General features: G+C 37.2%; 10 protein-coding genes across 20 annotated transcripts in view; 5 read left to right on the forward strand and 5 right to left on the reverse strand.

Annotated features, from left to right (window-relative positions):
- The first annotated feature begins 4,687 nt into the window (after positions 1–4,687).
- On the forward strand, positions 4,688–56,284 carry ccdc33 (coiled-coil domain containing 33). 7 transcript variants are annotated; one of them, XM_039695233.2, is made up of 16 exons: positions 4,688–4,787; positions 10,307–10,351; positions 19,048–19,231; positions 19,494–19,565; positions 28,808–28,942; positions 45,345–45,517; positions 45,621–45,684; positions 49,187–49,382; positions 51,715–51,803; positions 52,080–52,211; positions 52,933–53,026; positions 53,220–53,344; positions 53,461–53,550; positions 54,309–54,425; positions 54,545–54,622; positions 55,422–56,284. In XM_039695233.2, the coding sequence occupies exons 6-15, from the start codon at positions 45,345–45,347 to the stop codon at positions 54,605–54,607; spliced, it is 1,143 nt and encodes a 380-aa protein (XP_039551167.2). In that variant the 5' UTR covers positions 4,688–4,787; positions 10,307–10,351; positions 19,048–19,231; positions 19,494–19,565; positions 28,808–28,942; the 3' UTR covers positions 54,608–54,622; positions 55,422–56,284. The 7 variants fall into 7 exon arrangements, with proteins under 7 accessions (XP_039551167.2, XP_088983859.1, XP_088983858.1 ...); XM_089127733.1 differs by lacking the exons at positions 4,688–4,787; positions 19,048–19,231 and having other exon boundaries at positions 10,333–10,351; XM_089127732.1 differs by lacking the exons at positions 4,688–4,787; positions 10,307–10,351 and having other exon boundaries at positions 18,873–19,231.
- On the reverse strand, positions 55,480–61,017 carry LOC120495594 (cholesterol side-chain cleavage enzyme, mitochondrial). Its single transcript, XM_039695229.2, has 9 exons — positions 60,680–61,017; positions 59,033–59,188; positions 58,759–58,958; positions 57,764–57,967; positions 57,453–57,613; positions 56,948–57,114; positions 55,992–56,070; positions 55,718–55,909; positions 55,480–55,617 (listed from the first exon to the last, which is right to left on the reverse strand). The coding sequence occupies exons 1-9, from the start codon at positions 60,934–60,936 to the stop codon at positions 55,480–55,482; spliced, it is 1,554 nt and encodes a 517-aa protein (XP_039551163.2). The 5' UTR covers positions 60,937–61,017.
- A 678-nt stretch (positions 61,018–61,695) lies between these two features.
- Positions 61,696–65,632, reverse strand: stoml1 (stomatin (EPB72)-like 1). The gene is made up of 7 exons (XM_039647045.2): positions 65,315–65,632; positions 64,854–64,960; positions 64,625–64,774; positions 64,337–64,540; positions 64,043–64,259; positions 63,454–63,642; positions 61,696–62,125 (listed from the first exon to the last, which is right to left on the reverse strand). Exons 1-7 carry the CDS (start codon positions 65,487–65,489, stop codon positions 61,926–61,928), a joined length of 1,242 nt encoding a protein of 413 aa, XP_039502979.2. The 5' UTR covers positions 65,490–65,632; the 3' UTR covers positions 61,696–61,925.
- Positions 65,633–67,367: 1,735 nt separating this feature from the next.
- On the reverse strand, positions 67,368–70,788 carry nr2e3 (nuclear receptor subfamily 2, group E, member 3). The gene is made up of 8 exons (XM_039695178.2): positions 70,508–70,788; positions 70,042–70,192; positions 69,828–69,931; positions 69,469–69,741; positions 68,686–68,867; positions 68,250–68,490; positions 68,042–68,147; positions 67,368–67,937 (listed from the first exon to the last, which is right to left on the reverse strand). Exons 1-8 carry the CDS (start codon positions 70,593–70,595, stop codon positions 67,805–67,807), a joined length of 1,278 nt encoding a protein of 425 aa, XP_039551112.1. The 5' UTR covers positions 70,596–70,788; the 3' UTR covers positions 67,368–67,804.
- A 13,414-nt stretch (positions 70,789–84,202) lies between these two features.
- hexa (hexosaminidase A (alpha polypeptide)) lies at positions 84,203–92,048 on the reverse strand. Of its 2 annotated transcripts, XR_005617253.2 has the most exons (15): positions 91,652–92,048; positions 91,135–91,239; positions 90,878–90,943; positions 90,720–90,766; positions 90,529–90,639; positions 89,938–90,039; positions 89,692–89,824; positions 89,118–89,298; positions 88,936–89,022; positions 88,014–88,086; positions 87,750–87,924; positions 86,021–86,195; positions 85,185–85,275; positions 84,999–85,106; positions 84,203–84,404 (listed from the first exon to the last, which is right to left on the reverse strand). XR_005617253.2 is itself a non-coding variant. In XM_039646944.2 (14 exons), exons 1-14 carry the CDS (start codon positions 91,911–91,913, stop codon positions 84,341–84,343), a joined length of 1,605 nt encoding a protein of 534 aa, XP_039502878.2. In that variant the 5' UTR covers positions 91,914–92,045; the 3' UTR covers positions 84,203–84,340. The 2 variants fall into 2 exon arrangements, 1 of the variants encoding a protein (XP_039502878.2); XM_039646944.2 differs by lacking the exon at positions 87,750–87,924 and having other exon boundaries at positions 91,652–92,045.
- A 5,733-nt stretch (positions 92,049–97,781) lies between these two features.
- pkp3a (plakophilin 3a) lies at positions 97,782–118,753 on the forward strand. Of its 2 annotated transcripts, XM_039646916.2 has the most exons (13): positions 97,783–98,165; positions 101,358–101,458; positions 102,851–103,743; positions 106,742–106,865; positions 106,950–107,157; positions 110,462–110,636; positions 112,186–112,303; positions 112,392–112,556; positions 112,638–112,820; positions 114,093–114,246; positions 114,336–114,531; positions 114,621–114,708; positions 117,549–118,753. In XM_039646916.2, exons 1-13 carry the CDS (start codon positions 97,940–97,942, stop codon positions 117,582–117,584), a joined length of 2,667 nt encoding a protein of 888 aa, XP_039502850.2. In that variant the 5' UTR covers positions 97,783–97,939; the 3' UTR covers positions 117,585–118,753. The 2 variants fall into 2 exon arrangements, with proteins under 2 accessions (XP_088983666.1, XP_039502850.2); XM_089127540.1 differs by having other exon boundaries at positions 97,782–98,165; positions 112,392–112,820.
- Positions 118,754–119,733: 980 nt separating this feature from the next.
- Positions 119,734–123,175, forward strand: LOC148965088 (uncharacterized). The gene is made up of 4 exons (XM_089127640.1): positions 119,734–119,740; positions 120,501–120,578; positions 121,729–122,082; positions 122,310–123,175. The coding sequence occupies exons 1-4, from the start codon at positions 119,734–119,736 to the stop codon at positions 122,426–122,428; spliced, it is 558 nt and encodes a 185-aa protein (XP_088983766.1). The 3' UTR covers positions 122,429–123,175.
- A 1,061-nt stretch (positions 123,176–124,236) lies between these two features.
- Positions 124,237–133,831, forward strand: sigirr (single immunoglobulin and toll-interleukin 1 receptor (TIR) domain). Its single transcript, XM_089127960.1, has 9 exons — positions 124,237–124,472; positions 127,485–127,689; positions 129,517–129,644; positions 129,795–129,935; positions 130,018–130,161; positions 131,551–131,653; positions 131,766–131,916; positions 131,995–132,178; positions 133,440–133,831. The coding sequence occupies exons 1-9, from the start codon at positions 124,358–124,360 to the stop codon at positions 133,610–133,612; spliced, it is 1,344 nt and encodes a 447-aa protein (XP_088984086.1). The 5' UTR covers positions 124,237–124,357; the 3' UTR covers positions 133,613–133,831.
- A 535-nt stretch (positions 133,832–134,366) lies between these two features.
- Positions 134,367–137,754, forward strand: LOC148965089 (cytosolic 5'-nucleotidase 1B). 3 transcript variants are annotated; one of them, XM_089127962.1, is made up of 7 exons: positions 134,367–134,772; positions 135,144–135,183; positions 135,270–135,389; positions 135,471–135,603; positions 136,096–136,218; positions 136,318–136,481; positions 136,611–137,754. In XM_089127962.1, exons 1-7 carry the CDS (start codon positions 134,696–134,698, stop codon positions 136,881–136,883), a joined length of 930 nt encoding a protein of 309 aa, XP_088984088.1. In that variant the 5' UTR covers positions 134,367–134,695; the 3' UTR covers positions 136,884–137,754. The 3 variants fall into 3 exon arrangements, with proteins under 3 accessions (XP_088984088.1, XP_088984090.1, XP_088984089.1); XM_089127964.1 differs by lacking the exon at positions 134,367–134,772 and adding an exon at positions 134,786–134,988; XM_089127963.1 differs by lacking the exon at positions 134,367–134,772 and having other exon boundaries at positions 134,787–135,183.
- Positions 137,003–144,179, reverse strand: part of rassf8a (Ras association domain family member 8a) — a 17,358-nt gene continuing 10,181 nt past the window's right edge. The window contains exons 3-5 of the mRNA XM_089127961.1: positions 141,417–142,378; positions 139,238–139,382; positions 137,003–138,194 (exon numbers count right to left, since the gene is read on the reverse strand). Of these exons, the coding sequence (XP_088984087.1) occupies positions 138,073–138,194; positions 139,238–139,382; positions 141,417–142,378 (1,229 nt within the window). The 3' untranslated portion in view covers positions 137,003–138,072. The remainder of the gene's footprint in view (positions 138,195–139,237; positions 139,383–141,416; positions 142,379–144,179) is intronic.

Raw genomic sequence — 144,179 nt, forward strand, 5'->3', positions numbered from 1 at the left:
ACCACCACCACCATCACCACCTCTACTACTACTACTACTACTACCAACCCAACTACCACCACCACTACTATTACTACTACAACTACTACAACTAGCACCACCACCACCACTACTACTACTACTACTACTACTACAACTACCACCACTACTACTATTACCAACACCACCAACAACTACTACTACTACTTCTATAACCACCACCACTTCTTCTTCTACTACTACCACCACCACGACTACTACTACCAACAACAACTACTGCTACTACTTCTATTACTACCTCCACCACCACCACCACCACTACTGCTACTACCCACCACTACTACTACTACTTCTACTACCACCACCACTTCTTCTACTACTACCACCACTACTACTACCAACAACAACTACTACTGCTACTACTTCTATTACTACCACCACCACCACTACTGTCACTACCCACCACTACTACAACTTCTACTACCACCACCACCACTACTACTACTTCTTCTACCACCACGACTACTACTACCAACAACAACTACTGCTACTACTTCTATTACTACCTCCACCACCACCACCACCACTACTGCTACTACCCACCACTACTACTACTACTTCTACTACCACCACCACCACCACCAACAACAATCAACAACTACTACTACTACTTCTATTACCACCACCACTTCTTCTACTACCACCACTACAACTACCAACAACAACTACTACTGCTACTACTTCTATTACTACCACCACCACCACCACCACCACTACTGCCACTACCCACCACTACTACAACTTCTGCTACTACCACCACCACCACCACTACTACTACCAACAACAACTACTGCTACTACTTCTATTACTACCTCCACCACCACCACCACTACTGCTACTACCCACCACTACTACTACTACTTCTTCTACCACTACCACCAACAACAATCAACAACTACTACTACTACTTCTATTACCACCACCACTTCTTCTACTACTACCACCACTACTACTACCAACAACAACTACTACTGCTACTACTTCTATTACTACCACCACCACCACTACTGTCACTACCCACCACTACTACAACTTCTACTACCACCACCACCACTACTACTACTTCTTCTACCACCACGACTACTACTACCAACAACAACTACTGCTACTACTTCTATTACTACCTCCACCACCACCACCACCACTACTGCTACTACCCACCACTACTACTACTACTTCTACTACCACCACCACCAACAACAATCAACAACTACTACTACTACTTCTATTACCACCACCACTTCTTCTACTACCACCACTACAACTACCAACAACAACTACTACTGCTACTACTTCTATTACTACCACCACCACCACTACTGTCACTACCCACCACTACTACAACTTCTGCTACTACCACCACCACCACTACTACTGCTACTACCACCACCACCACTACTACTACCAACAACAACTACTGCTACTACTTCTATTACTACCTCCACCACCACCACCACTACTGCTACTACCCACCACTACTACTACTACTTCTTCTACCACTACCACCAACAACAATCAACAACTACTACTACTACTTCTATTACCACCACCACTTCTTCTACTACTACCACCACTACTACTACCAACAACAACTACTACTGCTACTACTTCTATTACTACCACCACCACCACTACTGTCACTACCCACCACTACTACAACTTCTACTACCACCACCACCACCACTACTACTACTTCTTCTACCACCACTACTACTACTACTACCATCACTACTACTACTAACCACTACTACTACCATTACTACTACTACTACTACCATTACTACTACTACTACTACTACTACTCAAAAACCAACTTGACAAGCGAGCGAGTTGCTTTGGTGTAGAGAGGGTGGAGGTGAGAGCGCATCACAGCCCAGTGCTCGCGACAGTATTTGTGCGCACGTGTCGTGATTGAGCATTTCTGCACCGCAAGCTCTGAAAGTACTCGGACGAGGATGGCATTCCACACACGGATGCTGTTCTGTGCCCTCGTATCCTGTGTTCCTCCTAGATTTTTGGGACTAGATTTTTGCGAGTTTTGGGACTAAATAACTGCAATAGTCACTTGAGCTCCAGGACTGGGAACAGTGAGCCGCTGCTCGGCTAACGCTAGCAAATAGGCTAAAAAACACTGTGTAAAGACGTGTGGGTTTTGGTGCAGTCTGCAAATTACACCACAGGATGAAAGGCCAAATTGACAGAAACAATTAGTCTGCAGAGAAGAGCCAGTCGTAACCCTGTTTTGTGCTCCTTTGACAGAACAATCATTTAGTTTGTTCTGGAATGGGTCAGGAAAGTCATTTTAAGTTGAAAGGCCATTGTATCAGAACAGAGGCAATTTAAGGAGGGGATGAGCCGCTTAAAAATGGGAAAAATAAAGTGTAACAAAAATTATATTTATTTACGTTTGTTGAAACTTGATTTTGACCTTTAAGTCTTTCAAGAACAAGTTTAAGGACGAGGACAACAGGCACTCCATTCATGGTTATTTTTGTTTTTGAGTTTCTCTCCATATAAAGTAAAACAAAAATGCTGTGGCCATTGTTGTGCTCGACTGACCATTAGTGAATTCTAATAGACAAGTTTTTTTTGTCTCTCTGCCATGTGCTAGGAAAGAAAAAAGGAAAGAATGACAGAAAAATCTATCCGTGTGAAATTGCTTTTCCTGCTCTGGGAGGCTGCATTTTAAAAGGGCCCGTGTGTTGATGATAATTACGGAGTGTGGGCCTGATTATTCCAGCCACATGCTTTCTGTTAACTGACAGAAAAATTACACACCAGGCTTAATGGCTCTCCTGAAGAGAAAGAGTGAGAGAGGACGGGATGATTGCTCTGGATGCGTGTGGAATTCTGATCGCATCGTCCGAGTGAGTTGCTGAGGAATCCGAAACATCTCTTAAGTGTCGCCTAGCCGCTCTCTTATGGTTTTTGTGCCAAACCTCCCCAGAAAAACGAAGGAAGCTTATTGGCTCAATATGAAGTCAGTTGGTGGTGGACGTAATATAAGGTGGAAGACCTTGTTGTGGAGTCTGGAAACAGGTTCCTGGATACCTTTTGAGGAGGTTGCCTTGAAATAAAAGGAGAAGATTGTACAGTATGGATTGTATTGTCAGAGGTAGACATGAAGCTAAAAGCAGGGAATGACATTGAAATTATTTTCATGCTTTAAAGGTCATGATCTATTAACATTTAAATATGCATAAAATTGCAGTTCATAGATCATCTATGAAAAATGTTTTTAATCTCTGAATTAAAATGATCTTTTCATATTGTTATCATAGTCACAAATGTCCCTGTTATTATGAAGAAAAAAGCTTTATTAAAAAGATGCAATATACCTTTATTGATTAGTATGCCATATTCATTTCATTAAAAAATCATTATTAAAAAATAAAATAAAAAGCAGTTAAACAGTTTTATTAAAAAAGTTATAAATAATTAAGCATTTATTTTCCTGAAATAAAAAATCATATGGTCCTACCAACAAAGTCACATTGTGCAACCTACAAAGTCATCTGGTGTAGCCAAAACAAAGTCAGATGGTGCAACCAGCTACTGTATGACACATGGTGCAACTAACTGTATGCCACATGGTGTGACTGTCATGTGTGGCCAACAAAGTAACATGGTACAACCAACAACTGTATGTCAGATGGTGTGACTAACTACATCATTTGGTGCCGCCAACAAACTAACATGGTACAACCAACAACAGTTTGTCACATGGTGTGACTAATTATGTCATTTGGCAACCAACAACTGTTTGTCACATGGTGTGACTAACTATGTCATATGGTGCCACCAACAACTGTATGACATGGTGCAACTATATCTTGTGGTGCGGCCAACAAAGTAACATGGTACAACCAACAACTGTATGTCACATGGTGTGACTAACTATGTCATTTGGCGCGACCAATAAAGTAACATGGTACAACCAACAACTGTATGTCAAATTGTGTAACTAATTATGTCATTTGGTGCCGCCAACAAAGTAACATGCTACAACCAACAACTGCGCGTCACATGGTGTGACTACTGTATGTCATTTGGTCCCGCCAACAAAGTAATATGATGCAACCAACAACTGTATGACATGGTGCAACTATGTCTTGTGGTGCGGCCAACAAAGTAATATGTTGCAATCAAATATTTCTTGTGGTACAACACACTTCAGAAACATGCAAGGGGGGAAAAACGAGAAACAATGGCAGGTTTAGATAGGGCCAGTGCTGTCTGTCGAGCCGGGAGCTTCAAATAGGAGCGCTACAAAACCAAGAGTTCACTCTCAGTTCAGAGAGCACATCGAGCCAAAGCCAGATTGACACACAGTTAAAAAAAACTGTGCTGAAAGCAGTAACTAATGGAGAAGCCACTCCTGTAGCAGCCTTATGTTCCCTTCCTTTTAATAGCTGGGAAACCTTAAAACAGCGGCATACAGTCAACACAGAATTAGTTCAGCCTGTCACAACCGTTTAAATCTCTTTTTGGCAATTTGAGTGCAACACACTGGCCTAAATCCGGTTGTAAGTTTCCTCGTAAAATTTTGTCCGACTTTTTGAGCATAATTTTGCAGGATATTTGTAGTATCAAGTATGGAGGGCAGTTTATTATTTTTTTGTGATACAAACTTTTCTTTCACCAGCAGATCAGTTTTGGTGGATGGTCGAACCAAAGTGCTTCGTCACTTTCGTCTTTCTGTGTCTCATTTGGAGTGTTTCCACCACTATCACCTTGAGCTTGTTCAGGTTAGTTTACAATGCTTTACTTAACCTGGTTCATTTGTAAAGGTTGAAGATACCTTTTCATCTCTGAAATCTTTCTTCACATGATCACTTTTAACCATCTTGCTCCTTCCCGTCCCCAAGCACTGAATTTGAAATCACTGGGAGAGAAAGAGGAATGGCTTGAACCAGATTCGAAACTAGGTCTCCGATGAGCTTGATATGTTAGTGCACAAAGTGGCCAGAGCTGGTAAAATCCACCAGTTCAATCTCACTTGCTTGCCACCATGGAATTTGTATTTAATTCTTTTGGATGGAAGGACATTTTGACCAGCTTTACACACATATTCCCTTCATTTGTTCTTGCTGCTGCACTATTACTTGAATGGACCACTTTACAGCACAGCATGCCATAATTGTGGAAAGATCGATTTCAGATACAAACCCGCTGTACATGAAGAGCAATTGTTTTTTTTTCGTCTCTTGGTTAGACGTAGGTGTGGTCACATTAACAAAATTTCATAGACAATTGTCAACAGTGTAGTGATGTGAAGCACAGCTCACACCCAAATCAGAAGTCAAGCAGCTTTTTATTGGTCGACGTCAATCTACGTGACCAACTTTAACCTGTTGAGAAGCTGTGGCGAAATCTTTACGCAAAATTCCAGATCATGTGAATCCCAATTGAAATGACTGGATTTCACCTGCGGAAATTCTCCCAAAAAATAATGTTAAGTGGGTTCTTGGCCAGAATAAGCGGTGATTATGCAGACTTGATTCTGAAAGTCAACTGAACCACACTGAACTTTCGTCTTTCGGATGAGACATTTAACCAAGGTCCTGACTCTCTATGGTCATTAAAAATCCCAGGATGTCCTTTGAAAAAGTGGGTGTAAATTTGCCCCATTGGCCTTTGTCCACCGTCATGGCCTCCAATCATCCCCATATATACTGATTGGCTTCATCACTCTGTCTCCACCAATAAACTTGTGTTTGGTGGGCTTACAATATGGCTGCCGTGCCGTTACATCTTCCAGGTGGATTCTGCACATCGGTGGTAGTTGAAGAGATTCCCCCTTCTTTATGTAAAGCGCTTTAAGAGAAAAGTGCTATACGTGATGAACATGTGAGTTCACCTCTGGTCATCCAGCCCTACCACACACTGCAGTGAGGGGAAACAGCAGCCTGGCAAAGCATTCAAAGGATTTGAACACAGCTCATCATCCCCGCCATGGGCCCTGGTTAGGGTGCAGGATACCTGCAGCTCTGTCGGTATTGAGCGACTGGAGGCGCCTCGGGCACAATTCATCAAACGCAGTCGCAGTGGGGCTCAGAGAGCAGCATGAATAAAGCATATTTCCTCCGTCTAACCTCCGACAGAAGAGCCCAGCTCTGTTTCAGCATCAGGCATTGTCATTTAATGACATTTGAATGTTAGTAATCCATTAAATAGAGCTATTATCGTGATGTTTAGATGGTGCACCAAAATACTTATAAATTCATAATGAGAATGTTTAAAAATGTGCTATATTTATTCAAAAATAAAGATGACGTGATGTGACTTTAATTCACAGATTCCCAATATGACATAATACAATATAATAATTATTATAATATAATTAATGTTATGGAATGTTTCAACTTGTTTCATTTATATATTCAGAGTTATAACCATATTTGTATTTCATACAAATTCTTGTTTTCATAAAACAAAAATAAATAAATAAAATAATTTTTATAATGCAATATATAATGCATAATAATAATGCATAATAATTATATAATAATAATAATAATAATAATAATGCACATTTTTACACCTTTTAAAATGTGCTATATTTATTCTAAAATAAAAATAACGTGTTGTGACTTTAATTCACAGATTCCCAATATGACATACAATATAATAATTAATATAATATAATTAATGTTATGTTATGGAATGTATATAACTTGTTTCATTTATATATTCAGAGTTATTACTATATTTGTATTTCATACAAATTCTTGTTTTCATAAAACAAAAATAAATAAATAGAAAAATAAATAAAACAAAATAATTTTTATAATGCATAATAATAATGCATAATAATTATTATATAATATATAATAATAATAATGCACATTTTTACACCTTTTAAAATGTGCTATATTTATTCTAAAATAAAAATGACGTGTTGTGACTTTAATTCACAGATTCCCAATATGACATACAATATAATAATTAATATAATATAATTAATGTTATGTAATGGAATGTATATAACTTGTTTCATTTATATATTCAGAGTTATAATTATATTTGTATTTCATACAAATTCTTGTTTTCATAAAACAAAAATAAATAAATAGGAAAAATAAATAAATAAAATAATTTTTATAATGCAATATACAATGCATAATAATAATGCATAATAATTATTATATCATATATAATGATAATAATGCACATTTTTACACCTTTTAAAATGTGCTATATTTATTCTAAAATAAAAATGACGTTGTGACTTTAATTCACAGATTCCCTATATGACATAATATAATATAATCATTAAAATATTATAATTATGTAACGTATACAATTATAACTAGTTATAACTAGGCCTACATATATTTGGATTTCATACAATTTCTTGTTTTCATAATACAATACAAAAAAAATAAATAAGTAATAATACAATACAAATAAAATAAAATAAAGTCTATGGCCATTGCAGCGTTGGTTTCATTAAAAGTGCAGGATCTATCCCGATTTGTAAAATGTATATCAACAATGCAAATGACAATCTCTAACTAACTGCATATTGTTACACCTTTCAGTGTTTTCATCTTCCATCTGCTTGTTATAAACGCATCCCTTCCAGCAAGTGTGTGTTCACAGTATTTACTCTAGAGATCTGTGCAAGATACACTTTAAATTAAAAAAAAAAACAATTATTAGAATGTTAAGTCTTCACAACTGACCAAAAAGCTCATCTAAATATAATCAGAAAGAAGGTGGAATGACATTAATTCAGTGCTGACTGTGGTTGGATACCGATGGTGGAAACGGATCTGTGCTTTTGTCTGCGAGGCATTTTCGACAGTGAAATAGAGATATAGCGCTGTGTTATAAGTTACAGTATGAGAGAGAAACCAGCAGACTGGTTAAAAATAAACGAGAGAAGCCAGACAGACAGAAAGAGAAGAGAAGAGGACAGACAGTGAGGTGTTATTCCTCTCTCTCTCTCTCTGAGTTTTGCCCTTTAGCTGTCAGCGTCTAGCCAAAACCCACAGAGAGAGCGGATGTGTTCACACGTGATTGGGCTGCACTTCTCTTATAGCTCCCTCCATCACAGACCCGACTGAAAGACATTAACTATTTATGCAGCAGGCACTGCAGTATATTTTAATTAACAGAAATGGTTTTTTTTATATAGTTTTAGTTCCCTGATTATAAAGACAGTTCGATTCTATTTTTAATAATAATAAGTATGTTTTTAATTCTGTAATCTGAATCGTTATTGATTGATTGGGTAAATTTCAGAATATGAATCAAGGTTGAGAACGCGACTCTGATAAATAAGCTGCGCTCCTCCTCCCTCACCAGCGATGCTTTATGACTCTCATAAACATTGATCCTCTCAGTGTTGTTTTAATGGAGGACACTCAGGAGAGCACTGAGCTGTAATCACACATGCTCAATGGCCTTGTGTGTCACCTACACACACATGAATGCACACACACGCGAGATAAGGAACCCATTATTGTTATAGGTGGGTGATATTTTAAGGGTTTATATACTGCTCTGCTTCTGTGAATAAGGCATTTGACAAGCAATTATTTCAAACTGAAGCGGTGTAGAGGCATAGTCTCACTTTTGGTGGTGGTATCATGGTACAGTGATGGTGTCAGGTGGAAAACCACGATGCTTGATGGATATATTAGTGAATCCCGTTAAATTAGTGAAAAATGAAACATTTTCAGTTTTGCATTGTGACGTTACTTTTTTATGACAACCAAGCACATTTCCCCCAAATTACCATAATGCATCTGGATTTTGTATTATTTGTAATTCTCTATTTAAATTTCATTATTTTTACTGTACTGCAGTAAAAGTACTCTAATACCATGTTTTTAAAAAAAAATCAAAATCAGATGTACAGTAGCATTTATAATACAACCCCATTTCCAAAAAAAAAAAAAAAGGTTGGGACATTTTGTAAAGTGCAATAAAATAAAGAATCTGTGATTTTGTCGATTTTTCTAAAACCTTTATTTAACCGACAAAAGCACAAGGAAAATATGTTCCAATGTTTTCACTCACCAAATGAATTGTATTCTGTAAAGATAAACCAAATTTTCATTTGGATGGCTGCAACACACTCCAAAAAAGTCGAGACAATAAAAGTTGAAAGATTATAGAATATCCAAGTTAAACTATTTTGTTTAGAAATAAGCAGGTGAACTGGCAATAGGTGGCGGTATATTGATTGGGTATAAAAGCTTGCTCACTCTGTGCCCAAGTGTCATAAGAGAATTGTCAAACGATTAAAAAAGAAAATTCATATTTCTGACTGAACACATTGGAAATCTTTTCTTTGTTCTTTAAATAAATGTTGGTTCAAATCACAAATTCTTCATTTTATTGCATTAAACAAAACGTCCCAACTTTTCTGAAAATGGGTTTGTAAGTACAACAAAACACCATGATAAATAATTTGCCATTTTTTTTTTGTTGTTGTTATTAATACCTTGCTAATACTACGAGAATCTAATTTTAATTAACAACATTTTTTTTATTTAATATTATAATATTTTGCATTACAGTAAATTGAATGACAAATATTGGTCATATATATTTTGGTAACATTTGGTAATGATTTGTCAATACCATTAATAATAATAATAATAATAATAATTCAAATGATAATTTTTATATTAAAAACTATTTATTATTGTATGTTTTGACATCTGGGCCATTTCTTGACTGGTTTTGTGAGATTTCACCATATGCTGTAATACTAAATGATGATTTACATAACAGTATTTACATGATACTTCAAAAATGTAAGAATAACATTCACTCTTAGAAAAAGTGGTTCTATTTAGAACCAGAAATGGTTCCATCCCCCGCTTCATATATGGAACTTCAAAATGGTTCTATATAGAACCACATTTTTACATTTTAAACATTTTTTTACAACTCTACATTTTTTTTTTTTTTTGGTAAAATGTTCTATTAGCCAAGTATGGAACCCCAGGGTTCTATATAGAACCCAGAGGAACCATTTTTTAAGAGTGTATAGAACCTTTTAGGGGTTACAAATACATAGCACTGATAGAACCTTTTAAGGTTCTATATAGAACCTTTTCTTCTAAGAGTGTAGTACTTGTGCAAAAATCATCATTAGGCCTATATATTTATTGTAAATACATCAGATTCCTATTATTACAACTTAAACAGTATATATATAAAACTACTCTGAGGATTAAAATCTATTTGAATGGAGGCGTGTGTTGATTTGGTCTCTTAACACAACTCCTCTGTGTTTTATTCCTAGTGTCCCAGGGCAGGATCCTCCGGGATGCGTCTCTATGCCACCGCGGTGAGTAAACTAAACTCACTGTCCTACCGGTTAGGATGGGTTATCTGTTTGTGTTCTCCCAATGACGATAATAAATTCCAGACTTATTTACATATGTAAAGTATTTTGTGCTAATTAGATCCCATTAAATTGAGATACCTGATCTCCATCTTCCTGTTTCGGGCTCTCCTCTGTTATTGCGATAGAAGATCTAACTTAATCATGCCCTCTCACAATTTCCTATTAACCCAATCCCTCCATTGATCTACTCCATGCCAGGAGGTATTGAATAGCAGATGAGCTTAAAATGCCGGTGCGTGTCGCCGCATACGTCTGGAGATGTGCCGCCGTGCTCTGTGTTCGGAATGAGCCACTATCTCAACCCTGACATTTAAAGGAATAGTTAAGCCAAAAATGAAAACTATTTTGTGTTTCTCTGTTTCCACGTGTTGATGCAGTCAATTGGCGAACCGTAAAGAGATCCAGTTGGTCGTTTGTTTACTGAAGCACATATAGCTGCTGATTATGACTTATGCAGGTACAGTGTTCTGAGCTATTTGCATAAGTGCTATAATTATGGTAATTGTACCTGCATTGTTGCGAGCTGGAGTCAGAGTTGCATCAAGTGCGTGTTACGGTGTCACATACTAATGCGCTTAAAACCCATGACGCTAGTTAACAGAGATAATGTTCACCGCACCACATGCTAAAAATAGCACTTTAAAAGCTCCATCTGAGATTGAGTAGCGGGCTCGTGGCAGCGCAAACGACTCTGGTGGGGTTGTTTAATGAGTGTGTGTGAGTTAGCAGACCAGACTTCATAATTGTTTTTGAGGTATACTGTAAAAATCACAATCCTCTCGACTGTAGTCGATCATTTTATCCCTTAAAAGTCATCTTTGAACACAAATATGACAAACTCTACATCCTTGCCTCATTTAGTATACGCGGTTCAATGAATATGCAAATGAGCCCCGCCTCCACTCACTCGTACCAGGTCGGAGATCCACTCAGTGACGATCACACGTTGACCTGGGATGCGTTTCCCGAAAGCATCGCAAGTTGTTGGCAATTTCCATTGAACTCTATTGGTAACGACGGAACTTGCGACCATAGTTGGCTAACGATGCTTTCGGGAAACGCACCCCAGATTGGTTACGAAGTAGTTTGTGACGTCAGAAAGATGTATTGCAGAGAGTGACGTGCAGAGTATTAGGGATGTACCCAAAGCCTGAATTCAGAAAGGTGCGGATGATGAGTAACACATTAATGGTACATGGTTGTAGTAGTCGGTTAAAGCTACTTTTTTAGTTTATTCTTAGCTAAAACACTTAGTTCTTTCAAAAATATATGTGCTCATTAATGTAGATTTACTTCGTTCAAGTAATAAAGTATTCTCGTGAGTGTATAATATGCCATTGAAAGTACATACGGGTAAGGGGATCTAATGTCGGTCGCCATGTTGCCCCTCCATCTTGAAAGTACATTAGCCAAAGAGGGACATACCCGTTAATTCAAGCTTCGCCTTTCGCGTTTACGTTTGAGTTAACACTCATGGACGAGGTCGAACTGGAAGCCATGTTAATCTTGGACTACGTAGGAGTTAAAACGAAATCGAAATTGAGAGGAACAGAAACTAATATTTACTGGATGGTCATATACCTTTTCACCACTAGATGGGGGTAAAAATCACACAGTGTAGCTTTAAATTAACGGTCAGCTGTCGCGCCGTTTTTGGGTGTCACTCGGCTTAGTTTTTCGGTGTGTTAACATGCGTTATTGTCACTGTCAGGGTTCTTTGGGTCGATTCAGCAGGTCGAATGACCTACCCCTGACCCCGCCCCTAAACCTACCCGTCACTTGGGTTTGGACAAATCGTACAAATTTGTATGAATTAGCCACCTTTTACTCACTCACACGAATTCTTCCGAATTAGTCGTGAGATAACGTTGTATAGACAGATATTTACTCACACGCAGGCGCAGGACGCAACACAGTCAGCTTTCGTCGCTTTACAGTCCATCAGGTATTACTAATCAAATGAAGACAGTAAGATAGATGATTGACACGACGATGGGAGAGGATTTGGTGCGCAACGGGTCCTGAACGTCATTGAGCAACTCCTCTGATATTGCTATTCAGCAGTATCTTATCTTGTGAAACATGTGGTCAGTAAACCGTAAAAAGCGAGCTCGCATTCAAAAGTGATTTCAATACAGTCCCTCCAGAAAAACGCGATTATGCGATCGCTGAATTCAATGCAAAATCAGCCAAAGTCCGCATATTTATGCGGGGGCCGCATTTTTTCAAATACGCCTCACTTTCGCCGCATAAATTGCCGATTTCCGTGCAAAATATGCGGGTTTGCATAATTTCATAATCCTCGCATTTTCGTTGCAAAAAAAAAGTCACATGTATCTTAGCAGAAAGTTGAAAAATGTTGCGTTTGCTTCACATAAGAGCAGCCATTTCCCCCTGTTTCCATGGGAACGTTATGAAGTGACGCAATTACGTGACGCCAGACAGACTCACGGAGGCGATTGACATCTCACAAATCGAACTCGTATAACTGTCTGTCGAACGTTCTACTGTCACATTGTTACTAAATAAACAACATAAGATAAAAGTAGTAGCATCAAACAGAAATTACCCGCACACATGGGGTGTTCGACAGTTCAACAGGGAGCACGCAGCTCTTAAAGGGGCCACACCTTATTTACACTCTTACAGTCTGAAATAAAACAAGATGAGAAATTAAATATTCCCAGCACTTTCTATGATGTAGTATGCTTGTTTATCAAAGGAAGTAATAAGAAATGACTCTTATATTAACAGGATGTTGGGGGAATTACTTTTTTCTCTTTTTCATCAAACCGCAATTTTTGCAAGTTCCCTCAATTTTTGTAAATTCCAGCAATTTCATCGCATAAAATTGCATAAATATCCCACATATTCCATCGCATTTTTAAAGAAAACTGGCCGCACAATCAATCAATTTTTGCCCGCAACAATCACAAAAAAAACTCTGTGTTTTTCTGGAAGGACTGAATACTATTATGGTAAATGTTAAATATAAATCGCAAATTTTTTCACAAATTTTTGGAAATTACCACCACAAAATCAGTCATTTTGATCGCAAAAATCACCAAAAAAAAATCGTGAAATCCTGGAGGGACTGTCAATAACCCACATGTTGATAGTTGCTTCCTGGTAAATTATAGTTTACCAACTATACATTTGTGAGAACACAAAAGCATTCAAAAAAATTTTCCTGCTAAATCCTTTTCCTTATCAAGCCGCATGATTTGCAATGTCTGTAGATAAGGTACTGTTCAAATCCTATTCTAAACACTACTGACAGTAGCCCTCCCTCAAGCTAATAATGGTACAATCCATAGCAAAGATAGAAGGTGTGGATGTGCTCGTGTTGACACAGGTGGGCTCTGATGTCTCCATCCCTACAGCAGGTCTAATAATAGCGGAGATGTTGTCAAGGCAAGAGAAGCGGAAGGATGAATCCATGTTTTATTTATCTTCTGCACCTTTCCCAAATGGTTTGATCAGAAGTGGTTGTAGCAGTAATCACCATAGGGCGTGTATTCATTTCTCAGTGTGTGTTGCAGACATGGTGAGACACTCAGGCAATCTAATGGAGGCCGTGTCTCTGTCAGTCACAGAAAAATGGTTTGGATATTTTTAACATACCGTCTTTGGCTCTCCGCCGCTCCGTGTTCCCAGGGCTGAAAGCATTTGCGTGAGCTCACTTTGGTTTCCTTTCACAGTTTCACCCCTCACTGCACACGGCTGGCCACAGGTTCACAAGCCAAACACCATGCTTTCACCAAAATACCTCACATTTAAATGACTTCCTAAAACCTGACCAAGATACCTCCAGTCCGTAAGCTAAACCTCACGCACACTATCCATGTCTAAGTTAGCGCTTCAATATTTACACAGCAAACAAGTCATATTCAAGTATTTTTGTTTGTTTGTTTTTTGCTAGAAATATTTTTTTAAGATATTATCAAAATCGACAGACAAATATCCAATAAGTTATTTTTCTTTATGCTAGATCCATGTCTCATTTAAATATTTTTAATGGAAAAAAGACAAAAATGCTTATTCGAAAAACACTGTTACCACTGGACCCACTGGACCTTGAATAATTAATTAGGTTCATTTTTCACTGGTTTCCAGCTGTATTTACACTGTTTTATCATTGATTTTTGTTGTTGGTATTAGTAACTTGCCATTTTGTGACATTTCGAGTAATTTTTTTGCTCAAAATGACACATTCAAACACAAAAACGACCCATCAAATGTTAATGTTAAGTATTGAGGTCTTTGCATTCACATGGTGCTTAAAGGGATACTCCACTTTTTTTGGAAATAGGCTCATTTTACAACTCCCCCAGAGTTAAACAGTTGAGTTTAACCGTTTTCAAATCCATTCAGCCGATTTTCTGATATTTAGATAAAAATATCTAAATTTTCATCTAAATGACACTTTTTGGTCTCATTGACTTCCATAGTAGGAAAAAAATATACTATGGAAATCAATGAGACCAGAAACTGTCTGGTTACTGGTATTCTTCTAAATATAAAAAAAATGGCTGAATACATTAAAAAATGGTAAAACTCAACTGTTTAACTCTGGGGGAGTGGTAAAATTAGCCTATTTCCAAAAAAAAGTGGAGTATCCCTTTAACATCTGACATGATGTCATATAAATTACTTAGATGATCTAAGTTAAGCACATACTGTAAAAGACTAATAAAATTCAAGATTATTATTTTAGTGAAATGTAATACAAAGGCAAAGTTAAACTGATGTTAATCAACCTTTTACTATAGCCGAGTTAAAATTGGTTATTTTTTGTAAACTTTACTTAATTCCACATTCCAAGTACTGTAAATTTAACTTAAAGATTTCTAATTAAAGCTACTGATAGATATGTTTAGGTTTTTACTTGGCAAATCTTTGTAAATTTACTAGCATTTTCTGAGTGAGAAAATTTAGCAAGCTTTTTTCGAGTAAATCCTACTCCAATTTTTTTTTTACAGTGTATGTGTTTCATTTTGCTTTTTGTATTTGAGTCAATAGTATAGAATCCAGAATCAAGATAATTGTCATCTCATCGGCCAAAACTGCATTACAAAATGGACTATTTAAAGCTTAATTCAGTTCTCCTTGAAGTAAAGTCACACATATACAGCCAGATGGACAGGCAAGTGTCAGGTAGAGTCACAGAGGCTCCAGTGAAGCAGGTTTTGGCATCTCTTAGATGACAGTGGAGTGTTTGCCCATGTGTGTAACTGTGTCATTTTCCTGCTTTTCCTGGCTGAGGAGAGGCTTCTGCTGTCACGTCCCTTGAGTCTTTGCCAACTCACTTTTCACACGCTCTCCCTCTGCCATCACACACACACAGAGCTCTCGGACTGGTCTAAGTGGAGATGTGTCATCTTCTTCAGTCATTCGTAGCTAAAGCCTATCCCCCGAGACCCAGGGCTGCTTTGACCGCATCGATCACACCTTTCCATCCATCCATCCTCTTTCCTGCCAATAGATTTTTACACTTGGGTAATCTATGATTATCTCTTTTTCCCCCCTGCTTTTTAAAATGATCTTCTTGGATAACCATATAAACATGGTTATTTGTATTTACATGTGCATGTGTGTTTGTATGTGTCCATGTGCATGTGGAGGTGAGCAGATACAGTAGCTCAGTCATTCTTCTTTGGTGCCATCTGTGCCCAGTCAGTGTGGTGGCATCTCTCCATGTGCAGCACTCTATAGATAGTCATATAGTCAACCTGATTCATATTACATAAGTTATCCACTCACGAATATCTAGTCTTTACGTTTCTACATGTGATATAAATGGGTATTAAACACACACACACACATATTTGCACAGTATTTGGATGCCAAAGCCTTTGAATCTGCATGAATCTGCATGATTAGAATGTCAGTTGACTGTGTAATTGCCATGTGTAATGGTCCTGTGGACCGAATCGATGCAGACGTGAGGAATCTCTGTCACTATTGACCTTTGTGTGCACTGAGGGACCAAAGTGCCAATGACATTTTAGGGCTGAGCATCTCAGGGGAGCAGTGCTCATCTGTGGCTGCCCTTCTGGTGTTTGCAAACCAATTTTAGCTGTTTTAGAAGGACCTAGAATGCAACACTCACAAGATTTCACTGCATTTTTTTGGCAGAGTGGTGTTACATGTTTCATGCCAGATTGAGTAGCTTGATTTGTTCTTTCAAAATAGTAAAGAATTAGTGTTTTGCGGTTTTGCCTAAGTATTTTTATTACCATATTTGTTGATCTAGGTGGTTGTTGTTGCTGGTTGCTAAGGTACTGTGTGTGTGTGTTTTTTTTACTATGTTTGTTGATCTAGGTGGTTGTTAGGGTGTTGCTATGCGGTTGCTTTTTATCACTGTGCTTGGCGATCTAGGTGATTGTCAGGGCATTGCTTTGATGTTGCTTAGGTTCGGTGTGGTTTTTATCACTATGTTTGCTGATCTAGGTGGTTGTTAGGGTGTTGATAACCGTTTGCTAAGGTTCTGTGTGTTTTTTTCATCACAATGCTTGGTGATCTAGGTGATTGTCAGGGTGTTGCTATGATGTTGCTTAGGTTCGGTGTGGTTTTATCACTATGTTTGGTGATCTAGGTGGTTGTTAGGGTGTTGCTATGCGGTTGCTAAGGTTCTGTGTGTTTTTTTATCACAATGCTTGGCGATCTAGGTGATTGTCAGGGTGTTGCTATGATGTTGCTTAGGTTCGGTGTGGTTTTATCACTATGTTTGGTGATCTAGGTGGTTGTTAAGGTGTTGCTATGTGGTTGCTAAGGTTCTGTGAGGAGTTTAGCACTTTTAGCTGATCTAGATGATTGTTAGGGTGTTGCTATGCAGTTTGGTGTGATTTTTTATCCCTATGCTTGGTGTTCTAGGTGATTGTTAGGGTGTTGCTAATGCTATGCAGTTGCTAAGGTTTAGCTTGAATTTTATCATTATGTTGAGGGAACTAGATGACTGTTAGGGTGTTGCCATGCAGTTTCTATGGCATTGTGTGGTTTTATCACTATGCTTGGTGATCTCTAGGTAGTTGTTAGGGTGTTGCTCTGCGGTTGCTAAGTTTCTGTGTGGTTTTTATCACCATGCTTGGTGATCTATGTGGTTGTTTGGGTGTTGCTGGTTGCTAAGGTTCTGTGTGTTTTTTTTATTACTATGTTTGGTGATCTAGGGTGTTGTTAGGGTGTTGCTATGCGGTCGCTATGGTTCTGTGTGTGTTTTTATCACTATGCTTGGCGATCTAGGTGATTGTCAGGGTGTTGCTATGATGTTGCTTAGGTTCGGTGTGGTTATATCACCATGTTTGGTGATCTAGGTGGTTGCTAAGGTTCTGTGAGGAGTTTAGCACTTTTAGCTGATCTAGATGAGTGTTAGGGTGTTGCTTTGCAGTTTGGTGTGATTTTTATCCCTATGCTCGGTGTTCTAGGTGATTGTTAGGGTGTTGCTAATGCTATGCGGTTGCTAAGGTTCAGCGTGAATTTTGTCACTATGCTGAGGAATCTAGATGATTGTTAGGGTGTTGCCATGCAGTTTGTATGGCTCTGTGTGGTTTTATCACTAATTCTTGGTGATCTCTAGGTAGTTGTTAGGGTGTTACTCTGTGGTTGCTAAGTTTCTCTGTGTTTTTCATCACTATGCTTGGTGGTCTTGGTGGTTGTTAGGGTGTTGCTACAGTATGTGGTTGCTAAGGTTTTGTGTGTTTTTTTATCACTATTCTTGCTGATCTAGGTGGTTGTTAAGGTGTTGGTATTCCGTTGCTGTGTGGTTTTAGCACTGTTGTTGTTGTTGTTGTTGTTGTTGTTTTTACCACTGTTGTTCATTTTGTTACATGTTTTGGCATCATTGTAAAATTATATTTTGTCTTTCATTACTTTTGTCTCATATACCCTTTGACCCGACTACCCCTCATTCACTCAGTCAGGGTATTGCTATTATTTTGCTTAGGTTCGAGTGGTTTTTATCACTATGCTTGGTGATCTAGGTGGTTGTTAGGGTGTTGCTATGTGGTTGCTAAGGTTCTGTGAGGATTTTAGCACTTTTAGCTGATCTAGATGATTGTTAGGGTGTTGCTATGCAGTTTGGTGTGATTTGTTAGCTATGCTTGGTGTTCTAGGTGATTGTTAGGGTGTTGCTAATGCTATGCGGTTGCTAAGGTTCAGTGTGAAATTTGTCACTATGCTGAGGAATCTAGATGATTGTTAGGGTGTTGCCATGCAGTTTGTATGGCTCTGTGTGGTTTTATCACTAATTCTTGGTGATCTCTAGGTAGTTGTTAGGGTGTTACTCTGTGGTTGCTAAGTTTCTCTGTGTTTTTCATTACTATGCTTGGTGGTCTTGGTGGTTGTTAGGGTGTTTCTACAGTATGCTAAGGTTTTGTGTGTTTTTTTATCACTATTCTTGCTGATCTGGTTGTTAAGGTGTCGGTATTCCGTTGCTGTGTGGTTTTAGCACTGTTGTTGTTGTTGTTTTTTTACCACTATTGTTCGTTTTGTTACATGTTTTGGCATCATTGTAAAATTATATTTTGTCTTTCATTACTTTTGTCTCATACCCTTTGACCCGACTACCCCTCATTCACTCTTGTGAGTTCATCTTCAGGGCATACTGCCAGGAAGCATGGTTTTCTGTGTGCCCTCAGGGTTTGGCCATCTGCTAACAGTGCCAACTCCACCCGTGGAGCAGCGGGCAGGTGCCATGCACACTCACACCTTCAGCCCCTGCACAACAACACTGCCCTCAGCAGGCAACAACAGCCACGCCAACTGTTGATGACCACAGCCTCCATTCTCTTAGAGACAGGGATGAGTCTAATTTAGTTGTAGGTATGGACAAGCTCGATTTGAAGTAAACAACCTGCAATATATTGTGTTTGCTTACTTGTGTTTTATTATAAATGATATCTTTATTGTATATTTTGTTTTATATTTTAATTTGGTTTAATTTGGTTAATTTTATTTTTTGTTTTAAAGTTGTTTAATATTTATTCAAAAAGCAGCTCCTATTGTTTGAATGCACAGTTGATGATTACTCCTTATAGCTGTCAATACGCTGTATTGATGCGGTCTAACACTCTTTGTTTCTTAGGGCTGCTCATTCCTGACCTCCTCAGGGACTCGGCCCACGGTCAGCCTGGTGATTCGTCTTATTGGCTCAGAGGTGAGTGATCATTATCAGCCTCCACCAATCAGTGAACAGCTCAATTTGAATGGAGATTTGCAGAATGCCTGTTTATATGGTATTTTTTTATGTACTGCAGAACAGTAAACAAAAAAAAAAAAAGGATTTGCAGCTTGTTGCACTTACGACAATACCAGAATAGCAAGACTTAACATACCGATGTATAAGCGCATTATGAAACTAAAGTCCTTTTTACTGACTCATATGCAATTTTCAGTCGTATTTCACTCTTAGTCATGCCTAATGGATTTGGTGTTTGATAACTAGCTGGTTTGTAAAAGCTCCAGTCCTCAAGATAACAAGATTTTCTGAAGCAGTTATTGGATTACAAAACATCTTAGTATGTTTGAAAATCCATCTCTACCTCATAGCTGATAACACACACACACACATACACACAGTTCATAGCCTGGAGAGGGCTCTAAAGCGGTTTTATTGCCCTTTAATAATTGCCATACAGTGTTATTATCTTAATGCAGTTGGTTTTATTGGCTGAAGGGGACAGGGAATGGTTTGCTGGCTCTCTCCGGAGCACTCATAGCTGTAGTATCCATCTCCATCTGTCTGTCATTCCCTCCCTCTTCTCATCCCTCTCCACTGTCTGACTGATGATTTCTAACCAGCTGGAAGTGGTTACAGCTTTATGGTTTAAATTCCCAAATATGATCTGTCACATGACCATGTTTTGTAAATTCGAATCATTCTGTGCTTTACCAAGATATGCAACATGATTATTTAACCAAGCCAGATATTGGTATGACAGTTCCTTTTTCACCATTAAAACAGCTAGCCATCACCCTAGCTACACCTTAACAACCACCCACAATAAAAATTCCCTAGAAAACATGCTGAATACCTACTGTAAGAAATCCTTTAACAGTCACCCAGAACATCCTTGCAACACCCAAGCAACCATTGATAACATCTTAGGAAACTCACTAGAAACTGCTTAGCAACCACCCATGTCATAACAGCCACCTAGCAACGACCAGACAACCATTCATAACACTGTAGGAAATGCAAGCACCCAGACCATCCTGACAACAATTTAGCTACCATCCAAAATACCTTAGAAATGCCCCATCAACCACCCAGAATACAAAAGCAACTGGTTAGCAACCACAGCAACTCCCTAATAACCAAATAAAACTTTCTAGCAACACCCTAGTAACCACTCAGAGGACTATAGCATCTACCTAGTAACCACCTAGCATTGCGCTAGGAACCATGCAGAACACCCACCCAGCAGTGACCTATAACAACCACCTAGCAAGCCATTTATCCAAGCCATTTATAGCACACCTATACCCAGAACAATCAGTCATCCTGTAACACTTTAACAACCACCCACCCACAATGAAAGAAATCCCCTAGCAACCACTCAAAACACCATAGAAACTGACTAGCAACCACATAGTACTATGTTCACAACAACCTAAAACACTACGCAAACCAACCAGAACTTTATAGCAACCACCCAGAACACCATAGCAACTGCCTTTCAACCATTTAGCATTGCTATTAGAAATATCTTAGAAACCACCTAGCAACACCCTGGTAATCAGCCAGAACGTCCTAGCAACCATTCAGCAACCACAGTATATCTTAGCAACACTATAAGCATAGCACACTGCAACATAGCAACTGCCTAGCAACCACCTAGCAACCTTGTAGAACATCTTAACAACCACCTAGCTGTGCTCTCACAACAACCTTTCAATGCTCAAGGAGAACACTATCCCTAAAGGAAAACAACTATCCCTAAAATATCCTAGCAGCTGCCTGTCAATCATCCAGATAGAAACACTTTAACAACCACCCACAATACCATAGAAATGCCCTAGCAACCACCCTGAAGAAAATGTACAAAATTGGTGATCGTGAAGGAGGTGTTCACTGAGTTCACTCCTAATTAACAGCGCTAACTAGGGAAACACCCATCAAATTACCAGTGCTTCCTTTCTTTTTATATCATTATTGTTGTGATTTGCATAAAAATAACAAGCGCCGACAAGTGCAGTGGGTAAATACGGGCCTCTGCGCGCGAGACGCTGGGTTTGGGTTTCGGGTGTTAATTGCATGTGAGCGCTGGCTCTGATATCACACAGATGATCGGATGAACAAAGAACTGTGTAGACTTCAAGCCTTGCTGCTGGCTGAGAGTGAAGGGGTGGGGGAGGGACGTGGCCCCCAGGAGCCAAAGACCCCCAGGAACGAGGGGCGGGGGGCACTGACTTAAGTGTTTCATCATTAATGGTGTTGGGGCAGGAAGATGAGAGAGAAAGGACACATGGGAATTTCTGAATTTTGAGACGTGTAACAGGATTCTGGACGAAAGGAGAAAAAAATGGAATCTTATATTGTGAATGTCGTGGTGTAAGCAAAAGTCTAGCTTTGTTCCTTTTAGCTCTAAAACATATTCTTAAATTCTTATTTTTTTTTCAGACTTTTGCTTTAAAATAAAAGCAAAAATGTAAAACGTATATCATATATCATAAAAAAAATTCAATTGTCAATCTAATTAAATTACACAATGGGGTGATTGATTCATTTATTGAATGAATCGAAAATTAATAGCACATTAAATTTAAATTAAACATAATTTAAAGTCATTATTGTGAAAAAAGCAAATGAGAAATCCCCCACACCATTACACCACCACCCCCAGCCTGCACAGTGGTAACAAGGCATGATGGATCCATGTTCTCATTCTGCTTACGCCAAATTCTGACTCTACCATCTGAATGTCTGAACAGAAATCGAGACTCATCAGACCAGGCAACATTTTTCCAGTCTTCAACTGTCCAATTTTGGTGAGCTCTTGCAAATTGTAGCCTCTTTTTCCTATTTGTAGTGGAGATGAGTGGTACCCGGTGGGGTCTTCTGCTGTTGTAGCCCATCCGCCTCAAGGTTGTGTGTGTTGTGGCTTCACAAATGCTTTGCTGCATACCTCGGTTGTAACGAGTGGTTATTTCAAAGTTGCTCTTTTATCAGCTTGAATCAGTCGGCCCATTCTCTGACCTTTAGCATCAACAAGGCATTTTCGCCCACAGGACTGCCGCATACTGGATGTTTTTCCCTTTTCACACCATTTTTTGTAAACCCTTGAAATGGTTGTGCGTGAAAATCCCTAAGCAACTGAGCAACCGCTCAAAATTGCTTAAATCACTTTTCTTTCCTGTTCTGACATTCAGTTTGGAGAGTCCTGGAGATTGTATTGAAGCAACTGCCCTGTGATTGGTTGATTAGATAATTGCATTAATGTGAAATTGAACAGGTGTTCCTAAAAATCTTTTAGGTGAGTGTATTTTAGGCTACACACACAGCAATTTTCTGCAAAAGAAAAGAAAACAAGGTAATGTAACTCTCTGTGTAAATGCCACTTGTTATGTTTTTTGACCTTTTGCCACCATTTTCTTCTCTAATGTTTATGCATTTATGAATTTTGAATTGGAGCATTTGAAATGGTGATGGAAATCGAGCACCTGCTCACAGTGAATCGATACTCGTGGCCCGACTCACAGAGCGCCGGGAATTATGGGGGATGGGAGATCCATTATTCAGAAGCGTGGGCCTGAAAACTCAAAAACGATTTTTCAAAAAAGCTTTTCTCCAGTTGGTCGCTGAAATAAAGAGGCTTGTTGCGCTGTAATAACATTTTTCCCTCTCTCACATCCAGTGCGGAACAGACCGCTGCGCTTCAGTCGCTATGTAATTATCTCTCTGGCAACTGCCGTCGCTGTGATTGTCGCGGAGGACCAGGAGACCACGGGAGGGCAGGTGTGTGTGTGTGCGCGCGCACACGCTTTGCAAATTATTTCAAGCTCTGCAGACCTCTCACAAATCAAAACCAGCATTTCATTAAAACAAAATTCTCGCTGACGGATTCATGGTTTGATGAGATATTCAGTTATGGTACCACGCGTCCTCCATCAAGACCAATAATCATACATCACCCTGCTGAGGACCATCCAGATGTTTTAAATGCACATCTGTACTTAATCAGCCGTGCCTCATGCACTTTTATAACCATCATTGGTCCTCAAGCAACACTGGTTATAAAAATCTCGCTTCAGATTCTTCATTTCACCAAGAAAATAAATCAATATTTTAGCTCAACGTGATGTTGAATCTTTATTTTAGCTTCAAGCCATGCTTGCGATTGTTGAACAGATGCTCCCAAGACTTCTTAAATTCAGCCTTCGTTTCCAAACCGATCCAGACAGCCGACAAATGCAGAAACACAGACATCTGCTGTGTGTGACAGAGCCAGAAGTGTGAGCCTTGAATGCAAATGCAGTCAGTCAAGTCTGTGTCCGCAACCCATGGTCCTGTGAATACACTCTACATGCCATATACACACATTTCAGTTTGAAATGGAAGCGGGATCTGAGAGGTTTGAGATAGGGAGGGTGCAGGGATAGTGATAGGGATTCAGCAGCTGACACAGATGTCCGGCCACGGAAAGGTGTTTGCTGTGCGATAATGTGTAAAATCTCAGATGTTCTTCTGTGTGGTCCTGCTTTACAGACAAACCACCTTTACAACTTCATTTTCAAATCTACAATCCTCCATATATTTTTCCCCAGTTTTGTTTTTATATGCTTAACTGTGTATTTGTGCATTAACATACCTCAAATATAAACATCAAGTACTGCGCCAACATAATGAAACTGAAAATAAAAGGCTGTTTTATTGGGAGGTTTAAAAGTAAAATAAATATTTAAAAAAAAACATTAGATTTGTGTGTTTTTTGTGTTTTAAGTTTACGTTAACACTGGCACAATGTGATAAATTACCAGACAAAAGTGGTTTGTTTGTTTGGGCTCCAAGCTAAAGGAATGACACGGTTAAATAACAGCCAATCAGAAGAGGTCTGATGTTTAAAGGTTTGGGATTTTGAACCAAAAATAATTCAGCGTGGCGGTGCTACCCTGTGATAATAATAAAATAATAAAATGCTGTTCACGAAAACTGCAAATATACAGGTTAAGACACAATTTTACATTTACTCTACACGTATAGCAGACACTTTTCCCAGTGTTGTTTTAGTATTATTTATGTACTAGTATTTTTGATATTCTGGATTAGCTTTTATTTTTTATATATTTTTTATTTTTCATTTTAACTGCGCTTCCGTTATTTTTATTTCTTTTTTTAATTTATATTTAGCTTTTTTTTGTCAATTTAGTTAAACTTACATTTTACTTAAACTTATCTTTTTTTTTCAGTTAGTTGTAACGGAACTCATTTTTCTATAAGTTTATATATATTTATTTATTTATTTATTTATTTATATACTTGGTTTCTGCTTTATTTCAATAAACATATACTATTTTAATAGTTTGAAGTAGTTTAGTTTACAAAAACAGCACTACCCTTATCCAAAGCAACTTAAAAGCAACATTTACTCAAAATAAAAAGCTTTTATCTTTGGTTGTTTTTAAATACAATTTATAGTATACACAATCATTTTGTGGCTTTGAAGGTGTTTGAAACATTATGACATTTAACAGACAATCTAATCTAAACCAGAGAAATTCACAAATAAATACTTGCTCAAAGTAAAAATGTATTTTCTTGGTTTGTTTATAAATTAAAGCCTCACATTTACAATTTAAGGCACTTAGCAGGTCCAAAGCGACTTACCAAAAGTGCTTAAGCTTTACTTAAAGTGTCTCAAATCATCATATGTTTCTTCTGTAGAACTCAACCTGTGACATTTGACATTTCTGAGAAGTTTTGAACGGATTTAGTATAATTCAGCTCCTATATGCTTTAGAAACTATTTCTGTTGAGCGTGCAGCAAAAATGTCATGGCCAATCCCTCGGTGTCTTTGTAAATGTCTTATTGTGTATGCACACACTGTACGCTTATGTTTGCATTCTGTGCACGGATATGTATGCGTGAGCGTATACACTATGTTCAATGCACACCCACTTGCTCAGCTAATGAGGTGGACCCGGTCAGGGCTCGGAGGGGGTTGGATCTTGTCTTTTGTTAGATTTTAGCCCCACCCATCCCCCTTTCTGCACTCATTGTCCCAGGGGAGGCCTCTCGAACTGGCTAATTGAATGAAGTACACGTGGTTCCTCCTCCCCACACCCTTCGAGAGCAGTCCAGCCCGGCTTTGATGCTTTAGTTGGGTCTCAGCACCACGGACAGCTCCCAGAAACACTGCAACTGGTTGCCTGCCTTCACTGAAGAGAGGCATTCTGGTCATTATATGGGTATGCCGAATGCTGGCGATAACGAGCGCCAGTGTGTGTGTGTTGGATTTAAATCAGACAATATGTGTGTGAGTGTGTGTGGGAGGGTGGAAATTAAGTATAAAGCGAGAATCTGCATAACTACATGTCAGTGCCGCCCACGCTCGGGTGTTGTAGGGATATCTGAGTGCCTGACCAACAAGACTGTGATAAATGATTTTCCGCCGTGGTCGTTTGTTTTTGACAGAACTGGTGCCGAAGGTCAATTGTGTGTGTTTGGGGAGAAGCGCTCAGGTGGAGGAGGATGGATGTATTAGGAATGATCAAATCTTAAGTAAAGGGAGACTGTGTGTGTGTGTGACTATGCATAGCTTAGCGTAGTCTGTCTCGCCTCGCTCATTACCCCAGCGATCCTTGAGTTGTGTTCCTGGCCGTGGGCGGAGATGGGCACGCCGGACCTTTAAATTGCAGGGAGAGAGATAGAATGAATGGTTGAATGGTTGTGATTAGATTTGCAGGGCTTAATGAAAGAGGACACTGCAGTGCAAACATTAGCACAACGTGTATTCTCGCTAACAGCAGTTTAATTGTTTTTAATACTCATTATTGCTTTTATTTTACAATGTGAATTCTGTTTTGGCCACCTTTGCATTATATACTGTAGTATCTTCTTTGTGCACAAATGTGCAATGGGGTTGTGTGCAAAAATGTTGTTTTATTTTTTCTAAAAGTAATTTCAATTGTATGACAGTTTTGGGTTTAGCTGTGTAATGAGAATTAAACTGATCTGAAGAAAAAAGCAATTTAACAAACACAACTAAACAAGCACAAAAAGCAAAGCACAGCAAAACAAAACACATAAATCAAACAAAAAAGCAAAGCAAACTCACAAATATAAACAAAGTAAAAAACAAAACAAGCCAAAAAAAAACAGAAAACAAAAAAACAAACAATGAGGCTAAGTAAAAAAAAAATAACAAATGAAGCAAAGGAAAACAGCAAAATTTCAAAGCAAAACTAACAAATAACAAACAAAGAACAGCAAAACACAACCAAACAAAAATGACAGAAAAACAACAAAAGACACAAAAGCAAAAAGTACAAAACAGATAAAGTAAAGTGGGACACTGATAAAATTGGGACCCTGGTTATTGGTAAAATATGATGCCAAATAGCTTAGCCCGTTACACAAAACCATTTTTAAAGTCAGTATTAATGTCTTTTGTTCTCAATTGTGACGTATATCCAAGTGAAACAAACAAAAAAATGAAGGGCAGGACTTCAAAGCAAAACAAGGCTAAAAAACAACAACCCAGAAAGCAAAAAAACAACAACAACGAGGCAAAGTAAAACAAAATAACAAATGAAGCAAAGCAAAACAGCAAAATTGCAAAGCAAAACAAACAAATAATAAACAAAGAACAGCAAAACACAACCAAACAAAAATCACAGAAAAACAACAAAACAAGACACAAAAGCAAACAGAAGTAAAGTGGGACACTGATGAAATTGGGAGCCTGGTTATTGGTAAAATATGATGCCAAATAGCCTAGCCCATACCACAAAACAATTTTTAAAGTCGGTATTAATGTCTTTTATTCCCAATTGTGACGTATATCCAAGTGAAACAAAAAAAAAAAAAAAATGAAGGGCGGGACTTGATTTTGACCCTCCCTTCCAGGGGAATTTTTACAAGTATGAAAATTACGATGTCACGTTAATAAAAAATGCAGGATCAAAGATAATTTATAATAAATACTGCAATATTCCAAAAAATAAGAATTGTTGATTTTATGGTGAGTTTACATCGCTAAAAGATGTTACACGAAGTTTAGCATTACCTGCGATTACCTACATTTCCAAACAACCTGAATTAAGAATTCACACTCCATGTTTATTCAGTTCCATGCCGTGGATCTCAGCGCCAGCAGACCTGTGTCAGATCAGACTAAGAAGCCCAAATGTAATTGTACGGAACATCTGGATTAGTCCTGCTGATGTGTATCCGCTGGTAATGACATTAGTTGGAGTCTGGTGAGCCATTTCCAGCACACGGCGGTTCTCAAATAGTCTTAGAGAGCATGGATTGCCGGCTGATGGAGACCATCCATTGGTCTTTTTTTCGGCTGGACGGGGCAGCATCTCCTCTCACAGGAAACAATTCTTCCCCGAGCCCTCATGTGTCAATTAAAACAACATGACCCAAGCCTCTAAAAGGCTTTTATTTCAAGGTTATCCTGGGTCGACCTCTCTAAGAGCTTGTTTTCTCTCTCTCACCCTCTTGCTTTGAATCAGTCATGTGAGTAATAACATGGATTAGAATTCCTCTGACATGCATTTGTGTTGCAATGAAGGTACGTTTACAGCTCTTGATTGCTTAAAAGGTCATGAAACATTACGGAAAACACAAGAACATGCCTTTGAAGATGTTAACAGGCAACACTGGAATTTTTATAGTCTAATTAATACTTTGAATTTGCTTTTATTTTTACATTTCAGTTTACGTTTTAGTAATCTTGTGTGCTTTTGTCGTTTTCGCTTGTGAAATATTTCAATTTGGCTTTAATTTATATTTATTTCAGTTTGAGTAATTTTAGTACTTGCTTATTTTAAGTTGGCTGCCAAGGCAAGATTCCATTTCATTTTTATTTAATTTTAGCTTTATTTAAATTAATGGAAACAATTTTTTAATACATTTAGCTTTAGTCAACAAAAACAATAAGACATGTGTTCAGAGGAAAACTTAATTTGGGGGGTTACTTTTGTCTTTAGAGTCTGAAATCATATAACTTATATTTTATTTAATTTTTTTGTTCAAATTTTTTAAACTTATTAGGTATAAATAGACTAAAACCTGTTGAAATACAGACTTTCGGGATGCTTTAAAGGAGTCAAACCTGGTTTGTATTCTAAGACAAAGTTGTCCAAAGTGCTTTACTACAACGGGCAAATTCACAAGAAGCATGATTGTGTTTAAGTCTATTATTATCTAGTATTCTTTCTGATCCCAGACTCCATTCTAACCGAGATTGACTGCCGTATCCTGCCCTGTCCGGATCCTCAGTGTCCGACTGAGACATTTATCTTCCCAATGATGAGCATAACCCAAAACCAGAGCAGAAAGAGCCTCTATCACACCACTAGCGGTGAGTCACTTCCTGTTTTTCCTTCCTGTTACTCTCTTGTCTGGATTTTACATCTGTTTATTATTGTCCAGCGATATATTTAAAGTTGCATGGTACATTCACCTTTACCCACAAACTCATGTAAAGCTAAATATACTGCTGCACAATTGTTTATCCTGAAAAGATGCATCTTTCATCCAAACCCTCAATCACATCTGCAATGTCTTTTCTTTCACTTGGCAAGATTAATATGAAAAAATGTTTAAACATTCAGTTTCTGTAAGGCGTATGGATTATTTTTTTTTGTGCATGAGCTGTCAAAACCCGCCAGATTGAAGCTGATCAATATTCAAACTGAGTACAAATTTCTAATTCATCAAGTCTGCTTATATAGTATTGATTTTTTTGTTCTTCCTCTGGATGCCTTGAAAAGAATCTTATTAGCCTTTGCCAGCAGACTAAAACAATGACGGACATTCATGAGAATCAAGACAAACCTTTTAGATGTCTTTTCGAATAGAACAATGTGATGTTAGGCCATTTACTGTAAATATATTTTGGGACCCGTATTCCCATAATCTCTGTAAAATATGATTTAAAACAACCCCATATAGTTTACTTCTGACCTAGTTTAGCTAGTCAGAACTTAGTAGCAAAGAAAACGTGTTGTTCAATATGTCACCATCTCTGCTGATATGTATTTTTACATAATAAAGCCAAAGTAAGACATTTTTTCATTCATGTGGATGTGGATGGATGGATGGATGGATGGATGGATGGGTGGGTGGGTGGGTGGATGGTTGGGTTTGGATGGAAGGGTGGGTGGATGGGTTGGTGGGTCTATGGATGGATGGGTCGATGGATGGATGGATGGGTGGATGGATGATGGGTGGATGGATGGTTAGGTTTGGATGGGTAGGTGGGTGGATGGATGGATGGATGGATGATTGGGTTTGCATGGGTGGGTGGGTGGATGGTTGGATGGATGGGTGGATGGATGTGTCAATGGTTGGATGGATGGATGATGGGTGGGTGGATGGTTGGATGGATGGGTGGATGGTTGGATGGATGGGTCGATGGATGGGTCGATGGTTGGCTGGCTGGATGGGTGGGTGGGTGGATGAATGGATGGATGGATGGATGGATGGATGGATGGATGGATGGATGGATGGATGGATGGTTGGATGGATGGGTGGATGGATGTGTCAATGGTTGGATGGATGGATGATGGATGGGTGGATGGTTGGATGGATGGGTGGATGGATGGGTCGATGGTTGGCTGGCTGGGTGGGTGGGTGGATGGATGGATGGATGGATGGATGGATGGTTGGGTTCGGATGGGTGGATGGATGGGTGGTTGGATGGATGGGTGGGTGGGTGGATGGATGGATGGTTGGATGGGTGGTTGGATGGATGGGTGGGTGGGTGGGTGGGTGGGTGGATGGATGGATGGATGGATGGGTGGTTGGATGGATGGGTGGGTGGATGGATGGATGGTTGGATGGATGGGTGGATGGATGTGTCAATGGTTGGATGGATGGATGATGGGTGGATGGGTGGATGGATGGATGGGTCGAAGGTTGGCTGGATGGATGGATGGGTGGGTGGATGGATGGATGGTTGGGTTTGGATGGATGCAAGGGTGGAAGGGTGGATGGATAGGTGGGTGGATGGGTAGATGAGTGGCTGAGTGGATGGAGGGAGGGATGGATGGATGGATGGTTGGATGGGTGGATGGATGGATGGGTCGAAGGTTGGCTGGCTGGATGGATGGATGGATGGATGGATGGATGGATGGTTGAGTTTGGATGGATGGAAGGGTGGATGGATGGGTGGGTGGATGGGTAGATGAGTGGGTGAGTGGATGGATGGATGGATGGATGGGTGGATGGGTGGATGGATAGGTAGATGAGTGGATGAGTGGATGGATGGATGGATGATGGGTGGATGGGTGGATGGATGGACGGACCGACAGACATTATATGGCAAATTAAAATAATACATAATTTGCTAAATAAATCGAATAGAACACTTTGTGAAAAAAAGAAAAATAGGCCAGTTTTACATATCCGTGTTTTACACCAGTCTCTCCAGCAGTTCAGTGTCAGTCATGTTAGTCCACCTTGCAGTTTGAAAACACCGTTTTCTATTGGCTGGTTTTATTCCCATCAGGAGTTGCTCCAGGTTCACTTATAAAATAATGCATGCAGTCTTGCTCCACTAGCACAACATAGTACTGTAATTTCCTCACACACACACACACAGACGTGCCGCAGGCTCTCTGGTGTGTGTTTTGTGAGCGTAGCGGTAGACACAGACTGAATGCAGGCACCCGAGCTGTTGGGCAGAATAACAGGATGCTCTGTGAGTTTGAGCATCTCCTTCATACGGGACGGTGGTCCACAGGGAACAGCCTTCCAGTTTTAGGGCCTCGAGCGGGTCACGGTGCAGAGTGGACCCACAGTGACACCTAGTGGAGGGCCGGATCTGCGTGTGTGTGCATGGTGTAATGCAGTGTTAGTATCACATCTAGTTTTTTTATCGTTACGGCATAATTGTTTTGCTTCGCTTTGTGTGATTTTGTTTATTCAACTTTTAGTAGGCCTAGAAAGGACACAAACAATTCAGAACCAGAGGGGAGGAAAAGCTTTGGTAAATGTGAGCCAAATTCAAGCTTGCAGTGTTTGCTCCTGGAAAACTGTTGCTATAGGGGATTTGTGGATGGTTGCCAGGGCGTTGCTAGATGGATGCCAGGGTGTTGTTATAAGTTTGCAGGGGTGTTCTGGGTGGCGACCTACGGTATTTTGAATAGTTGGGCATTTCTAGGGTGTTCAGGTGTGGTTACCATTGCATTGCTAGATGGTTGGTACAGTTTTGGATAGTCGCCAGGCCATTTCTATTTGGTTGCTAGGTGGTTGTTTACTGGCCCAAGTCAAAACTGCTTACACCATGATTTTTAGGGTTAGGGTCAAAACAATTTGAATGGTTGGCATGGTGTTGCTTGACGGTTACTAGGGTGTTCTGAGTGGTTGTGAGCGTTTTGCCAGATTGTTGCTAGGGTGTTCTGGGTGGTTGCTAGGTGGTTGTTTTAATGCCCAATTCAAAAGTGTTTACACTACGCCCACACAACTTTTTTCACGAATTTTATCATCCCGACGTCAAAAGTCTACGGTCTAGTCGTTAATCACTTAGAAAGGCACGCTTCTCCGCAAGATTTAAAGGTGTTATCCACGTCCCTAGTTTTCCCAGTGATACTCTAAATGATCATATGGGATTTATAGGTTTGAATCCAGTATGCGACGTATCCCAATCCGGTTCTCTACATCGTTCCACATTATCTCCTATCTTTCTGGTGAAATAAATAGACACAAAGCCCAGATAATGTACGATTTTCTGTCTATATGTGCAAAGAAGCAAACATCACAAATAGTTCTCATATTGAATCCGCCGTTTTTTTATGCTTGAGCTCCACCGAACACACACACAACTCTCCTTCCACCTGTCGTCAACTCTCTCTCTCCAGCTATAGGCGCCAACTCTCACTCTGACCCCACTTTCATATAGAGTTTTTTCCTTTGACTGGCTTCACTGCACTGTCAAGGTCATGAATAACACCCTTCTCTATCCGCCAGCCCTGGATTCCAACAGCTTATTCAAACCTGTAGACCTCCACAGCGGGCATACACACCGCTCAGCTGGCCTTGACAGACAAAGGCAGAGCCAGGCTGTCGGGATTGGGTGGCGTATCTGTTTATGTAGGCGGCGTGTGGGTGGATACTTGAGATAGGCAATCACAGTTCTGCAAATTCAAGGCCGTTTTCCCCGACAACAGGTGCTTTCAAGCATTCAAGGCTGCCTTTTTGTTAATTCTTAGCATTTGAATAGCATACTAATGTAAAGTCAACTCAATCCATGTCTCTGTCGTGTAACTACATCTGCGTCCCTCAGAAGGTCACGTATTTTTTGGCTCGTCATGCCTGTTTTGGAGCTGCACACACAATGTGAATTGCGACGGTCTCAATTTCCGCAGAGCGAGACGGCTTCATTAGCACCTGCGCTATCAGCGGTTATTTACTGCGGTCCCTGAGCTCCACGGACTCAACGACGCTCCTGCCGAGCTCTGATAAGAGACTCCAGTGGCTCGCTGAGGAGAAGAGAGGGATGGAAAAGGCGGGAGGCTTTTTGTGTAAACAGGTTCTGCCGGGATGCTTTGAACACTGGAGATGAACTGTATCTGTTTACAGCAGCTCGGTGCACGAGAGAGGAATGCAAAGTCGAAGAAAAGAATAGTGAAAAAAAAGTTTGGGCCGTCATTGAACCAGTGCAAGTCTTTAATAGAAATTGTGTGTAAATATTGCATTTATTTTCTGCAAATTGTTCAGTAAGGCAACTTTTTTTTCTCTAGATATTTTATGTAATTCTTTCTTATCAGCCAGTTGCTTAAAGGAGTAGTTCACTTAAAAAAAAAACTAAAAAAAAACTTTTGCTGATAATTTACTCACCCCCATGTCATCCAAGATGTCCATGTCTTTCTTTATTCAGTCGAAAAGAAATTAAGGATTTTGATGAAAACATTCCAGGATTTTTCTCCATATAATGGACTTCAAATAGAGCCAGACCGATATTATCGGCCGATATTACGCATTTTCCAAAATATCGCTATCGGCAGTTATAATGGCCGATAAATGAATATTTCAAAAATAAAATAAAAATGGACGAAACACGCTTTAATCATCTCTCCTTGGCCTGTTATATTGAAAATGTATGTTTTACAATTTGCAGGATGACGTTATCAATTGCTAAATTATGACTCATCATAGACTAGCTAACCACAAAGCTAGCTAATGCCACTATCGTCAGTGGAAGACCGTTAACGTTAACATTAATGAACTTGGAAACCACAATGAACTTTTTCTGCCTAAATAAAGTAATGATTACTATATTTATAACTAGCATATCTCTAGTTACAGTCCCTGCATTGTAAAATGTAAGTTAGACTTGCGAGGTGTGAACATTTAGACATAGAGAAAAAGTATCAAACGTATCTTGTGCAGAAAAGTTCGCTTTTCTTTTACACGTGTGTGAAATCCAACAATATTTAATTAAAAAAAAAAAATATCGGCTGATATATTGGAATATCGGATTTTACAACCCAAAAATATTTGTATCGGTATCGGGCTTCAAAATCCTTTATCGGTCGGGCTCTATAACCAAACTGTTCAAGGTCCAAAAGACAGTTTCAGTGCAAACAAGCGAGTTTTATAAGCTCAAATGCAGTGTTTTTGAATGATTTCTGAAGGATCATATGACACTGAAGACTGGAGTTATGATGTTGAAAATTCAGCTTTGGCATCAGAGGCTAAAATGGAGAACAGTTGTTTTAAATTGTAATAATATTTTTAAAAAATACAGTATTTTTCTTCAAAGAAATGTTGCCTTTGTGAGCATAAGAGTCTTAAAAAGCAAACAATCGACAACGAAATCTGTTTTTGTTCATACAATCAGTCAATTGGTGTCAATGTGGTACCAAACATATACCATTTTGCAAAATATATTCTTTTGTGAGGAGAAAATGATGTCAGAATTGTGATTTTTGGTGAGACTATCCCTATAAATTCTTCCTCCATTCTCCGACACTGTGTTTTTTTCTATATGAGCTCAATGCTTACTAATGGCCCTGTCTATCTCCCCATCTTAAGAGACCTTACACTGAGCTGTCATTATATAAATCAGGGGGTAGAACACTGTCTGAATAACAGTGGGGTCAGAGGTCATCTGCTTCCCTCCCAAAGTGATCCTTTTTTAATCTGCATTTTGTTCCATTCCTTTATGCTAGGGGTTTGATTTGTCACTCTCAACGTCAAAAATTCAATTTCCGTCCATGTACTCCATGTCTGCAGCCTCAGATAGAGTTGCTGGCAGCATTTAGATTGTTATCTCCCACTCAATTGAATATATACATCCTTCTCTGTATAGTTTAAAAGTAAATCTGTATGTAAATGGCTGAGGAAGCACTACGGCACAATGCAGCATTGATTCGGACATGTTGGACCATGTGGTATAGAGTCAGTAAAGGGAAAAAGCAATCAGAGTAATGAACTCCTGCACAGTGATTCATTTTAAACCAATTCTGTTAAGTGTGACTGTGCTGTAGGTTAGACTAACCTCATATGACCACTAAAGAGGCGGCCAGACTAGATTCATTTCGGACTATGAAAACTGATGTTAAACTTTATGTAAGATATTACAATTAAGGAACACCTCACAAGCATGAACAATGATGTAGAAGACTGAATTAATCTTGTTTTTGAACAAATTGGTTGAGTGATTGACTCACTAATTAAAAGAGTCACTTGTTTCATTCAATGTATTTGTTTATCGAGTGAATGATTCAGCGAATCTCTCAAATAAAGTCACTTAATTATTCATTTTAATCAGTAAATCAGTTGAGTTAATGATTTAATGACTCATCCATAAAGACAGCCACTTGTTTTTGTTCCTGAATAAATCAGTGTTTGAATAAATCGGTGTGATTCACTGATTCATTCATAAAGACTGTAATTAGCTTTGTTTCTGAATGAATCAGTGTTTTGAATGAATCGGTTGCTTAATGATTCAGTGACTTACTCCTAAAGACGCTTGTTTTGCTCCTGAATGAATCGGTGTTTTGAATTAAACGGTTGAGTTAGTGATCAGTGAATCACTCATATAGACTCATGTTTTGCCCCTGAATGAATCAGTGTTTTGAATAAATCGGTTGAGTTAATGATTAGTGAATCAATCATAAAGACGCTTGTTTTGCTCCTGAATGAATCAGTGTTTTGAATGAATCGGTTGAGTTAATGATCAGTGAATCAATCATAAAGACGCTCGTTTTGCTCCTGAATGAATCGGTGTTTTGAATTAAACGGTTGAGTTAATGATCAGTGAATCACTCATATAGACTCATGTTTTGCCCCTGAATGAATCAGTGTTTTGAATGAATCGGTTGAGTTAATGATCAGTGAATCAATCATAAAGACACTTGTTTTGCTCCTGAATGAATCAGTGTTTTCTGTTTTGAATGAATCTGTTGAGTTAATGATTCAGTGACTTACTCATAAAGACGCTTGTTTTCCTCCTGAATGAATCGGTGTTTTGAATGAATCGGTTGAGTTAATGATCAGTGAATCACTCATAAAGCCTCATGTTTTGCTCCTGAATGAATCAGTGTTTTGAATGAATCGGTTGAGATAATGATTCAGTGACTCGCTCATAAAGATAATCAATTGTTTTGTTCTACGAATGAATCATTGTTTAGGAATCAATCATTTGTCTCACTCATAAAGACATTCGCTTGTTTTATTCCCAAATAAACTTCTGAACGAATCAAGACAAACCAACCATTGTATCATAAATAATAATGAATTAAAAAATTCTATGCATCCGCTATTCACATTAATATAAATGGAAATGAGATCTCACAAACAAATTGAACTAATATATGAATTAATTCAAGCATAGTACCCTGAAAATATGTAATCTGATTTGATGTCGGCATCACTTATCTTCAAACAAAATTGATATCGAATGATGGGATATCTGCTGCTTTAATGGAGGTGCCCACTAATGCATTTTCTAATAAAGACGTGTATCATACAGCCACAGGCTTGGAGAGAGCACTGATCTGAATCCGATAACCGGCCGCAGACCTGCCAAAGTATCAAACATGAATCCCATCATGCTTTTTAGTCTTCCCATCAATCTCCCAGACTGCCCGGCACCTATTCAAAATATTCAAATATTCATCTCTAATTCAGGTGTGTCCGTGAGTAATTAGAGGTTGAAAAAGATCTAGATGTGTACAATTAATGAAAATAGCTTCAAATAAAAGTTTACTTCAAAAAGCGCATTTCAAAGCCGTTCTTTGGTCGAAACCTTCTGCCTTTTGGGCATAAAAACCATTGTTTTTAATCAGCAGTCAGCCGTGTGTAAATGTCAGATTTGGTGTACGCCATTATAGGTGCTGCATGTTTTGCGCCATTTAAAGGTCAATGGAGCCTTGTGGGAAACACAGACTGCAACAGATGCTTTTAAACATGGTGAAGTGCCACTTGTTGGGGATTTAAGAGATTTGCATTGGATTCTGGGTAGTCAGTGCACTGAATGTGTGTATTACAGTCCCATCCCTGTGGGTATTTCAATTAAATGTTCTGAAAGTGTTCGGGTTCTCCTCTTCTCTGGTTATGTCGAGGTATTTTCCCTCACTAAATTTCACATTTTGTTTTCCGTTTCTAACCCGGTTTAGTCAGAAATGCTGAAGGGGAGCCGATGCGTCCTTCAACAAAAGCTGCTGTCCTTCACACACACACACACACACATTCACTTTGCTGACGAGGCATTACTGAGATCTTGCCTAGCCAGTCCCGCTCACTTGGGATTCAACTGATTTAATTCATGTAGTGCTGATGTCATATCCAGAGGCAAACAATGGGACGTAGTTGGATTTAAGCCGTGATAATGATGTTTTAGAGTAATACGTGTGAATTAGGATCAGTCATTGAAGCTTATATGTGCACGATCACATCCAATAAACATGATTACACCAAACAAATAAGATTATCAGCACTGCGATTTTAAATTATTGGTGAAAGGTCTTGGACTGCTCAACTGAAATGTATTTCATATTCTGTACATAGCGTATTTAAAGGGATAGTTCACTTTGAAATTAATTTTTGGTATGTTTTATCTTACCTCAAGGGCACCCAAGATGTAGGTGTCTTTGTTTCCGCAATATTTTCAATTTTTACATTTTTAGGTCAAACCGTTCTTGTCTGTCAGTCATATAATGGAGGTCTATGGTCACCACCTCAAAGAGCATGCACAGAGAAGTCCAAATTAAACATGATTTAATGACTCGTAAATGTAAGTACGCATTGATTGCCTAAGACACGAAAAGAGAAAACGAACAGTATTTATATCGTTTTTACCTCTTGTAACCACAGCGACCCCAGATCACTTAGACGTGGCTGTGGTTACACAAGGTAAAAACTATATAAATACTGTTTGTTTTCTCACGCAAACCACTCGTTTCGTGTCTTAGGCCATCAATGTGTACTTACATTTACGAGTCATTAAATCATGTTTAATTTGGACTTCTCTGTGCATGCTCTTTGAGGTGGTGACCATAGACCTCCATTATATGACTGACAGACAAGAACGGTTTGACCTAAAAATATCAAAATTGAAACTACTGATGAAACAAAGACACCTACATCTTGGATGCCCTTGAGGTAGGCTAAAACATACCAAAAATTAATTTCAAAGTGAACTATCCCTTTAATAATAACATAACATATTCATAATGTACATACATTCACTATAGAATAAAATCTCAAAACAACTAGAATTTTTTCTAGTTGTTAAACATTATTTGAGCATTAATAAAATATAATATACAGATATATATATATATATATATATATATATTATGCAGTAATATACAACTAACCATGTATATTTTTATTTTTTAAATAAGGGAGGAGTCAAACATTACTAGCATAAATTAAAGAAGTTGATCTCTGCTTCCTGTTAAGGGAAGAGGATGTGGATCTGACCGATGCATTAAAAATTAATCTGGCTTTCAGATTGTACACACACACACACACACACACACACACACATAGAAAAGAAAAACAGACGCTGTGTTCGGCTTGTGTTTCATTCCCTCATCTGAATCGCCTGGCAGGGGGTGTGCTTCTTTAAATTGAACATTAATATGAATGAGACACTTTGGAACAGATTGCTTTTTCACATGTCTCATTTCAGTGTGCTTGTGATGGGACTTTTATTTATGCAGGCAAATAAATGTGTGTTTTTGTTGTTTTTCAGGATAATGTCCTCGTAGTTGACTTGAACGTAATGCTTCTCTGTATGCGTGGCAAGTTTTATGAAGTGGAACGGTGAAATTTGGGTCTGTACTGTATCTCATAAAACTATCATGTGACTCCAGAAGATTTGGACGTAGCACACAAGCTGATGGAATTTTTGTGATACTTTCCCTTTAAGAAACTCAAAAACAGCAGGGGTATGAATCTATCCTTTCATTTTTCTTCACAAAGACTCTTCTTTGTGTCATGCGCACACACACACCATCATCGGTACCTCCATTAACACATCCAGGCGCCTGTCACTAGGAGGGCGAGAGTCGACAGTGAAAGTGTGAGAGAGAAAATTGCAGGCCGTTTTAAAATCAAAAGGTCTTCGAGACCAGACTGAAAGCGATAAAATGAATGGGGGAATGAAACCTGATTCATTTGTAAAAATTCATGGTTTTTATTAGCAAACAGGATTTTCCCTGTTCTTTTAAAAATCATAAAAAATTGGCATGGTATTGATTGACCATGGTGTTTGAATGGTGTTTTGACAATTCAGAGCCCCCGAATCACAAATACGAAAAAACGCATACGAAATTTTCGGCGTGCAATGGCCTTTACTCTTCATATTTGGTTTGTTGCTGTTCGTTTCGCAGAATTCACACACTTTAGCCTAAAGTCGGCATTAAATGGAAGTTGTGACGTTTTTTCTTTCCTAATGTGACATCCAAGTGAGATGCTTCTCGAACAAGAACAAATCTAGGGCGGGACTTGATGGGAATTGATTGGATGGTTTGCTATTGGTGGATCTCATACACTCTCAGAAAAAAGGTACGAAAGCGGTCACTGGGGCTGTACCTTTTCAAAAGGTACACTTTTGTCCATTTTAGGTACTAATTTGTACATTTTAAGTGTTGATATGTACATTTTAGGTGCTAATAGATGCTAATATGTACATTTCAGGTACTAATATGTACATTTTAAGTGTTGATATGTACATTTTAGGTGCTAATAGGTGCTAATATGTACATTTCAGGTACTAATATGTACATTTTAAGTGTTGATATTTACATTTTAGGTGCTAATAGATGCTAATATGTACATTTCAGGTACTAATATGTACATTTTAAGTGTTGATATGTACATTTTGGTGCTAATAGATGCTAATATGTACATTTCAGGTACTAATATGTACATTTTAAGTGTTGATATGTACATTTTAGGTGCTAATAGGTGCTAATATGTACATTTCAGGTACTAATATGTACAGTTTAAGTGTTGATATGTACATTTTAGGTGCTAATAGATGCTAATATGTACATTTCAGGCACTAATATGTACATTTTAAGTGTTGATATGTACATTTTAGGTGCTAATAGATGCTAATATGTACATTTCAGGTACTAATTTGTACATTTTAAGTGTTGATATGTACATTTTAGGTGCTAATAGATGCTAATATGTACATTTCAGGTACTAATATGTACATTTTAAGTGTTGATATGTACATTTTAGGTGCTAATAGATGCTAATATGTACATTTCAGGTACTAATTTGTACATTTTAAGTGTTGATATGTACATTTTAGGTGCTAATAGATGCTAATATGTACATTTCAGGTACTAATATGTACATTTTAAGTGTTGATATGTACATTTTAGGTGCTAATAGGTGCTAATATGTACATTTCAGGTACTAATATGTACATTTTAAGTGTTGATATTTACATTTTAGGTGCTAATAGATGCTAATATGTACATTTCAGGTACTAATATGTACATTTTAAGTGTTGATATGTACATTTTAGGTGCTAATAGGTGCTAATATGTACATTTCAGGTACTAATATGTACAGTTTAAGTGTTGATATATGTTCATTTTAGGTGCTAATATGTACCATTAAGGTACCAATATGCACCCTTAAGGTACAAAAGTGTACCTTTTGAAAAGTTACAACCCCAGTGACAGCTTTTGTACCTTTTTTCTGAAAGTGTATAAAGATGTGCAGAGATAAATCAGTTATAATGAATACTGCAATATTCCTCAAAAACATTTAAGAATTGTGTTTTGAGTGTGTTGTGTTCTCAAGATATCTGTTTTTAAAACGTGCGATTATTACGTCAAATAATGTGGTGTTAAAAATAGACAAAAGGTGAACCTAAAAGCATACAGGAAAAGGACAAATGAAGCGAAAAGGGCCGAGAGCATCTCACTGGAGAGGACTCTGGAGACGTCGCCCCGTTCTGAGGGTAATTGAGCTCCGTGTGGCGGCAGACTCAGTCCTGTCAGTCTCCTGAAGCCCCATTTGCTGTGTTTAGCAGAGTGTGTGCTGAATACAGATGCAGGGATGAAAAGACAAGCACAGACCGTACGGCACACCGCAATCACCGGCCAATCTAGTGTCACAGCTCTCTTACCCCGTCTGTCAGTCTCTCTCTCTCCCCTCACACCCCCAGATCCGGGCCAGGTCTCGGCTCAGCCTCAGGTAGCGGACGTTCGGCTGGTCTGAATCTGAAATGAAGGTTCGATGCGGTTTGCTTTCTCTCCTGCTCTCGTCGTCTCTTTCAGAGCACATAGCTGCAAGGACAGAGTGAATAATTCATTAGGAATTTAAGTAGTCGGTTTGGAGGAGTAATATTTACCTTATTAGTTCTTCCTTATGGTTAATATTTTAAGCCTGAGAGGAAAGAGTCTGGGAGAATAATTTGCTCAGACTTCCACAAATTGAAAATATACAAGACATGCAATTAATTTTATTAATTAAAAAAGAAAAATGTCTTTGATTTTGCAATGAGAATCAAATAAGCCGCATCTTTGACTTTTTTTAGTTATTTTTTTTGTTTTAGTCTTGTTTTTTTTTCTTGTTTTTTTTGACTGGCGTGATCAAGTGTTCGTATGGTTGGGAAATTCTCTGCTGCACTCTTGATTGGTTTTGGTCTGCGGTGTTGCCATAGTAATACAAGTTAGAGACGAATCATTTGATTAATTCACATTGTTATTTTTAAATGGAAGTAATTTAAAGAAATGAAAATCCTAAACAATAGCAATTATTGCCTCAAATTATTGCCTCTTTTTTTTATTCAAAAAAAGAGAAAGCTGTCTTGTTTCTAAACTAATTGCATATTGTTATTGGACTCAGCATGGCTGTTTGCCACAGTATTGCTTTTTGTCTCATGAGAGTGATGTGATAAACAGGCTCATCTGGACGTGATTGACACACACACAGCCTTAAGATAAAACCATTATTAATGCCGGTGTAGTATTTTATTTTTTATTTCAGAATGTTAAGATTTTTGTTTTGAGTTTAATACTTTTATTCAGAATTTAAAGGATGCATTAAATTGGTAAAAGTGACAGTAAAGTAATTTATTATAACTTTCCGTGCATCAAAGAATCCTGAAATAAATATTAAGCACAATAATAATGTTTTTTGATCAGCAAATCATCATATTAGAGTGATTTCTGAAGGATCACGTGACACTGAAGACTCGAGTGATGATGCTGAAAATTCAGTTTTGATCACAGGAATAAATTACATTTTAAAATATATTTAAATTTAAAACAGTTAATAGTTAAAAGAGGTAGGTAAAGACTATTTTATTGTATTCATAATGTCAAACTAAGTATTTTCACATGGCTATTTTCCACCCTTTTTGTTCCATTTTTTTTTTACCTTTAAAATCTCGGTATGCAAATGACCTATGTCATGATAGGCTAATCGTATATTATGTTCATTTCATCATGGTTCTGACAACATATACCGTTTAACCTGCAGCCTGGTTTCAGAAAATCCTTTTTTAAATCCCATCCTTTAAAGCAAACCCATAATATTCAGAGTTCATTGTTGTCAGATTGTCATGGTGGCACTTAATGAATATTAATATGCGGTAACCTTTGGCTCGGGGAGAGGAACACATTGTATTTGGAAGTGTACAGGTGTCGTGCTGAGCTGACAGAATAAGGAACGAGCTCCTCACAGCATGAGCAGAAGTCATTAGCAGTCACTGCTCATCAATCTCCTGCTACAGACCCGTGTGCCACAGTCCAGACCACAGCGCCATTGATTTAACATGGCCTTTCAGGAAACAACATGGTGCAGTTCAGACATTGAAAAACTGTATACGTTTTCCTAGCCAATTTGCCTTTGACTTTATACTGACACCTGTATCTGCCTAATTGGAGGTCATGTGATTTCAATGTCAGCGCCGTAATCAAGAGAAATTTACATCGACAACTATATAGCAAAGGGCCCAGGGTGGCTTTTTATTTTTATTTTTATTCAGGGTGCACTGTAAAAAAATATTGATGGTTTAACCTGGTTGCCTTAAAATTTTAAGTTCATTGAACTGGAAAAAGTGAGTTAATACAATGAAGTAGATTAATTTAACCATCAGAAACTCAAAATAATAAGTTATCTCAACTAAATAAATTATTTAAGTTGATTTGACAAAAGAAAAAAATGTTGTGATTACTACACTGTAAAAGTAACCTGGGTTGCCTTAAAATTTTAAGTTGATTGAACTGGAAAAAGTGAGTTAATACAATGAAGTAGATTAATTTAACCATCAGAAACTCAAAATAATAAGTTATCTCAACTAAATAAATTATTATAAAGTTGATTTGACAAAAGAAAATATGTTGTGATAACAAATCTTGAAAATATTTTTTACAGTGTGGCTATACATTATCATTTATCAAAAAGTTTTTTTTCATGTATTAAACTTCAGGGAAATTTCAGAAATTGTAAAATTTATATATATTTTTATCATTTGTATATTTCAAATTGTACATGTATATTGAAGTATTGTTATCTCTCATGTATCTGTGACCTTGATTAGCATGAATGTTGTGCTTTCTGTTTAGCGGCTGTAAATGTTGCCAGGCAGGGTTTGTGTTGTGGTAACCCGAGCTCAGGTTGCTAACAGAGTCAGAGCTGTCTCTTCATCCAGCCATTCATTCCTCTATTTAATATTCCTGACAAGATCTCTGAACCTTTCAGCCTCATGCAGAACTCGGAGAATCCACAGAGTGAACCTGCGAGCGCACAGGTAAATAACCTGTTAACAGATGCTGGTGAGCTGAAGGCCTTTACCGCTGATCTCAGAACAGGTATTTGCGTATGATGGCTTATGGTAGAATGGAGAAGAAACGGGATCCTAGTTGAGTGAATAGAGAAAGAGCGAGGTCACACAGGGAGTGTGTGAGTGTGTTGGAACGAGATGGGTTGGTGGTAGTTGGACTTCTGTCCTATTTGCATTACATTGAGACAAAAGCGTACTGTAAGGCTGCCATAACTGTGTTTGGAAATGACTCTCTAAGTGGCCACAGTTTGAATTTTATGAGTATTGTATTAGAGCCCGACCGATAAAGGATTTTGAAGGCTGATACCGATACAAATATTTTTGGGTTTTAAAATCCGATATTCCGATATATCGGCCGATATTTTATTTATTTATTTGAAACTAGACATGATAGTCACAAATTTTGTCATGCTTATTTGAGTTAAGAGAACTGATGGGGATGTTCTTTTAATTGTTATTCAAGCAATGTATGTATCGTGACCAACTCAACGAGTGTTGCCAACAGGAACGGTGTAGAGTGCCCTCTGGTGGACAAACTATACAACTCCAACACTCATGACATGGTTCAAGCGTGTTTCGTCCGTTTTTATTGTATTTTTGAAATATTCATTTATCAGCCATTATAACTGCCGATACCAATAGTTTGGAAAATGCCTAATATCGGCTGATAATATCGGTCTGCCGATATATCGGTCTGGCTCTATACTGTATATGTATGTAGTTTATTACAATACATTTTTGAAAATGCTGAAATATTACAGGCCAGTAACCTGCTCTGTAAGTACTGGTATATATAATACACTGTAGTAGCTTGATGTTTGTTGTCTAGCAGACTGATCTCATGAAATGGCGTATGCATGACATGCCAATTCGTATTTCCATTTTTGGCGTGCTATCAACACGCATAATCGCTTTTCAGCGTGTTTATGAACGCAGTTGACTTAACGTTATTACTGTATATATAAATATATGACTTACCTCAACCCCGTCCCTAAACCTACCCGTCACTGGGGTTAATACCATTTATGAGTCTTCCCCTACCATCCTAGGAAAAAAAATATCACTCCCCAGATGTAGGTCTACATTTTGCTTTGTTTCGCTCAGACATTTAACGGCGTGTACATACACGCGGAATCACTCGGACATTAATGGCGTAGACATACACACATACACACGGATAGCTCACAATACGTATAGATAACACGCCACTTGACTTCAAAGTGGAGTGTATGTTTACGCAAAAGTCATGTTGACTTCTCGAACAAGAACAAATGTATGGCGGGACTTGATTTTGTCCATTGGGAATTGATCAGATGGTTGTGGTTTGCTATTGATCGATCTCATGTGAGTGACAGGTTGCCCCGCCCTCGCGCCAGTAAACACATCATCAGAGAAGAGAACTTTCTGTAAAAGGGAGAAGTTATTGGAAGATAGTGAACACTGCAATATTGCAGTTTTCTTGAAACGTGCTGTTTGTTTTTCCCCTCAGATGGAAAGGGATTCCTATGATTTGCCGTCACATGACGCCGTCTCAAAGATCCTCCTGGAGTATCTTCACCTCGTCAAAAATCCTAAAACTCAGACCAGGACAGAATCTCTACCACAGAAAAAGTCAAACTCTCGGCTCAAACGAACCTTTGACGTGCATTCACCTAAAAAAAGGTAAAAGAATACCACATGATGGCTACTATAATTATTAATTACAGCTTTTGAACCTATAATTTCCATTCACTTTTATTTGTTGCTGTAAATATTTCCTTTTCAGTTCATCACTGCCTGATTTCAAAAAGTATCCTCATGCAAGAGAAGTCACTGAACATCAAACTAAAGTAAGTAATAAAATTTCATCCTGCTAGAAGTTTCCCAGAAGTGTTGCCTTTCCTCAGAGATTTTCAAGCTCATTCACAACCAGACTTTGAGTTATTGGCTTAAGCGGTGAACTCCACTTTCCATCTTGGACCGAAAGTATAATTCAGTTTTAACGCGGATGCTTAGAATGCATACACTGTAAAAAAAATGTGTTCAATTTACGGTAAAATACCGACAGCTGTGGTTGCCAGAACTTTACCGTATAAAATACAGTAGCAAATTTTTACGGTATCAAGGTTTTACAGATTTAACTTAAATTTACAGAAATAAACCGTATTTCATTATCTGATATACTGTTAAATTATCAACCAATTGAAGTATTAATGTATTTTTAAACCATTGTATTACACTGTATTACACAACCTACAATCACAACAGTGATGAGGCACATGATATATGGAAGCTCACAATGCAACTCTTTCAAGAGTCTTAATATTAATTTATAGAAGCTGCACAGTGTCATTCATTCAAACATTAAACACCATCATGGTAACACACATGAAATTTTAAAAAGGCAATAAACATTAATTTAACAACATTAAATGTGACATAAAACCCTAATGTACAGAACTGATTAGAAAAAGACTAAGCAAACAATGAAGAAAGTTATTTCAACAAAAATATACATCAAATGTGAAGCATCACGCAGGGAATTGTGGGAATGTCAATTTATGGATTTTCACTGTAAATTATACAATGAGTTGTTCATTTTCACTTTAAAAACTGTAAATTTAACGGTATTTTACAGTAAAATTACATGAAATTTACCATTAGATCTATCACAGTTATTTATATAGTAAGGAAAAGTTCTGTTAACCAATTAAAAGTTTTACACAGTCTTTTACCGTTAAAATCACGATCATTTTTTACAGTGTACATCCGAACGAATCCGGAGTATCCATTTGATAGTGTAAGCGGCGAACACTGGTGCTCACTGGAAAGTTTAAAGATAGAGTAGGCAATGTTTTTCACCTACCAGACTGATCTCATGAAATGGCATATGTATGACACGACAATTCGTATTTGCATTTTTGGCGCGCTATCAACACGCGTAATCGCTTTTCAGCGTGTTTATGAACGCTGTTGAGTTAACGTTACATTACTGTATATATACCCCAACCCGTCCCTAAACCTACCCGTCACTGGGGTTAATACCATTTATGAGTCTTCCCCTAATTTTTCTTCATGATTATTCACACCATTATTCTGGGAATTCACATAAAAACCTCCAGACCATCTCAAGGTGACCCTTACATGTAGAGTGTTCATTCTACAGTATGAAGGTTTGATGAAATGGACAGTCTTCGCTTTTCTCATCATATCGGAATCATTGCAAAAGCACCCTGCTGAGAAACAAAGAGAGCGAGAGCAGCACATGTGTGCTTTTATAATGTGATTGTTTGAAGCAACAGTGCAGACTACGCAGGACCTCTGTTTACGGCGTCTACGGGGACCAATCTCTCTCTCCATTCACTTTTTCATTGGGTTCAGATGATTCGCTCCGTCTCCTCCCCTCCGCGGGCCCCATCTCATCACCGATCATCATTCTCACCTTGCATGTGTGCCCTTTCAATTAAGCGCTCAATTTCTTTCCGACGACCCCAGGGAGCCACAAGCACGCTGGCCCAGATTGGAATCGCCTAATCGGCCCCTCTCCCACCCCTCCCGTTTCAGCGCACCGACCCCCGACGCAGACCCCCTTCCTGCACACAGTGACCCAGAGTGAAAAGCAGACGCCTCGGTGGCATGTTACATGACATACGACATGCGACTAACACAATGGCACAAAAGGATGCCTGGAAGTGAGGCACATCCCACACTGGCCCTGGTCTGCTGTCTATTTAGCACAACACAATGTCTCAAAAATGCTATTGTTCAGTTCTATTGAATGAAGGTAAAGACATGTTGACAAATGTAGATGTGCCGACATGACTGCATAATAGTATTATACACTTTGTTAATCCCATTTGTGTGAATACGCTTGTGAAAAGTGTAGTAATAGCACTTATACGAGCATATGGGACGCTCAGGGGGCTTTCGTACGGCACATTACAGAAATAATATATTTTAAAAGAATATAGCCTTCTTAAAGTCCCCCTGTAGTCAATAATTGTATCCCTTAAAACTCATCTTTGATCAACAAAATGACAAACATAAAAGTTTTTTTCCTTTACATTTTTTTCTAAATGCCTTAAAAATAGCTTGAATGTAAGTCACCCTTGCCTTATTTAGTATACGCGGGTCAATGAATATGCAAATTACGTTGACCTGATTGGTTACAAGGTAGTTGTGGTAGTGACGTCAAGAATCAGAAACACGAGCAATTTCAAACCGCGTTTTTGAGACTCGGGAGAAAATACTCAGCAATGGTGTTGACTTATGCATTTACACAAGGTTTGTCTTAAACCACATTAAAAACACCACACAGGCATTTACACAACATTAAAAGCTTGATTTTTCACCACAGAGGGACATTGAATGTGAACTGAGTTTAATGCTAGTGCTTTTCGGCCCACTTAAGTAGTAATTCTATAATTCTATTGCCTTTAAAATATGGTTAAAGTGCTTATTAAAGCTACTGCTGAAGTAGGCAACTGACAAGCATCTGTGGTAAGTCAGTCCTATTAAAACATGCATGTCATAAATTTAATTGTATGTATTTTTTTATTTTAATCTGAAGTACACTAAAAGTGCACATTCAGTAGGCTAGTTACTTTTCAAAAAATAAGTTATGACTGTAACAGCATTTTAGCTCGGATATCTGCTAGCAACTAGTTGATAAAAGCGGCTGTTTAAAGCTAACCACACTTTAAAAACGACAGTATATCTGCCTTACTTTTAAAATGGTGAAATGATTCAAGCAAAGCATAAAAAGGAATGTTATTAGGGCAGATTTAGTCAGGCTCAGAGGATCGTGTTTGCATCCCGACTGAACATGTGACTTTGATTCCACCTAGTGGCGGGAAACTGCATCTGCCCCTCCCAGACAGTTGAGCGTGTCAAACGAATCATTTCAAAAATAATTATGCCAATGACCTCCAGCTATGATGATCCTGTTATGAAGATACTCCTTACTAAAATATAAAGTCAGCTATATATTGATATAGTCTTTGATTTTTTTAATTATTTTTCTCTCTGATCCGCTAGCACTTCGCATCCCTCCAATATTGAATCTTGAAGCGTTCAAATAGAATATTGTCAAGATGAATTAACAATCATGCCCAACACACACACAAATGGTTATGCAAAGTATTCTTTGAAGCACCTTGGTGTAGCCTATATAAAACACTTTGGTTGGCCATATATCAAAGTACCATGGTATCGCCTGGTTTCTGCTCTTGCCATTTTCTTGCTGTATTATACTTAGAAATAATATCCTGAATGGACATTGATGGTTCACATTTGCAATCTATATTTGCAGATCATTTTGTGTGTACAAATCCATTTTTATATCTCCTCTAGGACTTGGAAAACTATCATGCGACTATGCATAAGATGGCGGATGACATCGTTGGCCTGCGCTCTCAGGTGAGCGGACTGGAGTCTGAGAACCGTCGTCTCCGACACGACCTCTCCCGGCATCAGGACCTGGGCCAAAGCCTGCTGGACGACACCGACGTGGACATCATGACCAAGACCGAGATTGCTGACCGGATTGGTAGAATTTCTCTCCACTAAAATCTCATTTCAAAAGCATAGACCCATCATTAGTCAAGGGTAACCAGTCAAAAACGTTCTTTGGATAAAATCATCTCAGTTTTCTATATCATAATATCCATCCTGGCATAATATATTACATTTTAAAACTGCCGCCACAATGCCCGAAAGTCAATAGCGCAAAGTTACTAATGCTAATGTACCAATGCTAATGTGTGATGTTAGCTAATGATTTCCAGTATCATAGTAGCTACCATCTAGATTAGTATAACATTAAGTATTAGCAATAGTTGGTTTTTAGAAAACACTATTTATTTGAAGTATCATTCATGTCTTTACCACACAACCCGATCTCAAGGCAATTTGTATGCATTTTACGAGGTGGCTAATTCGTACAACCTCACAGTGCAATTTTTGCCAAATCGTATTTGGCCCTTTTGCCTAATTCATATGAATTCATACAAATGACCTACCCCTGACCCCGCCCCTAAACCTACCCCTCACGTTGGTTTTAGACAAATCGTACAAATTGGTCGTTAGATAGCTTTGGACTGACTGCTCTGAAGATTATTAGGCTACTTTTGGTGAATACCAGCAATAGTTAGCTTGCTTTTTCTTAGTGTTATGAATGATTTTTAGCGCATGAGTTTATCACTTATGTTCGCTAACTAAAAAATTACACTGATTTTAAGTAGTCAGCACACCACTAAGCTGTTCTGTCTGGTTTTTAGCCATCATTCCCATAGCAAAAATAAACGAATTATGCTCTGATATACCTAGCCTAACGATAAGTTGCTATTAGCAATAGTCGGCTTACTAACACCACTAAGGGGTTTTTACTGGCAAGTGATTTTAGGTATTATTGATGTCTGTAGCATGAACATACAAATTATGGTCTGATTAATTGCTAATAGTTTTTAGTAAAAGTTTGTTTGCTTAGAAAACACCATTAAGGTGCTATGAGTGAGTTTTAGCATGCACTGCTATCATTCATGTCCGCAGTTAGCATAAACTTACAAATTATCTCCTTACTTAATGTAAAGTATTCTTGCTTAGCGAACAACACACTATGGTAGTCTGAAGGGTTTATAGCACAAATAATCAACACTGATCATTCAAAACTAACATTATACTGACTGGTAGCATTAGCAATAGTTAGCTTGCTATAGTTAGTTAAAAGTGCTTATTAACATGGAGAGAAGAAGTTATGTAGGCTACATGCCGAAAAAAATTAAACAACATCAGACAGAAGTTTTGGGAAGCAACTCTTGCAGTATCACATTTCAAATGTTAAAAGTTGAGCCTGAAGTGATTTGCACAGGTTTCATGTCCGCTGAGCTGTGCTGAGGATTGATAAGACTTCTCATTTAGCTAAGGGAATCTGATAAGCACTTTCTGGCTTATCTGCTGAAGGACAGTTTGTGTCCCTCACACACTCATATGCACACAAACACAAGGCTCCGCTTAAAGGACACGTCAAAGACCTTTGAGGCCTTCAAAGCAGATGCAGGCTTTAATTTCCTCTCTCTCTGGTGAATGCACTGCTTGGCTTTCAGGCGTTTAGATCGGTTCTGGGATGTTTTCTCCAAAAATATCTCCACAGTGTCATGGTCACACCATTTGTTGATGTTTCTGCAATGCTCAGAAAACAGATCGTGTCTTAATCATAAATACTTCTTTATTAAATGATCTATATATTCAATTTAATAGAAACAGAAATATATATATCCCCATCGACACTGTAAAAAATGTACTGGTAATTTTCTAACAATTTACAAAAATTACCGTAAACCCTTAAAACATAACCTAATGCAATGTTTAATTCAAAATACAGGTTAAAAAAAAAAAAAAAAAAAAAAAAAAACAATACAGATAATTCCTTCATATTTATGGTGTATAAATAGTGCAACAGAAGTTTCTTAAAAGTTTATATATTTATAGTATATTTTTTCCTACTATGGAAGTCAATGGGACCAGAAACTGTCTGGTTACTGATATTCTTCCAAATATCAGAAAATCGGCTGAATGGATTCGAAAACGGTAAAACCCAACTGTTTAACTCTGGTAAAATGAGCCTATTTCCAAAAAAAGTGGAGTATCCCTTTAAATGTTTTGCACATTCAGAGAACATTTAGAAATAATGTTTCATAACTTAATGGGAACATTCACTAAACATTTTAAGAACATGTTTTAATAGCTGGGGTTGTCTTTAAAAGAAAAAGAAGGAAGAGATGAATACATTTTTGAATATATTTTATATAATAGTCTGTTTCATTGTAACATGTTTGCTAGTTCATTATGCACTCATTAATCTTCTACGACACTTTCTGCAGCCTCTCTGAAGTTCAAGCTCTCCAGTGAAAGCAGCAAAGCCGCTGCCCAGAAGGACAGAATCCAACAGCTTCAAAACGAGCTCATCAGGGTGGGTTAATCAAGGCCGGTCAAGCTTTTAATAAAAGCTGCAGCAGTGCTCAGAGACCGCGTGTTTCCTTTCTGAAGCTCAAGGGGTCCATTGACTTGCATACATTTGTGAGGTTTGCTGCCAGTTAGGAGATGCTGTATCAAATGCGTTAATGGTTTCCTCCCAATATCATTGATTGGATCAGGTCATTCAATTTGTCTCCAGACTGCATGGCCCACTGCATGCCATGGACTCATCGAGCCTGAGTTTTTAGCTCTTTATTTTCCTCATTTTCAGAAGAACGACATTGAGAAAGAGTTTGTCCAGCTGCAGAGAGCACATCAACAGCAGCAAGCGGCACTAAAAAGATATCAGGCCCGTGGCAGTAAAATAACTCTGCTGGAGGATACAGTTCGCCAACAGGATAAGGTTAGCTCTTCTGTACATCAAAACGCTGTTTCTGTCATTTTTCGACCAGCAAACAATAAAGCTATCAAAACACAGCATCCTGACCAGAGCATGGCTTTAGGACAAAAAGAAAATTCACCAATTCATTATTTCTCACTCATATGTCATTGTAAGAGTGGTATTTTAGTAGAAGCTCCTAAATGGACATAAAGGCGCCATGAAATGAAGGCTGAAGTGGTTTAATCCAAGTCCTCTGAGGACATATGATGGATAATGGTGAAAAAATAATAATTGCTAACACTTTACAATAAGGTTCATTTATTAAACATTAGTTAATGTATTAACTAACATGAACTACCATGAGCAATACATTTGTTACTGTACTTGTTAATCTTTATTAACATTAGTTAATACAAATCCAGTTGTTCATTGCTTGTTCATGTTAGTTCACAGTGCATTAACTAATGTTAACAAGATTTTAATAAAATATTAACAAATGTTGAAATTAACATTAACAAAGATTAAGAAATGCTGAAGAAGTATTATTCATTCTTAGTTAATGTTAACTAATGTAGTTAACTAATTAACCTTATTGTAAAGTGTTACCTACAGTAATAATTGCTTTGTTTTTTAGGTGTGTTCATGAAAAACTCCCTCCACGCTCTTGGTTATGGTTGATTGAACTATTTCTTTACATATCTAGCAAGGATTTGATGTCTAATGAGTCTAATTCACTGTGCAGGTCATTGAGAAGATGGAGAAAATATTGGATGCAAATCTGAAGGAAATAAATAAAGTTCATTCAGAGAAGAAGAGAACAGCTGTGAAACAGAAAGGTGTGCCTTTACACCACACACAAAACATTTCAGTTATAATTTATTGCTCAGACCCATGGCTTAGTGTTTGTGGTGCTCATATTGGAAATTTGCGTCATGTCTCCATAATTTCCGGTCCTCTCTTTGTCAATAAAAAGTGTGGACAAGCTTTTCAGAAATTGCCACTGACAAGTAGTCGTGCTGTTGTATATAGATGAAGAGCAGCTCAAGAGTAGAGAGATCGAGTCTGTGCTGGCGGCAGAAAACTCTCGACTCCGAGCAGAGCTGGACAGGCAGCGTAATCTACCCCCACCTATCATCATCCAGCCGCCTGTGCAGGTGACCTCAAACAGCAAACGCATGTGGCCCGGATCTGGACCGACACTATGTTGCTGTCTGGGATTCTGCATGAATGCTTTAGTGTGCACATTTTACTAATGTTTTTTTTATCTCAGTCCCATCAGCCTTTCTCTGACAGCGAGAAGCTGGAGTTATTGACGCAGCTGGCGAGAGCTGAGGGTCGAATCCAGACACTGGAACAACAGGTTTGATCCTTTAATACTGTGAGAAGTAGGGTTGGGTATCGTTTGAATTTGAACGATTCTGATTCCGATTCCGATTCCTTGTTTCGATTCCGGTTCCTAACGATTCTCGATTCCGATTCTTTTAAGAGGCAGGGTCAAAAAAGTTTAGCTAACCTTGCTAACCAACGCTCTTTCTGAAGAAAATAATCCTTTCTGAAGGAAATACTCCTTCTGTAAAAATACTCCTTTTGTCACAAATTTTGCATTTTGCCGAGATTTCGTTATTTTTATAAAAGTGAAGCCACACTTTGGATCGCCGACGTAAGGTACTCATGTTCGACTCTCGCGGTTATGCCAACACTTCCGGTAGACGCTTCTTCGTTGGTGTTGTTCAGCGGTTTCTTCTTCCGCTCGGCGGACTGCGAATATCGAAACTAGGAATCGAAATTTTAACTTTTGAACGATTCCGGGAAAAACTAAAAGTTAGTCCCGGTTCCAATCGATACTCGATTCTCGATACCCAACCCTAGTGAGAAGACATTTCACTTTCACACACAGTGACTTTCAGGCCAGTGACTTTTCCCATTTGTTCTTTATTTCCTATATCATATTGTTACCAAAGAAGCAAGTCCTAAAAAAATGACATTTACCTGTTGTTCCTGTGTAGCTCAATAGAATTTATGTTTTTTACACACACACACACACTTGAAATTGTAATAAATAATGTTTTTTTTGAACACAACGGCATTTGTGTTTGTGATATCGGTCATTTTGCGCAGCTCAAAGAGAACTCCAGACAATGGGGGAAAGAGAAACAAGACATGTTGATCCGACTCAGTGAATACGAACATGGATTCACTCGAACATCAACCATGATTCTTTTCGATCTGCCCGTGGTGAGTAAATAACTGCTATTTATTTAAGCTTATGATTATTATTATATTTGTTTGACCTTGGAAATGTATATACTATATCAATGGCATCGTCTATTGAGTCGTCATTTTTTTCCTAACAGAAAAGTGTGAGTGATTCTGTATTGGGACATACCCGACACAGGCAACTGGAACCTCTGAAGTGATCACGTCGAATCAGTGTTGGTATTTTGCTAAACATTTTTTGGGGGAAAAAAGTATATTTTTAATATAAAAAACAACATTTTATATGCCAATTTTCATTTATTCATATTCATTCAAAGCGTCTGATTTGTAAACAAAATGATTTATGCACGAAATCTGCATATTTTTAAACTCTCAAGACAGTTGTTGGAACATATATATGTTAAAGGGATAGTTCACTTTAAAATTAATTTTTGATATGTTTTATCTTACCTCAAGGGCATCCAAGATGTAGGTGTCTTTGTTTCCACAGTATTTTCAATTTTGATATTTTTAGGTCAAACCGTTTGAGTCTATCAGTCATATAGTGCAGGTCTATGGTCACCACCTCAAAGAGCATGCACAGAGAAGTCCAAATTAAACATGATTTAATGACTCATAAATGTAAGTACACATAAGACACGAAACGAGCGGAAACAAAGACACCTACATCTTGGATGCCTTTGAGGTAAGATAAAACATATAAAACATTTATTTCAAAGTGAACTATCCCTTTAAATATTTAATTTTGGATGCGTTTATGTGGCGAACGCATGATGAGTTTTGTGATGTGGTTGTGGATGAAATAATAGCCCATCGGCGGATCTTTATTCCAAACCCAAAAACAGATATTTTGAAAAATTACTTTAGATTTTTTTTTCTTGTTGTTGTTTTGAACATTCTTCAAAATATCTTCTATTAAGTTCCAGGTTAGAATGACATAAGGGCGAGTAAATGATGACACAACAATCCCTTTAAGATCATGAGAAACTAAAATTGAGTCCAATCTTTTGACAGGCATGACATCTCAAAGACGATCTAAAGCTCAGAGTCGCATCCAGTTCAGTCCTGGACATCATTTGCAGCTCTGCGTTCTGCTGGCGTTCAGTGGTTTGATGGTCAGTATGATGGGCTTCTCGGGCAGTAAGATGAGCTCAAACGTGCTCCTGACCTCCACCTGCCTCTGCTTCTCAAACCTGAAGTTCTCCAGCATCTATAAAGATGAAAATACGACAAGAAAGAAAGAGAATCAGCCCAACGTTATTTAGCCACCTAAGAGGATATGATGTTCCTCGCTTTAGAAATCCACTTACATGAATAAGGAAGAGCTGCATCTCTGTCTCGGCGATCCTACGGCCCAAACACTGGCGTGGGCCGAACCCGAAGCTCAGGCTCTTGAAGTAGTGGCTCTGGGATCTGACCCAGCGATCGGGACGGTACTGTTCTGGGTGCGGGAAGACCCGATGATCACGACCCATAGCGTACAGACCCAGCTGGACTAAAGTCTGATCCAGACACATGAAAACAGTCATATTTTGTCCAGTTTGACTTGAACGAATTCAGTAATTTCCTTAAATTCACACTCACCCCGGCTGGAATGTGGTAATTTTGCAGGATGATGTCTTCAGTGATGTATCTTTGTAGACTCACAGCTACAGGATGTAACCTTCATAAGAAATTATATGATTTTAGACACATGGTAAAGCCAAAATGCTTGTCACGTTTATTCGTTTCTACACTAATTTGAACAACAAAAAGTTTTAATCGATAAAACCTAATTGTTGTCAATATTGTTGCTTATGGTAAAACTGACAACATTGTAATATGTGTAAATATTGACAAATAATTTTCCCACTAAATATTGAAATGGTTTATAATTATTTCGCTGTAAAAGTCTATTTTAAAAACAATATTTTTATGATGGATATATATATATATATATATATATATATATAAAAGTGTTGTCAAATCTAACATAAACGTATATATACATATATATATATATATATATATATATTTATATGTGTTTATATATGCATATGTTTTGTATATATTAGGGCTGTCAAACGATTAATCGCAATTAATCGAATCCAAAGTAAAACTTTGTGTTTACATAATATATGTGGGTGCACTGTGTATAATTATTTTATATAAATACACACACATGCTTGTATATATTTAAGAAATATTTTCATGTATATACATTTATATATAATTTATATTATATATAAATATAAATATTTTATATATAAATAATATTTTTTCTTAAATATAGATTTTTTTGTATGTGTACATTTGTGTGTGTGTGTATATATATATATATATATATATACACACACATATATACAAAATAATTATACACAATGCACCCACATATATTATGTAAACACAATTTTTTTTTTTTGGATGCGATTAATCACGAGTAATCATTTGATAGCCCTAATATATATATATATATATATATATATATATGTGTGTGTGTGTGTATGTAATATATATATATATATATATATATATATATATATATATAACTATGTGTGTACCTTAAAGTTTCCTTCAGGGCTCCTTTAAGCAGAGGAACCATCTTAAGCATCTCCATCACGTCTCCTTTAGAGGTGATACGAGCAGCCGAGATTTCTGCACGGATCTCCTCCTGCAGGTCCGGGTGTCGGGCCAACTCATAGAGCGTCCACATCAGTGTGATAGACGTCTGACGCACACAAAAATACAGAAAATATGTAACACCGCCCAAAAAGGAAAATATATAATAATTTACTCAGTCATGTGTTTCTCTTACTTCTGTGAAATACAAAAGATGTTTTGAAGAATATATATATATATTTTTCCATGCAATGAAAGTCAGTGGGGTCCAATGTTGTTTGTTTTGGACCCCATTGACTTTCATTGTATGGACAAAAACATTCCACAAAATAACTTCTTTTGTGTTCTGCAGAAGAAAGTCATACAGGTGTGGAATGACATGGGTGAGTAAATTATGGCATTTTTATTTCTGGATGAACTTCCTCTAGCGTTGATTATTTATCTTACCGTGTCGACCCCTCCGGCCATCAGCTCCGTGACACTGGCCTTTATGTCCTCGATGGACAGTTTGTCCAGCATTAGAAGGCTAGCCAGCACACCAGGGTACTTCCCGCTGGCTTCTGGATCTTTCCTCAACTGTCGGTAGATATTCTGGATACATCGGTCGGCTTTGGGAAAACCACATTGAGGGATGAAAAATCAGTGGAAGTTTCAAGAGGAAAGGCCCTGATATTCACAGTGAGTATATCAGAGCCTGAAGTGTTTCTCGACAAAAAGACCAGAATGAATTTCATCCTATGCAACCAACGTCGTGTTACCCTGGTTGAAGATGCCGTCCCAGGCCTCCACGTGGTCCTTCCAGATTTTGGCCCCCATGCGGCGGAGCAGGGCCGGAGGGACGAACAGCATGGGCGAGGTGGTCTTGAACATGACGGTGATGCAGTCGATGAAGTGCTGGGCATCTGGATCAATGTAGTCCATCAGCAGACCCAAACGCTCCCCGTACAACACGGCACTCACGGCTGAGAGGAACAAATAGTGTTAGCTTTCAAATCCCCTTCACTTCCACACAAGAATGATACCGAATTTTCAGTTTTGGGTGAACCATCTATGTAAAAATCATTTGTAATTTTGATTAAAAAAAAACCCCTCTGTTAAATTAATGTAAAAAAATTATCTTAAGTTATCTTATTCATCGTCTGGTGTCGTTTAAAGCCCTTTGAAGCTGCACTGAAACTCTCATTTGGACCTTGAACCGTTTGGACCCCATTGAAGTGCATTATATGGAGAAAATCCTGGGATGTTTTCATCAAAAACCTTAATTTCTTTTCGACTGAAGAAAGAAAGACGTGGACATCTTGGATGACATGGGGGTGAGTAAATTATCAGCAAAAGTTTTTTTTTTAAAGTGAACTACTCCTTTAAGTGCTTAACATTTTGGTTACATTGGGTCATCATAAATAACTTTTTGTCATTTTCTTGTCTACATTTCTCTAATGCAATTTTCAATATTTAAAAATGTATATTACCATGTAATTATAATTTTTTTTTAAACAGACAGAAATGTATATATTCTACAAAATGTATACATAAAAATACCTAAAGATTTTTGGATTAAATGTAAGGGGAATTTTTTCACTGTGTGTGTGTGTGTGTGTGTGTGTGTGTGAGAGAGAGAGAGAGAAATAATTGAAAAAATGTGTTAAACAAATAAACGATTACTAGAAACTTTGTATATCTACCGAATACTATACTATATATATATATATTCGCATTTCATTGTAAAGACAAACTCAAACTCGTCAAACCTTACATTCCAGTGCGTACTTGAAGAGTTCATGAGACAAATCTGTGGTCCATTCATTTTGTCCGCTCCTCTCAATCTTTTTATAAACTCGAGCCACAAAGTCCTGTCCGACCTCATCCAGAAGCGGCACGAAGTTCCCCTGCACCTTTGGGGAAATCACCTCCTTGTTTAGGATGATCCTATTAGATTTCCAGTCCTCTCCGTCTCTGCAGGAACAAATCAATATCTTTTACTATTCCAGTAAACATGGTTGTAGCAAATCTGGAAAGACTCCGCCTACTTTAGCAGGACGCCATATTTGCGGTTCCTGTAGTCCCTGTAGGAGGTCCACGCCTCCACCCGGAGTCTCTTGGGGTAATGACCCTCAGCTTTAAACAGGATAGCAGCGTCTTCAGGCTTGATGATGTTCACACTCTCGTAGTATCCAACTTTTTCCCTGAGCAGATTTATATAGGCATCATATAATGGTAGAATATGGTTTCACAATGTTCAGATGTTTTTGCATGCTTTTAAGATCCATTTTTTCACACTGATGCCAACTGAGGGATTGACAAAATGTCAATGTCAGGTGTCAAAGGCCAATGAGAAGAGGTAGGTTTTAAGAAGCGATTGAAAAACAGACTTTTCTAATGGGAAGAGACAGATCATTCCGGTCCCCCTGAGCTTAAAGGAATACTCCACTTTTTTTTTTTTTTTGGAAATAGGCTCATTTTACCACTCACTCCCCCAGAGTTTTACCGTTTTCGAATGTATTGAGACGATTTTTTTGATATTTAGAAGAATATCAGTAACCAGACAGTTTCTGGTCTCATTGACTTCCATATACTATGGTATAAATGATTGTACAAAGAAAAAGAAATTAGGAAAATTTTTATCATTGTTTCTTTAAAAAAAATAAAAAAAATAAAAAATAAAGGTCAGTATATGGTTTATTATTATCATTTTGAATTTATAATAGTTTGAGCTTTATAAATGCCCTTTTTGTTTAGGTCAAATGGATGAACCATAGGAAATCTTTTTGATATTCATGAGTCAAAAATGTGTGATATATAGAACAAAAAAAATGTCTGAAAATATTTTTCTGGTATTTTAGTATATTGTATCACATTTGTGCATTATACAATTTATTAAATTAACATAAATAGTTATTTTTTTACCACCTTTGACCAATTTCAAAATAGGAACACTTTATTTCAAGGTGACGAAGTAACTCACAAATAACTAACCCTAAACCCAACCGTAACTCTATAGTTAGTGCATGTAGTTAATTGATATGACTCAGTACTCATTTGAGCAAGTAAAATGTAACCTTAAAATAAAGTGTAACCAAAAAAGTCATGAAATATTTGAGAAAAAAAAACATATCGCAAAGAAATAGAAGTATTTTTGTAATTAATTTCTGTCAAAAATATTTTCAAGATTTGTTATCACAACATATTTTCTTTTGTCAAATCAACTTTATAATAATTTATTTAGTTGAGAACTTATTATTTTGAGTTTCTGATGGTTAAATGAATCTACTTCATTGTATTAACTCACTTTATCCAGTTCAATCAACTTAAAATTTTAAGGCAACCCAGGTTACTTATTTTTTAAGTTAAACCAACAAAAAAAAAATTTACAGTGTAGTAATCACAACATTTTTTCTTTTGTCAAATCAACTTAAATAATTTATTTAGTTCAGATAACATATAATTTTGAGTTTATGATGGTTAAATTAATCTCCTTCATTGTATTAATTCACTTTTTCCAGTTCAATGAACTTAAAATTTTAAGGCAACCAGTTTACCTACTTTTTTAAGTTAAACCATCAATATTTTTTTACTGTGTATGAATTAGGCCTGGAAATCACATTTTTTCCTGGAATATACAGTTTTTTTCATGTATATGGCACAGAGTATTAGTTGTAAAAAAAAAATCGTTTTACCTGTAAATGGGACCAAACATATTGAAATTATGCACCATAATCCGGTGTATATTCCTGAGGCCATCCATTTTCCAGAACGTGTAGAGACTCGCCGCACCATTCTTCCACAGTCCAGGAACCTCACTGAAGGGCAGGACGGTAGCGTTGTCCTTTCGGACTGCAGGTACTCGTCCCGCGTGGTTCTTCCTGACCTGTGGCTGGTGCTTAAGTGTGGACAGACACTGAGCCAGACGGGCCCTCAGACTCCAGAGGTCCATCACACACTCTCACTGCCTCTCTCTCTCGCAAGGGAGAGATCATCTGTTGTGGAAAGCAGCTGTTTGCTTTAATATGACTTCCCACTTTACATGTCAAGGATGATGGAGAAGTGTGCTAAGGACCAAATTTTGTGGGACAGTGCTGCCCCCTACTGGCTATTATTGAGGTCCTTATTGTGATCCTGATTAGGCTTCTACGGGGAAGAGATTATTCTCATTCTATACGATAATGTTTAAGATGGACGCTGGTGTCAACAGCTGCTTCTAGAGCATCTGCTTCTGTTTTGGGGCTAAAATGGCCCCCACAGTCACCAGATCTCAACCCAATAGAGCATCTTTGGGATGTGGTGGAACGGGATGTGCATCCCACAAATCTCCATCAACTGTAAGATGCTATCTTATCAATATGGGCCAACATTTCTAAAGAATGCTTTCAGCACCTTGTTGAATCAATGCCACGTAGAATTAAGGCAGTTCTGAAGGCGAAAGGGGGTCAAACACAGTATTACTATGGTGTTCCCAATAATCCTTTAGGTGAGTGTATACACACCAAAATGCTATAGTGGAATAACCTTGTTGTAAAGTTTTCTGTATAAACACTTGCGCAAGGGCACCAAATATATGGGGGTCAAAGGTCGACAGACAGTCAGCCTTGGACAAGACAACGGATCAACAAACTTCAAGGATGTTGCTAAGTGTGTGCGCAATAATCCAAGTCTCACAAGATATACATGTATCAGAAAACAATCGAGTCAGTCACAGATTTTGAATCAACAGTTTATTGGGTAAAAACATAAATTGAAATGGTTGGGTAACATAATACTCCACACTATAATAAATAATGAAACAACAGTGACACACCACACCAGCTTTAAATGCAATCACAATAAAATGTTTTTCAAAGTATAATTTAAGCCCTGAAGCTATTTAAACATTTACAGTGTAAACCTTAAATTATTTACAAAGGCTTTTGATCAATTGAAATAAGGTTATGTGGTCTTGAGGCGTTTGATGAGTGTCTCTAGCTTCATGGCAGTGTTCAGATCTCCCTGTACTCTCAGTCTGCCGCTGCTGTAGGCGGCGAACGGTCGCAGGCCGCCCTGGAACATGGCCAGCAGGTCCTGCTCGCTCATGCACAGAGAAACATCCGGCTCTCTCGGCAGGACACCCACGCCACACGCTCCACGTCCTGAACACAGACACGGTAAACCGCTGAGGCAGCATTCAGGGGATTTCATTACAATGCACAAACGCTCTAGAGACCATTCCCATATGGGGCAGTGCATCCAAATCTTAATACGTGGTTATCACTTTTCTCTGCCTGTAATCATATACTTTGACTAGTAGAGTAGGGCAAGAGAGATTATGGATGATCTGGTTGGTCTTAATTTGGGTGCCGTGTTGCTGTTAGAACTTTTATATAGTGTGGATTAAAGCACAGTGTAAAAAATGCATTTCTTATAGGCAACCAGATATTCACCATTCAATAATTTTACTGGATGTTTCGTTGTAGTAATAACACATCTTTAGCATTTTAGTTTTATTAATAGCTTTTATTTTTAGTTTCATGTTTAGTAATTTTGTTATGTGCTTTTATCCTTTTTTTTTTAATACATTTTTTTTCAGTTGTAATGATTTTACTGCTTTAAAGGAGCTGCATGCAAGATTGTGGCCAAAACTGCAGGAATGTAGGCTGCTACAAGAAGCTTCCAATGGCAAGTGACGAGTCATGCAGAGTGAGTTTTTTTCTGTTAATTATTTATTTCGGACTTTGTAACAAAGCATTTCGGATTCATATTGAGTTTTTTGGTTCCCCTAGTTTGACTCTCTCTGTCTGTATCTCTCTCAGGGTCTTTTTGAGAAGAAACTAAACTGTACAATTCAGTGGTGAGAAATAAATGTACTGATATTCCACTTCAAGTCAAATAATTGTTCATTTATTATTATTTTTTAAAATTTATCAATCAATTTCATATTTTAAAAAACAGATTGTCATTGTCTGCATTCCCTTTGAAATCTAGTAAATCTTACATATTAATGGACAAATTTAATCTTATTTAATCTTCCATAAAATGGTTGATGTTCTTGGATATTTTTTTTTTTTTTTTTTTGAAATTAAGCAATAAAATAAAAACAAGATGTGATTTTTTCATACTGATTATAAGCAACCATTTAATTCTGTTTATGATTAAAGATGAAAGAATATGTAAGAATATACATGATGAACTGAGGGTAGGGGACCGTTAGAAAAATGCTCTACAAACCAAAAACTAATGCTCAGTTAAGAAAAGCTGGGGGTAACAGAAATAAGCCATAGTAGAAAAGATTTCAGAGATGTTGCAAGCCAGGCCCGAACCCAAATCACCCAAATGAGCTTCATCACTAAGCCATGGCTCCGTCCTAGGATCATAATACCAATAGCAGGCACTACACCAGGTGTAGGCAGTGAAATGGCATTGGCAAACAGGCTTTTATTGGTTTATATAATAGAATTCTCTCACACACTCTCAGTCTTACCTTGTGTCAGGTCCATATAATAGTTGTTGGTCTGTCCGGAGTCAGTGGCGATCTGAAAGTGGTAACAGGCTCCCACCTGATGAACCAGCTCCTCTGAAAGCACTGATCTGACCACATCCATCAGTCCGTCCACACTGCTGACACTCGCGGCTGACACTGAACGCAGCTCGTCTGCGAAGCTCACTGCATCTGGAGGGAACCACAACGATTCATTATGACGGCTTGAAAACATTTCATCATAGGTGAATTTATTTAGTCATACGACAGATGATCTTATGCAAAGTGAGGAATATAACAAGCAATTTATTACAGTCTCAATATTCTGTCTGTCAGTCAAATCAACACAACACCTTACCACCAGCCTAGCAACTAGTAAGAACACCTTGGCAACAGCCTGGCAACCACTAATAACATAACTTAATTAACAGTTAGAAGCCTTTAGCAAACACTCTATTCACTTCATCAGAACACAATGGAGTTCCCAAAGTGTCTCAAAAAATCCTAGCCATAGCCTAGACACGCACGGTTTCTACGTGAAAAGTATTTAACTACATAAGCAGGGTTTGACATGAACTTTTTTCATCATCACCCTGACTGCATTGAGACGCAGCCGTCTGGCTCTGGCTCAGGAAGTGCATTGCGAGCTGCTGTATGGGTCCGGTGAGACCTTCCAGCCCCGGGACAGAGGGGGGCATGATTAAGTGCCCCGAATGACCCCCGTCTGGTTCCCGGAGCACCCCTTCCAGGATCAGCTCCACACGGTCCACCTCCAGCCCCCATGGCTTTGTCATCTCATTCATGTCCATCTGCATCACACAAGCAAAAAAGATTAATATTGGACAAAAAAAAAATCACAAAATTAAAAAAAAAAAAAAATTCGCACTCCGAGATATTCCCCTAGTTTGACTCTCTCTGTCTGTATCTCTCTCAGGGTCTTTTTGCTCATGTTCTGCATCATGGCGTTGTGTGCGGTGAGACGGGTGGATGCGTTCAGATCCTGCACGGCCACCACTGACATCACCGGACTCCAGATCCGGAACTGGATATCCGCTCCAACTGACACCACACCACCGTCTTTGGTGGTTACCTTTTGGCAGAACAATTGTGGGAATGTCAAAATACTTGGTATACCAAGGTGAGGTTTTTAAAAAGTACTGTTATTTCATTGCACCTTGCATGGTGGGACGTTAAAGGCTCTGGTCCGCAGGTCAACTTTCTGCCACTGATCGATCAAGGGCAGAACCAGAACCACTCCTGGACCTTTAGGAGGACGGATCCGACCCAGACGAAAAACAACTATCCTCTCATAGTTTGGTACAACCTGAAAACAATACTGTACATTTAATAAATGCTTAAAAAGGACTAAAACTCTGACAATTATGTGCTTAGATAGAACTGACCTTTAGGACAAACCATCCAGATATGGGAAAAGTTATGAAAGTAAGTAGGAAAACCAGGAATGTAACTATCAGGTTGCAAATCCAGGACAACAATCCTTGAGATTTATCTGAAATAAGAATTATGTAGAAATTATATGTAATATCTAATAATTATATTTAATCATTAGTGCTGTCAAATCGATTAGTAATGATTAATCACATTTAACATAAGTTTGTATGTGTGTGTGCATACAGATACACAAATATGTAGGCCTATATGGTAGATGAGATTAATCGATTTGACAGCACACATACATATAGTGTATTATATATTTACAAACTATTATGTTATATGCGATAAATCATGCTTAATTGACTAATCCTAATTTAGAGCCCTAATCACAATTTCTTTTTGAATAATAAATAGGATCGAAATAATATTTTCTATTTGCACCGTAGTAACTGTAACGTAGAGCTAATACCCGTAAAGTCGTTTTTCGATACTTTAGGGACATAATCAAATGAATGTCCTCTCTGGTCATGATTGTGAGTGTTGTTGAATTCAGCATGAGATGAAAACAATCCAGGAGTGTCACTGTACAATTGATCTCTCTGCGACAGACGCTGATAGTCATAACCCGAAGACTTTCCGAACATTGTCAAGCCGTGTCAGAATAGATCTCGCTCATTCCGTGATGACTATGATTGTTTATTATTGTTAAAAAAAAATTAAGCGCAGTGCATGGACAGTCAAAACTCTATGGTCAAAACAAGAAGCACTTCCGTGTTTTGCGACGTTTAAAATGACGCCATGTACTGAGGAGCAATGCAACAGCGCCCTCTATAGTAACGGGAGTGATATGCATCATGTGTGGAAAGGTATTATCTTTTTTTATTATTCGTATGGAAAATGTCATTATTTTCAATATCAGTTATAGTGTATCCCCTTTTTTCCTAACGAGCATACCCCGTTTAAGATTGTGGAAGGCAGTTTGACTGAATGAGCTAAAAAAAAATCCCTTCTCGTTCTCATATTCAGAGACTTCAAGAGAAATTTTGGTATTTTGAGACGTGGCATTACAAGAATATGGAAGAAAGAGCTGTTTTCAGTCGCTGCATTCTTTTCCTCCTGATTATTTTCTTGTGAATCTTTTTTGGCAGATTGATTACCATTTGTATAACAACAGTTGTAATACAAACAGGGTTGGGGAGTAACGGAATGGTTACACGGACCCGGAATACATGTAACGGCGTTGTAAGATACAAAAATCCAGTAACTGTAGCGTGGTGATCAGATTATAGTTACTTTTTTGAAAAAGGGATACTTTCAGGATTACAATGGTGTCATTTAAAACTAAGTAAATCTGTATTTTGGCACTATGACTAGCGACACGAGTCACGTGTGCCACCCGACTGCGTTCAGCTCTCGACAAAAATCTCCTCAGACATGGATTGAATCACTGCTGCTAGAAACGATGCTGCTCACAGGTAAAATGCTTTCCTTTCTTGGAAATTCCGCTGCTATTTTGTTTTTAAAGAGGAAAATTCTAACAACATGGTTTTACAGTGCAAACTGTGCCTTGTTGTTAGCTTGTTATGTAGCGTTTTTACTGCTTTAAAATTCAGTGGTTTTGATCTCAGTTGTAAGTTTTCTAGCGATGCTGGAATCTGTAGAAATTAGAGAGTAACGTTAGCTTTTTTTAGTACCTAAAATGTCCTTTCATAATCTCTTCGTTCTCAGTCTCACTTTAGATGTTCACTGCTAACGTGAACTCCCACTGCCAACGGCCCAAGTTCAGTCAGGCAAATTAAGAAAAATCACGGCATTAGTCCACAGTTTATTTCCTATATTAAAATAAACTAATATGTACTGCAGATTGTGTAGAATTTTTAAATGTTGTGTTTTTATTATTTCTTTGTAGTCTACATAATACATAATAATCTGTAAAACCATAGCCACTAGATGTCTATATAGCTCTTTAAATAAATATATTTCAGGGATGTGAAATTCTTAATAATAAGTAAAAGTTTTTTTTTTAAATAATATCTGTCCTTGAAGTAATCCAAAAGTAATCAGTTACATTACTTTCATATTCTGGTACTTGGATTACGTTACTGAATACTTTTTTTATGAAGTAATTTGTAACTGTATCGGAATACATTTTTAAAGTAACCCTCCCAAGCCTGAATACAAATAGGCTTGTATAAAGTTTATTCGTGGTCTGTGGTTGGTATTTGTTCCTGTTAATGCTTTTACATGTCTTTTAATTTTCGAGGGTTGACGTGTGAGAATAATATCATCATCACGTGCTTAATATTGTATTCATAGAGTGAACCTTTCACTGATTGATTACAGTTTAAAGTCACTTCCATAAATCGGGCTAAGCCAACCCCAAAAATAAGCAACACTCATAGAAGAACAGATGATAGATAGATAGATAGATAGATAGATAGATAGATAGATAGATAGATAGATAGATAGATAGATAGATTCCAGATTTCAAGAAATAAAAAAACAAGATTATTAATAAATTTTATTGTATTAATAAGTCCTACAAATATGAGACATATCTTCAAACTTTTACCAATTAACAATTTATTTCACACTTTAATTTCAAACTGATCATCGAACATATTCTAAATAATCTTGAATTATAATGGCCTTGAAAGGCAATTTGCATTATATACATAACCAGGCTGTGTCACATAATTGAGATGCATAGACTTATTAGCATTATTATGAGTATAAAAGCTACAGTAACAGATAAAAAGAGACATAAAATAAAACATAATGAGAACCAATAAGCAACCTATGCAAAATAATAAATACATTTGTATGTTTTTGTTTGTTTTTTGCATTCAGGCAGATTGCACTCATTGGCATAGTACTGCAACTAGCATGACAGTAAAGCAAAGCACCTGAAGTCTAGAGGATTTTTTTTCCTCTACAAACTGTCTTTTAGAAAGGCTCCTCAGTTTTTGAACATGTCACACAGCAGTTTCTCCATGGGCGTGTTCCCGATGGTTCTTTGGAAGAAAAGGTGCTCGATTCTTTCTGAACTCACAAAGTGAAGGGATGGAAGGAGAAGTAATAGTCTGCCAAACCTTAAGACAGAGAGATTCATAAAAATAATTTGTGTTAGTAGTGTCTTCTCTCAAAAATACTTTTTAACTTATTTATGCAAAACTGTGTGTGTGTATTTGCTCACCTGGCGACTTGACTGGGGTAAAGCGTGTGGATATGTTGAGCTAGCAGCACTTGGGACTGATCTTGTAGATTTTCCACCTGTTCTGGGTCTTTAAGTCCTCGTGTTTCTGTTATAGAATGCATGGATTAGCACAACGCAGAACAACAACATAGTTTTTGTAATGTTTGCTATCATTGCCCCCTTGTGGCAAGAAGAGGGAAAAACCTACCTGGTTTAAACAAAACAATTGCTTTCAAGCATGCAAACTCAGTTGGATCCACTTGCAGGGGCTTGAAGCGGCTAAACACTTCTTGAAGGACCCTCAGATCAGAGGCGGAGGGGCTTCCCTTGCCCTGTCCTGGGGGTGAGAGGTCAGGTAGGGACAGCAGGGGGCAGTTGTCCAGAGGTAGCGACCACTGAATTGCACAAAGTAGAAACAGCTCACTCCATGCTTCCTCAAGTAGAATCACCTAAAATCACAAAAATGGTGGGTTAAAACTTGCAGTTATCAATAGTGAGAGATTGTTGGGGCAATTATTTAACAACATTTGTTATTTTGATCGGCATTGGCAGATAATTGTACCTGCCGATTAATATATTGTGTGTCTGAAAATAGCTTACTTTGTCGGCAAGAAACAGTAAGGTGAGAAACACCTGACTCTCACCTGGTCTCTGAAAGGTAGATGGGAAAACACTGGCAAATTCTTGGCCCATTTAACAGACATGAAGAGTAGGCGGGCTGAAGTCTCATATACACTCTCAGGGCCGCGCGAGGGGTAGAGAGAACTGCCGTACTCCGGAGAACTCCTTTCAGGTTCATTACTGGTCACGTCAATGTTCTCATCCACTGTAAACACAGTTACATGCAAAATTTTGAATTGATAAAATGTGGATAAAAAGTTATAAGCCTGTTGAAAAGGTCAGATTAGACCAACATAAACTTTTCCTGCTGGTCCGTGTCCAAAACATAAGGGAGAACTGTCTCACTACCTAGTCAAGTATCATTTTGTATATTAAGGTACCTTGACCATTGTCATTTTCTTTTTGTTTTTTACCTTTAGAGTTACAACAGTGTTTCACACTGGGGGAGTGTCCATAAAGAGACACCATTGTACCTTATATACCCCTAAAAGGGGCATAATAGTGCCTTAGTACTAGTAATATGTACCCTTAAGTTACAACTGTAAACCTTTTAGGGGCAAATAAGGTACAAAATTGTCCCTTTAAGGGTGCTGCCTCAGTGACAAGCTGACCCATAAAGGTAGCATTTTCGACAGTTTAAGGAGGTTTCAACCTGCCTTCCAAAGCACCATAAATATCTAGAACAAGTTCAAAGTGAGCTTTACTTTAAGTGAGTTTTACTTTGTTGCCATCCTATTTCTGAACTTTCGGACATGATGCTCATTAACAAAAAGTAGCTGGTTGACCAGGGTAGTCTCATTCCTTACCGTCCTCTGGTTCTAGCTTGGCGCAGGTCTCAGCCGTCATCAGACTGGCCATGAAGCGATGTCCGTTCTTTGGGCTGTTGGAGTGGTGCATAGCATCTGTGGAGCTGATGCTGGAGCTGATGGAGGAGCCCAGCAGTGGGCGGTTGATAACAGAGCAGGTGGATGAGGAAGTGGGCTCCAAGGTGGTGGCGAGGTGCTCCTTGTCTTTGTCCACATCCAGTGAGTCTAACCTGACTTGAGCGGTGCTGCGGGGCTGACGCTCATTCTGAACAGCTGACAGGAGATGGATGGAAAGCTTTAGAAAGTGGAGACAATAGAGGGAGTCGAAAAGAAGAGGATACCTTTAAAAGTTGACTCACCATCCTTGTTCATGCCAGCTTGAAGGCATTTCTTTAAGCGACAAGCCTGGCACTGATTCCGATGGGCTTTATCCACAGGACACATACCTGTACCAGCTTGACATCTGTAAATTTCAATATCAGTTTCTTAGTTTATGTTCTTGCACTGGTTTTTAAAGAACATGCCTTCAATCTTCTCGGCTCCCAACGTTGAATATGTAAGGTGTTTTCTCACCTGTAGATGAGTCTGCGCCTCACACTGCGCTTGAAAAAGCCACTGCAACCATTGCATGCATATATCCCATAGTGTTTCCCACTGCTGGTGTCCGAACAGACTTTACAGAGAAGTCCCGAATTCAGGATCTTGCCAGGAGCAGGGCTTTTATCTGGGAAATCAAGGAAACAAGTATTTGTTAGTCAATGTCACATTCACTTATTCCCAATCCAGTCGTTAGGAAAAAGCAATCTCTAGACAGTGTTTTCTTGGTGTTTCAACTGCCATTTCATACTTGTTGAGCTATTGGGCAAAGTGTCCAAATTTTGCCTACATAAACCTTGCTTTAAGAATATAGTGTTTTAGGACTTTCTGTGAAATATTAAAAATGAAATTCCAGAATACCAAAAGTTTGAAAGTGTAGAGTCTTTGCCACTTTTCACATGTCAACTTCAAACTACTGTAAATTGAAGAAGCAATTACTCACCCTCTTGACTGTCATCTGAGTTGCTCCTGGAAGAGTCTGATGGTGATACAAATTGTACCATCGACATTTCTGACATTGGATCCTCCATTCAATGTACTGCAGAAGTTCACACAAGCTGTTTCTGAAGTGTACCCACAGAAGGATCTGGCTTTTGAGGTCAAAATATCTGTCCCAGGTGGATTAATTGGAATCCTACAGGGTCCTTAAAAAGAGTTTCGTCCAGCCTTGAGACTGTTAGATGTTTCTTCAAGTTCCTTCAAGGACTCTATCCTCGTCCGTTCTTTACTTTGAGTATCTCTGTTGCTTTTGTAAAGTGCAGTGTGGCCTGTCACCTCCTCCTGGTGAGTCTAGCGATGATGGACAGTGAGTGACTCTGAGGCTACCGTGGGCTCCCTAAAGGAAGACAAAGGGATTAGCAGCAAGCGCTGTGTAAGCAAGTGCCTATGTGTCATCCTCTTAATCTTTACTGTCCATCTAGGGGTGGATCAATCAGTCACACTCAGTATTAGCTCCATCCACAATAAGTGTGGATAGAAACGAATAAACAAAAGGACTGGGGTTGAGTCATAACTGTCCATCTAGCTCTCATCTCTTCTTTTTTGAAGTTTTCCCTCAAAATTCATGAATGAAGACTTTGTTAGCATCACAACTTTCAGTGGTTAGCTGTTAGTTAATTTTGTATGTGGTGATTTGGCTATCAGTGGTTTCTAAGTTTCAGTAATCAATATTGATTTCATGGGTCAACACCTGTTTTTGTTATGATCGGTGATCCAAATTCACACTGACATTTTTAACTACACAGGACATGAGATATGAAGGAATGCTAATGTCTATCTACTGTATTCTGTACCTACACATTTTGATGTGTAACGACAAATGCTCTTCATTTTTATTTTATTTTAAATGAATCATATTTCTTACGTACATGTGCACAGACTGTAGGGAGCATCTGCTAGGCGATTCTTCCCCAAAGTTTTATGGTATTTCATTATTGTTTAATCCTCAACTGTCCACTATTAACGATGAGGCAATGCTAATCTCTATTGGCTCGAGTTAGTCAGGATTTAAATCTTGTTTTTACTCAAAAAGAAAAATGATGCCTAACAATGATTGACTGAGGCATATTTGTGCGTGTCCTTATAACTGAAATTCAAATTTTTATGAAGGCATGATGTTTATAAAATATTTGTTCAACATCAATATTTTAGGTCAACATTTACATGAAAGTATGTTTTTGGTGCTCATTTTTTTTCATTTGTTCCCATTACATTTGAACTTTAAATAAATAATAATCATGGCATATCAAAATTTCAAAAGATGCAATAAAAATGTTTTTGTTCATATTTCTATTATTTATTTATGCCGTTTTTTGTAAGTTTTAATACATTTAATAATTTTTTTTAGGTTTTTTGCATACTTACAACATTGATATGAACTGATGTCAGTTATATAATCATGTATAATTTACAAACAATAAATATGTTCTCAACATTTTAAGAAAAATAAATTTAATAAGATATGTTTTATGTATGTATTTTTATACATATTTTACAATAAATATTATTAACAAATACACACCTGCATAAATATTTAGTTTTTCATGCCGTGTAGCATGTCACACTGCGGAAAACTAGCCATTCTCTCTTCATGAGTCATACAGTATTTACACTGTGAACCAAATTGTCTTTTTATGACCAAACAGCTACTCACAGATCAACAATTGTTAACTCCCTCTAACTTTCAGAGCACAAACGCATCTCCTCAGCAGAAGTCCTGTCTGCTCCTGTACCCCGGCTAGTATCCGCAAGCACCCACTTTAAATCAGCTAAGCGGCTTAGCCTACCATAAAACTTGTTCTCTGAAGATAACAAAGACCTAAAATGAAAATAGGGGGAGCAGGGAAAGAAAACAATTAGCCGCTTGTGAGGCTGTGGGAGCCGCACGGGCCCCGACAACGACACCGGTGCCATATGGTGGCTGCTCTCTGGATCCAGCTCTGCCTAATTAGTGACCCCTGTGTGATTTACTGGTAATTAGAGAGCTGAAGTCAGTGATTTGCTTTTTTCTTTTGATTTGTGTATCTATCTTATTAAAGTCTTAAGCAGTGCAAGGTCACACACAAAAGCCAGACAGCAGCACATGCCATCTTAAACCCATCTCCCCACCACGGCGAAGGGTCTGTCATTGGAGCCACAAGCACAACAGGTGGTCAATTTGCTCATAAACATGTAACCGCAATCAAGTGACCTTTTAATTGCCTACAGGACTGTTGACACAAAACAAGTTTAACACGCCTTATCTTGACTCGGTTGATGTAACTCTTTTCTAATTGGTTTGTTTAAACTCAAAAGATGAATAAGCAGCAGACAGAGTGTAGTGTAGTCTGAGGAGATGATCTCTGTGAACCAAGAATCCTCCTTAATACTCCGTTGGCATTAAACTGGTGTCTTAGTCCCACTGACAGAGCCCTCTCTGTTGACCTAAACGACTGTGTAAAAAGATTACCGCTCCTCGATTAGGTTGGGGTCTTCTTGAGGAGCAGACGGAGCCATTTTTAAATTTGTTCTGTCTCACAAAGGCCTTGAAAGGTAGACCTAAGTGAACAACAATGGACGCATGTGTAATTTGTGATTTACTGTCATATTTTTCGCGTCAATTAGGTGTGTTTAGCTGTGTGGGTTGTTGATTACGGAGCGAAACATTAACTGTCTTGGAATTGATTCAGCTGAATGAAATGACATGGTTGTCCAAATTTTATAAGAAATTATAACACTGACACATTTAGGCTAATGATTGTTGGGAAGGAACAACCAATCAAAGCAGTGGTTACTACAATACATCAGTCACTCTCAGTTGCTGAAGAGCCGATCGATCGCACTACCGCATGGGTTCTCCAGTTCTCCATATGGATTGGACAACTTTTGCAGGCTTGAAGTGGATATGTTTAATTTGTGCGTCTATGGCTACGTTCACACTGCAGGGCTTAATGCTCAATTCCGATTTTTATTTTAAAAATTCGATTTTTTTGCAAGGCCGTTCACATTTCCAATTAAATGCGACCTTTTGTGATCTTCTGTGTGAACGTGAAATGACCCAGAAGTAGGGTTGGGTATCGAGAATCGAGTATCGATTGGAATCGGGACTAACTTTTAGTTTTTCCCGGAATCGTTCAAAAGTTAAAATTTCAATTCCTAGTTTCGATATTCACAGTTCGCCGAGCGGAAGAAGAAACGAAGAAGCGTCTACCGGAAGTGTTGGCATAACCGCGTGAGTCGAACATGAGTAGCTTACGTCGGTGGTCCAAAGTGTGGCTTCACTTTTCTAAAAAAATAACGAAATCTCGGAAAAATGCAAAATTTGTGACAAAAGGAGTATTTGTGACAGAAGGAGTATTTCCTTCAGAAAGACCGTTGGTTAGCAAGGTTAGCTAAACTTTTTTGACCCTGCTTCTTAAAAGAATCGGAATCGAGAATCGTTAGGAACCGGAATCGAAACAAGGAATCGGAATCGGAATCAGAATCGTTCAAATTCAAACGATACCCAACCCTACCCAGAAGTGACCCGCATGCGCAGAAGAGTAAACAACGGTCAACGACGTCACTTTTGTTTTATTATTATTATTGCCACAGCCCACATACAAACACAGACAACAATTATTTTATCGACGGGCAAAGTTTGCACATAAATGTAAGATTTTTCCGATCCTCACCGTCACCGACCTCGTCATAAAACCCGTTTAATTGATAGTACGCGTGTATATATGAATAATGACTGTTTACTATTTTCTTTTTAGAGCTGCTTTACCATAGAATTGAATTATGTTTGCATCATTGAATTGATATTTTCCTGCTTTAAAAAAAATGTGTATTTTATAAAGTGCTATACTGGTCATAAACAGGGACATTATTTTTGTGCATGAAAAAACCTTGAACCGTTTGGTTCCCAATTAAGTGCATTATATGGAGAAAATCCTGGAATGTTTTCATCAAAAACCTTAATTTCTTTTCAAATTATATCTACAGTTTGGAAAAAGGATGACAAATGAATGAAAACACAAAAAGATGCAAAAAAAAAATGTCGTTTTTTTTTTTTCTATTTTGCTTTTCACCTGCTGATCTAGAATTAGTGTTGACCTCTGTACCCACTTTGTTGTGTTTTGTTGGTTTGCTTGTATGCGTTTCCAGACGGCGTGTTCAGCATGGGAGAATGAGAGCTGAATGTCAAAACATGTGAGTGTGTGTTTCCAGAACTAAAGCTCGGCGCATGACACATTCCTGTTGATGTCATGTGTGAGTGACACACCTGAGTGTGTGCTTCACAGCGGCTCGGCATTAGCTGTGTTTATGTAACTAGCAGGTGGCAATAACGCATAATGTTCCTAGTGGCTTTTTAGGACAAGACTTGCTTAGATGAGCAGAGCAGAGATTACCATAAAAGAAAGAGATTAGATTGGCCTAAAAATAGAAGGAATATTATACACTATGATTGATAAGGTTTACAGGTAACCCTTTGGATCATTTCAGGTCAAGGCTATGTACTAGGACGCTGGTTAAGCCTGTTTGATGTTCAAAAGGTATTTCATAATCATCTTTAGTGCTCAAGTTTTGTGTCTTTTATACAACCCATAATGATGGTTCGTTTCAAAATATGCACACCAAAAAATGGCCGAAAAATATTTTGTTCATAAATGTATAAATATATATTTCAGTACATTTTATACAATAAATATACTGTATTTTATATAATAATTTTATTCCTATATTTCCTCATATTTTTGTCTATTCTGTGTACTTTTATATAATATTAGTAAAATATTTTAAATACAAAAATATTTATGCGGTCGAAAATACAAATTTGCATTCATACTTAAGAAATGATCATTACAACTTTTATCATACATATATATACACACATACACTATATTGCTGTATGGGAAACAGATTAAATTAGCTATAACTTAAAATATAAAATTATAAACATAACTTAAATAAAGCTATAAATTAATCTACAACTGTAAGATAGAAATAAGGCAATATAAAATTACCGACATTTAATTGCATTCCTGCATAATAAAATAAAATAATACAATAAGATTCCTTTTCATTTTGTGTGTTTGCCTGGCCTCTGCTTTATTATGTTTTGTTGGTTTGCTTTTATTTGTTTATTTGATAACTAAAGCTATACCTAGATATCAGACAATATGCAACTATACTGACATTTCATTGCATTCACTGACTTTAAACACTGATATTCAGATTACATCAAACACATGTATCTGTGAACATCCCTGAAGCAACAGAAGACTTACACTGATCACAAAGGCATTTCATAGGCACAGGTGTAGTGTAGCAGAGCAGTCATGGGCCACAGTTAAGGCGTTTAGAGTCTGATCTGTGCAGTGCTGACAGTGTAACTCAGCAGGTGTTACATAACCGTATGCTGAAGTCTCTCGCTGTGAGCGACCAGACCGTGAACGCCACAGATTACTATAGGCTCCCTATACGTCAGGGGAAAGCTGTTGATGTAAGATGCTCCACGCACAGGATAATAACACCCCTGCTTATTAACACTCCTATCCACTGTCAAATCTAATTAGTTAGTCTATAATACAAGGGAAATAATTGCATTGAGAAAATAAGTGAACTAAAATGTATTTTGAACTTTATATAGTAGGATATATATCCTACCATATAAAGGAGATGTATATGTCTGTGTGTGTGTGTGTGAATGTGAATAAAAAGGCAAAATAAAACATTTTACAAATTGTAACTTTAACATAAAATATTAGTAATGTTACTATAAAAAAAAACAAGTAAAACACTGTAAAGTAAAACCCCATACATCCTATATATATATATATATATATATATATATATATATATATATATATATATATATATATATATATATATATATATATGTATATATATATATATGTATATATGTATATATAATGTAAATGTATAAACGTTAGTGATGTTAATTTTAATGGACACAAAAAACCCCTATAAATTACCTAAATTAGCTTGCCAAATATGGTAAAAATGCACATATGTTTGCTGTAAATATTTAAAAAAAAAAAAGTAACACAAATAAAATAATTAAGGAAATTCTATTTATATAATACTGTACATTTCACAAGGCAGCATTATGCATTAAACTAATGTAGTAATTGTGTTTAAAAGTTACAAATCACCTTCAATTCATGCACTGTAAAAAATATTGTTGGTTTAACTTAAAAAATGAAGTAACCTGGTTGCCTTTTAAGTTCATTGAAATGGAAAAGCTGAGTTAATACAATGAAGGAGATTGATTTAATCATCCGAAACTCAAAATGTTATGTTGTATGAACTACATAAATTATTTAAGTTGATTTGACAAAAGAAAAAATGTGATTAGCTGATTACAAATATTCAAAAATATTTTTTTACAGTATGAAATCAACAATCACATTTGTTTTAAACATTTATTTGTATGTTTGTTATCAGTTATGTGCACTGGCGTTTTTGTCATATGATGGTTTGTGAGTGTAGAGGAGAAAAGTGCAGGTCATTTTTTTTCTTTTCATTTTATAAAAATTGCCATCTTATTAAAATAGCCACATATTTGTAAAAAGTTGATTTTCGGTTGTGTTAACTCAACTTAATCAGGTTTCCTTTTTTTTAAGTAGCCTAAACAACTTCATTCATAATTGAAAAAAAATAAAATAAAATTTTAGTCTGGTGCAGACAACGACTGTAACAGTTGTGTTCATACATGTTTTTTTCATTGTACTTCCAATGTAAAGCCTGCATGTAATTATGGATCATGAAGGCAGGTGTTACTATGAGCTGTAATATTAAAGACACAGTTGACTCTTCCTTCATACAGTATCACATCTCAAGCAATGTTTTGCAGTACAATATGAACAGAAAGTGTAAGTGTACAGTAACAATTAGGCTATATATATATATATATATAATTTATATATAGGCCTACTGTATATTTGGTGTAAGTAGTAAAATACATCTAATATAAAGTATCTTCTCTTTCTTGTTTTATTGAAGTGTGATTAGGCATGTTTTTGTGAGGTGTGTAAAAAGTAAAGAAACCCAAAAGCACTATTACCATAATAAAGACTACAATGTAGTGAAATCATAATGAAAAAAATCATTATCAGACACCTTAGACAGAAGATAAATAAATATAGACTAATGTCTAGACTATAAGTCGCCGTGCACATGTTCTCGCACACTCTAAAAGTTACCCTCACTCTTTGACAAGAGCTGACATTCAAAGAGATTATACACAAAGCGCCTTATGTGATGCACGGAGATGTGAACTTCTGTCAATACGCCTTCAAGGACAAACACTTCACCTGCGGAAAACACGCGGCGATTTCTGCTGCACAGGTGCCTGTTTCCGTCTCCTGTCCTCTTCACTTATACACTTATAATTAATAGAAAGCTAATACAATATAATTAATCAACACTACAATGCATTGATAATAATTTTGTTTCATTCATTAAACAAAATAATAAATAAATAATATATATACACACTCACCTAAAGGATTATTAGGAACACAATACTAATACTGTGTTTGACCCCCTTTTGCCTTCAGAACTGCCTTAATTCTACGTGACATTGACTCAACTTTGGGGGGCATTTTAGTACAGTGAACTCATTGTCATGTTCAAGAAACCAATTTGAAATGATTCGAGCTTTGTGACATGGTGCATTATCCTGATGGAAGTAGCCATCAGAGGATGGGGACATGGTGGCCATAAAGGGATGGACATGGTCAGAAACAATGCTCAGGTAGGCCGTGGCATTTAAACGATGCTCAATTGGCACTAAGGGGACTAAAGTGTTTACGCCAAATTCTGACCATCTGAATGTCTCAACAGAAATCGAGACTCATCAGACTAGGCAACATTTTTCCAGTCTTCAACTGTCCAAGTTTGGTGAGCTCTTGCAAATTGTCGCCTCTTTTTCCTATTTGTAGTGGAGATGAGTGGTACCCGGTGGGGTCTTCTGCTGTTGTAGCCCATCCGCCTCAAGGTTGTGTGTGTTGTGTCTTCTTCACAAATGCTTTGCTGCATACCTCGGTTGTAACGAGTGGTTATCTCAGTCAAAGTTGCTCTTCTATCAGCTTGAATCAGTCGGCCCATTCTCCTCTGACCTCTCGCATCAACAAGGCATTTTCGCCCACAGGACTGCCGCATACTGGGTATTTTACCCTTTTTACATCATTCTTTGTAAACCCTTGAAATGGCTGTGTGTGAAAATCCCAGTAACTGCTAAATACTCAGATAATACTCATAAAATTGCTTAAATCACCTTTCTTTCCCATTCTGACATTCAGTTTGGAGTTCAGGAGATTGTCTTGACCAGGACCACACCCCTAAGGCCACGTAAATCTGGATACATTTGAAAAGGTTACATTTGTGCGAGGTTAAAGCGCACAAACAGAACAGCTACGGGACAAGCCCACCAAATTTTATGTACAGAATATTAATCTTTTACATTGTAATCCTTTTATTTTTAATATTTGGCTAGGTTGTGTGCTGCTGTATGTGTAGTGTACTGTACAGTACGTGCATTAAGACCCACCTATAGGAGCATATTACTAATGCACCCTTTAAATAACAAAAAAAAAATATTGCACTATTGACTTTAGACCAGGTTTCAGTTGGTCAATGGCAAAGTCCATTTCAGTTTCCTCAAAATAGCAACGCGCCAACAATACGGTCAAGTCCATGGACTTGGACGCACAAATTATTAGCTTTTTAAAGGTGTGGTATAATGGCCTTTTCATAAAATGTAAAATAAGTTTTTGATGTGAAGTTTGAGCTCAAAATACTCCACAGACATTTGTAAAATTGTCAATTTTTGAGGGTGAGCAAAAACACACCGTTTTTGTGTCTGTCCCTTTAAATGCAAATGAGCTGCTGCTCCCGGCACAGGGGCGGAGCTTCAAGAGCTTGTGTCCTTTCACCTCACACACACACATGCACTGAAAATTTCTTAAACTTTTAGCCTATTATGTTCAAACCGGAGACAGAATGATGAAAAGTGAAACATGTAGAATGCAACAGGGCATTCATGAATTTATGATCTTATGTGTAGTTATCTTCTAGTCATTGATTAGCATATTCTGTCTTGATAATCTCTAAATCATGTTCCGTTGGTGGCGTTTATGTAAATTTTAGGGTTGGAAGATGTCACTAAGCCGGGAGGAATGTCGTGTACCAGCCGTTTGTTGTCTCCCTTTGCTTTGAACTTTGAGCGTTGTACCTTTGCAGATGTTGTTTATGCTCAAACAGCAACATTGCACACTAACTAAAGTTAGAAAAGTGAAATAATAATCAACCACGCCTTTAAACAACATGTCGCAGGACGAGAAAATCATAATTGTGTCAGGCTGAAACTAGCAAAAACCACTTGTTGCGTTTGGCGCTGCATTGCGCCGGGTGTATGAAAGGGCCCCTTGTGTTTATTGATTGAACGCTTCATCCGCTCGTGGCGGATCGTGTGTGTGACACGTGGCGTTTGTGGGTCAGCCGTCAGTCAGTGAGCTGCTCGTCCTCCTGTCCTGCAACAGTGATGAGTGATGCTCGTTCCTCAGGGTTAATCTGACAGTGATCCGGCCAGCGCTGTATTCTGCTGATGGCAGCAACGCTACGCTACGGCATCTGTTTACTGTCAGAGATCTAGGTCAGGCCGTGTTTGAGGCGGAGGAGCGCTGAGAGTGTGACACACACACACACTGCGTTCAGCCTCCAGAAACGTCCATAAGCCTGCTCTCATCTGAGAAACTGACAGAACTTGACTCTTCATCATCATCATTAGACATACTCCAAGTGATAATTTTTTTAGCTTTAACTTTATGCAAAATTTTAGAGTGGCCTTTTATTGTGGCCAGCCTAATCAGCATCTCGATATGCCACACCCGAGGTGGATGGATTATCTCGGCAAAGGAGAAGTGCTCACTAACACCGATTTAGACAGATTTGTGAACAATATTTGAGAGAAATAGGCCTTTTGTGTACATAGGCAATATCATGATTAACAATAGGTAGAGACCTCTAAATTTACATTTTGCGTCTACACTTTAAAAAGTGATGAGCTGACTTAACTTAAAAATGTAAACAGCTTCACGTGTTTCTAAAAAAAATAAGTTTTGTGGAATTGTAAAGTTGACCGCCTACACTGTAAAAAAATATTTTTTGGTGAAGTAAATACTACTGGAAAAAAAAAACTATGTAATTTACATGAAAAGTTAGTTCAGGCAAGAATAAAAAAAACGAAGTAAATTACATAGTACTTAATTCAAGAAAGTGTAAATATCAACTCAATAAAATTAAGTAAGAATTACTCGATTTTTCTGATTCTGGGGCTCCCATCATGCACTGGACCTTGAATAATTAATGAGGTTCATTTTTCACTGGTTTCCAGCTCTATTTACACTGTTTTATCATTGATTTTTGTTGTCCGTATTAGTAACTTGCCATTTTGTGACATTTCGAGTCTTTGCATTCACATGATGCTTAACATCTGACATGATGTAATATAAATACTTTAGATGATTTAAGTAAAGCACATACTACAAATGACTAATTAAATTCAAAAGTATTGTTTTAGTGAAATGCAAAGGAAATTTCAACTAAATCGATACTAATCAACTTTTTACTAGCCGAGTTAAAAGTACTTCTTTGTTACTTTCACTTAACTAGGTTAGGTAAAGTTTACTTAATTCCATATTCCAAATAAATTTAAAGATTTCTAATTAAAGCTACCGATAAATACCGTTTAGGTTTTTACTTGGCAAATCATTGTAAATTTACTAGCATTTTCTGAGTGAAAAAAGTTGCCTAGCTTTTTTCAAGTAAATCCTACTCCATTTTTTTTTCAGTGTATGAACTGTTCCTTGAGGCTTACATCAGAGATGAAGAAGCTGCCTTGACAAACTGCACTCAGATCACTGCGCAAAGTAAATTAGACCGAGACGGAGATAATCACTTCAGGATACGGATGCGAGTTTTCAAGAAAACAAACAAGGTGAGTAGTTTGAGATCCTGATCTCCCCCATTTATGATCCAGAACGCTCATTTGTCCTAGCTATTTGATCTCATTTATGTCATTTATACATAGACCTTCTTCTATATAGCCTACTGTGAGGGAAACAATGCATCTGTCCCTTATACGATATGGCTTATGTAGGCCTATACAGTTGCCAATAATAGGCTCTAATCGTGAAATAAAAACGAATAAGCTCTAAAATCTAATTAGGGCCATTTATCATATTCAGAATAGCCCTAATGCCCCTGTCATGGTGGAAGGAAGCCAGAGATTTATACATCTATGACTCATCGTGATTAATCTTTGTGTCCGGGATTAAACGCATTCGTGGACACGAGCGAGTGGCCATATGCTGTAATGCTGAACTCGTGTTATTGAGGCAGTACTGAGGGAAAATTGGCACAAAACAACACGCCATGTTTTAGCACTAATTAACTAATAAGATTATTAACTAGATTTCCGAATCGACATTAACCGACAGAGAAATAGCGAGTCGCTTGCCAAGTGAGGAGAATTTGGCGGGAAATCTCTTCAGCTGCGCATAATATATCAACTGCTAGTCTTTTGCTCACAATACAGATTTTATATGCGATATATAACTTTGTTCGATGATGTGTTATCATCACTTCAACAATATGTGTAAGATGTATGAGTCGTTTTTGAGGTATAAACACAGTGAGAGTATATAGCCTATCTATACGTGCCATTTTTGAGTCATTCCATGTAATCATTGTCTACACACCCAAAGGTCATGTATGGGTCAGTCTATCAGCCTCACACACCGGACATGTGGATGAAGGGGAACAGAAGAGGGTCGGGGGGGAATGGGGCGGCACTGTTGCCTTCTGGGATTAGCCAATCCGTGCCATCTGCTAGCGGTAGCGTAATCCCGTCAATGAGAAAATCAATTGTCTAAGTAAATATCAAAGGCATGTAAGCTCATTTTGGCAAGTAACTTAAACATTAGGAGGACTTAAGTTAAAAGACCATGTTAGTGCTGAGCAAGGGATAGGGAGGCTTATTCATGGGGTGCAACTCGCTGCTGAATCGTCAAATAAGGATCAAGCTGCAATTAGCAGAGACAACAAGAAAAAATAAGACTCGCAGTAATCGAAAAAAACTGTTTTATATTTATGCAAACTAAAAATACAAAGTGTCTTGTCTAATACATGAACACAATTAATATTTAAATTACAAATAAAATAAAATATTAACTTTTTAAATATGTTTTTATTTATTTAATATATATATATAGTTATAGTAAACCAACAATATATTTTTCCAGTGTATATATATATATATATATATATATATATATATATAATTATTAAATACTTAATATTGATTTATTTATTTTAATTAGTGTGAAAAAAATATATTTTAAATAATTTTAGACCCTAATTCAGAATAATAAAATGGAAGTGTATTTATACAGAAGATTCTACACGCTGTTGTTATTATTGTTTACTTAAACTTATACTACTAAAAATACTTTGTTAACTGAGATAAACTTTTTAACAACATTACATAATGATAGCAAAAATATATTGAATTATCGATCGCAAAATATCGTAGAACAAAGTTAAACAATTAACAGAGAAACCAAACTAATACAGTAATAAAAAAGTATTTGATAAATATGTAGGTGTTGTCTTTATACAAATTATTTAAATTATATAAATATATAAATGATTTATATATATATATATATATATATATATATATATATACATAAGCTAAAATAATGTTCCAGAACTAATTGAAATAAAATAAGTTGAAGTTGAACTAATAAACTTACCAAGACTGAAATAAATATAAGTTAAAGCCAAATAAAAATTATAAAGACAATAAAATATTATTGAAAATATTAACAAATATATAAATAAACCTAAAAATGAAAAAAAGCATTGTATCCTGGTGCTTTATGCGCCTCCTATAACACCAGCAGTGTGTTTCGGGACACCCGCGCCTCTGTGTCCTACTTCAGCTCCAGTGTAAACCCCATCAGAGTTAAGTTAATAGGATCTGCTGCCGTGAGGATGGAGAGACGGGATTGGTGTCGTAGTGCCAGGCGATTTCATTAAATGTGTAGCTACTTTACATCAGCCATTTACCTGATGGGGGAGAATGGGTGATTTACCTGTGGGGAAGTTGAGCCACCCTTTGTTTCTTAACCACCATCAAAAAAAAACAGTCATGTGACCATTTAAAAAAAAACCAAAAAAAAAAAAACCCATGATTCTTGTGTCTGAACAATTACAGACACTTTGAAAAAAGTGTTTTAGGAAGGGTATACTGTCAACATGATGTTAGCTCTAAGCTAGTTTTTGTTAAAATGCAGGGTAAATTGAGCCACGACACTATTACCCATTATTATTACTTTACTGTAATTCATGTCAATCTTATATTTTATCATTAAAATAACGTGACATCAGTCGGTAACAAAAATAACCTAGGTTAAATAAATGATGAACAGAGTTTTTAATTTTCCATCTGCACAATGACAATGTTCTGATATCATACAGTTATTCATTTAATACCAACATTTATACAAGCTTTAGTGTCCAAATACTTTTTGGGGACGTTTTATTTAAGGATAAACACAATTAAAAAAGAAGATTAACTTGAAAATCATTCTTGCAGAGGTCTTTATTTTAAAAAATTACATTTTCTTTAGCAAAAGTCAGTTTACATGATCATAAAAAATTATAGTGCAATATTCCAGTGCACAACAGATCCCTCTTCAGTTTTAGTGGCTCATCGGTGAACTTACAGCCCGTTATACTCATGCTTACAGTGGCCAACAAACAGAGGCTCCGCCTGGATCCCCCGCCTGCACAAACACAAACACAAGTCAATCATTTTTTATCATTTAAAACTCAATTTCCTTACTGAAAATCTTAAATAATATGCTTTAAAAAACCCTGTAAAGCCTGACATGTGAAATAGTCCAAATGAAATGTTTGAAATTTAACAGTTTATTTACTCTTTAGACAGCATATGTAAAATAAAAGTTGTATATGCGTTTTAGTTGAGTATCATATTTGATACATCATGCTTTTCATGGATCATATATGATATAGTGAGAATATGGAGCTTTTATATGAGGAGGAAAGAAACGGATCGATTTTTTTCAAAGGAACAAACTGAGCGAAAATATGCAATTTGGTGAGGCTTCTGATGTTTATATGGCTTGTAGAATTAAACTAAAAGATATTTTACTTGATAAAAAAGCATGAACTATCAGACGACAGAAGGCATGTAGATTATTCAGCAACGTTTGGATCATGTTGATAATTTAGAAGTGTTTGTGTATCGATTGAAACAGTGGGTTTTATAGGGTTAATTATAATAAACATATTAAATATTGAAATTTGTATGTGTAGAGTGTGACTAATAGACGTTGATAAAGAATATATTTCAATACCTTAGAAGTTCACAGCGAAACTCTTCCAGGCGAGGGAAGGCCAGATCTGCGTTCAGAGTTTTTTCTTCATCGCTCCACAACCTCTCCGCTGCAGCACAAGCTCTCGGCCTTCACAAACACAGTCAAAGATTTAGCAACAATCATAATAATCTAATTAATGATCTTGTCAAGTGTATTTTTTCATACCACAGACGTGGGCTCAGATTGGTGGCGTCGACATATTCACCCCACATGGCGACCTCTCCTCCGATCACCAACTTCTTCTGTTCTTCTGTCCCTAAATCATAGAAAAAAAATACACAATTTTAATCAAATACTCAATTAAAAATAAAGCTTTTTAAAGGTTCATGAAGAACATTTGGAATGTTTCCAATTTACAAAGGGTTCTTTAAAGTGAAAAAAAGTTCTTTTGGATTTTTTAAATGTTCTTCACACTAAAATAATGGTTCTTTTCACAGTTCACTTAAAAGTTCTTTGGGGAGCCAAATATTGTTATTCTATGGCATTTCTGTGAAAACCTAATTGTATAACTTAAACTCAAAAAAGCTATAACTTAAAACTTTAACAATTATAAAAATAAAATGCTGTCTTGACAATAAAACTAATTGACAATAAGAAAAATAAGTTTAAGCTAAATCATAAAATTAAAAAAAAAAAAAAAGTTTAAAATAAATATTTTAAATGAATAAAAAACAAACATTTGCTCATCTGTCCCTTAAACATGTAAATTTAACCAAATACACACTGAAAATACACCAGCACTGCACTACAAACAACAGCAAAGCAAACAAAACGCAAGATAATAGTTGATTTATCATTCATTAGTATAGTTTAGTTCAGTGTCGTTAATTAGAGCTAACTGACTAATTCTGTAAACTAAATTTACTAAATTAACTTAACCACCAGCCCATAAACTAGAATCAACTCTATCTGAACCCGGAAACGGCATCAGGTTCTTATGAATCGCCCGTTTGCTATTCTATTTGAATATTGAGCCCAGCCTAACATGCTGCTCCACACACCGGAGAAATTCTGGGGCTGCACTGCGTAGGAAACACGCCAGTCCTGGCCGTAGCTGATGTGGTTAATGTACCAGGGGGCAGAGAGCAGAACCCTGTGCCCGGCCTTGGTCATCTTGCTCAGTTCAGCCTGGTAACCTTCACCCTTCCAGATCTCTAGAACCGTGTCCTGTGGAATCTGAGACAGTGTACAGACAGGAAACACCGGGTCACGCATTGCACTCTTCACGCTTTATACGCCTCTTTGGAATTATTTTGTGCATAAATGCAACATTTTGGGGCTTTTACCACTTTTATGGAGTGTATTGTGAGTCGAGGACAGGAAATGATGCGGTCAAGAAGTGGAAACGAGGTTTTAAAAATGTCGCAAGCTAGACTCAAACTCAAAAAGCCCAAAAAAGCAACAGAACTCATCTTAACCACTAATCCACAGCTCTGAAATAAAATATAAAAGTTATTTTGTGCATAAATGCAACATTTTGGGGCTTTTACCACTTTTATTGTGTATTGTGAGGCGAGGACAGGAAATGATGCGGTCAAGAAGTGGAAACGAGGTTTTAAAAATGTCGCAAGCTAGACTCAAACTCAAAAAGCCCAAAAAAGCAACAGAACTCATCTTAACCACTAATCCACAGCTCTGAAAAAAAAAATATAAAAGATATTTTGTGCATAAATGCAACATTTTGGGGCTTTTACCACTTTTATTGAGTGTATTGTGAGGCGAGGACAGGAAATGATGCGGTCAAGAAGTGGAAACGAGATTTGAAAAATGTCGGAAGCTAGACTCAAACTCAAAAAGCCCAAAAAAGCAACAGAACTCATCTTAACCACTAATCCACAGCTCTGAAATAAAATATAGAAGATATTTTGTGCATAAATGCAACATTTTGGGTCTTTTACCACTTTTATGGAGTGTATTGTGAGGCGAGGACAGGAAATGATGGGGTTAAGACTAAGAGGTGGAAACAGGATTTTAAAAATGTCGGAAGCTAGACTCAAACTCAAAAAGCCCAAAAAAGCAACAGAACTCATCTTAACCACTAATCCACAGCTCTGAAAAAAAAAATATAAAAGATATTTTGTGCATAAATGCAACATTTTGGGGCTTTTACCACTTTTATTGAGTGTATTGTGAGGCGAGGACAGGAAATGATGGGGTTAAGACTAAGAGGTGGAAACAGGATTTTAAAAATGTCGGAAGCTAGACTCAAACTCAAAAAGTCCAAAAATAGCACCAGAGCTCACAGTTCTGACGAACAAACACGTTTTTGTTTCATTTTGCTTTATATATTCTGGGAGGCTGGTCTTGTGTTATATGTACACAGACACGTTTCACCTCAAAAGTCGACTCCTGGTTGACACCTTCTGGTAAGACAGTGCTTTGCAACAGTCGTGACGACAGGATTTCATGGGCAAGAGAGAAACAAATTCTTATGTTTCTCTTAAAATAGTTATTTACCAAGTATTAGATGCAATTCCTATTTAAAAGGGGTATAAAACCAAAATAGAAAGTCCAGTGTTGTTACTCTATTAAAAATGTACTTAAAGTGAATTTAAATGAAAGCTGAATGTAAAAATAAAAATACAAACTATACGAGTAAAGTCATGCTTAAAATCATGCGTATCAATGGCATGTTTGTTTGATTCTCACACAGAACACACTTTCACACCGGACTGAGACACAGCACTGCAATCTCTTGTACTTGTTAGTGTTTTGCACTCATGCTCTGACCCTTAAAGGCTAGGGGGCGCACGATGTAGTAGCGGGCCCAGCTGTGAGTGGGTATCGGCAGGTCGAGGTAGAAAGGAGCCGCCAGGATGACCTTTAACCCTGCTTTAGTGACCCGGCGCATCTCGCACAGGTAACATCCCTGCTTCCAAACCTCCACCACGTACTTCGCCCTGGGCTAGAAGAGAAGCGTCTCGTCCCGGTTAAATCACACGCACGGCTTTGTGAGGTTTGAAAGCAACCAGTGTAGAGCAGATTTGTACTCACTCGCTCACGGTAGTCAAACACGTCCTGCCAGACAATGGAGGTTTTGTTGAGCGCGGCTGTCATGTTCATTATGCTAAAGAACAACATAAAGAGAGACATAAAGACACAGAAACACCATAGACTGCGTTCACGAATGCTCTATTTCTTATGTTTATGCAGTAAATCTGTAAAATAAACAGTTTGTTCATTATTTGATCACAAGAAAATTAATATACTAAACATTAAAACAGATTGGAATCAATGCAAGAGTGCTTATATCAGTGTTTTTTAAATGGTTTCAAACATGGCTTAACACATATTAGAAATATTAATTATAGAATCTGGGATTAAACTTGTTCAAAATTAAACTTGAAATATTCATTCAATTATTTAATGTTATAAATATATATTTATAATTACTTATTAAATGATCAGTTGAAGGAAAAGCAGACAACAAGTGATGCTGTCATTCTAAAACGTGAAACATATTAATAATAAAGTAGCGGTATCCAAACTTCTGAAGTTGTGGTATATGTACACTACTTTTCAAAAGTTTTAGGTTTCATTAAGATTTTTTTAATACTTATATTCAGCAGGGATGCATTAAATTGATCAAAAGTGACAGTAAACGTGTATAATGTTACAAAGTAGATCTATTTTAAATAAATGTTGCTCTTATTAACTTTGTATTTATAAAGGAATTCTGGATGCATTACGGTTCCCAGCACAACTGTTTTCAACAACAAATCATCATATTAGAAAGGACAGTTTAGCATATATTCAAATTGAAAACAGTAATTTACAATTGTAATAACATTTCACAATATTACTGTTTTTATGGAAGTTTTGGTGAGCATGAAAGACAAAAAAAAAACCTTTTAAAAATCTTACCGACCCCAAACTTTGACCGATAGCGTATGTAGTTTTTGAAATTTTGACTAACCTCTCCATATAGAATGATTCCAGTTTGGTAAAATCCTTCCCAAAGCCCATCTTTCCCATAAACTTTAGCACATTGGGATTGGACTGCCTGTTTTTTAGAGAATAACTTTGTTAAAATCTTCACATAAAAAAAAGACCATGCTAATGTAATGCAGGCACCCAAAACATGTCAAAAGTGCTTACCAGCAGGCAAAACTGACCTCATCCCCTCCTAAGTGAATATATGAGTCAGGAAAGACATATTTCACCTCCTTCAAGAGGCGGTCCATGAACTTATAAGTGGTGTCTACCGTTGGATCGACGGGTCCAAATGAACCAGAGGGTACGTCTCCCCTGTAACATGGTGTCAAGAGGTCTGGCTGTCCTGAAAATTAAGGACAAGCGTTGTTATTCGTTGTAGTGTTTAAAAAAAAGAAAGTTCTGGAAACTCCATCTGGCGCGTCCAATGATGACGCAGAGAATACTGACGATTCTCTCTGACCAATCAGCAGTCGGCATTGTTTTCACGTCACATTTTAGTATCGGCTCAGCTCGCTCAGACCCTCGCCGTAGGTGATACAAAAAAAACAAAAAAAAAACAAAAGCAGGAACAGGTGCAACTTTTACACAGTGGAAAACCAAACAAAGGCGAGTTGAACCGAGCCGGTAATGTGTAGTGGAAAAGTGCCATAAGTATTAGATACTTTTTAGAGAGTAACACAATATTGTAAGACATTCCCTAAAGCAACTTTTCCCAACACTATGTGTGTGTGTGTACCTTTCCCCCATGACTGAGTGTGTCCAGGCGAGTCAAACTCAGGTACGACTCTAATGCCTCTCATTCTCGCATGTTCAATCACTCTCATCACATCTGACTGTGTGTAGATATGAGTGAACGGATGAAAAGCTCCCTAGAAGAAAAAGATATGCCAGTGTTGTTATTGGCAACTAAAACTCTTTTAAAATAAATCACTTGTTAATTAAAATAAAGTTAGATGAAAAACGAAAACTAAAGCCCGTTCACCTTATTGCTGAGGTCAGGAAAGGTGCGGCTCTGGTACGGAAAAGAGGGATCATCCACGATGTGCCAGTGAAAGACGTTGAGTTTACTGTAAGCCATGGCATCCTACGGAAAATTCAAATTCAATTGATTTATTTCATAATACTTAAAACATTTATTCAGCGAGGAATTCAATTGATCAGAAGCATCAGTAAAGACATTTATTATGGTACAAAAGTTTATATTTATTTAAATAAATGCTGTCTTTTAATCATTATGATAATAAAAAAAAATTATTGAGCAGCAAATCGTCATATTGGATAATTTTTGAAGGATCGCGTGAATTCAGCTTTGATCACAGGAATAAATTCTATTTTTAAATAAATTTAAATAGAAACATTTATTTGAAATTGTAATACTATTTTATAATATTACTATATTTTTATCAAATAAATCATGCAGTCTTTGTGAGCACAAGAGACTAAATTCAAATAAAATTTAAATATATATATATATATATCGCACCGACCCCAAACCTTTGAATGCTAGTGTATAATAGTAAACACATATTTGTATATTTTTAAATACGATTTATAATGAACAGTAAATACATACCAAGGTCTTCAAAATAGCATGGAGGGGTAAATAATGCCTTGAAGTGTCCAGTAAAAGTCCTCTGAATGCAAACCGTGGGAAGTCTACAATCTCTGTCTTGTTGAGAAAATACTGCATGGAAAAGTCTTAAATTTAGCATGTTAATATACCACGACAATCACATGACTAAAATACAGTCACACAAAACTTACAGAGCCATAATCGTCCTGGTACACAAGCTGACTGAAGGACTCCAGACCTGATTTTCAGGGTTCAGAAGTTGAAAAAGACAAATATTTAGAGCTGTCAAGCAAAGAATTATGCACAAATGGGGAAAATCAACAAGCATAACAAGCAAGATAAGTCAGACCTTTCAGAGAACCCCATACAGTCACTGATCTCAGAACAGCCTGGCCATCAGAAACACTCAGGTTATCTGCAACATGTTAAGATTGTCATTGGCATGTTTTACCATATTACATATGCTTTATACTATGGCACAAACATTATGTTTTGAATCTGGACAGTGTAATAACACCTTCTAATATAGCAGACTTTCTCACAAATTATCAGAGTAAATAAAAGATCAAAGGTCATCTCAAGATCACATGATCAGGAAACACTCACAGCTCTCATCTGAATCTTCACCAGGGTAGCCGTCACATCCTTTGCTTTTGACACTCACCGACACCACAAAGGGTTTGGACACCGACCAGTAACGAAGCCCGTTTTCTGCTCAAATAAACATCATCATATCACACATTATTTAGTATTGCAAAATTGTTTCATTTGACTATGAAGATTATTTAGACGCACATAAACAGTCTGAACCCAGTGTTACAAAACAGGAATAACATATTTGTGCACATAAAGCTACACATAAAATTTACTTTTAAACATGTAAAGTGTGATGACATACAATCAAAGCAATAACAAGAAATGCTATATTGGTTTATTTGAAAGAATTAAAAGAGTAATTTCACATCTATCTTGTACTGTTTAACTGGTGTGGGTTTTAGAAAGTAGTTCAATACTTAACAGATAGAAATTAGTACCTTAATTTTATGCAATTAGTCATGTTTTAGAGTAACTTACTACTATACGGAAGTGCATTTGTTTCATTCATTTTCTGGCATAAACCAACCTGGTCCTTTTGTAAAGTCAGGGAATATGATGGAGAAGTATCTTTTGAAAGCAGCATCCAGGACGGAGCATCCAGTCTGAGCTGCCGAGTCCTTTCCGTAAGTGAAGGAGAAGAGCTGCGGACTCAGACTGTATCTGTCCGGGGACTGATGGATCTGTTGCGGCAGCGGCCAGACTCCGCACACCGGCTCCGCTGTGCGACTCACGACCACCAGCAGGAGCCAGACCCACAGACGAGGAGAGTGCGTGCCGGGGTGAGCCATGCTGCTGTCGCTTCACTCGTGTTTCAGTGTCCGACTGCAGGTGTGTGTCGCTCTAAAACGAGAAATGCGCTGAAACTGTCCAAAACACGAGTCATGTGACAGATAGATAGTGCTTTTGTTCAGGTGACCTGAGGTGCGTTCCATTCGACAGGGTCCCTACGCAGTGTTCACTGCTCCCTACTCCTTGAACACGGTTTATCATTTGAAGTGGACTTCACTGACTTCTTGTGAAGTGATGTATCGATGTTCCCTTATTCCCTATGCCGTTTGCAGTGCCCTTCGAACTGAACATGTTTGTTTCTTTCGATGGCAAAATACCCTGTGAAGTCCACTTCGCAGTCCACTTACGGTCGAATGGAACGCACCTCTGAACTGAGCTTCGGCGATTTTCATTGGCTCAGCTCGAGTCACATGGCCTATTTCCGGCCCGGAGAATGCAGGAATTAAGACAAGATAGAAAACAACAACACATGAAAATGTTAAAGCGGATGATACAAAAAGAAAATAAAACGATTAAAAAGTATTATCAACAGAAACTCTAAATTGAGAAAAAATATTGAGAAAGAATGTTAAATATTGTTTTAACTTTTTTTTTCTTTGGATTATTCGTTTATCTCTTCGTTTTTAATTTACTCCGCACTTTTAGCCATGCCATTTCTGTTATCTTTTGAATATTAGGCTACTCGTTTATAGCGATACTATTTTATTCCATATTCACTATTTTTATTTTACTTATTTCGCGCAATATCTCATTATATTAGCATCATAAGCTATTATATATTTCTTAGTTTACTCTGCACTGTTATTTTATTTTATGCGATTGGTATTTTTGTTATTTTTTATATTAGGCTACTAATTTCTCCACTGGGCCTATTTATAATATCTCATTATATATTAGATATAATATTATGTTATTGGCACAATTTTTTTTTTATTAAATTTTCCCTGTCACCGCTTTTATCGTTTGTGCTGATATTCTGGTAAATTGTAATGATACATAAATAGCAGGCATATTTTGAAATTGAAAACTAAATTTGAGAGTCGGGAAAAGCCTCTAGATGGCGTCAGACAGTCAAACAAACTCGTAAATTCGACACTTTGCAGAAATGTCGGGAAAGTTATCTTTTAGAACAAAAGTAGCCTAATGTATTTTAAATTGACAAGACTAATGGGATCACGTAAAATTAAAGGCATTCATTACAGGAAAATGTAAACTGATTAAAGTAGCCTAGCACAAACCACTGTCATAGTGCCTGCACTTCCCAATGAAAACATGAGACAGTTTAACTGGATTAAATTACCATCAGTCATAACTCCATTGTTCCGTGAAAGAAAGTAAATATTACATAAAAGCATTATCCAGAATCAATATCAAAGCCTAGTATATGCAGCCAAACTAAATAGACAAATTAAATGTTAAGCTTTATTTAGCACATTTTAGAAGTCAATGACTTTATTTGTTCAGTGAAACACACACAAACAATAAATATGTATAAAAAAAAATATAGGTTTTGTGATTATCATGGCCCCCATCCACTTCCATTAAATAGGATCAATAATGATGATATTCTACACATGAAAACAAAGCAATTTTTTTGGCATATGGTTCATGAAGAACCTTTGGAATGTTTCCATTCCATTAGAATTTTAAATTGTTCTTCTTTTAAGGTTCTTCGGGGAACCTGTGTTGCCTCTTTTCGCAGAATCAAGTGAACTTGATGTCTCAATTGTCGTCTACTCCCTGTTCCAGTTCTCTGCATGTCATTGGCCGGAAATGCCATATGTGACAAATGCCGTACTGTAGTGACAATAACTAAGTATGAGTCATTCGAATGTTATAGAAGCCCTCACCAAAAATATTTCATGCTTTGAGATTTCATCACTGTGATTAATATGCTCATAATTTTCCACGACATTCACTGACACAATGATGAGCGGTAATAAATGTCATTTATTTATTGATAAATATTATAATTGAAAGATATGGCAATTTGGCCTCAATATTTTTAACATCAACATTATTATTATGTAAAGATACTGCAATGTCTTTTCATTTTGTTTTAATTGCATTTGAACAGAACCACACCCAGTGAAACAGTTATTGAGAATTAATTTCTGGTTAAATCACTGATGAAACACCCCAAGCTAGGTGTGTGTTGACAATTATTGTATCTAATAAATCTCTTTGGAGAAAAAAAAATTCAATTGTCTACGCAATAGTTTTTTTTGTTTGTTTTGGTTTTTTTTAATGGGGACCTTTAAAATGTTGACGCAACTGTGCTCCCCAGTATTTATCTTAGTTTCCAAGTGATTACTTTCTAAACAGAATTAAAAATCTGGTTTCAATTTATATTCACTTGCAATAGTTGATCAAATGTTGCTATATTTACTTTTAGATTTGAATCACACTGGCAAATGATCAATTTGTTAAACTATATGCATTTCAAATAGTGTCTTTATGCTTCGTGACAGTAGTTTATTAGCATAATGGATCTATACACGTTTCACGGGCATATTCATATTTGAGAGTTGTCAGACTACACGTCTCAGGTGGATTAAAGTGGTACTAAAGTTGCTTTCTCATAGGGAAGGGCAAGTGATTCTGTCTTTGGCTGAATGACACCTCTTACACCTGCCCTGGCCTGAGGAAATCTCTATAAAATATTCACCTTTATTCTGAAAGTGATTCAGAACTTCAGTACGTGCACACTGTCATCATCAGTGGATGCCACCCCATGAAACACTCTTACAAGAGTGATTAAATAATGGCATGAGCATTATTGAAATTGTAATTTTACAGATGAACTGTTAAGTGTAACATTTTAGATGTACAAAAATAGCAATAATTGTGAAAGCCTTAAACTGACATTCCCAGTGGGACACATCACATCTGATGTTTTTTTAATTTTAACATTTATAAATCTACTTTTTATAGTCAGTTTTATACAGCTTATACGGTAAAATATGGACAAACCCAACTGTTGGGTTAAATTAACTTAAACCAACGGTTGGGTTTGTCCATATTTGGCCCAAACACGAGTTGAAACTACTTTTTGAACTTTGATTCATCATGTGGTTTTCTCTTTACCGGCACACAATACATTTTTTAAAATATATTTTCATGATTTATGACAACTTTTTTTCTTTCGTCAAATCAACTTAGATAAAGTGCACTCTAAAAAATGCTGGGTTGTTTCAACCCAAATTTGGGTCAAATTTGGACAAACACAAATGTTGGGTTAAAAATGCAATAAAAAAATTAAAGTTGAAAGTTGCATTTTAAATTGCATTTTTAACCCAACTTTTGGGTTTGTCCATATTTTACCTAAATTTGGGTTTCAAACAACCCAGCATTGTTAGAGTGTGGTTTAAATAACATAATATTGTGAGATTCTGATGATTTCACCCTTCATTGTAGTAACTTAAATTTTTAATTTCAAAGAACTCAAACTTTTTTAAGTTAAACCAAACAACATTTTTATTACAGTTTTACAGAATTATTTTGGCATCCAGTTTTTTTATTTACCATTTATTTCTGTGAAACTGTATTTTTTTTTTTTTTTTGGTTGTTTTACCCTTCTCACTCCTTGCCTGACATCTGCATCACACCTACATCTGCAGACTCACCCATTTTGTCTCTTTCTCTCCACAACTGTCTGTCTGTCACCTAATCTCACACACACACACACACACACACACACACACACACACAAACGCACACCTCTTTTAATTCAGGGGATTGGTAACCACAATAGTGATCACGAATACACACGTGAACTGTTTTAATCGTGATAAGGGCGTTTTCACTGCATGCCGATTCTATATCTTCTTGTCTCTCTGTTACATCCGTCAGATTTTATCAAGCGAACTGTGTGAGAGATCAATAAATATACAGCCCAACAACATTTTCTCAGCTCTGGAACTATCTCTACAAAGATTGAAAAGATAGAGAACAAAGATTGGTGAGTACAAGAAAAAAGCAAACACTTTCTGTTTATTTGATCAGCTTTCAATACTTTATTAACATTGTCGTCTTATGGACTAGCATGATTCAGTTTTGTGAACAAGCATGGAAATGCTGTCTAAACAGAAATCTAGTATCACAGTGACTCAGTGAGTGATGTGGACTTGATCACTTTGTGAGGAAAGTTACAAATGAAGCTTGTTTTTATAAATGATGACATTTCCAATGAAATTTCCTGTGATGACCATCTGCGTTAGGAAACAGGCCTAGTATAAATAGAATTTAATTTTTGTGTAAAATGACACAGAACTGCAAATAATTATAGGCTATTGAGTTTCTCTAAATCTTATTTCAAATCTAAAGCTAAATCGAGTTTATGCCTTTGGTAAAATACCGTTGTAAAGTAGCCTATCGTTACTTTTCATCTGTTAGTTTACATTAGTTCTGCAACGAGTTTCATAGAAAGCGAAGGTTTGTTACAGTAATAGATGGAGAAAAATGTTAAAACAGCATGACCTCCCGCGCTTTCCGGCTTCTCTCGTTGCTAGGCGACGATACAACAACAACAACCTGTTCAAACGGAGACATACGTCACCTGCATGTTAGAGCGCGTTCTCTTCGAACTATCATTGCAGTGACGACAAGATGCTAGAAGAACGAATTTATTTATTTAAGTATTGACTGTAATGAAAGTATGCTGTTAAAACGGATGTTATTTAATTGCATGCCATTTTTTTATTTACACTGTAAATAATGTTTGTCAGGTAACCAAAAAATAGTTATTATTTTCATAATTCAAACATATTTGTATAATTTATTTCTAAAAACTGTAATGAATAAAAAACTAAAAGAATAAGTGACATTAAACATTAACATTGATATTAAACTGACTTTAAAAAATGAGTTGAATCTTGTATAACTTAGCTATAAAAGAAGTTGAAAATTGCGTAATGTAAAAGCATATGTTGTCTTATAACTTATTGATCATATCATTTTTTGTAGCCTACTATCACACCGATAGTAGGCTACATTGTCATATACAGATGTTATACTATAATAAGGGAGAGCGCGGCACAACCTAACGCTTTTAGACTTTCTCAGTTTGTGTAAATATTTAGGGTTCAGAGTATTTCTTTTTTTCCCACATTAATTTCCCACATGTCTAGAACAATTATGGTTTTGATTTATTGATAGATATACCCCGAAAGAATGGAAGTGAAATGTGACAACATCCCCCATGTTCATTGTAACATGACCATAGGCTATATGATAGCTTAAAATGCAATCTGAATTAATCAAAAAAATATATACAAGACAGACTAAAATATTTTCTCAATAAAATACAATTATGAACCTTTTCATATAAAATAATGCCATTTTTTAATAACTAAAATTATTATTATTATTTTTTTTGAGTTTGACAGCATCGGAAAACACAGCATTGACCTACAACAGTTCAAAACTTAATATTCATTTCTGAACATTGACTCCCAGCCTTTATTCACCTTTTTCTCATGTTTTCTCAATAAAATGCATAAAAGAATAGAATAGTTCTAATCAAAATTCCACACCAGCACATGGGATTTAAACCCTCGTGTCTTCTGCTAGTTAGCGAAGCATTAAAGAACCATAACTGTCATTATTGGAGATTAAAATGTTATCAGAGTTTTATCATTTAAAATAAACTAAAAATAGAGATGACAAATTTACATTTTGCTGTGTTTCAATAAACGGTCAGTGATATCTTCCGAAGATTTCTGAATTGTAGCGCATTTATTTCTCTATATTGTGTTGATATGGAAACTAGTAAATTGTGTTCGTTCATGAGTGTACCTGGCTCAGGTAACCGATGAGTCAGCTAAGCCCCGCCCACTTTAACTCCCACCTGCGAAAAAGCCTAGTTCAGATCAAACCTCAGTAGTGCGTTTCCTCACAGTTCCAGCACCAGCGCAGAGAAACACAAGCTGACCAACCAAAGACTGCTTTATTGCGGGGAACTTTCTCTTTCCACTTTCTCTGGTGGGACTGTAACTTTTCAGCTCGGTTCCATCGTCGCGTCGCAATGAGTGTGAGCGTGACCACGGATAACGTCTTTCTGTCGGCTTTACAGCCCAACTCGACCGTCAGTACTTACGCGGTTCCGTCCGAAAACGAGCTCGCGCACGGCGGCTCTCACGCAAAGGATGAGGCGAGGTTTAAGCGCGTGCACCAGCAGGTGACCATGAGACTGAGGGAGAAGTCCACGCTCCCGCGCCAGAACGGATCCTCGACACAATACGCAGCCTCAGGTGTGTCCCCGACCCGTGAGCTTTGATCTCATTGTAATACAGCTACAATAACACAACAGCCTTTGAATTATTAATCTGCTCATCATCTGACTTTGTGCTGTGCTTGTATAGATAGCCTACAGTATGCGGTTTCATTAAACAATGATCCGGAGTTGAATTTCGTCATTATTAACTTTTGGAGTCATTATTATTTTTTATTTTTTTGTTTATTATTGAACTTGATTTCACAAGCAATATATGACCAATAATTTCTATTTTTCTAAATTATTTTCTGCCTTGAAAATAGATGCATTAACTAAAACTATCTATCTATCTATATAGTAATCAAGTTACGACAGCACATGTTTTTACTTTGCACGAACTCAATAAAATAAGTTAAGCAATTTTTAACCGTTTTTATAAGTTATACAAGCTTCAACTCAGAGTCAAAGTCAGTTTAGTGTAATTTAATTTGAAATGACTTAAACATCCTTAAAGTTGATTGTACTATTTAAACATTAAATATTTATGAGACAATGCAAAACTGTGGTCACATGATTTCTGTTATTCAAGACAAAAGTTCACACGGCATTTGTACATAATGCATGGCATGACTAGTATGATGAATGTACCTTTAAGCTAAACTAAATGGAAGGCAGGCTACCTTTGTTTCAGTTGATAATAAAAAGCAGTGTCGTAAATGGTGGTTCGCTCGCATCAGGCGTGGCAGATTTAGTTTCACCATTGTTCTTGAACATGGGAATTAAAATGAAGGGGATAAAAAGGGTTGGGAACGTTTTTAAGCGATTAGAATGGATATTAGCAAAGTTTTGTTTTACAAAAAGGACAAATAACTGGCACTTGCCGAGCAAACAGAAATACAACACTTCTGGTCTGGTGTGAATCATTTACAGGGGCGAGTTGAGCAAGGTTCAAGTGTAATCTCAGTTCCTGTTACACGACTAAGTGAGAGTGAAAGTTTCAAAGCTCTCCTTTGAAAAATCCCAACCCACGCCAAACAAAAAAAGTGCTTAGCATCGCACAAAAGGGAGGTTATTTGGTGCCGTCAATCATAGTGCCGTGAATATCAACTGGCGTGATGGAAAAGCCAAAGAATTTAACCTGAGGGTTTTGCTTTCTCAATGTAGAAAGCCAAACTCTTTCAGTCCACGACCTTAGCGAAACTCTGACTTCATTACACAGTTGTGTGTATGCCATCCATTGAATGCACTCAAACGCATTTAAAGAATTTGTGATTGATTTAAGTGGTTAGAACAAAAAGGGGTTGAATTCCTGGCTTTATGAAGGTCTGCCGCAGCTATTTTCAGGTGCTTAGCGGATACGTTATCCAGCGGACCTCTGGTTTATGAGGTACCTGCATTTTGACAAGTTCGAACAGCCTTGCATATTCCTGCTACTGGCCCAAGGCTTCCTGGAAGTCGTCTTGAGAATGTCTGAACTAGATCTGACAATGGCGAATACCAAGCATATGGTACGAGTTTGAGTGAAACAATATATTTTTTTTAAAGATGTAGGTCAAGTGGATCATTTTAAAACAATGCATTTTGAACATGGTGCAAATAACTTGGTAGGCTATAGTTATTTGTGTTTGAATCAGCTATGCAATGTAGGGCAGGGTGAGGCAGGGAAATGGGTGTGTGTTTTTTGGGTAGGGACATTGGGAGTGTCCCAGTCATCAGACCGGTTCTGTCTATTCTGCTGATGTTGTCTACAACTCACTCTACACTTATTCACTCTTTAAACACTTATACCACTCCCAAATTCGCGTTCTCAAACGCGTGTACATGCATGCCCATAGATGCAACCCTATCTGTTGCTGAGCCAGAACAAAAAAAATAAAAAAATTTGTAAGCTTGCGCTGCAGTATTTTGTGTAACTCTACAAGTTTGCCTCACATTGTAATTGCAGGGTCATCAAGGGCAAATGCTGAGCACACTGACTATAAAGTTACAGATTTGTATGTCTTTATGGGGCATGAATCTTCGGCTTTACATTTGAACGTCTGTAACTTATTTCCCACTGCTAATTATACACAGACTGTTATGCTATCCGTCCAAACAAGACATGCAAACTAACACACATGGTGTCATGAACCTAACAACAAGGAAGCAAACTAACTATCAAAGAACTATTGTGCAAGTTTACAAAATAGATGTACAAACAAATGCGCATTGGTATCAAAAACATGAAACAAAATAAAAAAGCTGTCGTAAACATTACGAAATTTAAACGAAACAACCAATTTGTTCGTTTAACTGTTTACATAAACATAAAATCCAGCGCTATCGCAATCAAAATAGCATTTGTTTGAGCTCCATCAAAGAAAAAAATGCATGTTTGTGTACAAACTTGCGTACAAAGGCGTCATGAACTGGTTAAAGGGAAACAAAACAACAAAGTTATTCGTTTAATTGTTGTATTAAAGAAAGTGCATGCATGTTTACAATACCCAATGCTTATAATAGATTTGTTGTGTGGATGGTTAATCATTTTATGAATCAAAAGCTTTTCATTTGTTCATTGGTTGTCAATGCTACCTGATTTGGAGAAATTTATTTTCTTTTTTTATAAAAATAAAAAACATTTAGAGATCAGAAGTGCCAACACTATCTCACGACCAATTCGTACGAATTCGACGCATGATTAAAAAGTGGCTAATTCGTACTAATTCGTACGACCTCACTCGTACTAATTCGTACGATTTGTCTAAACCCACGTGACGGTTAGGTTTAGGGGCGGGGTAAGGGGTAGGTCATTCGTACGAATTCATACGAATTGGCCAATTCGTAAAATATGTACGATTTAGCAAAACCGTATTAATTCGTACGAGTGAGGTCGTATGAATTGTTACGAATTAGCCACTTTTTAATCATTCGTCGAATTCGTACGACTTGGTCGTGAGATCGGGTTGGAAGTGCAGGAATTGCTGATTAAATGCAATTTTTTGAGAATGAGGATCTTTGGTTTAATAGCTGGTTTTAATAGTTACACCAATTGTGTAATTTAATGCCAAGTTAAGATCATGAGTTTTATTTTCTTGATTAAAACACACTATAGCTAAGCTGCTATGTTCAGAAACTTGTAGAATGTGATGTAGAATCACTGGATAACTAGTCCAATATGTTTTTCACAGTCAAAAATCCCCATTCCGATGAACATTTCTATTAACTCTCTGTATTTTTCTTCTCTTAGAGTCTGGGGATTATTCTACCATGACAAAGTTTTCAACAATGAGCCAAAACTTCACCCCAAATTTCAGCTCTAAATCCATTTCCTCCGGCAGACCAATGGTGGTAAGATTATTCCCACTTGTAAACATAAATATTTTATTGTCATTTGCTTGTTTGAAAGACATACACTCTTAGAAGAAAAGGTTCTATATAGAACCTTAAAAGGTTCTAAAGCGCTATGTATTTGGAACCCCTAAAATGCAATGCATGAATGATCACAAAATTCAAGATATGGGGGTTAGAAAATATAATTAATCAATATCACACGAAGACTGCCATTTCAGTTTTTCTCCTCCAAAAATCTGCATTATTAAAATGGGATATTAAGTTACTACAACAGTTTAATAAACAATTTAATTACAACTGCAAAATGTTGCAGAATCATGTAATACATGAATGAAAAATAGCCAATAAAGAACCTTTGTGCCATGTCATTATCATCATTTTTTTGCATAAAAGGTCCTTTGCAGTTGAGTAAAGAACCCTATGCTACATATATAGATCCCTTTTTTCTAAGAGTGTACCACGCATTGAGCTAATTTAAAAAAAATCTTTTTTGTGTGTGACTGTATGGACGTGTATCTTGTCCAAATATTGAAAATGAGCAATGGAGATTGTGTTAGTTAGGTGTGATATTTCACAGGCCAGCTCTACTCAACCTCATATGAAAGTCACAAGCTTACAAATCTCTAAGCGTCACTTTCAGTTATTTTCTTGTTGAGTAATACTGTGTTTAAATTTGGGCTGTTGATGTAATGTATTAAAATGCATTAAATGTATGGGTCACACTTCAGAGGGTGTCTTTAAATGCTATCATGTTGTTTTGTAAAACACTCTTGCTGCTATTTGGTGGTAATAATGGCGATAATGCACTTTTGCCAATTGCAAGCAAACCACTGGTTTTTCATTGAAAACACAGAAGAAGCAGAAGAATACAAACAACCCCAATTTCCGTACCACATCCAATGCAAGTTCTCACAAGTATATTTAAAATATCTATACATTGACTTGCTGGGACCTCTAGCCTGCAATATAAGCCCTTTTAAAACAGGACTTTAAGTGTAAAATGCCACACTTGTCTTTTAAGCGCTCAAAAAAATTGAGGTCAAATCCCTGTCACATGGATTACTTTATTGACGTCTTTACTACCTTTCTGAGCCTTGAAAGTGGTAGTTGCCAAGACTGTCAATGGAGAAACTGAAACCACAGAAATCACTTAATTAAATAGATCTTCATTTGTGTTCTGAAGATGAACGAATGTCTTACAGGTTTGAAACAGTATGAGGTTAAATAATAATGACAGACTTAAAAATGTTTGGGTTAACCAACCCTTTAATATCATTTCTATTGATTAATTAATCAACATATATAATTCCATTACATTTCAATCAATCGATAGGTATAGTTGATATCGTAACAGATATTCAATATTCATAATTTTCTTGTTTCCATTAGGCGCAGCGTCCATCCCAGTACTCTAGTGGTGGTTTCTCATCTCGCTCTGCCATTGATTTTGCCCCAAGAACCAAAATGAGTTACACAGCACGAGGAGGAGGAGGAGGCGGGACATATTACCAGGATGAGGTGGTGGGCGGCGGTTTCCAAGCTGACGGTTTCCAAGCTGACGGTTACCAAGCTGACGGTTACCAAGGTGGCGGTTACCAAGGTGGCGGTTACCAAACTGCCGGATACCAAGCTGGCGGTGGCCCAGTTCAACTGCAGCAGGTCGGCGCAATGACTCGTTCCTTCAGCCGCATGGGGGGCGACCCGGAGACGGTGTCGATGCATTCCATGCGTTTGGCATCCATGCCACGCCATGTTACTGCTTCTTGGGTGGGACAGGATGACAGCGACGGCAGCGTAGTTTCTGACCGCGATGCCGTTTTTACACAACAGCCTTCTGTGAACAACGGCTATGCTGCCAAAACCTTCCCACGCTCGTCCATGTACGCCACCTCTAGAGTGAACGGATATGAAAGCGGACAGCAGCAGGTCAGCTCCATGACGCTACCGGCCATGAAACGCTCCCTCAGCGGGACGCTCGCCTCTAGCGGCGGAGGAGGCATGGAGCAGGAGGTCTACGTCAGCCGGCACTCCTACAAAGGCCCCGCCCACCGCACCATCAGCCGAATCAACAATCGGCAAACGGTCCGCCAAACGCCCAATGCCTCATCATCCAGCATGTACGGAGGTCTTGCGGGATTCAGTGGCTCCCAGGGCAACCTGGCGCTGGTGCAGCAGGGAAGGCTGTCGCGTGCCGGCTCCGTAAGGAGTATGCAAAGTGTTGGGAGAGGCAAGGATGTGTTTGATGGCATGGATTTCACGGAAAGCATGGGCAATCTACAAGGGTAAGAACACTTACCTAAGGTGTGTGAGAATATCGAAACTAGCGAAATGGCGAAACGCCCCAAATAAGTCAAGGCAAGGAAGAATTTATTAAAGTTGTGATGAGAAGCAAGTAGCATATTTTTTTTCTTCCGTATAGAGACGTACGTCTGAGTAAAATGGCTTATCTTGAATAAAAAGAGTGCGGGATGTGGTTCAATACTTCAGTTGTTGAATGCGAGATTGTAGTCGATTGTTAGAAAGGGGTGGAGCTAAGCGGATAAAAGTTTCGAAGAAGCCTAGTATATGTCAAAAGAAAGAAGTCTGTCAATTCACCGGGAGATCGCGTTACAACATTTTGATTAAAAATTGCAGTATTTAAAAAAAATTAATAAGATGAATTACATAAAATGGATTGGGTTAATGTAATGAAGAAAGATGTTGAATGATTTTATTGTTTTATGGGTTTTATGCTAACACCAGATCTTATCTTTTGGTTTCTGCCCATTAAATTAATGATTACAAAATTAGAACATGATCTAATTAAAGTAATGGGAAAAATTTGATTATATATTAAAAAAAGTCATGGTAGCATATATATCTATATATGTACATATCTATCTATATATATATATATATATATATATATATATATATCACTCTTCAAAGCAGTATATCCAAAATCTTATCTTATCTGGAGTATACACTCCAGATAAGAAAAGATTTTGGATATACTGCTCATTTAAATATGTAAATAAAAGTAGTATGCTAGCACCATTAGCGTAAAGCACCACTAGAGTAAAACGCAATTTTTACTCTAGTGTAAAAGTGGGTCTAATTGCTTAAAATGCACAAATAACATGTGTCCAACCACAAATTACATGTCTTACCACCAAACCCGTCCTTATTACTGTCAGTCAAAAATTTCCTGAATTATGCACCATAGCTATAGTTGAGCCACACTATGTTTTACAACAAACACTGCATATTACTTTTTGCAAATTAGCCTGTTAGCTATTCTCATTAAAACACTAAGCTAGGTGTGCAAGTATGGCTAACGGTGATTACCCACAGTGAGTGCAGCACTGACCTTTGAAGCAACAAATTATTCATATTTGCTTTAACAGCCTGACAGTACACCCACACTTAGCTTATCGGTCCTTGTTGCGCTAACACTGTGAGTGTGTGTGTTTGATGTGCCCAGCCCTGCCCATATGCGTGGAAAAAAGTGAAAAGCGAGTCTGTTGTGCAGGCACACCCAAACCAGTCGAGCCACCTCACACTTCACACACCCTGGGAAAAAACACACAAACTTCCTAGCACTCCAGCGACATACACTAGCATACACAAACAAACGTAGAGGAATGTCCTCTTAGGCAAAACGTTTTTCAAATAATGCTGACTCTTAAAATGGAAGTAGTACTAGTTAAGAAGCTAAGATTAGCTAGTTTATCGATTACCTGACAAAGGAATAACCTTCTAACCTTTTCTTTAAGCATCACTCTAGGCTCAAATTGAAACGAATAGTGTTTTTTTGTTTTTGTTTTTTACAATATTTGGAAACATTGAGAAGAGCTTGGGAATTGGGAAACTTGGATTCTCATTGCTAAATTTCACATGCTAACGACACGCTAAGAGCGTTTTGCTAACATTCCCATTAAGTCTCTGAATGTTCAAAACAGTCTTTAAAAAACAATTTTGTGTGAACATTAAGGCAACAATTCCATTGTATCACTCTTCAAACATTATGGGAAAACTTTCAATGAACAATGTATACATAACGTTTTTGTGCTAACATTTTTAATAGACAAGACGAGATATCTTTGAACAAACATTGCATTAGTGTTACTGGAAGAACGTTGGTTTGTAACTTTAACCCTTGTGCATCAATTAAAAAAAGTTACACATAGGTAAAAAGAGGACAAAAATGTCCATGTCAAAAAACTGTCATAAAAATGTGACGCTTTGGAGCACAGACTTAAGTTTGGTATCATTTTAAAGAAGACCCTTTGCAGATTATTGCTGAAGTAAAAAAATAATAATAAGTAAATCTAAAAAAAAAGCTATATAGGTATAAGTTTATGAAAATTATTTATAAAAAAAAATATTTTATATAAAATAAATATTTTATAAATCAGGTTGAACTCAAAACTGCAATAAAATCAAAGCCATAAATCTAAATAGGTTGTGTTCCAAATTTGAGGATGATATCTCAAAAAATGAGCTTTCGGTAACAGTCTGTTTGGGCGTAGTAACATATTTTCCCCATTGGGTCCCAGCAAAACCCCACTGGAGCTCACAGTGATTGGATTTGAATTTGCAGTTTTTCTCTCTCTGTATTACAAACACACACATGCGCACACACACACACATATTTTTTTATAACACACATGCTAACCACACTCTGACATCCATACCAACACACCCACTAAAATATTGTTGCATAATTTATCCAGTTGGCTCTGTAGTATGCCGAACCAGAAAACAGGAATAAAGCGATATTTTTTTTAAAAATGGCAACATCTGATAAAAAATAGTAAAAAATTTAATTTTGAAGCCTTGCCATCAGAATGAAAGCCTCTTAACAAAGATTGCATAATTTTATAGTTAACTGAACCGGGGATTAAAAATGGCAGTTTCAATGGGGACATTTTTGTCCAAAATGTGCTGAGAGGGAGTATTTTTTTTGTACCTAATGAAAAAAATATTTTTTTAAGAAAATGACGGTGAAATAGTAAAATTCCAATAAAAATACACACCTGTGCCACGTTTTTTGCAGTTAGCTTTAACACAGGCAAAGTGATCAAAAAAAAACAAAACTGAAAACGACAAAAAGGTCCATAAGGATGCACAAGGGTTAAGAGAACCTTGCCAAAACGTTTGCTAAAGACCTGAGAAACTCCTCTGTTCGCTGGGTAAAGTCATTGAAGAAAACCTACAATATGAACATATACAGCTAAGCAGTACCGCCATCTTTACAGGACAAATTTACTAAATAAATGTTCAATTATTTCTGTATAGACTCGACAGCTTGGACTTGCCTTCTGCCATAAACAATCTTGATGACCCCGATCCTGAAGTTCAGATGTTGGGAGCTGCCTACATCCAACACGAGTGTTACAGTAATAGTGAAGCAAAGAAACAGGTACACAGTTGCTTTTCATCTGAAGAAACATTCAACTGAAATGTGTAAATGTGTCTTCGATTTGAACGTCTGTGTTTGTTTCAGGTGAACATATTGAAGGGAATTCCTCGCCTGGTGGGTCTGTTCAACAGTGACAGCATAGAAGTGCAGCGTTTCGCGACCGGCGCCACCAGGAACCTCATCTATGAGAACATGGATAACAAAGTGGGCCTTATTGAAGCCGGCGGGATCCCCAAACTCATCCTGGCCCTAAAAGAAGACAAAGACGACGAACTCCACAAGAACATCACAGGTGGGCGTTTCACTCGATGTTGTTCTAGTTACATTTACTCCCATTATAATTGCCATTGGAACACATGTTTTGCATTTTAGTTCACACCTGGTATTAAGATGCGTTTTGGTTGATCTGATCACAAGTAGACGAGGGAGACACATTTCCGTTTACACCTGGTGTTTCTTTTGTCCACTTTCAACCACTTCTGTCCTGATTGCTTTAAAGGTCCCGTTCTTCGTGATCCCATGTTTCAAACTTTAGTTAGTGTGTAATGTTGTTGTTGTTAGAGTATAAATAATATCTGTAAAATTGTAAAGCTCAAAGTTCAATGCCAAGTGAGATATTTTATTTAAAAGAAGTAGCCTACATCGATCGGCCCGTTTGGACTACATCCCTCTACTTCCTTCTTTAATGACGTCAGTAGAACAGTTTTTTGACGAACGTCCGCCCACAGGAATGCTCCCTCAACTTGCGCACTTCTTATAACGTACTGTGTTTACTCAGCTCTTGTAAAACTGACGCTTCATCTTTTGTGTGATGTACAATAAACTTTATTAAACTCATCAGAATATGTTTGATCATCATTCGGACCGTCCGCACTACTGCGTTTTCGTTTAAAAACGGAGAATTAAAACGAATACGATCTCCGTCCACACCAGCGTTTTGTCTGCGAATTAGATTTGATCTCCGTCCACATTAAAACGACTGAAAACGCAGATCACGTGACCATTCACCAACACTGGACATGCGCCGGTGTAAACAGTGGTTGGCGAATCAGGCAAGGACACGTCATGACTGATGATTAGGGTTGGGTATCGACTATCGAGTATCAATTGGAACCGGGACTAACTTTTCGTTTTTCCCGGAATCGTTCAAAAGTTAAAATTTCGATTCCTAGTTTCAATATTCGCAGTCCACCGAGCGGAAGAAGAAACCGCTGAACAACACCAACGAAGAAGCGTCTACCGGAAGTGTTGGCATAACCGCGCGAGTCGAACATGAGTAGCTTACGTCGGCGGTCCAAAGTGTGGCTTCACTTTTCTAAAAATAACGAAATCTCGGCAAAATTTGTGACAGAAGGAGTATTTCCTTCAGAAAGTAGTATTTCCTTCAGAAAGACTGTTGGTTAGCAAGGTTAGCTAAACTTTTTTGACCCTGCCTCTTAAAAGAATCGGAAATCGAGAATCTTTAGGAACCGGAATCGAAACAAGGAATCGGAATCAGAATCGTTCAAATTCAAACGATACCCAACCCTACTGATGACACCCAATCATAGAGCCGAGCGTGAGCCTCTGCATCATCGTTTGTAAACTCCTCCGTTTCGTCTCGTCCACACTAAAACGCCCTCCGGAGATTCAAAACGCAAAACGCAGCTGCAGCGTTTCTAAACTTCTCCGTTTTAGGTCTTCGTTTTTCCCGTTTTAGTGTGGACGGGAGGTGCAAACGTAGCAAAAGGTTTCCGTTTTTAAACGAAAACGAAGTAGTGTGGACGGGGGCCTGAGCGCGAGCTCATGAAGCTCCGCCCCCTGTGCCGGCCGCAGCAGCAGCTTATTTGCATTTAAAGGGCACACACTCAAACTGCGCATTTTTCTGAGCCCCGAAAAATGACAATTTTAACATGCTGTAAAAAAGGATCAGTTGGGTATTTTGAGCTGAAACATCACATACACATTCTGGGGACATCAGAGACTTATTTTACATCTTGTGAAAAGGGGCATAATACGGGACCTTTAAGGGGAGGGACTATGAGTGTGTAAATAAATGGGTTTTTACAGATCTTTTGATACAAAATAAACTTGTGAAATGTACATATGAATGCGCACAGTCTGGCTTAAATCCCGTCTGGCTAGCACTTCCCATAATTTTTACGCATAAGGTCAGTAGACGTTTTTTTTTTTGTGGCGGTACGAACGCATTTGACCACATGAGTGTTTACACTACGAAAGCGACCCGGTTGAATGTGTTTTCGACTACCCCTGGAAGTGGTTGAAAGTGGACAAGCTCAAAACGTTTTAGCCCCTGTTTATACCTGTGTTAGTGTCGTCCACTTGTGATCCCATCGCCAAAACGCATCTTAATACCAGGATTTAAACAAACGTTTTCACCTGTGCCTTTTAAAGTGAATTTTATTTCTTGGGCTGCATCACAAAGCTTAATTTTCCCACGAGAAACCTAAAGGTGTGGCCAAATTTACTGTTATTCGACAAGTTTTGCAGGCAAAATCAAGTAATTTCAGTAGAATGACTATTAGTAATGCAAGCGATCAGGAATTTCGCTGAAGCATGAAAGATTTCGTCATGCAGATTTCGCAATGGGTTCAAGTCGTAGTTTATCAGTCTTTTGTTTCACATCCTCTTTTAACAACTGTCCAGCATAACAAATACTCTATATAACTTTAGCTCAGGGTCCAATTCTGACTATTAACTAGTTGCTTGTTGGCATGCACTTTACTAGGATTTTGGGTGTGAATTTGTAATTATAAAGCACATATAAATGCCTTATTCTTTATGACCATATTCTACACTCCTAATCCTGCCCAATACTTAAACTTAATTACCTTACCAACTATTAATAAGCAGTAATTAGGAGTTTATTGAGGCAAAAGTCATAATTTATGTAGATTATAGCTGAGAGTTAAAGGGATAGTTCACCCAAAAAAATAAGTTCTTGGTTTGCACAAAAAATATATATATATTTACGAATCTCCAACATTAAACTCCAAATATTAAACTCTAAAAATAACTTCATTTGTGTTCCGAAGGCGAAAGACGGGTTTGAAACGACATGAACTTTCCCTTCAATGTGCAATCACATGATTCACAAGTGAAATTTGAGAAATTTTGCTGGGAAAAAAGGTCCATTGTCTAATCATGTAGTGCTGAATGAAGCGCAGCTCACACACAGAAGTCACTTTCGAACAGTTTTTTTCAAAGTCAGTCTAGATGTGTGTGTGTATGTTGGCGCTGACCGATCTCTCGGTGTTGCATCAAGCTGCATTAACTATTACTAAGCGCTGTCTCGACATGTGCCGTGGAATGAGCGGACTCCTGTCGCGGAGGTTCGTGAGTCAGATTTATGCCAGTGCTCACGGCTCTGTGCGTGTCTGGATGTGCAGGAATCTCAATAGACATGCATCTATGAGAACACCACGATTAAAAATGGGGCTTTTAGGAGGTTGATATCTTGATGAGAAGATGTAAATCATTTTTGATTCTTGATTTATTTCCCTCTGTTTTTTCTCTTTTGTTTGTTTCAAATTCTTATCTATTTCCCATGCTCTTTTCCTCTTTATCTGTCTCCCTCCTGCTCTCATTCGCTGTAGGTATTCTGTGGAATCTGTCCTCTAAGGATAACCTGAAACAAAAGTTGGCACAGGAAACTCTTCCCGATTTGACGGAGACGATTCTGATTCCCCTCTCTGGCACTGGGGAACGGGAGATCATTGAGCTGTCCGCCTCAGAGTCCGACATCTTTAACAACACCACTGGCTGTCTCAGGTACACACACACACACACACACACACACACTTTTTTGAGTTCTCCTTTACTACTTCCTGTTCCTATAGGAACTTCATCAAACTTCAGTGAATGAAAATCCCCTCTAGGCAGATCACAGCTACTGTATAGGAAACCTGAGAACAAGAACTCTTAAGAGTCATGTTTCAATCCAAAACCCAATCCAAAAATAAATAATATTTTAGGACTGTTATTTTTTTAAAATTGTTATGAAAAAAAAATTATATTAAAAAAATTCTAGAAAATTAAGACTATATTTTGGACTGTTATTTTTAAAACATTGTTATGAAAAAAATTATATATTTAAATTTTTTTTAGAAAACTAAGACTATATTTTGGACTGTTATTTTTAGAACATTGTTATGAAAAAAATGTATATTTCAAAAATTCTAGAAAATTAAGACTATATTTTGGACTGTTATTTTTAGAACATTTTTATGAAAAAAAAGTTATATTTCAAAAATTCTAGAAAATTAAGACTATATTTTGGACTGTTATTTTTAGAACATTTTTATGAAAAAAATGTTATATTTCAAAAATTCTAGAAAATTAAGACTATATTTTGGACTGTTATTTTTAGAACATTTTTATGAAAAAATGTTATATTTCAAAAATTCTAGAAAATTAAGACTATATTTAGGACTGCTATTTTTAGAACATTGTTATGAAAAAGAAATTATATTTCAAAAATTCTAGAAAATTAAGACTATATTTTGGACTGTAATTTTTAGAACATTGTTATGAAAACAATTATGTATTTAAAAAAATCTAGAAAATTAAGACTATATTTTGGACTATTATTTTTAAAACATTGTTATGAAAAAAAATTATATTAAAAAAATTCTAGAAAATTAAGACTATTTTGGACTTATTTTTAGAACATTGTTATGAAAAAAATGTTATATTTAAAAAATTCTAGAAAATGAAGCCTATTTTTAGGACTGTTATTTTTAGGTTTAAGTTTAGGATGGTTATATTGTAAAATATATATTTTTTGTTATTATTTTTTTTTAGATTTAGGACTAGGATTGGGTTGCACTTTATTTTAAGTTGATAGTTACATTGTACTTACTCAAATAAGTAATATCAATTAATTGCATGTACCATGTACAGTTAGGGTTTGGTTTAGGGATAGTTACTTGTATAACTAATTTTAATTAGTAATTATGTATAATGTCCTGTTATTACTACACTAATTAATTGTAGAAATTATCTACCTCACCTTTTTTATTACAGAAAATAAAGATGATTTTTGGGACTATATATATATTTTTAATATATATAACTTTAGTTGAGGATGTAACAAACCTCACCGAGAATAATAGTGACTACAAATAAATGTTTTACAATAAAAAACATGTAATATAAATGTTGCAAGCAGGATGTGGCAGATAGCCATGGGAGTGGAGTGAGAATATATAACATATAATATATAATTTGTTTTATCTTTCCCTCTTTTTGATTTTGGGTGAAACAATATGAGTTTTCTTGAGATTCAGCCTTTTATTTATGCCTCTGCTTCCTTTTACAGGAACTTGAGCTCAGTGAATGAGAAGACCAGACAACAGATGAGAGAAACCAAAGGCCTGACAGATGCTCTGGTTGGCTATATTAAGAAATGCCTGATAGACTCCAAAGTGGAAGAGAAGGTAATTGTGTAACACACACTTTTATTTTCTGCCTCTGTTTTTGACTCGGCTTGCAATTGCCGTGTTCATGTGTGTGTTCCTCTTTCAGGGTGTGGAGAACTCAGTGTGTGTGTTGAGGAATCTGTCCTATCAGCTGTACAGTGAGATGCCCCCCTTGTCTCTGGCGCGGTTGGAGGGTCCAAGAAGAGCTGAGAGCTCTTCAAAAGGAGAACCTATCGGCTGCTTCACCCCTAACAGCAAGAAGGCCAAAGACGTAAGGAAGAAGCTGCTTTCAAATTCCTGTTTCCAATTTCAAAAACTACAGCTTAAACTCGTATTTAATTTTTACTTCCAGAGACAAAATCAGGACCTCGGCACATTTACAGAAGTGTCGCGGGAGCCCAAAGACATTGAGTGGCTCTGGCACCCTAATATAGTGGATCTGTACAATCAGGTGCTTCAGCGCTGTGAGAACAACTCGACCACACGAGAGGCCGCGGCCGGAGCCCTGCAGAACATCACTGCCGGAGACAAGAGGGTAAGACGTTTACCTCACGACATCAGTTATGTTGGCTCCAGCTACCCAGAATATATGAGAAACTTGCTAGAAATACCTTAGCTTCTAGCCAAACCTTCTTAGCCTGGCATCTAGGGGGTGTAACGGTTCAAATTACTCACGGTTCGGTTTTTATCGCAGTTTTAGGGTTAGGTTTTCGGTATGGTTCTGTTCAAGCGTTGACTAATGTCAAATAAAAATAAAGAACATAAGAACAAATAATCAAACTACAAACAACAGCACAAATAAATACAACAGAGCAAAGATACAAATAAAACAAACAGGTTATTTAGGTGTCTTTTCAGTAATTGAATAAAGTAATCAAATCTAAAATTGCACTTCATATAATCTTCACGGTATTACATTTAATATACATCAGCCCTTATTAAAGTTACAAGCTATTTAGTCAAGAGCAGTGAGTGATTTCTTTCAAGAAACAAACATCTTTGTTTGTTTGACATTTTTAGTTGTACTTTTTATTTTATTTGTTATTTTGTTTTTGTTTTTTGCTGCTTGAATAAGTACATAATTGAGGTTAGACAAATGTATGTGTGTGTGGTTGTATGTTTGTATCTATATATCTGTATAGGTGTATGGATGTACAGTATAGAACAACATGATAATAATAATATAAAATTGTAGATGTAAGACTGTAAGAATTTAAGGGGTGGGAGTATATAAGTTTTACTTCTTCCAACTCCTTTTCGCACATATAATAGAAGTATGTCAACAGCAAAGAATTATACATATATATTTTTGCGGCTCATTTGTTTTGATTTTTCCTACGTTTTTTAAACATTGTTTTATTTTATATACTTTCTTTTTATGTTCGAAATAAAGATTTAAAAAAAAAAATAAAAAAAAATACAGACAGCAGGCTTAGGCTGTATTAGTATTAGGCTGCTGTCACTTTAAGACATAACACACGGATCCAGTATACTGATGCACTTTCTTTGCCTTTCTTAACTGTTTAAACTACTAAAGATATAACCGACTATGTTAGCATGTTGACTCAAGTGCAATGCGAACGCGATGTGCTTCGGAAAAGTACGCACACTTTTGCGGTGTCTTGTCCTTGAGTGTTTAATTGACAACGTAATTGGCGGAAATTATGATGACGCTGCATTATCAACACTACAGCAACCGCTCATGAACAGCTTTGCAACAAACATCTTAGCTAGCTAACTAGTACTTAGAACACATTAGCAACTGTCTAGCAACCTATTAAACTTCTTTTTGTTTTTAATATCTCAGTGGGCATCCATCTTGAGTCGTGTGGCGTTAGAGCAGAATAGGATGTTGCCTGTCATTCTGGATCTCTTCAAGACCAACAAAGATGCAGAGCTCCGTTCTCTCACCGGCTTCCTCAGGAACCTCACTCGCCATGCCAAGGACAAGAACGATATGGGTGAGGCTTCCTTCTCTAGCCCCAAACCTTCAGTCAGTCGGACCTCGGTAGCATCAGAGAAGCTCATTGATCACTTTCTTTCACTTTAGCTTCTAAGGTGGTAAATCTCTTGGTCATCAAACTCCCCTCCGACGGTCAGCAGAAGGAACCGTCAAATGACGTGGTGATGAACATCTGTGGAGCCCTCAACAACCTGGTGACCAGCAGCATGGTGGCGGCACGGGACATAGCCTACTTCGATGGTCTGCCCAAACTGGTGGCCATCAAGCTCACCCACGACAGCAGGTAAAACTAAAAGTCATCCGACTATACAGCAAATCTTTTAAAAGTTATATTACTTCCATACTAACGTTGCAATTTCAATTTTCACCCAGTCCTGCCAAACTGAAAGCTGCCAAAGCAGCGTCGACAGTGCTAAGCAACATGTTCCAGTACAAGAAACTACACAAAGATTACAAAAATGTAAGTGTTATTATCATATAAAGTATACACATGTTAAAAATCGACGTACATTCATATATATTCTACATACAGCGCAGCAGTCGAAAGTAAAAACGCTGCTCATTTTCTCTAAAAGGAAATTGATGTTGAGCAATAACTTATAAACCCTTAAAGACAGACCTACCGTGAGCTGCGATGCTGTTATGGATTAAAGACATCGTTGTTAATTTGCTTCTGTTCAAGACATCAGGACTCATTATTTTACCTTAGTTTTAAAATAATCGTGTTATTTTAAAACTAAGCTAAAATAACTACATTACCCATGATGCTGTACAGAAAATTACACCAATCAGAGTCTGAATAAATAGCTCCGCCCACTCCCATGAAGCACTGCGAATACGCAATTAAGTCAATCTCTCTACACTCAAATATTTAAATATATAGTTTAAACTATAAAATATATAGTTTACTTTTTTTTTTTGAGTAGTTTTATATTTCTCTATAGTTTTTAATTTGATTATGCTGTTTGCTTCATTGGAGTGTCGTTCTTTCCCTAACTAAAGCGGTTAGTCTTCTACCTTTGTCTTTTTGTCCGATTTTATTTTAATTTTTTCGCTTCAAATCAAAGTTTGTAGTGTTGTGATTCACCTCAAAGCTGATTGAGGTGAATCACAACTCCTATAATTCTTTAACAAATACTAAATGAAAATTTATGAAAATAAATAGTGAAAAAGACAATGCTGCAATCTATTGAGTATTCCTACAATGGTATTGTGAACTGATTCATCCACACCAGTAGGTGTCAGTATAAAGGACAAACTGTTGTATTTTCAAATAGAACGCTAAATATTAAACTTTAGTGGGTAACTGTTCCCACAAAGTGTGTCAGTAATGAATGACCCTAAGTCATGTGGTTTGACAAATCATTCTCTTTTTCTGCAAGTTTTGAAAAATTTTACCGATTTTCTATTTATACTGAAAGAGCAACCCGAGTCATATCTACAGACCAGAATATTATAGAGACTTATGCTGCGTCCCAATTCGCTTACTTATACTACGCCCTAAAAGTATGTACTCTTTTTGTGAGGAAAAAGTACATACTTTTGAGTGTGTAGCAAAAGAGTAGGCAAGCTTTGGGACATACTATCACGTCATCTTTAACGGACAGCTCTGTCGTGCTGCGTGCATCCTGTCACCGTAAACTGCCCTGTCAATCATCTTGTCACAGTTAAAATCCTCCATTCTATCTAATTTTATTTCCTACCGTTTTGGAGAGCACGTTCATCTGGCAGTTGTGGGTCTTTCATGCTCCCCTCATGTGTGTGCAATTTGAATATAATGATGCATTTAAAACGTAATGGCTAAACGTCTTTACAAAAGTTCACAATGCTGCTGCAAATGCAATATAATGTGGACAACATTGAATAAATTCATTTTCGTCAGGTTAGATACTAATAATTAATCACTCAAAGCTCTTTATCTAAACCTCTCTACACAACCGCGGGCACTCACGCGTCCTCCGTATCGACTACGTGTCTGTAGTTTTTTAACACTTTTTACTCGTGTTTGTAGTTCTAACCGAATCCTCGTCCAACGCGCAATGGTTTGTGGGCAATATCAGCCGTTAGAGTGTGCATCGATCTACACTTCGGATTCTGACCGGAAAAAGTAGACCATCCGGGTATCTTTGAAACACTCATTTCAACATACTACGATTTGGGACGTACTAATTCTATTTTCGAATACTATTTAGGACGGATAGTATGCGAATTGGGACGCAGGGTTAGTGGTGGACTCTTAATCTCTCTTTATTCAAGGCGACAAATACGCCAGGAAAAAAAAAACATTTCATAGGTGTTGTATTTATAAAAGGTTTAGTTTTGTATGATTCATCCACACCAGTAGGTGTCAGTATAAAGTCCAATACCTCCCCTATTATTTTCAAGCAAAACATTAAGGCTGTTTCTAAAATCATACCCCATATCCTCATTTACTGTACCCTACATTAGTCCATTAGTTTACTTAGTAAATCAAAATGAGCGAGTCTTGAAGGGTATCTGCTTTTGCATAGTTCATACTTGCTGTTTAATAATTATTTCGATCTTAGCAAACTGGCAGCTCCGTCATGAAAACTATCAATAAACCTTAATCAAATTCAATTCAATAACCAATTAAAAAGCTACATTACGCTGCATACGCTGAATATTATAGACATGACAGTGAACGATTTTGATGTGGGCCAGTCAGCAATACCCTAGCAACCACTTAGAACACCTTAGAAACCACATAGCAACACCTTGGAAACCACTCACAATGCATGGAGCGACTTACACAGTAAGCCCTACTTACATTGACAAAATTGTAACTTTTGAAGTATTTCTATCCGTTTCAGTCAGCTCGTAAAGACCCGCCCACAGAATGTGTTTGTTTAGCGGGTTACGTACTAATATAGTTGTACATCACAGTTGCTGTCATTCCCGCCCTGCCCTCTAGGCATTTTCCAGTAATTTGAAGACCGTTTAAAAAGCAACATACACACATACATTCCCACAAATGAAAACACTTATCATACTAAATAATCAAAAGCAAAACAGCCCGCTTATTCAAACAGTTGGTATTGCTTTTTTTCCAAAACACACAAACACACTTGTGTTTGATATGGGGAGGTAGAGGTTTAGCCACACCTGAAATGTGGATTTCAGGTGATTTCCCCGTGAGCATGTCCAAACACACCATAATACGCCGCGGGTGAAAAAAAACAAAACATGAAATCTAGTGTTGCTACCCTGTACACAACTATGTGCCGGTTTGCATTCAAAGCGTCACTGACTCCTGTGGTGTTTTCTGCTTGTGTTTTACAGAAAGGATACGGGAAAGAAGACTTTTTAGACATCTAAACCGACCAGATTTTGACATAGGAAGATATTTAATAAGGACAATGGATAAAGAAAATACATACTGCCGAAACACCTGCAACATATTTTGAAACATGTGAATGTGGATATCACATTTAGTCTTTTCCCCCCTAAAATCCTCAGGGATTTATTGCAATAATTGTCTTTTTTTTATTATTTTTATACTGGCTGTTGCCTGTATTTTCTTTTTTTTTTTTTTTTTTTTGTATTATAGGATTATCCCTGATATAATAATTATATCCTGGGAATTTAAAATAGTTGCATTTGTAAAAAAATATATATATATGTATTGTGATGGTAGGGAAGACATTTTTAGATCATTTAATATTATAGATGATATGAGAAGACTGTCTTTTAATACACATAAATATTGTAAACACAGGCCGGAGAGATTCAGGCTGTTAATCAGCCCTTTTGTCATAATAGAGTTGCTTATTTCTTACTAGGCTGATTCAATGCTAATGAGTTTTCTTCTTTTTTTGATTTTAAAGAAATTGTGTATCATTAATTCCTGTACAAATGATATTTGTGGTTTAATAATAACAATAATGATGCAAAATACCATCTGAGTGTGTGAATAGAAATGTTCTCATTTAAACCTATTGACTTGGTTGATACCACAAGGATCAGAGATTTTTTTTCACAAAATGCAATAAAATATGCCAAATAAAAAATTTCTGTTCATTTAAAAATTTTCTTATTTTTGTTGTATTTGTATATGGTGCAATATGTGCATTATTTTGACTGTAAGCAACTTTACAAGTAGTGTTAAAAAATGTTTGTTTTTTGTATAAACTTTTTTATTATGGTTGCCAAATGTTGAATGCTTGGTTTGGGTTGCTGTTATTTTTTTTTATTTTTTTTATTCAATCTGTCAAACTGTTAACACAGTCTAATAGACTGTAATGAGTGATTTGTCATCTTTAAATATCTGAGACTTCATTGTTTTATTGGATCAACAGTTGATCATGCAGAGGTCTTGCACTTTCTGGCATTTAGAATTTCATGGAATGTTCTCTTTCCAAAGCCTTTGATGATCGAATGTCTAGTTTGTAATATAATTCAATTCAACTTCATTGTTAAATGCATGTGCTCGAATGTCATAGGTCTATGTTTATGTAAAACACACAATAAAAAAGGTAATAAAGTTAGTTTGCATTTTTTTAATTGAAATTTTAATCCTTTAATTCACTCTTTATTTTTGACCAATTTTTATTTTTTTACTTCATCAGAATTGTATGACACCTGGTGACTTGTGTGGCACATGCTATGTAAAAACATACACACACAAAACACGGACTTCGAAAAATTTAAAATGACTGCCATAGAAATGAATGGGAAATAATAATTACAAAAATTACATAAATCAGCCAAAAAAAGCACAGTTCATTTTTATTGCATTGTAAAAAATTGGGAAACAAATGTATTATAATTATTGGATAAATATTACTTGGTATCATAAAATTGCCTCAAAAATATATTGATTTTACTGAAAAAGGTCACTTTTGACCACCAGGAGTATGACCCGTAAATCACTGTAAAAAATATTTTCATGATTTGTAATCACAACATTTTTTTCTTTTGTCAAATCAACTTAAATACTTGATGTAGTTCAGGTAACAATATTTTGAGTTTCTGATGATTAAATTAATCTCCTTCATTGTATTAACTCGATTTTTCCATTTCAATGAAATTTATTAATAAATAAAGACTTTCCAAAATTCCAATTCATGCTAATTTCAGCCCAGTTTATGTTTCTCATAAGTCAGCAAAAATGATCAAAAATGTCTTTATCCCATCCCACGCTTTTATTTTGCGCTTTGCGCCTGTTTCTAACTATGTCCGCCTCTAACAGACCGACCCACCCTTATTTACATACTTTCTCTGCTTTGACATGAACAATCATCGATCTACCACACCCTGCAAACCCAATGACTTCCTGAAGAGTCGACGCATTTAGGTTACAACATGTCTAAATCACAGATTTTATAATAATGTCTGTATTCCGAGAGTATTGAGTGGACATTTGAATCATAGTAAAGCCTTTCTTAGTGTTGAATGTTCAACATTTTAGGAATTTTGACCTCAGCGTGACAGCTCTGGGTGATGACGAAATCTACCTCTGAGAAAAATGCAGGGTACATTACGTTCACTGTTTGCATCACACTCCGACTGGGTGTCACAGATGTTGTCTTGCTAGCGTTGACTGATGGCAGTTGAGCAGTGATGACATTTATCAGAACTATAAACTTGAAGAGATAAGTTTTGTCCCACATGAAAGGATCTTGTCAATGTACATTTCCTTGTAATTTGTTTTGATAATACATTGGTGGATCTAAATTATCCATCTATAGGTTGTTAGATGAAACATTTTGGTTTAGGCTAGCGCAAAAGTAGCATGCTAATATTTGGTAGGCGTATCACTAAAAAATGTTTCCATGTTTCCAGCATGACACAAATTGTATTCATTAGCCTTGGACTGCAGGTTTCTCAACAATATTGGCAGCAATGTTTGCCATGCATTTCTATGTTTAAAATTACCGTATTGTTTTTATTGAGGCAATTAACTGACTGACATGATGCTCGCTTAGGACGACTTCTCAACTGGTAACGTTAATAACTGAATTAATACAAATCAGAATTGACACACAATCCGACATAAATGTATATCAGAAGTTTAGATGTGCTTGTTATGGGCGCTGGGTACTCAAGATGGCGCGATTGAGCCTCGAATTTCCCATAGGCCCTACTGTAAGGAGAAACTATGTGAAATTGGCTAGTCTATATGATTTTCATGAATGTTTTTCTTTAATTGACGAGAAGAAGGTGCTTTAGAAAACATTGTTATATTGAGCTGCATACGCTGCATATGTGTGATCATTATTCTCCTGTTTTCAGGTGCTTTTCTGGCCATTCCTCTGGGCCTGGTCACCGCTGGACTCTTATTAAGGGTCCTCTGTAAGCGTCAACCTCAAGGTAAAAGTGAAGTCTTTATACTTTAGATGGAGAAACTCCCCATTTATGCCGACTCTGAGTTTAAAACAGATAACGTTAGATTTCTTTGACCTGTTTTCCCACTGGCACCTCCTATAGGCTGCAGTGAGACATAAGCAAAATACAGAGACTTGATTTAAATGTATTTATGCCTTTATGGGCTATATGCACGCATAAGTTCCGCATTTGACGCAAGGATGCTCATCCATTTTCCGGTTGTGTAGATTAAAGCGGAGGAAAACCGGAGAAAACGGGATTATGGCAGAGTCTTCAATATTTACTGTCCTCCCGTCTTTGAAACGAAACGTAGGCTACGTTTGATGTAATTTTAGTAATGTTTATTAAATATAATTTTAAAAAGAAGCATAAACACAACGAGTTTTGTGACTAACGTTTAATTAGTAACCATGGAGTATAAAATTCAATATTCTCGCTCTATGAGACTCTATGATCGGCGGAAGTTATCGAGCATCCTTACATCTTCACCGGAAATAACCCATTGCGACAGCTTTGAAATTCCATTGTGGAAAACATTAATTTAAGTGTAGAATATGTCGTTATATATGGTTCAAAAAGGACAAATTTAGGACCAACTTGCTGGGACATTCAGTTCTATACAAACTCAACTGATGTGCACACACTACTAGTTGACTAGATTGTTATTAATATGGTTAGCATATATGTACAATATGAAACCTAGAAACCAGTTTGATTTTGTAGTGGCAAACGTTTTTAAATCACTGAATAAGCCACAAACATGTTCCAATTGTCTTTAAAGATGATTTATTCCCTTGCAAGGAAAGGTCAGCAATCATACACTGTAGAAAAATATTGTTGTTTAACTTAAAAAAAAGTTAAGTTCAGTTAATACAATGAAGGAGATTAATTTAATCACCAGAAACTCAAAATATTATGTTATCTGAACTACATAAATTATCTAAGTTGATTTGACAAAAGAAAAAATGTTGTGATTACAGTGCATGCTGTCACTAAACTTAAGTTTAGTTAGGCTTACAAATGTTTTGACAATCACAATTGCACACTTATTGTTTGTGAGTCTCTAGTTATTACCTCTCTGATTCATGTCCGCTTCAGCCTGATGTTTCTGATGTATGTTTTAATTTTTCCTTAGGCAACTTGCAAAAAGTAACTTTACCAGAAGAAGTGGATAGCATCGTCTGCGATGTCTTCGTGGATGCTAATGAGCATCTCCCCGAAGAAGTGGATTGCAGCGTCTGCGACGTCTTCGTGGATGCTAATGAGGATCTCCCCGAAGAAGTGGATAGCAGCAGTGCTCAACCATCAACCAGCGCTGCTGTGCCATCTCTGGAGTTTCCTCAAACTCATGAACAGGAGCTGACTCCAGCCACAGATGCTCTTCAGACCGAGCCAGTAGTGGAAACTGCTCAACCATCAACCAGCGCTGCTGTGTCATCTGGGAGAAAACCCAGGAGCAGCCCAACCAATGGACCTGTGGAGATTACAGGTAACTAAGTTCACCTTTCTTTCTTTTTTCTTTCTTGCTAATATTTCTTTCCTCCTAAATAATCTCTTTCTTTCTTTTTTCTTTCTTACTAACATTTCTTTCCTTCTAACTAATCTCTTTCTTTCTTTTTTCTTTCTTACCAATATTTATTTCTAACTAATCTCTTTCATTACATCATAAGAAGAATGGCATCTACGCTAATTTGAGTGTCTTTCTTTATCCCGCAGCCTGCCGGATCCAGGCCGTATCCACATCTGACGAGGACCCAAGCCTGGCCCCGATGTCAAGTGCTGAAGGGCTAACTAGCCTCTCCCTATGGAGGATCCCTTACCCACTCTATAGATAAAGTGTTGTGAATCAATACCCCGAAGTGATAAAATAAAAGAAAATTCTGTATAAAATTTATAGACAAGTAGTTTTTTCAGGCTTGAGGGAAATAAAAACCAGCGCACATATATTCAAACGCACATGACTATAGAATCAATTCTTTATGCCAATTTCTCAGCACTTTATTTTTACATCAGTATCTCAGATGTGTTTTGTACAGTAGGTGTATTAAATTAAATTTAATAGTTTAATATTAATATTGCATTTAATTTCTATTATTTTGAGTGAGTTTCATAGCTATAATTATAGGGACAAGTAATAATTCACCTCAAGCCTTAAACATTAGCCTCAAACTCTGTGAACTCAAACTAAGTGACTGATTTTATCAGTCACTTAAGTAACTATATATTTTAAATAACAATAAAATGGATAAATTTGGATAATTTGATTATTCCGTTTATTTTGTTTTATGGATGGGACAACCTGTCACTCACATGAGATCTCTGATGTACATCAAAATAGGGAATAAGATATAATTGCAATTTCCGTTTCTTGCTTACTTTAAAAAATCATAAAAAAAATAAAATAATGCAGTTTGTGTGTGCTGTCAGTTAAAAAAATGTTCCTTGTGCTTCACTTTCTCCAGTTTGTCTCCTGCAGTGTTTTTCATCACAATGCTTCTTCTTTAGCATTGCGTCTCAGACCTGAAGGCCACAATGATCTTGTTTAGCAGGTCATTCAGGTCCTCTCTGATACACAGCTTTGAAACTACACACCACCTGTGATGCAAACAATCAGTCTTTGCAGAGATGCTTACATAAAGTAATTTCATCAGTCTTATTTGCTAGAAGGTTTATAGACGTACCCTCCTAGCACATTACTGTTGAACCACATGCAAGATAAAGGGATAGACAGTTTAGCCATAAATTAATATTCTGTCATTTCCAAACCTGTATAGCTTTTTTAACACCTATAGAGCATTTATTTATTTTTATTTATTTTTATAATAAAGTCTTTATCAGTAGGGGTAGGAGTTAGGCTTTATTGTTCCAATAAGATGCACCCATTTAAAATATTTATAGCATATATATATTTATATAATATATAATTTATACTCCATTATTGCACACCGTTTAACCCTAAAACTGTATTCTGGACAAATGTGGGCAAAATAGTTTTGATTTATTTTTAAAAAATACTTCCCTTGATCTGAGCCATACAAGACTTGGCTACTTTGCCTAAGTTTGCCTCCTGAACACACACAATTATTATTATTTTTTTGACTCAATTCAATGTGAAAAAAAAAACTCCTTAATCTTGTATTTGGGTCAAAAATGGGCACCCATAGAAATAAATGGGAAAAACTGTAATTTAGAGCTGTAATCTAAAATAAGCCAAAATAAGACACCGGGTGACAGCAAAGTCACCTCATCTTTAGGTTTTAGCTCTAAGAACTTATTGGAATGATATTTTAATGCAGTTAAAAACATACACTACATAATAATTAATTTACATTGAAATAATTTACATAGAAAATATGGTAGTTTTTGAAGTAAATAAAATAAAATGGATAGACACATTTGTCCACAATTACAGGATTAAGAGCTATAAAGTGAATACGGTTTGAGGGCTACTGTACAACAATAGCCTACAAATAGCAGGCCATCTGCCAATAGTTAAAATTAAAAACGCATCTCGAGATTGTTGTATTTTGCGTTCGGTTCCATTTCATTGCACTCCATAGCGCCTAATTATATAAACGCCCGTTTACCGGTACCTGTTCAAAGAGACGCTCAGGTGAACAGGATCACGTGACCCTGTATTCCCCACAGTGATTCTAGGCGACAGACTTCGTGTATCCTCTGCGCACCTTCCGCGTTTGTATGACACGCACTGCTGGCAACATCTACAGCCTCTGTTTCACGGTTAAAGTGCGTTAGTCAACTTCATGACAAACTATTTTAAAAGTACAGTCTTTCATGAAAGGATTTATCAGAGGACTGCGATGTGGCGTTGTCATTTCATTCTGTGTCTGACATGTCTCGCGTTTAGTCAGTCTGCGGGTAAGGCTTCATTTAAATCTATCTATCTATCTATCTATCTATCTATCTATCTATCTATCTATCTATCTATCTATCTATCTATCTATCTATCTATCTATCTATCTATCTATCTATCTATCTATCTATCTATCTATCTATCTATCTATCTATCTATCTATCTATCTATCTATCTATCTATCTATCTATCTATCTAATGGATATAGTGGAGATTGTGTGGAGAAGAGTGGCAATACACATTGTATTAATACACATACTACAAAAGCCTTAATAGGTTGTTTGATGGCAGATTCCAATATATATATATATATATATATATATATATATATATATATATATACTTCTATATATCTCAAACAACCTAGTATTAAGGCTTTTGTAGTATTAAGGCTTATTAAGGCTTTTTTTTGGCTTTTACTGTAATACAATGTGTGTGTGTGTGTTGATATTTGCAAATAACCAATTAGCATATGTAAATGTAATCTATTTCATTTAAAACACATGACAACTTGCCCTGACATGAAAATACTCTTCAACCTTTATATCATGTTGTGTTATTGGTTTCATTTGTTTATACAACAAAAATATGATGATGTCCTGATGACCCCTTACATTTAAGTTGTTTTTCCGGTTAATAATGTTCATGTGATACAATTATACAGCACTTTGTTTGTCTACCAGAAAAAAAAAGAAACCTCAACCTGTAAATCGAACTTTGTACCTTTAACACAGCAGATCCTGTTTAATGATTGAATGAAGTTACTGGCTGCAGTTTCATTTAGTCAACAATAATCTAACTTATTACACAGATCCACACTGACTATATTAAATATTGACAGATAAAGTCTTATAACCAAAGGCATTAGTTCTCAACCTGAAAGTAATGAATAATGAACCTGTTATTTATTGTTCAGTCCTATCGAGTCAAGTGCATTCAAAATGATACACAAATCTCTCTTCCGCCTATATAAGCATACATAATGTTGACTTTTTGGTGTGTGTGTGTGTGTGTGTGTGTGTGTGTGCGCGTTTGTGTTTGTGTATGTAAAGCACCTCAAATTACCAACTTACAATTCACCTGCACGGGTGAAAGGGGCCATAAAAAGAGCAATCCAGTGTAAATGTGTTCTGGAACAAGAGAATGTTCTGGAACAGTCAATATTTGCTTTAGTAACATTGTTTCCCCCCCTCTGCCACTCTTATCCTCCCTAACTTTGAATTATTAGTATTTACATGTATTAGTTTACTTCATATTTTTGTCTAAAGCTATACTTACAGTATATTATAGATAGTTATGGCCTGGGAATTGAATGTTTGACATTTAAAGCACCGAGCTCTACCAGTTGGGTTACAGGAACTAGTTATTCCTACTTGCTTTGAATACACAAATTTTGTCCTACACTGTTATTTTGTTATTTTCCAATGGATGAACAGCTGATTTCATATTTTATTAGATTGTTTAACATAGCAATTGGCACTATAAGGACTAAAACCCAAGTGTGCACATGCTGGGTTTGCACATCGCAAGAGCTGGTCCCATTCTACACACTTAACCTGGTGTACTAAATAGGGACGCAACAATAAGATAATTGTGGTCGAATGATGTAGTCAGTGTTATTTGTTATTTTCGTCTTATAACCTAAATGGCTGATATAATCGTATACTGTTTTGTCTACATAAATACAAAATAAAACTCAAAAATCATCACAACATTATAATTTGCAGAATGAAAAATTGTTATTCATTTTGAGTTTTGCTAAATATACATTTAAAGGTGCAGTCACATTTTTTTGTTGTTTGGCCAATTTTTCGCAGGCAGACTTTAATCAGTAGGCCTAAATAACATACTTAATGTACAGATTGTGCAATTACATGGCCGATATTGATAGCTAAATTAACAAAATATCCTAAATCTGATGTTACCGATGTATTTTAAATCCCCACTACTAATTCTGACGCCTTACAGGGACAGTTCACCCAAAAATTTGACAGTTGACGGTTGACTTCCAAAGGGGGCAAAAAAGGAAAGGTGTTTTCCATCAAGTCACATAGAAACAAATGAACAGCTGTCTCACCGACCTCGAATCCTGAGATTGTGTACAGAGAACTTCAGGAAACGTGTTTGCTAAAGGTCAAGCCAAATGACCTGATGGCTATCTTGCTTCTGACCCCCACAGCATGTCCAAAGTTTGTTGGTTGAAGGATTTATGGACCAAAACTGCCCACATTGAAGTATCTCAACCATTTCCCTGAAAATGTACTTGTACAATATTTATGTAGGCAGGGATTTCTATTAAACATCAGTGTCGTTAATGGACCTGTCACCAGCCAAGCTTTCAAATGAATCTTCATAATGAAGGTCCATTAAATACATTTTTTATGAACCCTTTTCCATTTTATTGCATAAAATACCAGATGAAGAACATTTTGTTAAAACATGTGCTGATGAGAAACAGCCTCGTCTGTGCATCAGAATAGAGTTTCACTCATCTCTCTTGAGATTAGATATCAAGCAAGGTTACGCTAATAAAGAAGTCATTGTTTTTTAGCTGAGCTCCTTTCAGGTGCGCTCATTCCATAAAGCTCATGGATTAAGAATCTGGCAGTTTAGTTGTGTTGCAACTTATAAAAAGTCACATTTTATACATCATAAAGGCCCGTTCACACTTAGCACAATAACTATTACCGATAATGCTAAAGACATACACTAGTAAAAGTCCACACCACAACTGTAACGATATGATGTCATTAGAATCTCTTTAATAACGATTTTTTTTTTCTAGCTGATGAACAATAAAAACATTGACAGCCAATCAGAATTTCTGCTTTGATTGCGGGCATTTAAAGCGGCAAGCGACAAAACTGCAGAGCATGCTATAATAAATGAACAGATTGGTATGGTATCATGCGTTGGTTTGGATACTATTATAGATGTCTTTATAGTTATTGTTCTTGGTATGAACGGGACATAACACACTGATGCTCACATATTTCTAATTTTTCTCTCTCCCAAAGATCCGCTTTGTAGCAGCGCTCCAGACTTCAGGCATGATCAAACTCAGTCGGTTTCTGGGATGCTCGGACACAGCGTGGTCCTCCAATGCAAAGCCTCCATGGGTTTGAACCGCACAGGTTCAGACTGCAAAGACCACCTGGAGTGGATGAAAGATGGCACACTGCTAACCAACCTCACCATCTACCCTCAAAATATACAAAACTGGTGGGTATATGATGCTATATAATGCCCAGCACTGGGTACATTATTAATGGAATGTGGCCCATTAAACTGAAAATATATGAACGAAATGTACATACATCCTGCATGATGTGTAATATAGTGCATACTATTCTTTTAATTAATGTGAAAGTTTAAAAAATATATGCACTTGCTAAAGATTTCAGTCAGTTTTATTTTAATATTTTTGCACAACCTCGTTACGTCAACAAACGCCAGCCAGATATGTTTCTGAATTCTTTTCTTTTTTGTTTTAATTGGATTTTGTCTGTAAAATATCAAATTGTCTGTAAAATAGTCTACTTTACATGATTCAATGAAATAATCAGTTAAGGAGGAGATCTTACACAATTAGGCTAGACTGAGGTGATTTATGGCTCATTTAAAGGGTTAGTTCACCCAAAAATGAAAATTATCCCATTTAAGCCATCCTAGGTGGATATGACTTTCTTCTTTCAGCCGAAGCGGAGTTATATTAAAACATATCCTCGCTCTTCCAAGCTTTATAATAGGAGTGAATGGTGACTGATATTTTGAAGTCCAAAAAGCGCACCCATCCAACTAACCCTTAAAGTTGAGTGTATTGAATGTGGTATAATGCATGTTATACCTCACAGCCTGCTATTTTATCATTGTAATAGGAATAAATGAACTTAATAACAGTTTATTTACACAACATATATACATATATTATTTAGACAGTATATTTAAATCATGACAACTCAATCATGAAGGAGTAGTTTTAGCATGAATATGGCAATGTTAAAGGGTTAGTTCACCCAAAAATGAAAATTAAGTCATTAATTACTCACCCCCATGCTGTACCAACCCCGTAAGACCTTCGTTCGTCTTCGGAACACAAATGAAGATATTTTTGATTAAATTTGAGAGCTGTATAACTACCACATTGGCTCCTAAGGGACTGCCTCTTGACGGCCCAGAAAGTCAATGAAGAAAATGTTTAAATATCCCAAGTGACTACAGTGGCTCAACTATATGTTTATCAAGCGACGCGAATACTTTTTGTGCGAAAAAACAAACAAAAATAACGAGTTTATTCGACTATTTCTTTTCTTCCTTGTAGGCCAGAAACGAGATTTCCTTAGATTTCCACGACGCATGCGCGAGAATTGCGATCTGAAGTAGTGTAAGCTGGTGTAAGCAGATCGCAATTCTCGCGCATGCGTCGTGGAAATCTCGTTTCTGGCCTACAAGGAAGAAAATAAATAGTCGAATAAACTCGTTATTTTTGTTTGTTTTTTCGCACAAAAAGTATTCGCGTCGCTTGATAAACATACAGTTGAGCCACGGTAGTCACTTGGGATATTTAAACATTTTCTTCATTGACTTTCTGGGCCGTCAAGAGGCAGTCCCTTAGGAGCCAATGTGGTAGTTATACAGCTCTCAAATTTAATCAAAAATATCTTCATTTGTGTTCCGAAGACGAACGAAGGTCTTACGGGGTTGGTACAGCATGGGGGTGAGTAATTAATGACTTAATTTTCATTTTTGGGTGAACTAACCCTTTAATGTATTTGGTCTTCGTCGGACTAGATCTGCTACACTGCTGCATGAATAGACATGCATAAATCCCGTAGCAGATCTAGGCAGGTGGAGCTGAGGGAGGTGAAGGGGTTCTGGACTAGCCTAAAGAAAACACTGAACCAGAGTATTTAAATGCCAGCAATCTCATTGGCTGCAGGACAAGCGGAGGCTTCAGCTTGTACCATGTGGTAATGGTGTGATTGCTTGCAGATTGCATGTAAAAGACTGTGCCATCTAGAGTTTCATGACTATCCAAACACTTGGCAGGGTCACAGATGAGGGTCACATCATTAAGAGCACTAATCTAACACTGACTCTGCGAGATCGGGCTGATTTTGGGGTGTATTTCTGCGTGGTGAGGAACAGCACAGTGCAATTCAACGTAAAAGAATACAGTAAGAAAAGTCTTTTAAACATTACCTCCAGATTATACTTATTGTCATATTCGTTATTAACCACCATGTAAGAATTTACAAATGCCCTAAACATTATAACATAAAGTATGGAGTTCAATGTATATGGTTGATGATAATTTTTGATCCCAGAATCCCCAAGTCACAGCGGAGCAGTGGTTGCGTCGGTAGTCCTGTTGGTTGTTCTCGCTCTTGCGGCGGTGGTCTATTCCAAGTGTCGACTCAACGTTAAACTGTGGTATAAGAATATTTCTGAAGAGTATGAGCTTAACGGTGAGTCTGCATTCAGTTCATGAAAGCCTTTTATAATCTTTCATCATAACATTGCATTAAAGATGTTTTTGCTGTTTCTCAGATGGCAAAATGTATGACGCCTACATCTCATATGTCAACAATGAGAATGACAGGAAGTTTGTCAATTTTATCCTGAAGCCTCATTTGGAGAACAAGTTCAGTCATAAACTTCTACTCAATGACACAAACGTCCTTCCTGGAGGCGGTAAATCCTACAACTATATTCAGATTTATGTGGCATAAGGTTAAATCATTACTCCAGTCTTGATCTGTCAATCTAGCTGATCACAGACATGTTGACCGAATGAATGCAGTGATCTCATCCCTGCAGAACGATTTCATCATAACTAACAGTGCAAACATGATGTAAATAAGAGATTTGTTGATTGTAACATGAGTTTTGGCGAGGGTCACTGATAAACTTGCACTGTTTGATTGACAGCTCCAGCGATTGTAAAGGGAGCGTTCTTTGATCGCTTTCTATTTGTAATTCAATCAGTTTAACTAACAGATTATTTTCATCCTTCTCAGATAAACAATATGAAGTTAACCGTTTAGTCATTGGTTTGATTTACGGATGCATAGACAAAGAACATCTGACTGTACATGAATCATTACATATCAGATATAACTGGTCAGAGATCATATTAGGCATTAGAATTGACATAGTTACTTATATTACTGCCAAGTCCATATCGTAAAAGTCTGTTTGCAAAGCCTGCGCCGAAATCCCGACTGATTTACCAAAAAATCCAGTGAAATGTACCGTATACAGTCCTTGTTTAGTCCTTGTTTTGGACTAACAAGGACATTGAGTTACAACTTACAAAATATTACTTACAAAAAAATATTACTTACAAAATATTACTTACAATAAACTTACAAAATATTCTTATTGTATGATGACCTCTTTAATGTGACCCTTGACCTCAAGTTGCAAAGGTATATTTGTGGCAATAGCCAACATTACATTGTATGGGTCAAAATTATCCATTTTTCTTTTATGCCGAAAATCAGTATATTAAGCAAAGATCATGTTCCATGAAGATATTTAGTAAATTTCCCACTTTAAATATATAAGAAATTTATTTTTGTGTGTGCATGCAGCAAAATCACACAAAAAAAAAAAAAAATTTTTTTTTTGCACCCTCAGATTCCAGATTTTCAAATAGTTGTATAAAATACCTAAATATTGTCCTATCCTAACAAACACACATCAATGGAAAGAGTACGTATCCAGCTTTCATGTAATGTATTAATCTCAATATAAAAAAGGTCACATATGTCAATTAATTTCCATTAATCTGGATTTGGCAGATAAAGTAACTTACACTCCATTTAAGTTTTTCTTTCTGCATTCACATTTTATTAGTTGCATTCTCAGGGAATCCCATTTCTCTACTGGTTGAGTTCAGGAACACTATTTATGTTAAATAAAACATATTTTATTACCTATTTAAAAATAATAGTAAAGGCATTTAACAGACAGCAACGGTTTTGTTTGTATTATATTAAAAATGGTCTCATATTTGACTTAGTCTAGGAAAATGCACAATTTAAAGCAGAACATATATATTGTGCCTTATTTCCTTAGAGCCGTCTGCAGAGCTGCTGATGAACATTAGTCGCTGTCGACGGCTGATTGTGGTGCTTTCTCAGGCGTACCTGGAGCAAGAGTGGTGCACCACCAACTTTAGGTGTCATGTTACTTGTTTGAACTTGATTGTTTGCATCCGTGTCTTGTTATTCTAGTCTTCCCTGTGTATATAAGCCCTAAACTGCGTCCTAAAATTCTGTTTTAATGTTCAGACAGGGTCTGTGGCATCTGATGGACCTGTCGAGGAAGCCCATTTTCATCACATTTCAGTCGCAGCAGAAGCAAATAAGCCAGGACATCAGTCAACAGCTGAGACAACACCAACCTCGAATCACAACGATCACCTGGGGCGCACACTCCATGGTGAGACCCTCGCACTGCTCAATAAACCTCTGAAATTTAGAAAAAAAGAAACCTATCATACTCTTTCCTTTCTCACAGACTCCTTCTTCAGGGTTCTGGAAGGAGCTTGCGTTGGCAATGCCACGTAAGGTGACGTTTCACAGGGAGTCGGCGGGCGATCCGCAGACTTTGTTGCAAGGTGATAAAGATCCGATGCTCACATCAGATCAGCAGCCTGATTACCTGGACTGCAGACCGGACCCAGATCCCGCAGGAGACCTGGGTACGAAACGTGCTTCTTGAACCAAAAAAAGTTACAACAACGATATATATGATCTTGGTTTGTGCTGGATTAGGCTTCCTTTAAAGGGACAGTTCTGTGGAGCACAAAAAAAAAAGATATTTTAAAGAATGTTTGAAGAACGTCTCTTTAACTTATTTGTGATTGAACTATCCATTTAAGATAAGCTTTACTTTGCCATACGGTTTTTAACCTTACAAAGAAAGCCTACTGCATCATATTTGATGCGAATTTCTAAGGGCTAATTATCAACAAATTTGTTTACAAATTTAAAACAATTGTTACACAATTTACTACATGTCTTCTGTCGTCTGATTAATAGATTATATAGATATTTGCAAGTTAAAGATATTTTAGTATTATTCTAAAAATGTCCACTTTCAGTGTCTTTTTGCAACAAAAATGTTAATGATTTTTATGAAGTAAATCAAGCTTCTGGAGCATTTATTTGTTCATCTCACGATCATTCTTATATTGCATTGCATTATATGCCCCAAAAAAAAAAAAAAAAACCCAAAAAGAAATAAATAAAAACTACAGAGCTTTGATCAAAAAACTAAGCATTTAAAGGGTTAATTCACTGAAAAATAAAAATTATCCCATAATTCACTGGCCCTCAAACCATACTAGGTGGATATGACTTTCTTCTTTTAGCCAAACACAATCAGAGTTACAGTATACTAAATAAAAATATCCTGGTTCTTCAAAGCTTTATAATGGGAGTGAATGGTAACTTCGATTTTGAAGCGCAAAAAGTGCATTCATCCATCATTAAAGTAATCCATAATCCATAGCTCCAGTCCAGGGTGTTTAAGTCACTCTGAAGCTAAGCGTTATCCATATTTATAACTTTATAAACGGTAATGGCCGTACGCGAGTCGAATTCCGGCGGAACAGTGACCTCTGACCCGCCACATGGCTCATAGTGTATAACGCATTGCTTTAGAAGGTCTTTATTAATCCCCATGAAGCTGTATGGATTTCTTTTATGTTGGATGTATGCGCTTTTGAGACTTCAGAATCTCAGTTACTATTCATTGCCATTATGAAGAGCCAGGTAACTACGTTTGGCTAATTTTGGGGTGAACTAACCCTTTAAACATCATTTATATGCATTGTCTAAAGATTCAATAAAAATAAATGAGGTTCCATTACAAAAAAAAAAGGATTTGTGCTTTACAGGGTTTACATTATAAAGGGTTACAACATTTTATTGTACACATACAATGTGTTTACCTCACAGGTTTGCGTTTGCCCATCTACAAGACCCTTCCCTTCAAAGCTCCAGTGCTTCCTGCAGGTCCAGGTGAGACGGATGAACCCAAACCCCCAGAGATAGATGTATCTGACCTCGGCTCGAGGAACTACGCCGCCCGCACAGACTTTTACTGCCTGGTCTCCGAGGACGATATATGAGAGACACACTCCTGTTCCTTTTTGCACTTTTTAAGTCACTTTTGATTTCAAAAGTCAATGATTTCATGTTACTGTTTTTTTTTTTTTATCTGCACCTGTACAGTTTTGCATGCACATTTCTTAATGTTTTAATGCAAAATGTTTAATAACATTTCATGTATAGTCATAGGGATGTTGGTTGTGTATATATTTGAATACAGTTCTGTGGTCCATGTTTTACTTGGTTTTGACTTCATTATAACACCCCTATGTCTGAATATACCTACTATACAGTAGGTGAAAAACTGCGTTATTCATAAAACAGTATGCAAACGTACCATCTACTACATATAAAGCCTGTTGTGCTATGTGACATCATCACTCACAGTTAGTTGTGACATTACAAGACTATTTTAATGACACACTCCACAAGACAAGATATCCCAGCCCAAACGTGACTGAAAAGCTTACGTTCGTCTCTAAAACTACAAAAACAGAAAATTTGTCTGAAAAACCTTTAAAAACATTAAATTAAACTACATTATTTATAACTTCTTAAGATATGGGTCTACATTTGGTTTAATCAGAATTGTGATAAACAATATTAGGCTATAGCTATTAGGCTATAGCTGACTCACTTGAAAGGCAATCCTTCTGAAATAAAGCAATATTCTGTTCTTGCCAAAATTGGTATCATGGTTGTTTTTAAAGGAGTAGTTCACTTTTCAATGCACGTTCGTTAGTGACTCTCCTGTGTTCGAACTCGTTAATCAAAATGAACGAATCTTTTTCCGAGTCAATTCGTTCATTTCGTTCGTTGAATCAACAAATGACTCGGAAAATGATTTGTTCATTTTGATGAACGAGTTCGAACAGGAGAGTCACAAACGTGCGTCATAGAACAGAGCAAGGCGACCATGTTTGCTTATAAAACTTAAACTTTGTTATTTATTTATTAAATGAGCGATCGTTTCGCTTGATAAGACCCTTATTCATCGTCTGGAATCGTTTAAAGTCATTTGAACAGTTTGCAGTTTGTACTGAAAGTGTCTTTTTTGGACCTTGAAACGTTTGGTTCCCACTGAAGTGGAGAAAAATGCCTGAATGTTTTCATCAAAAACCTTAATTTCTTTTCGACTGAAGAAAGAAAGAAAGACATGGACATCTTGGATGACATGGGGGTGAGTAAATTATCAGCAAAAGCTTTTTTAAAAGTGAACTACTCCTTTAATAATGGGTATTTTATTAAAGCAAAAGCTGATCAGATGGCGTTGTGCAGTGCCGCTCCGCAGCGCGAGGCGGCGGCGGGTGACATAACAGTGAATGTTGACTCTCAGCACTTAGTTAGTTAGTTCTGGTTCCAATGCAGCTGTGTGCTGCTGGCGGGACGCACATAGGTATATACTCACAGTTCACTTTTTTTAATTACGTAATTTCAAACATCTTTTATTAGTGTCAATGTAATGTTAAGTTGCGCGCAGGTTTGTTTTGTTTTTGTTGACTTTACAGTCGTAATATTTCTTCACTTCCGCATCTGTTAATGTTAATGTAGGCGAAGGACGGATGTTTTGAAGGGAATGGAGGATAACAAGGTAAAGTCAGAAGTTGTTACACTGTCCGTTAGTGAGAGCTGCAATCACCGTAACTTCATAATGTACAGTACTTAATGTTTCTACAGATTTGCACAGGTCCTCTTATAATTGCACTGCAATATAACGACCTATTTGACTTAAACAAACTCTCAACGTCCACAAACACCGATGCACTACCCAAAGGCATAGCATTCACGTTTATTAAGGTAGGAATACATTTATTGGATGCTGTACGCCATATTCACATGAGATGTATCATGATTTTGAAATGTCTGCTGTAAATATAGGCTGTGCAAACAGTGAATGAGAGATTTGTGGAAGACAGCAAGACTGAATCTTTGCTATTTGAAGTGATTCTTATTGCAAAGGAGTGTTCAGAAGATTTCAAATTGAAGATAGTTGAGAGTGTAAAGCATTACGGTAAGTTCACTTTGGCAATTGTGCACTTTAAAATGTGTAATATTTAATATTTGTACGGAGACATTGGGAAGAAAAAAATATGAGATGAAAGAAAGAATTATTTGGCAATGTTGTGCGTTCCCCTGAGAGAAACTGTTCGTTTGTGAGGGAACGCAAAGGTTTTCCTTCCAAACGCAAAGTTTGTCACCTTAGAGGCTCCGTAGTTTTGTCAGTTTCTACTTATTTAAAAGAAATTAGAGCCACTTTTCACATTTTATCATAATGATATCCATTTAATGTTTACAATTATCACATGTTCATGCTATTTTTGTGTTATGTAATTTTATCGAAATATCCAAGATGTTTTAGAATAATAAGAACAATTATAAAACATGGGATTTGTGCTGTTAATACTTAAAACATTTTTTTACACCCTATTTTTGTACCATTTTTCTTCAATTATATGCTTATTTCTGCTATATGTTTATATTGCTTTGCTTTTTTTATCACCAGGTCTAGAAATAGGCAAATTTTACTTTTGCAAAAAGGAAGAACTCACAAATACACTTCAATCAAACAAAGTAAATCTGTTCGTCTCTACCGACAGAGACGCGGTCTACAATGCTCTGCATACTGGTAAACATTTGACACATTATTTTTAAAGTTATTGCGGGATTTAAAAAAAAAAAAACTTTTTAAAAACACATTAATGTTTGCACATTGTGTTGACTTTAGGAATTCCAGCTGCTTCGCTGTATGATCAGGCTGATCATCAAGTCCTCGATAAGCTGAAAGTCATTTTCTCAGGTGATGTTATCGCTTTCTCTGAGGATACGCTTGATAGTCTTTCAGATTTTGGATTCAGTGAAACCCAAATAGAGACCTTCAAAGCAGCAAAGGTAAATTGTGTAATATTTGTATTTCTACAACTTGGTATTAGAGCAAAAAATATGACACTTTATGATGATGATGTTTTTGTTTTTAATTGAGGACCATTAGTCTTATTAACCTAGTTTTTTTGTTATCAGATCTGCATGAAGGAGTTTGCCGTTCTGATTGGTCAGATGAGGAAGGGGTTCGGGCTTGAGAACAGCCCTCTCTGCACATGTGTCTTAACCGTGAGGGGCTCTCGAAACATCTGTGCCACCGCCCTAAAAACTCTTCGTGAATGGGGTCTGGATGCGGACGAGGCCTATTGTCTTGCTGGAGCTCCTTGCAGCCCCATTTTGGCTGTAGTTAAACCTCACATACTGTTCGACGGTGGCCTTCACGACATTCCTTCAATTCCTGGGAGTCAGTAGCACGAGGCGGGACACACAAACGTGGCTTTCATTTTCATTTTAATCAGGTGCCAATTCTGTTCTCTTTCTGTTACACTTGACTATTTATTACTCAAAAGGATTGTGTTATGGAGAATTCATACGAGGTGATTTGGCTTTAATAGTGATTCACATAGCTATATATGATGTTCAGGGGTTTATATGAACTGTTTACAAAAAAATATATACATATAGTAAATGGTTGACAATTAGCAAACACCACATACTGTAGGAAACAATTCAAACCCCCAAACTCTACTGAAATCAAACGCAGCCATAAGTACAAGACAACATGTTAGCAACATTCAGCATTAAACAACCAAACAGATTTATATATACATATACACACTGACAATACCAAAATCGAATTCACAGAGTTAACATGCTTGCACCATCTTTAAACTGACTTTGATTGTATTTCAGTAAGGCACTACTGTCAGCTAAACAGCTGTGATTTCATTTTTTGGCTGAATCAAATTATGTAAAACATGTATAATAATATTAAAGGGATAGTTGACTCAAAATGAAGTCTCAAAACACGTTTTAAATGTCTCCTTTTGTGTTCGACAGAAGAAGTTTGGAACGACACACGAGAATTTCCATTTTGGGCGAACTATCCCTTTAAGAGTAAAAGTAAATTTCAAGCAATAATAATAATAAAAGCAATAATAAAGTGTATTTGTCAATGGCAGTAAGATTTTATGCATATATTCGGGCATATATTGTCAATAATGACATTGGTTAAAGTAAAGCAAGGAGTCATGCAGTAACATATTGCAACTAAAATAAGTGATTGTTCTTTGGCTCAACTTAGTAAAACACTTACAGATTGATAAAGATAAAATCAACCACAGTATGAAATGTAACAAAGAAAAACAATAAATGTAAATATCACAGGTTTAAAATCATAGATTGATCTCTTCTACTTATCAGTAAACACAACTGTAAAAGTTGCACATTTATAAAAACGTTTTCAGAGGCTAAAATAATAATACAAAAATATATTTAAGCTTCCAAAGTAGTTCATCCTTCATCTGATTTCAAATTGTAGACACTGCAATGATCAGAATACTTTTGTTTGTATTTTAAACGGTATACAGTTCTTTGTGGACAAGTATTGAAATACTACTAAAAATAATTAAGGGAAAACACATGGAGAGGTTTTTGGTGCTCAAACGTAGATGCCTTCAGGATTCAAACCTGAGGAGATTGGACTATGTAGTCCACGAATGCTGCCAACCACAGGATAAGATGAACTCGGTCGTTTCAGCGAGCCAGTTAACGCAGCAAAGTCTGGGAAATGAAAGAAAAAAACAATTAAATGCATATTATTAAACAACCTACTCTAATATTTTATTTCACTAACAGGGATCTTACAAATATTAAGTATAACCAAGGTCAAATGGGAAATTTGAAGAATGAACTGGAACTAAAAAAAAACAAAAAACCCCAGATATTTGCATAAATCTTTTCTTTATTACAATCACAATTGCTTGTTATGAATATCATACTACTATTTCTGCAGTATATATACACAATGCATAGTATGCCACTATGAAATTTGAAAATACAATGGCACACTGAGTGAAATACAGTACCCCACAATGCAATGCACTTGATGTGACAAATGACTCATTACAGCAAAAAGTAAGTGTGCAGGCTGATATTTCATTCCTATGTAGTCAAACCAATGGTGTCCTGTTCCTGGAGATCTACCTATCCGCAGAGTTCAGATCCAACTGTATTTATCAAGTGCTCCTGGAAATTTGCTGGTTCAGTTGTGTTCGATCAAGGTTAGAGCTGAACTTTGCAGAAAGGTAACTCTACAGGAACAGGATTGGGCACCAGTTACCACTTACAATACCAACTCCAACCACAAGGGGGCACTTTGGATTAGTAATATAAACAAAACAAAAAGCAATCACTTTGAACTAGAGGACATCTACAAATAGAAAGCTTGCTACTGTAATGTTGTTGTTTTTTACCCCCATCCAGGGTTGACGTCATTAAAGTTAAAAAGAAACAACCAATTATTTTGTACTAGACAGAGTAAATGACAGAGGTAGGGCTGTTGAGTCAATCATTGCAACTCAGCACAACTCTCAGCAGTGCTTTTGAATCGCCCTCAGCCTTATACGGTTCAAGGGCCTGCAGTTTTGGCACTGCACTAAACTGAAACCAGATGTGGTCTTGCTATTAATGACACTTGTAAAACGCACTCATTACTCATTATGGTTGAGGTCATTCATGCTGAAAGCTAACAGTATCCATTCTGTATGGAGCAATTCTGAACCACAGACATGGGGCTTTGGATATGTTGTCTGTAAAACAGATACCTTTATCATCTCTTGTGTTGCTAGAGTCCTCATCGCCTGGCTCCACGGGCAGAACCGTGACTTTGGTGCCTGTTTGTTGAATAAACTGCTGTAGGTTTACCTGCCTCAACTCTTTAGTCAGCTGCTCCAGCTCATAGTGACTCTCCTGGTGGAAAGAGGGGGGAGAGGGTACTAATGAAATGTTTGTGTGGAGCTGAAACCGGCATTCAGCCTGCAGCAATGCAATAACAACTGGCTAGTAACAATTCTCTGATGTACTTCCACAAAATTAGCACAAGAATCCAAACACATGCGTCATTTTTGTGTTTACAGCAATCACAGTTTTAGACAGAACCCTGCTGATAAGAGCAGATAAGACCAGCATGCATTTAGTGCCAGATTGGTGCCAGTCTAGTTCAGCATTTACTGAATCCAGTCATCTGGGATGAATATTATGCAGGTTTAATTACTTGAGAAGCCTAATGAGTCAAGGTTTGGCTTGTTAGCCTGATCCAGTTAGTCCCAGCTGGTAGATGCAGATTTTTTTTTTTGAATGGCTCTTAAAAGTATTAAGTAGAAATGCTCCCTGCTGCCTTTGACATCACAGCTCAGGCTAATCGCTAATGAAAGACTTGGCTCGTTCTTGTGGAGCCTTCAGGTAATGCTACTAAACCCCATTGTCAAGACGTTTAAAGGGTTATTTCACCCAGAATTGTAAATTCTGTCATCATTCACTCACCCTAACGTCGTGCCAAACCCGTAAGGATTTTGTTTAGCGTCGGAACACAAATTTAGATCTTCTTTATTATGAAATCGAAGCGTTTCTGTCCATTGACGGCTACGCAACTACCACATTGACTCTTTAAAAAGTTCATAAAGAGATTGTAGAAATCATACATATGAGTTGAGCGATTTAGTCAAACTTTTCTGCAGAGATACGATCGCTTATAAGATGAACCGATTAATTTTAGGCTTTTATTCACATAGAACATAAACAGAAGCTCAAATGAACGTGTTTGATATCCTCTGATTGGATGGATTGATAGTATGGAGCTAAAAAAAATCATCAAAATCTGACATTCGGCAGCTAGTGTTGACTCAAAATCAAGGTAAAACTCTGGGCAATGGTTGTGTCGTGTATTCCAGCTTTTGTGCCCATGAGCAAAGATGGCTGAATTAAAATTGCGTTCTTCTGGGGGATCTTGTCCCAGCTGATCAACTAAGCTGAACGAAAATCGAAAATAGTTTAATCCGGGTGTTGTAGACTTCATTGCAGTCAGAATGCAACGCACGCTAAAGAAAATCAATGTCTTTATAGCTAAAATCAGAAGCACAAGACCATTGGTTAACATTGTGCTTTTCAATTTTAGATTTAAAATTTCATTTGGATTACTTGACTTTTTTTATTTAAAGGGTTAGTTCACCCAAAAATGAGAATTCTGTCAGTATTTACTCACCCTCATGTTGTTCCAACCCCGTAAGACCTTCGTTCATCTTCGGAACGCAAATTAAGATATTTAAGATATTAAGATCGCTCCTGCATACTAGTCAATAGGCTTCTTGAGGGAATGACTCTTGCTGGCATCGAAAAGTCATCAAAGACATCGTTAAAATAGTCCAAGTGACTACAGTGGCTCAATATTAACTTTATCAAGCGACGAGAATACTTTTTGTGCGCAAGAACAAACAAAAATAATGACTTTATTTCAACTATTCACTTCCTTCTCCATGGGCCTGTAGTCAGTTAACGTAGTGTGATTGCGTAAAGCTACGTCACACGAAGGCTCACTATTGGCCGACGCTGGTCATGTGTGTGATGCGTGTGACGTACAATAACAGAAGCTTGCGCTATTAAACTAGTAACCTGACTCGCACAGAGGGAGAAATAAACGAATAGTTGAAATAAAGTCGTTTTTTTGTTGTTTTTTTGCGCACAAAAGTAATCTCGTCGTTTGATAAACTTAAGATTGAGTCACTTGGACTATTTTAACGATGTCTTTAATGACTTTTCGAGGACAGCAAGAGTCATTCCCTCAAGAAGCCTATGGACTGTATGCAGGAGCGATCTTAATATCTTAAATATCTAAATTTGTGTTCCGAAGATGAACGAAGGTCTTACGGGGTTGGAACAACATGAGGGTGAGTAAATACTGACAGAATTTTCATTTTTGGGTGAAATAACCCTTTAACCTTGACGTACCTGCAATCTCTTGCACGACTCAGCCAGTGAGCGGTCCACAGCTCTTGAGCTGTTTTCAAGCTGGGCCGTATGTTGAGCCTGAGCCTTGAGTTCTGCTTTCAGTCTCTGGAGTCTATTCCTTACTTCCCCTTCACTGGCCTGCTGGGTCTCTCTGGTCTCCTTACGCTGCCTTTGAGCCTCAATCCCTGCCTGTATACCCTGCAGAGACATCAGCCGCTGATCCAGATCCCCCTCGCAACTGCGCAGCCGACTGCTCAACTCCTGGATTCGTTCCTGCAGCTGCCTCTCGCTCTCCCGCTCAATCTGGAGCTCAGTTGCCCAGAACTCCTCTTCCTCGATCTCTACCTTGTTCCTTCGCACCTGCTTTTCCAACCTTGAAACCTCCTCTGTTATCTTCACATACAGTTCATCATCCTGTAGTCCAACTCTTTTCTCAGTCAACATTCGAAGCTCTCCCTCGTATGCATCCATCCTGCTGTCTAGAACGGAAAGAGTCTCCCTTTGCAGCCTCACCAGTTGGGTAAGATCCTCCAATCGGTTCCCCGATAAGCGAGGGGATATTGACGGTGAATTTTGGGCACTTCTCACTAAAACCTCTCGTTTGGCACTACTGTCGCCGAGCCTGCCTCCACTCAGGATGTCCCTTAGACTGCGGGGCACGCCGGTGAAGGTCAGAGATTTGCGCCGTGGCTCGCGCCGACGGAGGGAACGGTCACCTGGGGCTCGGAGCTTGGCCATCAGTGGAAGGCTCTGCCGATGCAAGCCTCGCTCAGGGCCCCGAGGAGTCAGACCTTCAGTTGGGGGGTACTCGTTGAGAGAAGGACCCGTGCGGTGTAGGATAAACTGCACGTCACCGGCATACTGCCCCCATGTGTTCAGAGAGGCCACCGGACTCTCGTGAGGAACAAGATGCCGCTCGGTGTCCCTCCATTTTTCAATCAGTGTGTAGCGTCCTGTGCGACCTATAAAAAAGAATACAGTTTGCGTTACTGAATAAGAATAAGATTGGAAACATAGATATGAAAGTTACACGCACAAGCTTCAGGCTTGACTGACAGATCAGACTGATCTCATGAAGTAGCGTGTGTATGACACGCCAATTCGTATTTCCATTTTTGGCGTGCTATCAACAGACAGGCATAATCGCTTTTGAGCGTGTTTATGAACGGCATTTACTTAACGATACATTACTGTATATATAAATATATGACTTACCCCAACCCCGTCCCTAAACCTACCCGTCACTGGGGTTAATAGCATTTATGAGTCTTCCCCTACCATCCTAGGAAAAAAATATCGCTCCCAGATTTAGATCTACATTTTATTTCGTTTCGCTCGGACATTTGACGGCGTGTTCAGACACGCGGAATCACACGGACATTAATGGCGTAGACTCAAAATGCGTAGAGATAACACGCCACTTGACTCGAAAGTGGCGTGTATGTATATGCAAAAGTCATGGTGTTATGTTGGACAGATGGGCATTCTGACACCGCTTGTTTGCTAACCACAATGCACTCTTTTTTTGTTGTTGTTGTAATTAATCTGCTCACTGTAAAACTAAAATAGGCAACAAGGAGTTTATGGCAGTAGTTGCATATCCAAAACTGTGACGACACAAGTCTGTTTACAAATGCGATCAAGAATCGTGCAACCATATATGGCTTTCTCAGAGTTTGCTTGTGTGTTGATTCAATTAAAAATCCACATTTAACATATTTATAAATATTACATAATTCATTGATGCCCATTTGTCGTGTACTGTATAATACACTGACCAATGTGGAAAAACAAGCTTAAGTTTCATTGGACAATATGAAGGGGAGTAATTTCTTGGTCTTATTCATAAATCAATTAAAAACCGCATAGACTCTGTCTTTTTCAGTTTTTTCCATGTTTAAGTGCTATAATTGGGTCCCCGGTGCATCTAACGACCCAGAAAACATGAGAAGTGACAACCCAGTAACTTTGTTTTGGTAAGCTTTTCTCTGCAGACATGTAAAAAAAATAAGCGATTATTTTGCTATTCTAAGATCTTATTATAATATTACCGCCGCTTGATCTGCACGTTGACGCCGCCATGATTTTGGCAAGACACAGCAGTGTAACCAGTTCTAACACAATGCCAATAGTTAAAGCAAAGCATGCAAACGGTTCTGTCCTCGACTGCATAGACAAGCACGACCAAAAAATGTCATAGCTGTCTTATGAAGACCTCAGGGTACTATGCCACCTTGTAAAACGTAAAAGTTAAACATGACGGGACATGCAAGTCGACGAGATGAATCAATGTAACTCCACAACTACATAAATATATCTACTAACCATTTAGAAACGTCAAGGAGTGTTTTGTTTCTTAAATTTCACACACACATTCTAGGGACACCATAGATTTATATTACATCTTGTGAAAAGGGGCCTAATATGTCACATTTAAACAAAGGTGAAATAGCTAAAAGGAAAAAAAGTCAGTGAAAGTGTGTAAAGTGACTACAAAGCACTTCACAAAACCTTGCAGAACTGGAAGTCTCATTTATTTTAACTAGTGTATATTAACTCTAATTTATGTGCTGAATATTGATATACTATTTAATGAAACTATCCTAAGTTGGTTAAATTCAAGTCCAAATGCCATCTACAGGCCTATTGTGTGAAATATAGGCCGTTAAGTCAAGAACTATGGAAGAAATGTAATATGCAATATGTAAAATGGCAATGCATTTCTGTATTTAAATTTACATTTAAACATTAAAAACATTCAAA

The sequence above is a fragment of the Pimephales promelas genome, chromosome 25 (genome assembly GCF_988280905.1).
Source record: "Pimephales promelas chromosome 25, fPimPro1.hap1.1, whole genome shotgun sequence".
NCBI classification, from domain to species: Eukaryota; Metazoa; Chordata; class Actinopteri; order Cypriniformes; family Leuciscidae; genus Pimephales; species Pimephales promelas.

What these genes read in the sequence shown, in the direction of transcription:
- LOC148965089 (XM_089127962.1), top strand. Translation starts at nt 134,696, where the DNA reads ATGTTTTCATCAAAAACCTTAATTTCTTTTCGACTGAAGAAAGAAAGA. An exon ending in ACATCTTGGATGACATGGGG is followed by an intron (nt 134,773 to 135,143) that starts GTGAGTAAATTA and finishes ATGTTAATGTAG; the next exon opens with GCGAAGGACGGATGTTTTGA. An exon ending in TAGCATTCACGTTTATTAAG is followed by an intron (nt 135,390 to 135,470) that starts GTAGGAATACAT and finishes CTGTAAATATAG; the next exon opens with GCTGTGCAAACAGTGAATGA.
- sigirr (XM_089127960.1), top strand. Translation starts at nt 124,358, where the DNA reads ATGACAAACTATTTTAAAAGTACAGTCTTTCATGAAAGGATTTATCAG. An exon ending in CCTCAAAATATACAAAACTG is followed by an intron (nt 127,690 to 129,516) that starts GTGGGTATATGA and finishes AACACTTGGCAG; the next exon opens with GGTCACAGATGAGGGTCACA. An exon ending in TGGTGCACCACCAACTTTAG is followed by an intron (nt 131,654 to 131,765) that starts GTGTCATGTTAC and finishes TTTAATGTTCAG; the next exon opens with ACAGGGTCTGTGGCATCTGA.
- stoml1 (XM_039647045.2), bottom strand. Translation starts at nt 65,489, where the DNA reads ATGTTCGGAAAGTCTTCGGGTTATGACTATCAGCGTCTGTCGCAGAGA. An exon ending in ATCGAAAAACGACTTTACGG is followed by an intron (nt 64,961 to 65,314) that starts GTATTAGCTCTA and finishes TTCTTATTTCAG; the next exon opens with ATAAATCTCAAGGATTGTTG. An exon ending in TTAACGTCCCACCATGCAAG is followed by an intron (nt 64,541 to 64,624) that starts GTGCAATGAAAT and finishes TTCTGCCAAAAG; the next exon opens with GTAACCACCAAAGACGGTGG.
- hexa (XM_039646944.2), bottom strand. Translation starts at nt 91,913, where the DNA reads ATGGCTCACCCCGGCACGCACTCTCCTCGTCTGTGGGTCTGGCTCCTG. An exon ending in TGAAGATTCAGATGAGAGCT is followed by an intron (nt 90,944 to 91,134) that starts GTGAGTGTTTCC and finishes AACATGTTGCAG; the next exon opens with ATAACCTGAGTGTTTCTGAT. An exon ending in TTTCGCTGTGAACTTCTAAG is followed by an intron (nt 84,405 to 84,998) that starts GTATTGAAATAT and finishes GTGTTTGTGCAG; the next exon opens with GCGGGGGATCCAGGCGGAGC.
- ccdc33 (XM_039695231.2), top strand. Translation starts at nt 43,778, where the DNA reads ATGCAGAACTCGGAGAATCCACAGAGTGAACCTGCGAGCGCACAG. An exon ending in GTGAACCTGCGAGCGCACAG is followed by an intron (nt 43,823 to 45,344) that starts GTAAATAACCTG and finishes TTTTCCCCTCAG; the next exon opens with ATGGAAAGGGATTCCTATGA. An exon ending in TCATCCAGCCGCCTGTGCAG is followed by an intron (nt 53,345 to 53,460) that starts GTGACCTCAAAC and finishes TTTTTATCTCAG; the next exon opens with TCCCATCAGCCTTTCTCTGA.
- LOC148965088 (XM_089127640.1), top strand. An exon ending in CTGTAAGCGTCAACCTCAAG is followed by an intron (nt 120,579 to 121,728) that starts GTAAAAGTGAAG and finishes ATTTTTCCTTAG; the next exon opens with GCAACTTGCAAAAAGTAACT. An exon ending in TGGACCTGTGGAGATTACAG is followed by an intron (nt 122,083 to 122,309) that starts GTAACTAAGTTC and finishes TTTATCCCGCAG; the next exon opens with CCTGCCGGATCCAGGCCGTA.
- nr2e3 (XM_039695178.2), bottom strand. Translation starts at nt 70,595, where the DNA reads ATGGAGGATCCAATGTCAGAAATGTCGATGGTACAATTTGTATCACCA. An exon ending in AGCTGGCATGAACAAGGATG is followed by an intron (nt 69,742 to 69,827) that starts GTGAGTCAACTT and finishes ATCTCCTGTCAG; the next exon opens with CTGTTCAGAATGAGCGTCAG. An exon ending in CAAGCTAGAACCAGAGGACG is followed by an intron (nt 68,868 to 69,468) that starts GTAAGGAATGAG and finishes CTGTGTTTACAG; the next exon opens with TGGATGAGAACATTGACGTG.
- pkp3a (XM_089127540.1), top strand. Translation starts at nt 97,940, where the DNA reads ATGAGTGTGAGCGTGACCACGGATAACGTCTTTCTGTCGGCTTTACAG. An exon ending in ACTCCACAAGAACATCACAG is followed by an intron (nt 107,158 to 110,461) that starts GTGGGCGTTTCA and finishes CATTCGCTGTAG; the next exon opens with GTATTCTGTGGAATCTGTCC. An exon ending in CAAGGACAAGAACGATATGG is followed by an intron (nt 114,247 to 114,335) that starts GTGAGGCTTCCT and finishes CTTTCACTTTAG; the next exon opens with CTTCTAAGGTGGTAAATCTC.
- LOC120495594 (XM_039695229.2), bottom strand. Translation starts at nt 60,936, where the DNA reads ATGGACCTCTGGAGTCTGAGGGCCCGTCTGGCTCAGTGTCTGTCCACA. An exon ending in TGGCCGGAGGGGTCGACACG is followed by an intron (nt 57,115 to 57,452) that starts GTAAGATAAATA and finishes TGTGTGCGTCAG; the next exon opens with ACGTCTATCACACTGATGTG. An exon ending in TGCAGCTCTTCCTTATTCAT is followed by an intron (nt 55,618 to 55,717) that starts GTAAGTGGATTT and finishes TCATCTTTATAG; the next exon opens with ATGCTGGAGAACTTCAGGTT.